We start from the raw sequence: 144,179 nt of genomic DNA on the forward strand, positions 1-144,179 counted from the left end.
ATTAGCTTCAATCCCCTTTGTTGAAACCAAGCATCCAAGAAATTTCCCCTTCTTCACTCCGAAGACGCATTTTTCTGGATTTAACTTTAAGCCAGCTTGCCTGAAACTGGCGAAGGTCTCCTGCAGATCAGCAATATGATTCTCCTGCTTCGTGCTTTTGACAATGATGTCATCAACATAAGTTAGCACGTTTCTGCCTATTTGAGATTGGAGAACCTTCGCAGTCATTCGGCTGAAACTTCCTCCAGCGTTTTTGAGCCCCTCAGGCATCCGAAGATAGCAATATGTGCCACTTGGAGTTATGAAGCTAGTCTTTGGCTCATCTTCCTACTTCATCCAAATTTGGTGATAGCCTGAATAACAGTCTAACAGACTCATGAGCTCTGAAGAAGCTGCTGCATCAACTAAAGAATCTATCCTTGGTAGTGGGAATTCATCCTTCGGGCAAGCTTTGTTAAGATCTGTAAAATCGATGCACATTCGCCACTTGCCATTGGCCTTTTTTACCATAACAGTGTTAGCCAGCCATTCTGGGTACTTAACTTCTCTGATAACTCACTTCTTTTGACTTCGTTGCGAGCACCTTCGGCCTTATCATCTGACATCTTCCGAAGCCTTTGCTTTCTAGGTCTGAAGGATGGATCGACATTGAGTGAGTGCTCGATAACATCTCTATTAACTCCGCAGAGATCATTGGCTGACCATGCAAAAACATCCTTGTTATTGAACAAAAACCTTATCAAGGTTTTCTCCTGCTCTTCGGATAACTGAGAGCCTAACAGCACCTTTTGCTCTGCTATGTCCTCACATAAGAGCATAGGCTTCGGCTGGTCTGCTGAAGCTGCTTTCTCCCTTCTGAATTTGTACTGTTCACAAGCTTCAGCTCCATCGATGTTATGGATTGCTTTTGAGTCAGTCCAATTACCTTCGGCCCTTCTTGCAGCTTCCTGACTTCCATGGATAGCGATGGGTCCCTGATCCGAAGGTATCTTCATGCAAAGATAGGCAGGATGAAGGATTGCTTCGAAGGCATTAAGAGTACCACGACCAATAATTGCATTGTAAGGGTATTCCATGTCGACAATGTCAAACACAACTTGCTCAGTTCTAGTGTTGTTGATGAACCCGAAGGTCACTGACATGGTGATCTTGCCCAATGCTACAATCTGTCTTCCTCCGAAGCCACAGAGAGGATGTGTAGCATCATGAATCTTATCTTCTGGCTCTTGCATTTGTCTGAAGGCCTTAGCAAATATGATGTCAGCTGCACTGCCTGTGTCAACCAAGACATTGTGGACCAGAAATCCTTTGATAACACAAGAGATAACCATGGCATCGTTGTGTGGGTAATCTTTGAGCTGAAGGTCCTCTTGGGAGAAGGTAATAGGAATGTGAGACCATCTTGACTTGATGAAGGGTCCTTGCACCCCAACATGATGTACCCTTCTCTGTGCTTCCTTCTTCTGTTTCTTGTTAGCTGGCTCTGAGGACGAGCCACCTGTGATCGGGAGCACCAGCTTCGGGTCCGAAGCAGCTCCAGCTTGGTCGTTGAACGAAGCCATCAGCTCAAAAAGTGGAAGTGAGTTCACCGGAGGTGGGCGCCAATGTTGGGGACTTGTTCTCAAATGCTATGAGTTAAGAACAAGGCAACATAGAAAATGTTAAACGATAAAGTCCTTCGTCCATTGAGGCATTATTTCCCTTAGGATATAACGATCTCCGGACGAAGGTCATGAAGGACGAACCTTCATCATCACAGTATACATTAATGAAAGACGAAGCATATGAAGCATAAAAGATAGCACGAATAATCATATAACATCATTCATTTAACTTTATTATATCATCATAGAGAAATAGAGACAATATCGAATTATAAATGTACCTTCGGCTTGGAAAGAGATGAAAATACAAGTGTGACGCAAAAGCAAATGCCAAGTCAACGTGAACAGTATGGGGGTACTGTTCACCTATTTATAGGCACGGGGTACAACCCATACAAAATTACATACATGCCCTTTACATTTGGTGATAATTCTATAGCACTCTATCGAGGTCTAAATGGCCTTTTCATCTTTAAGTCGGTTCCCTTTTCTGCGAACATGCCGAAGCTTTCCTGCTTCACAGCTTCGGCGCTGTGTCAACCTTTGTAGCTTTTCCCTTTCTGATACGAGTCCGAAGATACCTGCTCACACATTTTAAGCCGCTTCTCCCTTGAAGACCTTCGGCGACGAAGCATGGACCCAACAGAACTTAAATTCATGTGAACCTCATTCTTGCACACGTGCGCATTTAGATAATATATCACCATGTGCTAACCCCTGTTGCTCAAAAGAAAGCCAATTTTTGAATGAGCATCAAGCTGCAGGATCAAAAGAAAAGTTGCTCATCAATAAAGAAAGTAACAAGAAAGCAAAACAACTAAGGAGAAGATGCATTGCTCAACCTCCTCAAGATATCCACGGACGCGTGGTGAAGAAGCTTGAGACGGGAGAAACCGCAGCAAGTGTTAAACTCCATAAGAGGGATGTTCCTAAAGCAATAAATGAAGCAATCAACATGAACAAGGAAAAAGGTAAAAATTCAATTAGTCATGTTGTTTGCACTGATCATCTCTCTGTGTCATCCAAGAGCAAAAAGAGAAGAGGAAAAAGGAGGTGCTTCAAGTGCAAGGAATTAGGCCACTTCATTGCGTCTTGTCCACACAAAGACAAGGATGAAGGGATGAGGAGATGTTTTGGATGCAATGATAAGGACCATATGATCACTTCATGTCCGCTCATGAAGAATCAAAGACGTGAACCTTCCAAGGATGAAGGGATGAGGAGATGTTTTGGATGCAATGATAAGGTATGTAAGAAGGGTAAGGTTCCTAAGAAAGTAAATTTATCTCAATCTTATTCGCTTAGGAGACCGAAATCATACACTTGTGCTAGATCAGTAATGAGATCATCTAGAACTAGCACAACTGCTATTTGGGTACCAAAGGCTCTTTTAGATGAACGTTATGGACCCATCTCGAGATGGGTACCAAACTGTGCCAACTAGACCATGCAGGTGCCTCGAGATGGACTGGAGATCTTGGGAGAGCTTAAGATGGTTAATTCAAACTCTATGCTTAAGCTGTCAATTTTATTGTCTATTTATTGACCCAAGGTTGAATTATTGTGCAATAATAATCTCACGTTCATCTCGAGTTAAATACGTTGTAGAGGTCCTTAATCATTATTGGTGAATCAAGCAAAGGACTTTGATGAGAATCTGCAACTTGCTCTCCAATGGACGGTACCCGTGTATCTTAAGTGCATTATTTCTAATCAGTATTGCTTCTAAGTTGGATTGTCCTGCTATACCTATCCTTGGAGTAGTTATACTTTGAGATTGCTTGTGTTGAATATCTTTCAATTAGTGATCCATGATTTCCAAGATCATAATCATGCTTGCTCAATCGTGATTGTGTGCTTTATAGGTTATATCTCTTGAATCATTCAATGGGTAGCTTTTCATTTGATATATCCACCATGATTAACTCTCTTGGTGTATGTGGATAAACATGTATCTTTTTGTAAGTCATGCTATGTGGTTTTTAATGATTAACCTATGTGCAAGCATGATAGTTTTGTTTAGTCCATGTTCACATGATTACTTTGTCTTGGTACTCTATGTATACCAAAACAAGAAATCCATATTGTGTCTCTAATGCACCCTCTCGAGCTATGAAGTGCATGAGCAAACCGAGCCCTCAATTGGTGAAAATAGGTGCTCTCACTCCACACTACCTAAAAGAATGGATCTCATGGCATTCAAATAAAAGGCAAAGGTATGGAGAATGGAACTATGCATTTTCTTTGAATATCTTGAAGTTCCGTTGATTGTGATCATAGTTATGTTCTTGCCATTCAATTGGTAGTATATTGGCTTAGGTGCTTTATGCTTTAAAATGTTGTTTCCTTTGGTGTACCTAAGAAAATACTTCTTAATCATGGTGTGCTTAGACATTGTGCTTTATATGCATGATCTTGTCGTTTTTCAATTGGTATATGTGTTGCATTGATCATCATGTGTGAAGCGTGCCTAGGTTGCTTTTAAAATGTTATATATCTTGAGGCATGCATTGTTTCCACTAGTCATAAGTTGTATTATGTCATCTATTCAATTGGTATCTTTTTGTGATGCAATTGATATATTATGCCTAGACCAAGGTATGTTGTGATCCCCTCTAGTTCTGAGGACGCTAGAATGTGCAAAGTGCAAGTCATTCAAATACTTGATGCACAACTTTAGGGGGAGCACACATAACTTATGTCTTTTGAGACTAACTGTTTCTTGAGTGATCCTATATAGTCTCAAGGTGGAAAAGGGAAGATGAGCAAGAAATGGAGCAATCAGGACCTGGGTACCTCCACAAGTTGAGTAATTGGTATCTAAAGTTGTGAGTAATTGTGTATTTAAAGATTGCTCATGCTCTATAATAGTTGGTATTCCTAGATGCTTATCTTTAAATATCATGGAGCTATGACAGTGATGATCTTACAATTAGTAGCCTTGGTAGTGTGCTTCAATTGGTACCTTTTGGTAATCACTAGAATAGAAGCTTCATCTTGTGCCACAATACTATAACTTGTTCTAAGTTTGGTGTCTTAGCAACAAGAAAATGTCAGGATAAAGGATCAGGCACAAGTGTGAAGGAGCTCCCTAGAGATAAAACTTTCAAGATGGAAATCTTAAATTGATGGCAAAAGGAACTCCGCCTACTTAGATGGGAAGTACACCATAACATGGTAAAGGTACAAAAGGGGGTATTGACCTTTTGCGTATTTGTATCTTAATTTTCCTCCAATGCTTGTGTTGCATATGTTTAATGTGTAAGGGGGAGTAATGTTAGTGTGTTGCATTTTACCTACTTAATACCCTGCTGTCCCTTGACATCGTCCTATGTTCTTGCTTCAATATGGTTTTGGTGTTTGATGTCAAAGGGGGAGAATTTGTGCATTAAAGCTCACCTCGACCTGAGAGGAAAGCTTATCTTAAGTGTGAAGAGGGTGAAGATTAATTTTTTGTGTTTCCTTGAGTTCCTTTGATCTTAAGGAAGAATGTGTTAGTTTTGTTGATAATACTTATCATATGCTTATTGTTGTATTATATGGTGATAATGCATAATTAGTGCTTTCGTTGATATGAATCAATTGGTATCTATTGTGTTTGTCCTGTAATAGATATTCATATGGTTCTGGTGCTTTAAATTGGTATCTTAATGGTGAATAGTGGTAGGTTGATATTTCTATGGTATATCCATTTAATTGGTGTTTAACTCTTATTATGTGCATTTTTGTGTTGTATGCATCACAGTTTAATTCTTGACACAATGCATCCCACGGGTGCTAAGGCGTAGTAATGCTTCGAATTAGCCTAAGTATGTGCAATTTGGCATATAAGGCCAAAGTTAAGATTTTAATGTAGGCACATATTTAGGGGGAGCATTCTATAAACTTAGAATTCAAAATTTGTGCTTTAAATCTCATTCTTGTGTAAGCTTTAATTGTGTTGCCATCAATCACCAAAAAGGGGGAGATTGAAAGCTCTCTTGTGGGTTTTGGTGTTTGGATGACAACCCAATTAAAAGACTAACAAGTGTGCTAAGTGTTGAACAGGTGCTTAATGCAAAGCTAATAGGGTTCAACACAAGTGAACAAGTGTGATGGTCCAAAGACTGATTTATCTATAGATAATGAACACTGCTTAAGTGAGACTCGGTGTGCGTAACTCAGAGACAACCGATCAAGCCAAGGATGGAGGCAGAAGAGCTTCGAGGTACCAAGTGCACGGGAGAAGGTCAAGGAGACCAGGAACCCAAAGCCAGGGCTGAAGAAGAAGACTTGCAAAGTCAAGGTTGATCGAGTTAAGAGTTATGATGCATCAAGGATCACTACATAAGGACATGACTTACAACCAATGAGGTAATATCTAAAGTTATGTGGTGTAAGTCATAAGGCTCAAGATCAAGCTCGAGAAATGAACAAGGGAGTTGGAGCTCAGATATGTCAATCTAGATCAAGTCAAGTTGACTTAATGGTTTAGAGTCCAACATCGACCTCAAACATGCCAAATTGGGTAAAACGATGAAAAAGGTTAAGTATGTAAGGTTTGAGTATTCAACCATGTTACTACAAATTTGGTGCTTTGGTTTGCTCTCTAACTCTTTCTGTAGAGAAAGTACCATTCTGAGCTCTGCTGGAGGAGAAACAGAAAAGCTAGGAGAAGAACAAGAAAGATGTAAGTTTCTAGGACTAAATCAATTGGATTATACTCTAAATGTGTTTGTTTAAGTCTCAGGAAAATCCTCCCAAAAGTTGAAGTCAAACAGAGAAAGAACGGAGGAAAAATCACTTAGTGTGCTGTTGGCTCGTGCACAGGACAGTGAATAGTAACTCTGTCCGGTGCACAGGACAGTGAATAGTGACCTGTCCGGTGTACAGGACAGTGAATAGTGACCTGTCCGGTGCACAGGATGCGTCCGGTGCACAGGATAGTCCGGTGCACCCGCAACCAGGGAAGGCTGGGAGCTTCCAAATGAAGCTCCAACGGCTCCTAGGCCCTTTGGGGCTATAAAAGGGACCCTTAGGCGCCCCAAAAAAGTACACAGCTGTAGCCAGCAAGTTCATACATCATTTGGATCAATTCTTCTCTCCCTCTCTTGTGTATCTCCCTAGTTTGTGTAGAGGCGAAGTTATAAGCCTTTAGAGAGAGGGGAAGTGCTGCTGAGAGCTAGAGCAATATCTTGAGCGCATTGTTACTCTGTCGGAGTGCTGTCGAGAAGATTGTAAGCAGCCACGACATCGTTGTAACTGATATCAACATAGTGGAAGGCTCTATCTGTCGCACTGACAGATCTGAGCAAACGGAGGAAGGAGCTGAAATAGACTCCAAGCCAAGGTGTGGCTAACTCCAACGAGGACTAGGCAAGCATTTCAGGCTTGGCCGAACCTCGGGATAAATCCATGTATCTGTGTGCTCTGCTCTGTGCTGTGTGTTGTTTCTCTGTCTAATTTGTTGTTTATACTTGCACTTCAATATTTATATGTGGTTCAAGCTGTCTTCGAAGTGCAGGGTATTTTAAGACAGGAACTTCTATTTCGCTGCAACCTATTCGAAGGGTCTTTCATTCCACTGCGATCCAGCCTTCGAGTAGAGTAAGAATTTCCAGTTTTAAAGTGATAATTATTATTCGCCTATTCACCCCCCCTCTAGGCGACATCCAGATCCTATTCCTGGGCATAGGGAACTTTTACATACCAACTTAACTTATGATTGTTTTCCCCATATCTAATCAGATACTAATCCTTGAACTTGTAATTGTTGTGATGGGCATAGAAATATGCTTGGGGCTGAATTAACAGTCTCCCATCGTACTCCCTTCATCAACCAATTTTTGGTTATGACCATATCGTGTTCACTCTATTGGGCCTTGATCTATTTGGCTCTCTACTTGTAACCATTCTTACAAGTGGAGTCTATTTTTGTATATTGCCCTCCTTTCTCAGTCTATTTGTGACGCGTGAGATTTCTTATTGGTTATGTCTAGTAATGGCGTTGTGACTAAAACCGATGGTGCCTCTATGAAACCGAGGGCCTCCTGTGGGTGACCAACACATGGTTGCACTACTTGACACACGCTGGTATCACAATTAGTAGTCATAATCCATTATGAGACTATATCGATATGCTATCTCTGCACAAATTATTCTTACCACGTGAGATTCATTATTGGTGCCAGTTCGGTAATGGTGTCACAATTAATGACTTATGGTGCCACCGGGAAACTGAGAGCCCCTTGTGAATGTACACACAAGGTTATGCTGCTTGGCGCATGTTGGTATCGAAGTCTCTAGTCATGATCCATTATGGAACTACACTGATATGTTATCTTCCGTAAACATTTCCCTTGAAACAATTTCTATGTTGTTTGTGAAATGATCAAACAACATCAGTCATCTCTATTGAATCATGGAGCATACCACTTTAATGTGCTCTTTAACGAATTCACTACCAATTTAGAATTCTCCATCAAAAATTAGAACTCATATGTGTCTAATCATGTAAAAAAATTCACCCCTTCCATGTGTGGTCTCTTTCCTCTTGATTTTGGTGGTGACTAGACATACAAGTTTCCTTTGTATCCTTTGTTATAAAGGTGAAGCCGTGGAGCATTTTACTGTTGAGAGACGACTGATTAGGTCTCAAAATGGAGATTGACTTCCCCTGCTGCTAAAATGCAGGAGTTTGTTCATTCACTCTCTCATTTAATCCATGTATTCCGAACCAAGTTGGTTTGTCTGGCATGGAAGAAATGGATGAATAACCTGACCAAATGGATTTCTATTCAAATACATGATCTCTTGTTAACCAATGTGAACTCTCGACCATTGGATTGCCAATGGGTAACAAGACAAAATTTCTTAGTGCCAAAAGTAGTTCAACAAGTTGGTTTTACTAACTTGTAACTGCCTTATGGAAAAAATATTGAGTTTAGAGATCGTTTTATCGAGTTGTCTAAACTCACTTTAGTTCAACCCATCCTAAGAAAGTACTTACAAAAAATCAAGTTAAGTCGACTAATAACCACCTAATCATCGCTCTAGCCATGCCTCGATCGCCTCACGTGTGCTTTTCCAGCATATGTGATCAAGTCGAGCCATGCTTAGTGCTTGATAAAGTGAATTGATTATGAAGTCAACATCTGCAGATTGCATCCCTGATGTCTTTTCGGGTCTCTGTCCTTTTTCTTGGACTTCAATTCTCTGCCTAACCGTGAGTTAACTATGATGTTGCTCGACATCCACACCCGTCTCATGTGTTATGGACTCCCAATGCTGACTTATCGACAAATCTCATTTTGTGTGTTTTACCCAAGATGGTGCATCTGATTCTGTTTGGATAAAATCGCATATCTACCGCTCGCCCAACAGACCCAGCTAGTACAATGTCATCAGAAAAAGCAAACTGCACACATGGAACCTTATGTGTTCTTCTGGCAGATATCGTCTCTATTGATGGACATCTCTAAATTAGCTTAAGGCGATACATGATATGTCCACTAGAGAAACCATATCCTGAGGCACTCGCCTTCGCTTAGGACTGCCTTATGATTATCGCTGATATGGACAGGAGTTACATTATTCTCAACTCTTAAAATTCTTTCATTCCGAATCTCGGGACAAGATTCTTTTAAGGGGGGAGGATTGTAACACCCCAGGTATTTATCGTCTGCTCGACCACGAGTGCGGACTTTAACACGTGATAGCGGTGAATGTAAAGATCACTAAAATTTAATCATCTTCGTTCATCACGATTTTGATATCGTCCTCATCTCTGCCCATTTGGGTTAATCTAAATGCTTTGCGAAACTCGGAACATATTTATTATATGTGTTATCGAGTCTTGCTCCTATTTAAAATCAATCTGTTAAGCAAATGCGAAATTGGAAGCTTGATCCACATTTGTGATCTGTGTCCCAAATAAAATTTATTAGAATTTGACGATGAGATTTATCAGTTAGACGAGTTAAGCACAGATTAAATATCCAAGCCGAACTCATTTTAATCTGGTCCGTTTACATCGTGCCCAGAATAGTCACGAAAATTATCCAAACGAGGTTTAGCCAGAAACTTCTAAACTGTTACTCCTCTGATTTTTTTCGTTTCGTGATTCGAAAAATGAAGTGTGTAGCCGTTTGCCGTAGCACGTCGACCCTTTATTCATCGCTAAAAATCCTAATTTAAAATATTTGTGATTTTCTGTAAAAAAAATAAAAGAGAAAATTATCTCAGCCAGTCCTATCCTTCCACCGCTCTCTCCTTGATTTTCTTTCCCTGGCCGCGTTGGCTTCCTGGGCGTATCTATATCTCACGCACGCGCTTTCTTCCTGCTCCAGCTCCAGCGCCACAGTGCTCCATCTCGTCCCCCGTGGCAGTCGCACCACTCAAGCTCGTCACGCGCCCCTGCTCACGTCCCCCAGCTAGCAGGTGCAGACTCTCCACTTCCTCTGCTCCATAGAGCCATCCTCCATCCCCAGCTGCGCCGCTCGGCCTCTACTTTTCCGTGGCCCCCGCTCGGATCTCGCCCGGTTGCCCTTCTCTCTCTGCTTTAGCGGGTGACGGCGCCGACCGCTCCTCTCCCTCTCCTATGGTCGTCGTGCCCTTCTTCCTTGTCCTTCTATGGCCACCAAGCTCTTCCCTGCAAGCAGTCGAGTCCCACTCTGCCAAGCCATGGCGTCTGGCTCCTCCCCTCCACTATCTCCCTCCTCAAGCGCGCACTCCCTGCTCCTCCATGGCCGCACCGTCTTCCCAGCAGCGCCCCCTCTCTGCTCGGCCATGGCCACCACGCCGAGTTCCCTACATGCGCTCGACCCCCCAGCTCGATCTCCCTCGGTCGTGCTCACTCCGGCCGCTGGCGCCGTCGCTGAGCTCATCCCTGCTATGGTGTTGGCTACCGCAACGCCTGCTCCCATCTCCCTAATGCCTCATCATTCCTGTTCTCCCTCACATCGTGAGCTCGCCTCTGCGTGTTTGTATGGCGCCACAACAGTCTCATACCAACAACCACTACCGATGTCCGTGGTTAGGACAGAAGGTATGGTGTTCGGAAAATACCTTATGATCGACATCATCTCAATTCGTGTCTAGTGATCTGTATTTCCGTGTGATGGTATGGTATGTGTGTAGCAGTATACGACTGTCGTGGAAGGCTAGAGTGTGTAGGCGGTGAAGGTTCATGACGCGTCCGCTTGGTGTTCGGCAAAACGACCGAACCATGATTCATCGTCGACATGCGATTACCAAATCATTTTGGTCATGGTGAGCGGATGCATTATTTGATGATTAAATAAATTAATAGGTTAGCGCGATGATCCTTTTATTTAGTATGTGTGCGCTTGGTAATTATGGCTAGATCCATTGTCATGTCGTTGTGTTGTGTGATGTTATGGGGTTGATGGTAGAAGTGGAATTCTAGCTGTTGGGCAACGATGAGAAGGAAGTTGTTCATCGCGCGCTAAGTGCTTGATGGATGGTCTGAACTGGAATCATCGTCGTTCTCATGAATTTTGTATCGACTAGTAATATTAGACTGATTCGCTAGTTCCTACTATTGGTTCAACGATTGGATTAATTAGTTATATTAGTTGCGTCAGTTCTCTAGACGGTAGCAACCGTGCGTTGTGGTTGTATTAATTATTTATTAAAATGCTTCATTGTATATTGTGATTTGGTTAGGTTCGTGTTTGTGAAATAACGCTTTATAGGCGTGTGGAATCTAAGTTAGAAATGTGAGTTAGATGAAGAATGTGTTGGCAGACGTACATACATAGCTTGAGTGGATTAATAATATAAAATATAGATTGAGTATTTTATCCGGCTAGCTTATAGGTTCTAACGATGTTGTTGTGCCAATTTAATTTATTTGAGGAAATTAATGCTTTGCTAGTAGTCATTATATGCTATGTCTAGTGGTGGGATAGCGGTCGTAAATAGATGTTGATGGCTATTTGAATATGTAGTATTTGGCGGCACTCTGCCTACTTAATCAAGGAATGTGCTGTCCTATTTAGTTGGTGTGCGATGTGTAGTAGTATGAGAAAATAGTTTAGAAAATTAGTTGAATTATCTTGTTCTTCTTCTAAGTTTTAATGTCCTAGGAAGATGAACCTAGGTGTGGTGATCTCCCCGTGATGTACCTTAGCTTAGTAGAGTTTAGAGCGTGCATATTGTTTAGCATTTTCTTGATGTTTTATTCGGTTAGTATGTTATGCGGGTTAACCTGAAAACGGAGCTGGTTGGGTTGCTTCTATTCGTATCCTGAATTTAGGTATTCGAAAGGGCTAAGCCTATGTTGTGTTAGTCTGTTGATGATTACCCAGCTTAGGCGTTTATAGGTCGTGTCTATGGTTATGGTTTTCTTGAGATTTGAGCTAGCCCGGTTAAACCGGGCGAACGTGATTATTGTGCTAGCGAGTCATAGGTATATAGGATTTACTTACGAAAGTTGTGATGCCTTGCGGTTAAATATTTAATCCTCTTCGGTATAGCGATAATTAGTTGTGTGCTATTCTTGTTTATACTCATTCATGTGCATTATGCATCTCATTAGGTACGTTAATTAACCACGTGATGCGGAGGACCAGAGCCAAGTCGACCACAAGATGTTGTAAAGCGTGAGCCACTCACGAGGTGATGCTGATTGATGAACCTGAAGATGGATAGACGGAACGAGTGCCAAGACAAAGGATGGTCGTCAAGCGATCAACGTCTAACAAACACTAATGTAGTGTTTATTCCAGGCAAGCCCCGGTGCATTATCCCTTTCCTTGTGTTTTAAAATCTTTACCACCTTGTTTGATGCATTAGGTGATAGGAGTTGTGTGCCAAACAATTGATGCATTTCCTTCCTTGGAAAATTGATTACCATCCCTTGTGTCGGAGAGGAAATTCTCTGGCCGGGTGGCGGAACGCACCCGCCCTAAATCCTAAGATGAGGAGGGGCCTAAGCGTTTTGCTTGCTAGATGGAGTCGGGAAGAACACAAGAACACACAAGGGTTTTGAGTGGTTCAGGCCGTCGGAGCGTAATACCCTACTCCATGGTGTGATGTATTGAGCTTGAGAGCTTGTATGAACTTGTGAGTTCGAGTGAGTGTGAGAGTGTAAGTTGGGTATGAGTGAGCCTTTTCTTTGTAACGTCGTGTGCCCTGCCTTTTATAGCTAAGGGGGGCACGTACAAGGATACTGAGCTCCGACATGTGGGCCTAGGGACAAACGGAAGGAAGCAACTAACGCATGTAACACCAGGGTGAACTCCGAGCACCATAATGTCCATAGTGCATACAGTGTTGATATGCCGCCGCACCTTCCTTGGTACGCGCGCGTCATGATGAGTGCAGCGCATGCGGCAGCATGGGCGTATTGCCTGCCAACGGAATGGATAGGCACGCCGCCTGTAAGATGGCCTGGTCGCCGTCTGTTAGTATAGTGGACATGGAACATTTAATGCTGAGGCGGCACATCGCCTGCCAGTGGAGTGATAGGGCTCATTAAATGCTGAGGCGGCACATCTCCGGCCAGTTTGACAGGCGGCGCGCCTTATCCGCAATAAATGCAGAGGACGCGTGGCCCAGAGGCCTTATGTCAGGCTCCGCCCGCTGGCTTTTTCATGGGTAGTGGGCCACGTGGGAGCATCGGGTCTCCGCCTGAGCGCGGAGCAGAAGCGTATGTGATACGATCCAGACACGTGTCAGCTCCGAACCCCCGCCTGGTCTTGATTAAGATCCAGGTACTCTTTGTCCCAGAATCTCGGGACCCTGTTGTGAGTGGCCCAGACCCCACACAGAGGGGTCCGGGACCCATCCCAGGGGTTCGGTTCGTGCCCGTGGAGGTCCTAGACCTTACCTGGAGGTCCGGTCTGTATATACAGGGGTCCGACACTTTCCCATGGGGGTCCGGACCCACTGCTGATGCCTTGGAGCATATCGTCTTCTCTGGCCACGTGACGGCCCTGGAGCCGTCGTGGTGGGGTCGGGTGATGTTTGCCACGCGACTAGAAATAGCTGCGTGGGCACCGCGCCTTCATACTGTAGTAAGGTGTAACCCTGTTTAAGGGTACAGACAGTGGCCCTCGGGCCTTCCTCAGGGGAGGATACGAGCCTACAGGTGGGGCCAAACCTTGACTGGCGATTGGCGCACCGCTTCCGTGCGTTTGCTGACGTAATCACTGCCAGTCCGCCTTCGGTCACGCCAACTGCCATGTCTGTCCCCACGGCTAACTGACCCGCGGCCCCCACGCATGATGGTTTCGCAGGGCCACGTGCGAGGCGCCTCGATACTTCTGCATTGGTTTGAAAAATTTCCTTCTCTGTCTTCTGCGACAGCCTCGAGGAGACGCAGTACTGGCGCGTGTGGTGGTTCGCCTTCTTCGCACCCAGGAACCGGCACCCAAGGAGTATGACTCGTGGGCCCGGGCCCCCGTGCTAGAGACTGGGCCATTTGTTTCTTGCGGCGGAGATGAAGAGGCACACTACCGCGGGAGGCGGTTAGCTTTTCGGGTGTGCACGGCGATTCGCCTTCTCCATACCCAGGGACTGACCCCCAAGGAGTATGACTCGTGGGCCTGGGCCCCGCGTCAGTGACTGGGCCATTGTTTTTGGCAAAGATGAAGGGGCGCACTACCGCGGGCGCCGGTTCGCTCCTCGTGGCGGTTCGCCTTCTCAGCACTCGGAGGCCCGCACACCATCTGTATGACTTGTGGGCCCGGGCCCCCATGTCAAAGGCTGGGCTGCTTCAGTGCGCGCCGGGCGAGATTTCCTGCGGCGCTTCGGGGCGTGAGCAGGAGTGTCTTCCTTGAAAAGGGCTTCATCCCGTGTGAAGTAGTTATGCTTTCGCATTCTTTCCAACTGCTGCGCCCTTTCACCTTCGAGTTCTCCATGCCTCATTGCATTTGCGCTCCTCTGCTTTCCGCCGCCGCCGTAGCCTTGCTAATCCATCCCGAGCGCTTCGAGTCCGAGGTGGCACTCAACTTGGTGCGCAACCTGCTCGGATGGGGCGCGTCGGCGTTCGCCGGAAGGATCCGCACCGGCGCTTCTCTCCTCGGCGGTCTCGCCGCCGGGGAGTTCGTGCTCTTCGTCTCCTACCTCCCCTGTGGGTTGGTGCTGCCGATCTGGCCTTTCTTCTTGCTGCTGCTGGGGAGCTCGGCCTTCAACATCAGCACCTCACGGCCCACCCCATCCTCCAGGCGGCCATTTTTGCCCACCTGTGGGAGATGTTCGTGGGGGTGGCGCTTCTTCCGCCAGCTCCCGGACGAAAGGGTGTTGTGCAGCGACCTTCCGGAGGCAGAAAGCGAGCTGAGCTCCGACTCCATCTTTCGCATCTTCCAGAGTTGAGCTGCGCCTCCCGCAGCAGTCTCGTCGGTTCCTCCCTGAACTTCACCAGCACCTCGCGGTACGCCTCCATGAACTGCTCCAGCTCCGGCTCCGTCTCAGCGGCCAGGCCACCGTGCGTCGCTGCGCCTCCATCTCTTTGGCTTTAATGGCCTCGACGTCGTCCCCAACGATGGGGGCCCCTTCGTCTTGACTCATGCATCGAGGAGGCCGCCGCTTCGAATAGGGTGAGCGATAGGTCTGTGCCCGGCAGCTGCACTACGATGGCGCTGAGGGATGATGCCCATGGGCGGTGGTAGTGATCGCCAGTCCAGCTACCGACACTGAAGAGGCTGCCCGGGAGGTCGTACAAGATGCCGTGGAGACGGCGACCGCGCGCTTCCAGCGCGAACCTGCTGATGTCGAGTAGCTCATACCTGTAGAAATGAGGCTAGGGCTCTGCTTGAAGGCGGATGTAATAACTTTTGGGTTTGTAAGATACTTTTGAGAACTATCAATTAAACAGTTCTTATCTTGTATGGTATTTGTTCTTGCTGTGTGTGGCGCTACCAACTCCTTTTCTGGTACTTAGCCCCCTGGGATGTAGGCTCGACGTGTCGAGGCTGGATGCCAGCATACCTAAGAGAGAGTTGGTGACATGGCCTTCAGGAGGTAGCCTCGACTGGGACCTGGACCTGTACACAGCTTTGGCTAGGAAGTGTTAGTAGCACACCCATAGGACCCATCGTCTGGTATCAGCTATCCTTTGATTTATGCAACAGGACCTGCAGGATTCAGTCTGGGAAGCCAAGCCACGTGCCCGGACCCCCTGAATCACAGTTCCAGATACTAGGACACTCATCGCAGAGTGGTGGAGCGTGCAGGCTTAGGGTACGGGACCAAGCTAAGCGGCTACACGGCTCCGGACCACCCCAGGGGACGTGCGTCCATTCTCTAGAACCGGACCCCAGGTTCCCGGACCCACAAGGCTATAGTTCCAAATACTAGGATATTTGTCGCAGAGTGGTGGAGCGTGTAGGCTTAGGGTACGGAACCAAGCTAAGCAGCTACACAGCTCCGGACCACCCCAGGAGACGAGTACCCTTCTCTAGCACTGGCCCCCAGGCTGCCAGACCCCCCTGCTTTCGTAGAGGGGTCCTAAACTGAAAGCCTGGGTACTCAATTTGGATGTCATCATACCAGCAAGGGTGGGAAACCGTATGGGTGGGTTAGATAAAAAAATAATATCTGGAATCTGTAGCAGAGTAAAAATCATCACAAGAGCACATCTGAGGGGGTAAATCCTTTCTTAATAACTTGACATGCATGGGTGCAGACCAACAGGACGGGCTTATGAGGGCGGACCTCACCGGGCTGGTGTACACGTATGCACAACCTAGTTACAAGAAGAAACCTTAACCCCTCGGATTTTCTCCTGTGGGTAGGACTTACAGAAACGCTCTATGTTCCATGGACTGGGAAGAGGCACTCCTTCAGTTGTGGCGAGGCGGACACCCCCGGGTCGGCATGCTTCTGTCACCTTGAAGGGTTAAAGGGAAATAGGCTTACACCTTTTCCTAAATAGATTTTGGTGGTTGAATTGCCCAACACAAATAATTGGACTAACTAGTTTGCTCTAGATTATGAGTTCTACAGGTGCCAAAGGTTCACAACAAACCAATAAAAAGACCAAAGATGGGTTCAAACAAAGAGAGCTAAAGACATCCCAAAGGCACCCTGGTCTGGCGCACCGGACTGTCCGGTGTGCCACCGGACAGTGTCCGGTGCACCTGGGAACTCGAAGCTGAACTTGCCACCTTCGGGAAAATGGGAGGCCACTCTGCTATAATTCACCGGACTGTCCGGTGTGCCTGCGGAGCAACGGCTACTTCGCGCCAACGGTCGACTGCAACCGCATTCAATGCGCTACAGTGTGCGCCAGAGTCAGAGGACGCGTAGTTGGCGCACCGGACAGTCTACAGGACCTGTCCGGTGCTCCACCAGATAGCCCAGAGGCCCCACCAGTCAGAGCTCCAACGGTCGAACCCTAACGGCCGGGTGACGTGGCTGGCGCACCGAACAGTGTCCGGTGGCGCACCGGACTGTCCGATGCGCCATGCGACAGCAGCCTCCACCAAACGACTAGTTTGGTGGTTGGGGCTATAAATACCCCAACCACCCCACATTCCATTGCATCCAAGTTTTCCAACTTCCTACACCATACAAGAGCTATAGCATTCAATTCTAGACATAACTAAAGAGATCAAATCCTCCCCCAAGTCCGGAATCACTCCAAATCAAATAGTGACTAGAGAGAGCGACATTTGTGTTCTTTTGAGCTCTTGCGGTTGGATTGCTTCTATTCTTTCTCATTCTTCTTGTGATCAACTCAATTGTAACCGAGGAAAGAGACACCAATTGTGTGGTTGTCCTTGCGGGAACTTTGTGTTCCATTTGATTGAGAAGAGAAGCTCACTCGGTCTAAGTGACCGTTTGAGAGAGGGAAAGGGTTGAAAGAGACCCGGTCTTTGTGACCACCTCAATGGGGAGTAGGTTTGCAAGAACCGAACCTCGGTAAAACAAATGCTTGTGTCATACTCTTTATTTGCTTGCGATTTGTTTTTTCACCCTCTCTCTCGGACTCGCTTATATTTCTAACGCTAACCCGGCTTGTAGTTGTGCTTAAGTTTATAAATTTCAGATTCGCCGTATTCACTCCCCCTCTAGGCGACTTTCAATTGGTATCAGAGCCCGGTGCTTCATTAGTGCCTAACCGCTCGAAGTGATGTCGGGAGCATCCGCCAAGAGGGAGATCGGGACCTGCGAGAAGCCCGCCACAAGCCATGGGAAGGCTCCATCTGGGGAGTCCGCCAACAAGGTGAAGGGATCCCCTTCACACAACAAGTCGCGTCGGAGCGGTGACAAGAAGAAAAAGATGAGGAAGGTGGTCTACTACGAGACCGACTCTTCGTCGCCATCCACCTCCGGCTCCGACACACCGTCCATAACTTCTAAGCGCCATGAGCGCAAGAAGTTTATTAAGATCCCCTTATGCTACCCTCGCATTTCCAAACGTACTCCATTACTTTCCGTCCCATTAGGCAAACCACCTATGTTTGATGGTGAAGATTATAATATGTGGAGTGATAAAATGAGGCATCATCTAACCTCACTCCACACAAGCATTTGGGATGTTGTTGAGATTGGAGTACAGGTACCATCACCGAGGGATGAAGACTATGATTCGGACGAGGTCGCCCAAATCCGTCACTTCAACTCTCAAGCCACCACTATACTCCTTGCCTCTCTAAGTCGAGAGGATAACAAGGTGCAAGGGTTAAAGAGCGCTAAGGAGATTTGGGACGTGCTCAAGACCACGCACGAAGGAGACAAGGTAACCAAGATCACCAAGCGGGAGACGATCGAGGGGGAGCTCAGTCGTTTCCGGCTTCGCCAAGGGGAGGAGCCACAACAAATGTACAACCGGCTCAAGACCTTGGTGAACCAAGTGCGCAACCTCGGGAGTAAAAAATGGGATGACCATGAAATGGTCAAGGTTATTCTTAGATCACTCGTTTTTCTTAACCCTACGCAAGTTCAATTAATACGTGGTGATCCAAGATATACACTAATGTCTCCCGAGGAAGTAATATGCAAATTTGTGAGCTTTGAGTTGATAATCAAAGGCTCAAAGAAAATCATCGAGCAAGATGGCCCCTCCACGCCCGAAGCACAACCGGTCGCATTCAAGGCGACGGAAGAGAAGGAGGAGTCTACATCAAGTAGACAACCCATCGACGCCTCTAAGCTCAACAATGAGGAGATGGAGCTCATCATCAAGAGCTTCCGCCAAATCCTCAAGCAAAGGAGGGGGAAGGATTACAAGCCCCGCTCCAAGAAAGTTTGCTACAAGTGTGGTAAGCCCGGTCACTTCATTGCAAAATGTCCACTATCTAGTGATAGTGACAGGGATAACGACAAGAAGGGCAAGAGGAGAGAAAAGAAGAGGTACCACAAGAAGAGGGGTGGCGATGCCCATGTGTGCCGCGAGTGGGACTCCGACGAGAGCTCCACCGACTCCTCCGACGAGGACGCCGCCAACATCGCCGTCACCAAGGGCCTCCTCTTCCCAAACGTCGGCCACAAGTGCCTCATGGCTAAGGACGGCAAAAGGAAGAAGTAAAATCAAAATCCTCCACTAAATATGAAACCTCTAGTGATGAGGATAATTGTAGTGATGAGGAGAATAATTTGCGTACCCTTTTTGCCAACCTAAACATGCAACAAAAGGAAAAATTAAATGAACTAATTAGTGTTATTCATGAGAAGGATGAACTCTTAGATTCTCAAGAGGACTTCCTAATTAAAGAAAATAAGAAGCATGTTAAGGTTAAGAATGCTTATGCTCTAGAAGTAGAAAAATGTGAAAAACTATCTAGTGAGCTAAGCACTTGCCATGATGTTATTACCAACCTTAGAAATGAGAATGCTAGTTTAATTACTAAGGTTGATTCAAATGTTTGTGATGTTTCAATTCCCAATCTTAGAGATGATAATGTTAATTTACTTGCTAAGATTGAAGAATTGAATGTCTCTCTTGTTAGCCTTAGAAATGATAATGAAAAATTAATTGCTAAGACTAAAGAATTAGATGTTTGCAATGCTTCCATATCCGATCTTAGAGATAACAATGACATTTTACGTGCTAAGATTGTTGAACTTAATTCTTGCAAACCTTCTACATCTACTGTTGAGCATGTTTCCATTTGCACTAGATGTAGCGACATTAATGTTGATGCTATTCATGATCACCTAGCTTTAATTAAGAAACAAAATGATCACATAGGTCAACTTAATGCCAAAATCAATGAGCATGACTTAGAAAATGAAAAATTTAAATTTTCTAGAAGCATGCTCTATAGTGGGAGATGCCCTGGCATCAAGGATGGCATTGGCTTCCAAAAGGGAGACAATGTCAAACTTAATGCCCCTCCTAAAAGATTGTCTAACTTTGTTAAGGGCAAGGCTCCCATGCCTCAGGATAACGAGGGTTACATTTTGTACCCTGCCGGTTATCCCGAGCCCAAAATTAGGAGAATTCACTCTAGGAAGTCTCATTGTGGCCCTAATCATGCTTTTATGTATAAGGGTGAGACATCTAGCTCTAGGCAATCAACCCGTGCTAAATTTCCTAAAAGGAAAACTCCTATTGCATCAAATGATTCTAACATCTCATTTAAAACTTTTGATGCTTCTTATGTTTTAACTAACAAATCCGGCAAGGTAGTTGCCAAGTATGTTGGGGGCAAACACAAGGGCTCCAAGACTTGTGTTTGGGTACCCAGTGTTCTTGTATCTAATGTCAAAGGACCCAAAACTATTTGGGTACCTAAAATCAAGAACTAAATTTGTTTTGTAGGTTTATGCATCCGGGGGCTCAAGTTCGATCATCGACAGCGGGTGCACAAACCACATGACAGGGGAGAAGAAGATGTTCTTCTTTTATGATAAAAACCAAGATCCCCAACGAGCTATCACATTCGGGGATGGGAATCAAGGTTTGGTCAAAGGATTGGGTAAAATTGCTATATCTCCTGACCACTCCATTTCCAATGTTTTTCTTGTAGATTCTTTAGATTATAACTTGCTTTCAGTTTCACAATTATGTAAAATGGGCTACAACTGTTTTTTTACAGATATAGGTGTTACTGTCTTTAGAAGAAGTTATGATTCAATAGCATTTAAGGGAGTGTTAGAGGGTCAGCTATACTTAGTAGATTTTGATAGAGCTGAACTCGACACTTGCTTAATTGCTAAGACTAACATGGGCTGGCTCTGGCATCGCCGACTAGCACATGCTGGAATGAAGAATCTTCACAAGCTTCTAAAGGGAGAACACATTTTAGGACTAACAAATGTTCATTTTGAGAAAGACAGGATCTGTAGCGCATGTCAGGAAGGGAAGCAAGTTGGTGTTCATCATCCACATAAGAACATCATGACGACTAACAGGCCACTCGAGCTCCTACACATGGACCTATTCAGCCCGATTGCTTACATAAGCATCGGCAGGAGTAAGTACTGTCTAGTTATTGTGGATGACTATTCTCGCTTCACTTGGGTGTTCTTTTTGCAGGAAAAATCTCATACCCAAGAAACCTTAAAGGGATTCTTGAGACGGGCTCAAAATGAGTTCACCTTAAGGATCAAAAAGATTAGAAGCGATAACGGGACGGAGTTCAAGAACTCACAAATCGAAAGCTTCCTTGAGGAGGAGGGCATCAAACATGAGTTCTCCTCTCCCTACACGCCACAACAAAATGGTGTAGTGGAGAGGAAGAATATAACTCTATTGGACATGGCAAGGACCATGCTTGATGAGTACAAGACTTCGGATCGGTTTTGGGCCGAGGCGGTCAACACCGCCTGTTACGCCATCAACCGGTTGTATCTACACCAAATCCTCAAGAAGACATCATACGAACTCCTAACCGGTAAAAAACCCAATGTTTCATATTTTAGAGTCTTCGGTAGCAAATGCTTTATCCTTGTTAAAAGAGGTAGAAAATCTAAATTTGCTCCTGAGGCTGTAGAAGGCTTTTTACTAGGTTATGATTCAAACACAAGGGCGTATAGAGTCTTTAACAAGTCCTCTGGACTAGTTGAAGTTTCTTGTGACATTGCGTTTGATGAGACTAACGGCTCTCAAGTAGAACAAGTTGATCTTGATGAGATAGGTGATGAAGAGGCTCCGCGCGTCGCACTAAGGAACATGTCCATTAGGGATGTGTGTCTTAAGGAATCCGAAGAGCCATCACATGCACAAGATTAACCATCTTCCTCCACACAAGCATCTCCACCAACTCAAGATGAGGATAAGGCTCAAAATGATGAAAGAGAAGATCAAGAAGTTGAGCCACCTCAAGAGGAGAGCAATGATCAAGGGGGAGATGCCCATGATCAAGATAAGGAAGATGAACAAGTTCTAAGACCGCCACACCCAAGAGTCCACCAAGCAATCCAACGAGATCACCCCGTGAACACCATCCTCGGCGATATTCAAAAGGGGGTAACTACTCGATCTCGTGTTGCTCATTTTTGTGAACATTACTCTTTTGTTTCCTCTATTGTGCCACACAGGGTAGAGGAAGCACTACAAGATTCGGATTGGGTGGTGGCGATGCAAGAAGAGCTCAACAATTTCACTAGGAATGAGGTATGGCATTTAGTTCCACGTCCTAATAAAAATGTTGTAGGAACGAAGTGGGTCTTCCGCAACAAACAAGACGAGCATGGTGTGGTGACAAGGAACAAAGCTCGACTTGTAGCCAAGGGATACTCACAAGTCGAAGGTTTGGATTTCGGTGAAACCTATGCACCCGTAGCTAGGCTAGAATCAATCCGCATTTTACTTGCCTATGCTACTTACCATGGCTTTAAGCTTTATCAAATGGACGTGAAAAGTGCCTTCCTCAATGGACCAATCAAGGAAGAGGTCTATGTTGAGCAACCTTCTGGTTTTGAAGATAGTGAGTACTCTAATCATGTATATAAACTCTCTAAGGCGCTTTATGGGCTCAAGCAAGCCCCAAGAGCATGGTATGAATGCCTAAGAGATTTTCTTATCACTAATGGCTTCAAAGTCGGAAAGGCCTGTTGGGGACTTGTTCTCAAATGCTAAGAGTTAAGAACAAGGCAACATGAAAAGTGTTAAATGTTAAAGTCCTTCGTCCTTCGAGACATTATTTCCCTTCGGATATAATGAATTTCGGACGAAGGTTGTGAAGGAAAAACCTTCGTAAGCACAATAAATGATGAGGAAGAGTTCATATACGAAAAACAAAAAATAATATAAACATTATCATCAACTTATTTTTATTTGCATTACCATATCCACAATAACAAATTATAAATGTACCTTCGGTTTGGCGGAAAGTAAGGGTACGGGCATGATGCAAAAAGCGAATGCCAATTCAGTGTGAACAGTATGAGGATACTAATCACCTATTTATAAGCACGGGACGCAGCCCATGTAAAATTACACCCATGCCCTTTACATTTGTTAATAACTCTATAGTAATTCTTCGAGGTCTAATTTGCCTTTTCATCTTTAAGTCGGTTCCCCTTTTCTGCTGCCATGCCGAAGCTTTCCTGCGCACAGCTTCGTGATTTCCTTGTCCTTCATCGTAACCACCTTTCATCTCGCTCAGGCTTCGTCCTGACCATGCTCTGTATGCTCATGATTCGAATCCGAAGATATCTGTTCACATATTTTACTTGGGAAACATTGTCAAACTATGTTTTTGAGGACCTTCGGAAGCCGAAGGCCCCCAACAGTAGCCCCTCGCAATATTAATTTATTAGAATGATGAATTTATATTGCGACATGGACGAAGGCCTTAAGCCGAAGGTCCGAAAAAACACCTTCCCTTTGCTAGAATAGCAATAGACACTGACAAGCGGGACCCTCCAGTTCTCAACACGCTAGGCGTATAAATAAGAACTCACCACGGGTTCATTTGGCACTCTTTCTTGCCATCTGTTCTTGCTTACTCAATTTTTAGCTCTTGCGCACCAACACTTGGCTGGCTTTTTAAATTTTTAAGCTTCGGCTTTGAGAGCACCAACTCAGCATTTTCGAAGATGTCTGAAGACAAGAAAGTTGTCGCTGTGTCGAGGCTGAGCCTTTCTGAAGAGAAGAATCTTAGTTTTCTTGAATTAATGGCAAAGACAAATACAGAGAAGATTACCAAGGAGATTTTGGAAGGTTTGTCTGAAGATACTGGCGATAGCGACAGTTATGATGTGGAAAGTGGTGGAGAAGACTCCAAAGATCGACCCTGGCGACCAAGCCATATAGTTTTTGGATAATCAACTATTAAACAGAGTCATCTTGATAATATGAGGGGAAGATATTTTCGAGACATGTCTATTGTAAGGGCTGATGACGGAGAGAGGACCGTGCCTACTCCCGAAGAGAATGAAGTTGTGATCTTCCGAAGCTTTTTCAAGGCTGGGCTTCGGCTTCCATTAAGCAAATTTGTGGTTGAAGTTTTGAAGATTTATCAAGTCTACCTACATCAAATTACGCCCGAAGCAATTATACGAATGGGAATCTTTGTCTGGGCCGTGAAGAGCCAAGGTTTGGAGCCAAATGCAAAAACTTTCTGCAGTATACATGAGCTATTGTATGAGACAAAACCCTGGGGTAAAGAGCAGTATCACAACAATTTTGGCTGCTATAGCTTCGGTGCCCGATCTGGGTCAAGCTGTCCCGTGCCAACCTTTCGAAAGAGATGGCCCGGCGACTGGATGACGGAATGGTTTTATGTGAAAAATGATTTGAAAACACGAGAGGATATTAAAGATATCATTATGCGCCCTATCTGGCAGCGCTTCGGCCTCCGGAGGCCGAAGGTGGAAATGGATGAAGCAGCCGAAAAATGCCAGAGAGCCTTCGGCGTGGTTTGCTCTTTTATTGGGACAAGGGATTTGATCCAAGAACACATTGCCTTCAGAGTATGGCCACTTGCAGAAAAGTGGGAAATGCCGAAGGAAACCGTCAGGGAACCTGACGAAGGTGGACTAGTTAGGCTAATATACACATTCAAATATGGAGATAAGTTCGTCGAGCCAGATGATGACTGGCTGAAAAGTATTGAGGCCATAAGTGATGAACTGCTTGGATCATACTCAAAGGCAGAAGACACTGCACTATCTGCGGCCTTCGGAGGCCGAAAGAAGAAAAGACTCAACCGAGTATTTGATGCAATTGGGTTTGTCTACCCCGACTACCGTTATCCAACACGGGGTCAAAAAAGAAAGAATACATCTTCTGCGAAGGAAGTTGCTTCAGCCGCTCCTAGTGAGCCGGCGCCGAAGAGGAAAAAGATGAAGGTTCTCACACACCGGCCACGCTATATTGAACCGGCCACAGTGCTTGAGTTTGTCGGTGAGACCTCTTCGGCCACCGAAGCCAAGGAGCCAACTCTCCTGCCGAATATTGAAGGGCCGGCCAAAGTGCCAGCGACGGAAAAAATAGAAGAACTGAGGGCTGAAGAAACAAAGACATCGGAAATTCTAAGTCCTTCAGCAAGAATTGAGGTGCCAATGCCAATGCCGATGATGACCCCCAAGAGGAAAAGAATGGTTAACGTACTGGATGTATTGGAGACAATAAAGTCTTCAAGCACTACTCCGAAGAAAATTGCCGAAACTTCCGAAGTTCAAATCGAAGCCTTTGGTGCTGAAGCTTCAAAGCACCAAGCTGAAACTGAAGCTGGGCCTTCAGAGCCCGCCAAGGTGAAATCCTTGGAAGCCGAAGAAACAGAAACAACAAAACAAATTTTGGCTCAAGAAACTGGCACTGCCGCCCCCGAAGCATTTTCCGAAGCTTTCGATTATATTTTACGACATGCCTCGGGGAAAGAGTTGACTGTAAAAGAAAAGCAAGAGCCTCAGTTTTATGCCCAAAAACTGAAATATCCAAAGGGGGCGTTTGTGACACCCCATGTGTCAATTTCGTGTTATGTCGGAAGAATTATCCTAATCTCGGACGCTCAGTGAAAAATTCTATTTCTCAACCGCGTTTATATCCATTTATCAAGTTACTTGTGAAGGTTTCACCGATTTTTGATTTTATTCGAATCTCTAGAACGACCATATTTGGAGCCTGTAAAAAAACTTTTGTTTCTCGGCACGAATGCGAAACTCGATAATCATTCTCAATTTATCAAACTCGTCTAAAGCTCATTTAATCAAACGCTCGACAGCTGCTAGTCGAGCTATGTCCGAATCCAATTTCTCGATGTTCTATCTATGTCCAAAAATTAATCCGACTCCGTACTCTCAAACGGAATGCTCAATATGTCGTCCTCTAATCAATTTTTATCCGACTCGGCCAAATACCTTATGTCTGAACTGAATTGAAAACCCACTCCGGCCGCGATTTTAAAATATCACGATCGCCTTCTCCGACTAAAAATCCAAAGCCGATCAAATCTCAGGACGATTTATTTTCGAATCACACGTAGGGAATTATTTTAGAGCGAAATCAAATTAGACTCTCGGCCGAATTAATCGCTCAATCGTCCGTTCGTCCGATCTCTAGTTCACTCTGTTTTGCGTACAGACGAAATCCGTAGGAACATTTTTATTCTAGAAAATATATTAGCGCGGCCCAATTTAGCGTTTTGGGCCAGCCCAACCCAGCCCAATAGGCCCACTAAGGAACCCTAACCCTAAGACTCCTCTATAAATAGAAGTGCCTCCACTTGCAAATTGGAAAATTTGCATCTACCCCCTAGCCGCCACCAGCCAACTCCATTTTTTTCTCCACGCCATCTCTCCTCCTTGCTCCATGGCGCTCGGCAGTAGGACTGCTCCATGGGCGTCACCTCTCACCTTCTTCCTCCCTTCCTCCCCACGGCTGCAGCTCTCCCACTGCTCCCTCACGCCAGTAGCAGGGAGCCCAGCTCCTCCTCGCCATTTGCTCGGCGCTAATGCAGCAGGACGCACAGAGCCCCCCATGGCGCCCTTCCTCTCCTCGGCTCCAAGGATGTAGGCGAGCAGCAGCTCCTCCTATCCTCCATGGGCGTGCACCCCTCCTTCCCTTCATCTTCCTCAAGCCAGCAAGCCGACTTCCCCTCCCTGCGAGCTCTCTGCTCTCCTTGGTCGCGGCTTTCTCTGCTCGTGCGCGGGGTTGCCGGTAGGAGCCCTGCCATGGCCGGACCAGCCCTAGCTCGAGCAGTGAGCTCGCTGTCGCCCCTGGCCGAGCTCCATTTCCTCCATGGCCATGGCGCCCCCCTGCTCTTCCCTGCCAGCAGCCAGGAAACGCCCAGGACCAGCACCCTCCTCTGCCCAGCGCCCCCTTCAGCACGGCGTTCGGCAGCAAAGAGTTTTTTTTTCTTCCCTGCGTGCAGGAGCTCATTGGGGGCATGCCGACGCCCTTGCTCTCCCCCTTGGCCGGACCTACCCCTCCATGGATGCCCCTCCTCTCTGGTTTTGCTTGCGCAGGGTGCTGCCATTCCATGGCATTTTCCCCCTCCTCGTTGTCCAAATGTCAGAGCCACATCGGGGTGTCGTGGTGCCTCTCTAGCTCCTCCTTAAGCGCCCAGCAGCCCCCTCCATGCAATCCGTGGTCGATCCTTGCAGCAGCGTTTCCCTGCAGTCCCGCGCTGCGCATGCTCTGCAGGTGCTCGACAGAATGCCTGTGAGAGGCTTGGTGTTGTAGACAGCCCCGCCCACGACACAGTCGACCCTCGATGAGAACCCCGCTGTCCTCTCTGTTTTTCTGGCGTTTATGATGTTCGATGAACTGTCGTCAACAAATTTTTATGTTATCGCAGCTAGTGGTCGACGTCGCGCTTCGCGCTTTGCCCGTTCGACAAAATGTCGAGCCATGTGGACAGCCCCCTGTGACTAGTCCCATTTCGCTCAGGTTATTTTCCTTGTGGTTTGTTCTACTTGTAAAAATTTGGTCGGTATCGTGTATGCACATGTGTGTATGTCTCTCGATTTAATTTTAAGGAGGAGATCGATGTCTGGGATGCGCTGGTAATTATGTGCGGGGATATGAATATGTGTGGAGCGGAGTTTTCATGAGAGAAGAATGTATGACAAAAAGGTGGCATGGTTGCGTAGGAAAATTGGGGGGCAGTCGAGTTGTGCTTGTCTGGTGTGGTGAAGAGAATTAAAAATGTCTGTCTCATTTATGCGAAGGGCGAGTCAGTGGATGATTATGTGTGCTGAGATGCGTTGTAGTAGTGATTGCGTTAGATTAAACAGAAATGTCTCGAGTGCACGCCGCCACATGGGTGTATGCGAGACGGGAAAATATAAGGTGTGCTCGATGGGGATGTTCGATCGTTGTAGGTGAAAATTGTCTTTGCTTAAATAGAGAGGTGGTGACATGCCGAAGTAGTCATCGCTTCCTCTATGTTTATATGTTGAGTCAAGATGCGGGGTACTAGTGGTACGCTGGGCAGGCGGTGTCCAAATAAATTAACCGGTCGATGTGGTAGTTGTCGTGCGTGATTTATTTTTAGTGAGTAGTTTGAATTAAGAGCTATATGAGGATTATGTTAGAAACTAGTAGGCGGCGTGTAACTGCGTTCGTATGGTGAATAATAGGTCGATAGGTATTGTTGGTGTCAGTAGCAAATGTAGTCTTATGGAGTTTTACGCCATGTGTAAATGCCTCCACGATAGACCCCAAAAATGTGCTATTTAGGAGACTTGTGTGTTAACTAATTCAAGTTGAGCAATGGTTGAGAAACACTGATCAATCGGCTCCAACCCATGTTCTTGAGTTACGATGTCTGAAATGGTTCGCTAAGTCTTCTACCGTGATTAGCCAACTCATGTTAAATAGGAGTCGATTTCGTTAAGTGTTTGTTATATATGTGTTGTCTCGGATTGCGATAATAAGAGGCAAGCCGACGTGTAGGCTGTATAGCGGCCTATATTGTTGCTCTAGTTAGCCGAATTGTTAGATGACTTGGTTAAGCTCGTAATCACGGTGAATTGCTTGTTGTGGTCTAAATGTGTATGGTTACGGTCGCGGGTAAAAAAAAGTAGTAGTGCTCATGTGATGTCTAATTTAAAACGCAAATTGTTGGGTGATTATCGTGGAGAATGCGTTGTTAATTGGTCGTAGTAATTTTAGTGCACTAATGATTTGAATAAAATTTGCAAGTCGAATTGTTGGTTCTAATTTGATTGTCTTAACTCGAACAAATAGTAAAGCGTTAGAGTAATTCAAGTCTCTCGAGCGCGGCGATTCTTGAATTATATGTGAGCTGAAATTTATTGATTGCTGTTTTGGGCTGCACACACTGTTTTAGTTGTGCTGTTTGTTTGATGAACCAAATCATGTTTTCTGTAGAAAAGTCATATAGAAGAGTTGTAGATAACATTATTATATTGCTTGTACTAAAATTTGACAGTCATAAACCTGATCGTTTAGGAGTTATGATTTTTACAAATTCAGTAACTGAATCTGTCCAAATTCTGTACAGATTTCAGAAACTGCATTGTTTGCTCAATTTAATGTTGCAATCAGTTCATGGTCATTATAAAAAAGTTGTATGTGCTTTTCTTATCTTGCTTGTGTTAAAATTTCATAACTAAAGGCCTGACGGTTTAAGAGTTATGAATTTTACAATTTGGTTACTGTGTTCTGTCCACCGTCAGAACAGATTTTGAAACTGCGTTATTTGATTCAGTTAAGCACAGAATCACTTCTTGGTGATTATAAAAGTTATGTAGAGCAATTGCCAAGCTTTCCAAAAAGTCTTGGATCACTATTTTTGGTGGTCTGAAGATTAAGTTATGGATGTTTAAAGTCTGAAAACTGAATCTGTCCAGTTCTAGACAGCACAGCCTTCATAGTGTATTTCACCCTTGATACATGTTAAACCACCCAGTGATGTTTATAAATAATTTGTAGAACATTTAATTAGCTTTCCAGAAAGTCTAAGATCACTTTGTTTGGATGTCTGAATCTTCAGTTATGAATTTTTAAAGTCACAAGTCTGAATCTGTCCAAATCTGGACAGCGCTGTTGTGTTAACACCTTTTGACCTTGCTAAGTGTTGAATCGTGTTGAGGTCAAAATACCAAAGTTGTACTTCACCTTTTAAGCTTTCCAGAAAGTCCTAGTTTAATATTTTTGATTAATATTTGAAGAGATATGATTAAAACTAGTAACTATTGTATTGCTGTCCTAAAAATCTGCATGTACTCATTTGATTGTTTGGTTCACCATTTTTGCTAAAAATGTGTGGTGAGCTCCTAATTAATGTAGACTTGCCATGGCTTAGCGTGACATAACATATGTGTCATGTTTTATATGTTTCTTTCTTTAGTTGATTGTGATGTCATATTTGTGTTGCGTAAGTATCTAAAACGTTGTCGTCTTTTTAATGGTGTTAATGATGAACGACGATAACGTACGACTAGCTAGCGCTTGCGTATAGTTATTGCAATGTCTTACAATTTAATGTTTGGTTCGCCACTATGTCTTTGTATATCTTGTGCTACTTTGTGCTACTTTCATTATATTCATCCATATGCATCGTGCAAGTGATGTGGTGCCACCCACAAGATGCAGTCGGTGGACGACCCAAGGAAGGATGGACTTAACCAGTGGATGCTCGCCAAGCGAGTACCTCCCCAGCAAACACTCTCTAAGTGTTAAATTAAAGGCAAGCCCCGGTTTTATGCATAACTGTTTATATATGCTATTTTACTACACTTAATGTTTGTAGGCTTGTACTGTGCACTTAAGTGTAGGAGTTGACTGAAACCCTAGTTGCATGAACTCAGGATTCCTTTTTGAAATGGATACTAGTATGCTAGGTCGAGTAGCTACTTTGCTAATTAGGGATCTCGGTAGAAGTCGAGTGATTTTTTCTAGCACTCGCGCGAGGTCAGGAATTGGTTGTATCCATTTTGATATCGTAATGATGATAGTCTGTGGACAACGGTCCATGGGGATGCGTTGTCTACAAGACAGGAAATGGAATAAGGATTAAGGTGTGGTACCGTGAGTCAAGCGTTTGAATGTACTAAGCACATGCCGAGAAATATGGTAAATCGGTAAGCCTAGTACCTGAGTGAACCTGGCAGTGGACATATCCCCTCACGCGACCTGAGACGTGGTCTCCCATTCCGGTTATGGTGGGTACAAGTGCGGTCACTACACGACGGCGGTCGGGGTCAGTGAGGCATTGTACGCCAAGGCGGTGAGCCCTGATCTGCTGACGGGGAATCGATGGGGACGGTTGCTGTGTGTGGGGATGGAGTGCCTCGCCACGTCGTGTGTTTAGGTTTACCTTGCAAGGTTTAAAAACTCGATTCGAATCGTCTGCTTCTCGCAGCTAATGAGACTGCTTGATCCATGCTGCTACATTGAGTAATAAGTGGAAATGAGTTGACTGGCAAAAAGGTTGATTGCTTAAAAATGTTTGATATCATGTATGAGTAGCTAGGTACTCATCTAGTTTAAAAAGGATCATACTAAAACTTGAAAAGCTAAAACATGATTTTAGACTCAGCTAGTGCTTTTGGCAACCAAACCCCTCAGCCAAACAGCTGCATGTCTAGAGGTAGAGGAGTAGACTCCTCACACCGGGTAAGTCTGGCTGAGTATTAGTATACTCAGCCTTGCTTGTGGCATAATTTTTGCAGGTACATCCTTGATTTAGTTGATGGTGTGACTTGGCCTTCGTCCCTGCCACCGGGACAGACGGTCGAGTGAGTTACTGCTTCCGCAGGAGAGGACTAGGTGGAGTAGCGTGGCCAGGCTTCGGCATGTTACTCGGTTTTCTCCGTTAGTTATTTCCGCTGCATTAAAATTTATGGTTATTATTTCTGAAACCCCGATAATGTAACCACTAATGATACTTATTAAATTTGTGGTATTATGTTTTATTGTATTTCTCTGTGCCTCACCTTCGAGTGAGCTAGTGGTATTCGATCCTGGATAAGTGGCTTTATCGGACTAGATCCGAGGGACTGACGGGTTATTCCTGTTTAATTGTGTTGCTGCCCTTAAGGGTGCGACTTGGGCACTTAAGCTAGAATAATTCGGGCGGTTCCGCCACAGCTGTTGATATTCAACGGCAGCGGAGAAGAAGACTTCTTGTATTGTCTCCCTGACAGCAAGGAGATTTCTGTCTGTCGGGAGATGAGCAAGAGCTTCGGATTCCCAACATTAGAAGACGGGCTCTCGGTGTTGTCGAAAAACGAGCTGGCCGACAGCTTGGCGTACAATAGCTTAAAGGTGCAAAAATGAGGTCTTTGTATTATTTCTTGAAACCAAAATTTTTCATTTGCTTAAACTTATTGACACACACACATTTTTTTTGTAGGGCCTTATACTTAGCAATGCTCTTAGGGCTCAAAAAGATGCCGAAGACGAAGGGTGTGTTATGGCCCTGAGCAACCTTCGTTCCGAAGTAATTGAACTAAGGAACAAAGGTCTCGAAAAAGACAAAATATTACATTCATTGGTGAATAGAATAAAAGAAGACGAAGCTACTTTTAAAGCTCAAGCTGAGGCTCAGAAGCGTGAAATTGAAGATCTTCGGAAACAACTAGCCAGAGCTAAAGAGGAACGCACACTTGAAGAAACAAAACGAGAAATTAGTGAACAATGGGCAAATCATTTGGAAAAAAACGTTGAAGAGCTTCGTGCATCCAAGAAAAGGTGCTATGAAAAATCTATAGATTGTGTTAAGAAAGTAAGAACCAGCTTCGCCAGCGTTGGCGCATTCTCAAGTGAGGAGAACTTCATAAGGGGTGACCCCGAAGGCCCAATTGGATGGATCAGCCACAAAGCTGAAGCCTTTGAAGAAATTTTGAATAGTCGTGGAGATATATGTGCCTTCTCGGGTGCCAGGGGGATTGCCACTATTTTGGAGAGAAAGGCTGTGACCATGTGAAATTCTTGGCACAATCCGAAGCCGCCTTATCCTCTAAAGATATAAAAGACCCCTCGGCCGAAGCGAGCCTGGTCGGTGGAAAATTTTTCACCGACATCTGGGACAATGGTGGCCGGGAAATGGCCCAAGAAATTATAAAAAAAAGCGAGAAAGGCATTCATGACGCTAGAAAAGTAGCAGAGGCCGCTGAGAAAAGTGCGGATCTCGAAGGGCAAATAGGTATTGACTAGTGGTTTTTGGCTCTTTGTTGTAATTTTTTATTTCGAACTTGTTTACGTTTTGTAACATAGCCGTACTATCTCCTCCCTCAGAGCCTGTCGGGCCATCGGCGGACCCCCACGTGAAGGGGGACGACGAAATTAGAAAAATGGCCGAAGCCATCATGGATAAAGTTGTTGATCAGCTACTAAACGAAGCTGCAGAAGTAGTTCTAAGGGAAGATTAGATGTTATTGTAAAAACATTTAGAATGTAATGTTTGTTGAGGAACATGTGTAATATTTTGTAACTTTGAATGTAATATATAAGCTATTTATGGTGTTATTCTTTATGATGCATGAAACTTCACATACATACCGTTTTTGAGCCTTCGGCAAAAAAACACCTTCCCTTCTTTTCATGCTTCGTAAATAATATCCGTGTTTTCATAAAACCAGTAACCAATCCTCGTAAAATCAATAACCAATAGATTTTTTAATTTTAGAGTTTGACGAAGGTATAGTTCTTCAATAACTATTTTTGTGCCCTGGCACTATTTCTTCGAAACAATCTTCGAATATCAACACTGAAACCCCCTTCTTGCGTCGTTGATGCAATATGATGTATGATGTTATGCTATGCAAATGATGTGATGATGTGATGTTATGCAAAATGATATTTGCCGAAGATCGACGTTTTTTCACTGCAAGCCTCCCTTAGGAGCTTCTTCGCCATTTACTTCAGCGGAATCAGCGTTTATTTTTCGCTGTAAGCCTCCCTTAGGAGCTTCTTCGCCTTTTACTTCAGCGGAATCAGCATTTATTTTTCGCTGTAAGTCTCCCTTGGGAGCTTCTTCGCCTTTTACTTTCAGCGGAATCAGCGTTTATTTTTCGCTGTAAGCTCTGCATTCCCTTCGGAACGACTTTTGAGCAGAAAACTTACGCTGCGCTCCCTAAGGAACGACTTTTTGTTATTTCGAAGATTCACCCCGTAATCATAAGTTCTTATGCTTCGGCAACTTTTTGGGCTCCGTTATTCTGTGGAGAAGATACACTTGTACTGTAGCAAAGGCGAAGCTATTACAAGAAATTGAAAACGACAAAAAACACTTAGACTTTCAATAATTGTTCCTTATTAAAAAGAAAACGATACTGAATGCAAAAACTACTACTGAGGTAGGATATTTGTCAATAAATGTGCTTCGATTCTGGCACAGTACTATTGACTGTGCGAGCTTCAGACTCTTCTCTCAAGTCTCGTTGGTGCTGAGTATGCTGACTCCCTTCTGGCTGCTGGCCTCGTTGCATTGGTGGTGGAGGTGGAAGTTGTTGCCATGATGCCTGAGATTGACTTGCCGAAGCAACAGAAGCTGCAGGGTGGTTACCCACATACTCTGGGATATAAGGCGAGTGGTACGAAGCAGTGTGCATGACTTGCTTCGACTGGGTCTGTTGGGCTGCAGCTTCTGCTATTTCTTTTTGTTTCTGGATAGTGACATGGCACATCCTGGTGGTGTGGCCCTTGTCCTCACCACAGAATAAGCAATAAATTTTCCTTGGCTGATCCCCAAATCTTCCTCCGAAGCCCCTGGCACCTCTGCCCCTTGGAGCTAGAGGCCGAGGATAACTCTGCTGCTGCCCCGAAGCCTGGGAAGCCTGTGAGGAATATTGCGGCCTCTGCTGCTGGTTTCCCCTGTCATCATTCTGAGTGGAATGAATCGATCTGACATGTCTAGGATGAAACCTCCCTCTGAAGCCCCTGGCTATTTCGGAGAATCTGTAAGCTTCCTCCCTTCTCTGTCGAAAGTCATTGTCAGCGCGGATGTATTCATCCATCTTCTGAGGCAATTTCTCCAGAGTCTGAGGGGGTTTCCTGGCAAAGTATTGAGCTGAAGGTCCCGGCCGAAGCCCCTTAATCATGGCCTCAATGAAAATTTAATTGGGCACTGTTGGCGCTTGTGCCCTCAGGCGTAAGAATCTTCGGACGTACGCCTGAAGATACTCTTCGTGATCTTGGGTGCACTGGAATAAAGCTTGAGCAGTGACCGGCTTCGTTTGAAACCCTTGGAAGCTGGTGATCAGCATATCCTTCAGCTTCTGCAACGATGTGATTGTTCCTGGCCAAAGGGAGGAGTACCAGGTTTGTGCAACATTCTTGACAGCCATGACGAAAGACTTCGCCATGACTGCAGTATTGCCACCATAGGAAGATATTGTTGCTTCGTAGCTCATCAGAAACTGCTTCGGATCTGAGTAGCCATCGTACATGGGGAGTTGAGGTGGCTTGTAGGACGGAGGCCAAGGTGTAGCCTGCAGTTTTGCTGACAGAGGAGAAGCATCGTCAAAAGCAAAATTTCCATGATGGAAATTCTCATAACAGTCATCTTCGTTGAAGAAGCCCTCCTGATGAAGCTCTCTGTGCTGAGGCCTTCGGTTCTGCTCATCTTGAGTAAGATGGCGAACTTCTTCAGAGGCTTCGTCTATCTGCCTTTGCAGGTCAGCTAGCTTAGCCATCTTTTCCTTCTTCCTTTGCACCTGCTGATGAAGCATCTCCATATCTCTGATCTCTTGATCCAATTTGTCCTCGTGAGGCGTTGGACTGGTGGCCTTCCTCTTCTGGCTTCGGGCATCCCGAAGAGAGAGGGTCTCCTGGTTGGGGTCCAGCGGTTGCAGAGCTGCAGCCCCTGTTGCGGAAGCTTTCTTTGGCGGCATGACGAAGGTCTATGCTTGCCGAAGGTGTTTGAAACTCAAAAAGTAGAAGTGAGTTCACCGGAGGTGGGCGCCAATGTTGGGGACTTGTTCTCAAATGCTAAGAGTTAAGAACAAGGCAACATGAAAAGTGTTAAATGTTAAAGTCCTTCGTCCTTCGAGACATTATTTCCCTTCGGATATAATGAATTCCGGACGAAGGTTGTGAAGGAAAAACCTTCGTAAGCACAATAAATGATGAGGAAGAGTTCATATACGAAATACGAAAAATAATATAAACATTATCATCAACTTATTTTTATTTGCATTACCATATCCACAATAACAAATTATAAATGTACCTTCGGTTTGGCGGAAAGTAAGGGTACAGGCGTGATGCAAAAAGCGAATGCCAAGTCAGCGTGAACAATATGAGGATATTGTTCACCTATTTATAAGCACGGGACGCAGCCCATGTAAAATTACACATATGCCCTTTACATTTGTTAATAACTCTATAGTAATTCTTCGAGGTCTAATTTGCCTTTTCATCTTTAAGTCGGTTCCCCTTTTCTGCTGCCATGCCGAAGCTTTCCTGCGCACAGCTTCGTGATTTCCTTGTCCTTCGTCGTAACCACCTTTCGTCTCGCTCAGGCTTCGTCCTGACCATGCTCTGTATGCTCATGATTCGAATCCGAAGATACCGGTTCACATATTTTACTTGGGAAACATTGTCAAACTATGTTTTTGAGGACCTTCAGAAGCCGAAGGCCCCCAACAAGGCCGATCCTACTTTATTTACTAAAACTCTTGACAATGATTTGTTTGTATGCCAAATTTACGTTGATGATATTATATTTGGGTCTACTAACGAATCTACATGTGAGGAATTTAGTAGGATCATGACACAAAAAATCGAGATGTCTATGATGGGGGAGCTGAAGTACTTCTTGGGATTTCAAGTGAAGCAACTCCAAGAGGGCGCCTTCATTAGCCAAACGAAGTATATTCAAGACATTCTAAACAAGTTTGGGATGAAGGATGCCAAGCCCATCAAGACACCCATGGGAACCAATGGGCATCTCGACCTCGACACGGGAGGTAATTCCATAGATCAAAAGGTATACCGGTCGATGATAGGTTCTTTACTCTACTTATGTGCTTCATGACCGGATATTATGCTTTCTGTATGCATGTGTGCAAGATTCGAAGCCGACCCTAAGGAAGCTCACCTTACGGCCGTAAAACGAATCTTGAGATATTTAGTTTATACTCCTAAGTTTGGGCTTTGGTACCCTCGGGGATCTACATTTGATTTAATTGGTTATTCGGATGCCGATTGGGTGGGGTGTAAAGTTAATAGAAAGAGCACATCGGGGACTTGCCAGTTCTTGGGAAGGTCTCTGGTGTCCTGGGCTTCAAAGAAGCAAAATTCCATCGCTCTTTCTACCGCCGAAGCCGAGTATATTGCCGCAGGTCATTGTTGCGCACAATTGCTTTGGATGAGGCAAACCCTCAGGGACTATGGTTATAAATTAACCAAAGTTCCTCTTCTATGTGATAATGAAAGTGCAATCCGCATGGCGGATAATCCCGTTGAGCATAGCCGCACTAAACGCATAGTCATTCGGTATCATTTTCTAAGGGATCACCAACAAAAGGGGGATATCGAGATTGCATATATTAACACCAAAGAACAATTAGCCGATATCTTTACCAAGCCACTTGATGAACAAACATTTAACAAACTTAGGCATGAGCTAAATATTCTTGATTCTCCGAATTTCTTTTGATGTTTTGCACACATAGCTCATTAATATACCTTTGATCATGTCTCTTTTATATGCTATGACTAATGTGTTTTCAAGTGTATTTCAAACCTAGTCATAGATTGAAAGGGAATTCGAGTCTTCGGCGAAGACAAAGGCTTCCACTCCACTCCGTCAAATTCTTCATCCTTCACCGTCGGTCCGAGCCACTCTCCAACTTTGGTATAATCTTCACTCATATTTTGTTTGCCAAACGGGGAGAAAGTAGTTATAAAAGGGCCTATATTTCACTCAAGTATCCGTTTTTGGCGATTCATGCCAAAGGGGGAGAAAGTATGCCCAAAGCAAAAGGACCGCACCACCACCTAATTTTAAAATAAAGATTTTCAAATTTATATCTTATTGTGTTCAAAAGGGGGAGAAAATAGTATCTTCGAAAATTGCAAAACCCTCTTGAACACTAAGAGGAGGATTTCATTAAGGGGGAGTTTTGTTTTAGTCAAAGGAAAAACATTTGAAACAGGGGGAGAAAATTCAAAATCTTGAAAATGCTTCTCAAAATCTTATTCATCTACCTTTGACTATTTGCAAAAGAAATTTGAAAAGGATTTACAAAAGAATTTGCAAAAACAAAACATATGGTGCAAGCGTGGTCCAAAATACTAAAATCAAAGAAACAATCCATGCATATCTTATGAGAATTTATTGGTTCAATTCTTAGTATCCTTTGCACTTACAGTATGCAAACTAGTTCAATTATGCACTTCTATATTTGCTTTGGTTTGTGTTGGCATCAATCACCAAAAAGGGGGAGATTGAAAGGGAAATAGGCTTACACCTTTTCCTAAATAGATTTTGGTGGTTGAATTGCCCAACACAAATAATTGGACTAACTAGTTTGCTCTAGATTATGAGTTCTACAGGTGCCAAAGGTTCACAACAAACCAATAAAAAGACCAAAGATGGGTTCAAACAAAGAGAGCTAAATACATCCCAAAGGCACCTTGGTCTGGCGCACCGGACTGTCCGGTGTGCCACAAGTGTCCGGTGCACCACCGGACAGTGTCCGGTGCACCAGGGAACTCGAAGCTGAACTTGCCACCTTCGGGAAAATGGGAGGCCACTCCGCTATAATTCACCGGACTATCCGGTGAAGCACCGGACAGTGTCCGGTGTCACACCGGACTGTTCGGTGTGCCAGCGGAGCAACGGCTACTTCGCGCCAACGGTCGACTGCAACTTCATTCAATGCGCTACACTGCACGCCAGAGTCAGAGCACACGTAGTTGACGCACCGGACAGTCTACAGGACCTGTCCGGTGCACCACCGGACAGCCCAGAGGCCCCACCAGTCAGAGCTCCAACGGTCGAACCCTAACGGCCGGGTGACGTGGCTGGCGCACCGGACTGTCCGGTGCGCCATGCGACAACATCCCCCACCAAACGGCTAGTTTGGTGGTTGGGGCTATAAATACCTCAACCACCCCACATTCAATTGCATCCAAGTTTTCCAACTTCCTGCACCATACAAGAGCTATAGCATTCAATTCTAGACACAACTAAAGAGATCAAATCCTCTCCCAAGTCCGGAATCACTCCAAATCAAATAGTGACTAGAGAGAGCGACATTTGTGTTCTTTTGAGCTCTTGCGCTTGGATTGCTTCTTTTCTTTCTCATTCTTCTTGTGATCAACTCAATTGTAACCGAGGCAAGAGACACCAATTGTGTGGTGGTCCTTGCGGGAACTTTGTGTTCCATTTGATTGAGAAGAGAAGCTCACTCGGTCTAAGTGACCGTTTGAGAGAGGGAAAGGGTTGAAAGAGACCCGGTCTTTGTGACCACCTCAACGGGGAGTAGGTTTGCAAGAACCGAACCTCGGTAAAACAAATCCTTGTGTCATACTCTTTATTTGCTTTCGATTTATTTTTTCACCCTCTCTCTCGGACTCGCTTATATTTCTAACGCTAACCCGACTTGTAGTTGTGCATAAGTTTATAAATTTCAGATTCGCCGTATTCACCCCCCCCCCCTCTAGGCGACTTTCAAAGGGTCCTTCCCAACTGGGGGAGAGTTTGTGGAGCTCTTCTCGGTTTAGTACTCGCCATAGGACTAGGTCCCTGACCCTGAGCTCCCTACTATACACGAACAGTTGGTGGCAGTGCCTGACCGCCTAGTTGTATCGTGCATTTCGGATCATTGCTTGCCGCCTGCGTTCGTTGGTGAAGTCCACGTCTTCACGGCGCAGCGGTTCCTGCATAGACTCATCAAAATACTGGACCCGTGGGGAGCCCATAAGGGTTTCCAGGGGAAGGCAGGCTTCGGCCCCGTAGACCAGGAAGGACGGGATCTCCCCGGTGGCCTGGCTATTTGTCGTCGCCAGAGTCGGAGTATCCGGTGAAAACATCCTTCAGGACCCTCTCGGGTGACTGATACCCGAGGTCCCGTTCTCCCGTGGCCACCTCGCCATCGTCGACCCTTTCCTTGGCAGGCCGGCGATGAGGTGGGGAACCATCCTTGGAAGTCTGCACGCGCCGCTCGCTGACGCGTTTCGCGAGCTCGATGATCTCGCGACACTCCATGGCGTTGTGGCGACTATTGGGGTGTACAGGGCATGAGCCGCTGTTACCCCTCTGCGGTCGTGGACACTTGTTGCGTTCACCCTAGCCCCCAGTCGCGGCTACAACGACTGGAGCATCAAACGGTGGCCTCTCATGGCCGCGACTCTTCTTCTTCTTTTTTTACTGTCCTTAGTGACGGCGCCCGAGCCACCCGTCTGGGTAGCCCCGGTCTGTGGCGCCGAGTGCCATGCACGACCCTCGGCGGCTCTGGCGCACTTGTCAGCCAGAGCGAAGAGTATGGTGACAGTCTCCACGTCATGCGTGGCTAACTTCTCCAACATCTTTTCATCACGTACTCCTTGGCGGAAGCAGTGATGATGGAAGCATCAGAAATATGAGGTATAGTGCCTCGTACCTTGGTGAAGCGGGAGATAAACGCCCGGAGAGTTTTCCCAGGCTCCTGCCTCACTGCGTGGAGGTGAGCCTCCACGCCATGCCGCTGATAAGCACTGGCGAAGTTCGCTGCGAACCACGCGCAGAGCTCTTCCCAGGAGTAGATTGATCTTGGGGCAAGTTTCATGAGCCATGTTCAGGCCGGCCCAGACAAGGCAACATGGAAGTATGTCGCCATTACGGTGGTGTCTCCACCGGTTGCCGTAATGGCGGTGACGTAAACCTGCAAGAATTCCAACGGATTTGTCGTACCGTCATACTTCTCCGGCAGGTGTGGCCGGAACTTGGATGGCCAGGTCGCCGCGCGGAGATGATCCTCCAGTGCGGCGCAGCCCACGCTGGCCAATGGGACACCTGCTTGGATCCGGGCACCCGCTGGGGTCTGCGGTGCAACCGCAGCGAAGTCGAAGTCAAGGTTACGACCCTCGACGTTTTGTCGGCGCTCACGCGCCTTCTCCAGAGAGATGCGGGCATCCTCGCCCGCACGCCTACGGTTGAGTTTTGCCCGTAGGTCTTCAGACCTCTCTAGAGAGGCTGGAGCATTCTCGCCCGTTCGCCGGTGGTTGAGCTCCGCCCGCAGGTCCTCAGTCGGTGCAACCCTCATCGAGGCGGAGCGCACTGACGCCGACGCCTCATGTTGACGCTGGGACGACCGAGGTCTGGCCCTGGTTGAGCCAGAGTGTGCCATGCCGAGCAGGCGGTCGACGTCGTCACGCCACTGCTTCATGGCCCCCGGCGAGGCCGTGGAGCTAGGAGGATGGCGCAGCAACTCTCTGGCCACGGACAGCGCCCCAGGCGCTGCCCTAGACGCCCTAGATGTTTGCGTGGGAGTGTGCTGCCGTGCAGAGTGCACAGCAGCAGCACCAGGCGCAGGGAGGTTGGTGGCCCGTGGTGTGGAAGACGCAGCCGCCTCCTCCACCATGAAATCCTCGGGCATGAAATCATGGTGCTCGATGATGTGGACCATGGCATCGTGCAGAAAGACAAGCAAAAACCTAAAGCCTAAGCCCCCTACCTGGCGCGCCAAATGTCGGAGAGGAAATTCTCCGGCCGGGTGGCAGAACGCACCTGCCCTAAATCCTAAGATGAGGAGGGGCCTAAGCGTTTTGCTTGCTAGATGGAGTCGGGAAGAACACAAGAACACACAAGGGTTTAGAGTGGTTCAGGTCGCCGAAGCGTAATGTATTGAGCTTGAGAGCTTGTATGAACTTGTGAGTTCGAGTGAGTGTGAGAGTGTAAGTTGGGTCTGAGTGAGCCTTTTCATTGTAACGCTGTGTGCCCTCTCTTTTATAGCTCAAGGGGGGCACGTACAAGGATACTGAGCCCCTACATGTGGGCACAGGGACAAACGGAAGGAAGCAACTAACGCTTGTAACACTAGGGTGAACTCCGAGCGCCATAATGTCCGTAGCACATACAGTGTTGATATGCCGCCGCAGCTTCCTTGGTACGCGCGTGTCATGATGAGTGCAGCGCATGCGGCAGCATGGGCATATTGCCTACCAACGGAATGGATAGACACGCCGCCTGTAAGATGGCCTGGTCACCGTCTGTCAGCGGAGTGGACAGGGCACATTTAATGCAGAGGTTGCACATCGCCTGCCAGTGGAGTGATAGGGCTCATTAAATGCTGAGGTGGCACATCTTCTGTCAGTTTGACAGGCGGCGCGCCTTATCCGCAATAAATACAAAGGACGCGTGGCCCAGAGGCCTTACGTCAGGCTCCGCCCGCTGGCTTACATCACGGGAAGTGGGCAACGTGGCAGCATCGGGTCTCCGCCTGAGCGGGGAGCAGAAGCGTACGTGATACGGTCCGGACACGTGTTAGCTCTGAACCCCCGCCTGGTCTTGAATAAGATCCGGGTACTCTTTGTCCCAGAATCTCGGGACCCTGTTGTGAGTGGCCTAGATGTGGCAGAACTGCCCGAATTATTCCAACTTAAGTGCCTAAGTCACACCTCAGGGGCTGTAACACATTTAAATCAGAATAACCCGTCAGTCCCTCAGATCTAGCCTGATAAAGCCACTTAACCAGGATCACATACCACAATCTCACACGAAGGTGAGTCACAGAAGAAATACAATAAAACAGGAAGACCTCAAATTAAAGTACCGAATTATTACATAGATCGGAGTTTTTCAAGTAGCTAATAAAATTAGTTCACAAAATAAAATGCAGCGGATAATCGATATCGTTGGTAGCGAGGAATCGGGCAAGGCCTAGCCCACTACTCTTGCTCCTCTCCTGCTGGAGCAGCATCCCACTCGACCGTCCAACACGGTGGCAGGGTGGTAGGCCAAGTCACACCATCAACCATATCCTGAAGCGTACCTGCAAAATTATGCCACAAGCAAGGCTGAGTATACTAATACTCAGCTAGACTTACCCGGTGTGAGGAAACTACTCCTCTACCTCTAGACCATGCAGCTGTTTGGCTGAGGGGTTTGGTTTGCCAAAAGCACTAGCTGAGTCTAAAATCAATTTTTAGCTTTTCAAATTCTAGCATCATTTTCTTAGCTAAATTTGCTCCTTCTAGGCATACATGGTAACAAGCATTTAGTACAATCAACAAGTTATCTCATGTAAACCTCATTTCACTTCTTACTCAATGTAGTACAAGGGGTCAAGCAGTCTCATTAGCTGCGAGAAGCAGACGATTCGAATCGAGTTTTATCCTTGCAAGGTAAACCTAAACACACGACATGTCAGGGCACGCCGTCCCCCCACATGTCAACCGTCCCCATTGATTCCCCGTTCGCGGCCAGGGCTCACCGCCTTGGCATACAATGCTCCACTGGCCCCGGCTGCCTCCGTGCAGTGACCGCACTTGTACCCACCATAGCTAGCATGGGAGACCCAGTCTCAGGACGAGTGAGGGGAAAAGTCCGCGCCCGGCTTCACTCAGGTACTACGTTTACCGGTTACCATATTTCCCGACATGTGCTTAGTACGTTCAAAAGCTTGACTCAGGTATCCACACATTAATCCTTAATTCATTTTTTTCCCGTCTCATGGACAAGGCATCCTCCCTGGATCCAAGTCCATAGACTACATAGATGCCGTTATCAAGAGGAATACAATCAATTCCTGACCTCGCGCGAGCGCTAGAAAAATCACTCGACTTCTACCGAGATCCTGTTTAGCAAAGCAGCTACTTGACCTAGCATACAAGTATCCATCTCAAAAAGGAATCCTAAGTTCATGCAACTAGAGGTTTCAAGCAACTACTACACTTAAGTGCACAATGCAATCCTACAAGCATTAAGTGTAGTAAAGTAGCATATATAAATACGGTTATGCATAAAACCGGGGCCTGCCTTCAAATGCTGGGGCTGCGGGGAGATCCTCAGTGGCAGTCTCGGGAGCTTGCTCCTAGTCTTCCTCGTGGACAACTCCTTGCTCGGGGATGAGCACGTACTCTCCGTCAGCTAGATTGCAGTCTAATGAATGCAATGAGTATGATACATGCATGATATGATATGTAATTTAACAATTAAACTTTGATGGTGACTAATCTACTTAAATCAGGTAGAGTTTAATCTTGCTACAAAAGATTCTTGTGGTATACTTAGCAAATTAGGGTCAAGCTTAGTTCAACTAAGTGGTAAGTATGTTTTGGTGTTCCACTGATTTCCTTTTAATGTCTTAGTGAGAACTTAATAAGATTTCTAGTTGAACTTATTGGAGCGAGGTTTATTATTTTCCTTTCTTCTTCTTATTTCCTTTATGCTTGTAAGGTGGGTTTGAACTACAAGTTAATTAATAAATTTCCAAAAATTCTGAAACAAATTACAATGGCTTCTTACTGGTGTATAATTCTCTGTCTCAAAATTTGGGGTTTAAAAAGTAAGTAGTTCTCTCTGGATAAAATTATCAAATATTTGGGCAGGAGGGGTGTTTTGAACTATGGCTCCTTTTTAACAGAGGGTTATTTCTTAAGACATATTTTTGCTGGCATCTAGATGTTATAACATGATTTTGCATAAATTTCTAGCCATTAATATTGAACAGGTAATTTATTATGATTTTCCAAAGTTTTTAGCCAAAGGGGTGCTTTCTACTACCACTATATTTGAAAAATATCAAACAACAGATTTCTGATTTTTCCTAGCTTCTACTTTGTGCAAGAGCAATCATTCTGAAGTTTGGCATCTTTTTGCTTAAGGGAAAGGTGGTAGGAATTATTTGGATTAAATGACCTTTTCATGAAGTATTGGCAATGGGTATTATTTTGCAGCCTTCAATTGAGTTTTGCATTTTTCTCTGGTGGCTTATCTCATTATTGATCTAGTATAATTTTATTTGCCCATTATTGCATTGTTTTTGGGTTGCTCATGATTTATTTGGAATAGGACCCAATATCAAGTTTTATTTGTTTACCCTACTTAAAATGATGGGCTGGGGTGGTTATCATTTTTGTAGTGGGGTTCTAGTGGTTACAAGTCCACTGGATTTTTATTAACAACTTTGGATTTGTTTTCATAATTCCAATAATTGTTTTCTAGTTGGAATAATGCTAAATAAAACATTTCACCTTGATTCTGTTCTGGACTAGGGGTCCCTTTATTTTTCCTAAGTAGGCTAGGAAAAATAATTGCATTCGTTGTTCCGTGTTTTCTAATACTTCTATGATTTTCTTAAGTTTTGGGCAAAAATGGCTTTTATTAGATAAATATACTTAAACTTCCAATACTGGGGTGTCTAGTATTTTTAAACAGTGTCTAATTGCGGTTTGAACATCTACAAATTTTCTCAAGCCTAGCACAGAAGCATAACAAATTTTCTTTAATTTAATAAGGTTTGGTTAGTTTCTCTAATTCATTTCAAACTCTAAAATTTAAAACAGAAAGCATGGGGTTCAGTATTTTTAATTGATAGTCCATAATATTTAGAATCAAGCAAAATTGGTTTGACAAATTTTGGTTAAATATTTCTCAAGTTATGAATTTCCTAAGTCCTCTGCTGAATAATAAAAGATTAATTAGAAATGGTTTAAAGAAAAGCAGTTTTGCGCTGGGGTCCCTGGCAAAAGATCTCTAGGTAATTAAAGACAGGTCCCTAGGGCGCTATTCATTTGAGTCTACGGCTCTGCAGAAAACCCCCTAGGGTTTCTGGAAATCGAACCCACGGTCCCTCCCTAATGGCACAGTGGCCGCGGAGAAAGAAAGAGGCGAAGGGGCTTACCAGCGACGAGGCTGCTCAGGTGAGGTGGTCGAGGACGTAGGGGAGGTCTCGAGGATCACATCGATGTGTGGGTCGTTGTCGGGGATGGTCGGAGTCGGCCGGTCCACGCGCGCAGGCGGAGATGCTCGTCGGCGGCGAGGAATACGGCCTACTCACGGCGCGATAGTTCAATCAAACGGGTCAGAGAGCTTCACTGGGTGCTAGGGAAGATGTGGGTGCAAGGAATTTGAAAATGGCTTACTGGATTGCTCGGTCCACGCGCGGCGGCAGGCGACCGAAGTCCGGCGAGGACGATCTCGGGCCTCCGGTGAAGTTCTACTGGGTCTGAGAGCTTGGGAAGCTTCACGGGCTATTGGCGGAGCTAACCGAGCGGCTGGCGCGGCCAGGAAGTGACCGGAGGAGGCTGGCCATGGTGGCCGAGGCTCGGAAGGCTTGGCGAGCGGTGGCACGGCGCGCTCGGGGCGAATTCCGGTGATCTTTGGCTCCGGCAGGACTTGTGAGCGCGTGGGGAGGTATGGCCGAGGCTTAGGGCTGCTTTATAGGCACGGCGCGGTGCACGGGCGGTCGTGGACCAGCGAGCGCGTGCGGGCGTGCACTGGGGAGCGCGGGTGCGCGAACGGGCGTGAACCGGGGGTGTTAGCCACGATCGAACACGTGGAACTGTTGCTTCTGCCCGAGTTCTAACGCCGATTGGGTGCAAATCTTCACGAATTTGGGCAAGATTGTTGTGAAGGATTTGTTCCCCTGACAGTGCTTTGTCTTTTGTGTGTGGACGTCGCGTGGTTTTAGGCTAGGGACAGAGAGTTGTAGCGTCACCAAGGTGCCAGTGTCAGGTTGCCTGGTCCCGAGGTCAAACGGTGCCAAAACCGTGCCAAATGAATTTGGTTTGAGTTCAAATTTTTCCAGAGCATGTTCAAGGAAATTTGGCACTACTTTGATATTTGGACTTTTTGGTTTTGAGTTTTGAAAAACAGAGAACGCGATTGATATTTGGAAAGGGGCTGAAATTCAGATTTCTGAATTTCCCCCAAGTGCATTAGTTTAGGGGCTGTTTTGGGGATTTTGAAAAATTCAAATGGCAAAACTTCTTTACAATGCTTTGTTGGTTAATTGGTGAACTAAAACTTTGCAATTTGGTTTTTACCAAAATTTGTATTTTCCCCCAAGATTTTCTCCCAATTACCCTTTATGCTTAATTGGTTCACTTAGGATTAATTAGGGTTTGAGAGTTTTCCTTCCTTAAGATTCATGACAAGATTAAGGAGAGTTTGAGAAGACTCATTATAAATCTTTGTTATCATCTTTGAGGTTATCCCTTCATTAGGTTTACATGTGATAATAGTTTGGGTTAGCTCAAGGAAGAAACCCTAAGTGACACTAGGGTGTCACAGCCTTCCCCCCTTAAAGGAATCTCGTCCCGAGATTCAGGTCGGAGTCCTCCCGGGGTGAAGCGAAGGGTGAGACTTCATAAGGAATATGCTCTTCAAATGTCATTCTCTTTGCAACTTCATAAGGAAGTCCTTTTGAATTTTGTTTTATAACTTATTCTTTCCAATTCAAGATTATATTACTGAAATTTAGATTCGAAGGGCAGGAGGAGGGGTTGGGCATGAATACGTACCAATTTCCTTAGGCAGATAATCAGGAAAGTTAGAACGCAGAAATTCTTCAGTCTCCCAAGTAGCTTCTTCCTCTGAGAGACTACTCCATTGGATCTTATACATCTTGATCGATTTTGCCCGAGTTGATCTTTCTTTGAAATCTAGAACCTTGGAAGGGTACTCTCGGTACGATAGATCTGGCTCTATCTCCAACTTGGTTCTGTTATGATCTCGGTCGACAATCGAATACACTTCTTTAGCTGAGATACATGGAACACACTGTGGACGGCAGACATTTTTGGAGGTAACTTCAACTTGTATGCCACGGGTCCACATGCCTCTATGATCTCATAAGGTCCAATGTAGCGAGGGGCTAACTTGCCTTGGATCCCAAACCTCTGCACTCCCTTGGTGGGTGATACCTTTAGATAAATGAAATCTCCCACCTCGAACTGGAGAGGTTTCCTTCTATTATCATGGTAACTCTTTTGCCTGGCCTGAGCAGCTTCTAGATTCTTCCTGATTAGTTGGACCTTCCTTTCGGCTTCAGTCACTAAGTCAGGTCCGAAAACTTCTCTTTCTCCAGGCTGAGACCAATTGAGTGGTGTTCTGCATCTTCTCCCATAGAGAGCTTTGAAGGGTGCCATCTTTAGGCTGGATTGATAACTGTTGTTATAAGAAAACTCTGCCAAGGAGAGGTTCTTATCCCAGTTCTTGCCACAATTGATTGCACAAGCCCTCAGCATATCTTGAAGAATTTGATTTACCCTCTCGGTCTAACCATCAGTCTGTGGGTGGTAAGCTGAACTTCTGATTAGCTTGGTTCCCAAACACTCTTGCAGTTGTTCCCAAAATCTGGCAACAAACGAGGCTCCTCGGTCAGAAACAATGGTCCGGGGCAATCCGTGCAAACACACGGTCCGGTCAATATACAACTCTGCATACTTTTGAGCCTTATCAGTGGTGTGCACTGGGAGAAAATGTGCCACTTTCGTTAGTCGATCCACAATAACCCGAATCGAATCATGATGATGAGAGGTGTTGGGCAGACCCACAATGAAATCCATGCTGATGTCATCCCATTTCCACGAAGGTATAAACAGGGGTTGCAAAGCTCCAACTGATTTCAAGTGGCTTGCCTTTATCCTCTGATAGGTGTCACATTCTGATACATATCGGGCTATCTCCCTCTTCATTCTAGTCCACCAATACAAGGGCTTCAGATCATGGTACATTTTGGTGCTCCCTGGATGCATGGAGAATTTGGAGAGATGGGCCTCATCCAATATTTTCTTCTTGAGATCCTTGTTTTTAGGAACCACCAATCTGCTTTCAAACCATAATATACCCTTTTCATCTTGGCGGAAACATTTATACTTCTCGGTCTTCTGACGGAGATTCTCCTTGATAATTTGCACTCCCTTGTCCCTGAGCTGGGCCATGATGATCTGGTCTTGTAAAGCTGGCTCAACAGAAATGTGAGACAAAGCACTAGAAGCAATTACTTCAATCTTCATCTTGCTCAACTCATCACACAAGGTGTCAATACGAGAATCCATCATAACACAGTTACATTGCAACTTCCGACTCAAGGCATCTGCTACCACATTGGCCTTCCCTGGGTGATAATGTACCTCCAGGTCATAATCCTTGATCACCTCTAGCCATCTTCTCTGCCTCATGTTGAGATCAGCCTGAGTAAAGATATACTTAAGGCTCTTATGATCAGTGAAGATGTTGCAGTGGGTTCCCATCAAATAGTGCATCCACATTTTTAATGCATGAACCACCACTACTAACTCCAGGTCAAGAGTAGGATAATTTTGCTCATGAGGCCTGAGTGCTCTTGATGCATAAGCAATGACTTGGTTGTCTTGCATCAAGACACAACCTAGTCCAGTGCCAGAGGCATCACAGTACACATCAAATGGCTTGCTGCTGTCGGGTTGCGCTAACACTGGTTCTGTGGTCAGATGTTGCCTCAATGCATGGAAGGCATCTTCGCACTTCTGACCCCAAACAAACTTGGCTTCTTTCTTCAACAGCTCAGTTATGGGCTTCGCAATTCGAGAGAAATCCGGAATGAATTTTCGGTAATAACCAGCTAATCCCAGAAAACTCCGAATCTGACGGACAGTCGTGGGTGGCTTCCAGTTCATCACCTCTTGAACCTTATTAGGATCAACAGCTATGCCTACCTGAGAGATAGTGTGACCCAAAAATTTGATCTCCTTTAGCCAAAAATCACATTTTGACAATTTGGCATAAAGACGGTGCTCTCGCAGATGTTGAAGCACTACATGCAAATGCCTGGCATGTTCTTCTTCGTTCTTTGAGTACACCAAGATGTCATCGATGAAAACCACTACAAATTTGTCCAATTCAGGCATGAAAACAGAATTCATCAGATACATAAAATATGCTGGTGCATTAGTCAGCCCAAATGACATCACCAAGAATTCATACAGCCCATATCTGGTCAAGAAAGTTGTCTTCGGAATATCACTTGCCCGTATCTTGATCCGATGGTAGCCGGAGCGAAGGTCTATCTTAGAAAAGACTTTGGCTCCGACCAACTGATCGAAAAGAACATCAATACGAGGCAAGGGATACTTGTTCTTGATAGTCACCGCATCAAGAGGGCGGTAATCTATACACAGCCTCAAGCTTTCATCTTTCTTCTTTACAAACAAGGCTGGACATCCCCAAGGCGAAGTACTTGGGAAAATAAATCCCTTGTCTAGCAACTCTTGCAATTGCTTCTTCAATTCTGCCAACTCAGCGGGTGGCATCCGGTAAGGCCTCTTGGAAATGGGTGTCGTTCCTGGTTGCAACTCAATGACAAATTCAATGTCCCGGTCTAGCGGCATTCCTGGCAATTCATCAGGAAAAACATCTGCATACTTATAGACCACTGGAATCTTCTTTACCGGTGACTCCATCATAGCAAAAGCACATGATCGGGTAGAATCTTGGCTAGGTAGATATAACACCAGGTCTTTGGAGGTAGGGGAACGAACCTCCAGAGCTCTGGCAGCTACATCCATCACTACTTGATGATGGGTCATCCAGTCGGCTCCCAGAATGATGTCCATACCCTCTAATCCCAAAATTAGGAGTGTGGTTTTGAAGATTTTACTTCCCATTGAGAGAGCCACACTTCAGATTAATTGGTTGGTTGCAACTTTACCCCCAGGTGTGGCTATCATGAATGACCCTTTTGTACGATAGAAGGGCAACTGACATTTAGCACTGAACTTCTGGCTAATGAAACTATGAGATGCACCAGAATCAAACAGAATTAAAGCAGGTTGATTAAAAACTGAAAAGGTACCAGTCATGATGGGGGCTCCCTCAGGTAATTCCTCTAGAGTAGTGAAGTTGAGCTTCCCTTGTCTGACTTGCACCTTCTGCTTCCTCCCCTTGTCTTGACTTGGTGCTGGCATCTGCCTCTGCTGATTTTTGGGGCAGTTCTTGGCATAGTTGCCCACATTGCCACAAGTGAAGCACTTGTTCCCATTGCCCTAGCGGAACTGTTGCTGCTGCGGAGGCTGATTCTTCCTTGGGGCTTGAGTGTCGACTGTTGCTGCTGCTGAGATGGCCTGATCACCCATCTGCCTGCCTGCTGCTGAAATCCCCTGCTCTGATTGTGAGAAACAGTCCTGAACCTCTGGTCCTGAGCGGAGGATGCTGCCATTGGTGCCTTCCTCTTCTTCTCCGCCCGGTGAGCTACAATACAATCCTCCTGGGAGATGGCCAGGTTGACCAACTCATTGAAGCTACCAGCACGGACAGTGTTGAGATGTTCCCGCAGCTTGGTGTTGAGACTCCTGCGGAAGCGGTCTCTCTTCTTCTCATAAGAATCAGCATGGTAACCTGCATACTGGCATAGGTCGTTGAAGGCCTGAGCATACTGCAAGACCATGTGGGTTCCTTGATTAAGTGTCAGAAACACATTCAACTTGCGATCCAGAATTCCTGTTGGAATGTGGTGCCCTCTGAAAGCAGTCTTGAATTCCTCCCAAGACACTTCATGATCAACGGGGAGCATAGCACAGAAGTGGTCCCACCATGTCCGAGCAGGGCCACGAAGCTGTTGCGCGGCGAAACGAGCCTTGGCATCATCAGGGTTGTCTCCCGTGAGGAGGGGAAACTTGGACTCAATGACGCGAAGCCACACGTCAGCATCCAACGGATCCTCTGCTTTGGTGAACAAGGGCGGCTGCATACTCAGGAACTCCTGGTAGGTTGCCGCTACCGGAGGTCGCTGATGCTGGCCTCCACCATGCTGCTGGGGGTGGAGCTGGCGCTGCAAGAGCTGTCGCAGAATCTCATTCTGCTGGGCCATCAGCTCCTGCACTGTGGGAGCTGGAGGAGGTGGCGGGGGAACCTGCTTGTTATGCCCGCGATGTTGCCTAGCTGCCATCTGAAAACAGAGATTGTCGCCATTGTTATCCCAACACGCAATTTCGAACGACATGCTATCATCTTATATGGAAAGAAAATTGCCATAATCATAACATTAAGTTCGAATGAAGACAACATGGTTACAACATCCCACAGATCTCAAAAGTTCTCAAGGGTTACATCAATTAGGGGAAAGTACCCGTAAGCCTAGTCCAAAATCTGTCATTAACTAAGCTCGCTTAGGTTTCTATCCACCTAAAACATCAAATTGACTGATCAACCCTGAGCGGTGGAAGCGACACTGGATGTGGGTGAAGGGGGTATCGCGGAGGTAGTCCCATTGGCACCAGGGGCTGGTCCTAACTCCTCGGGAGCCTCTTCTCCCTCGCTTCCGGCTTCATTGGCCTCCATCTCTAAGTGGTGCATGTCCAAGTGGTCATTAGCTTCTTCGAGTTCCCACTATGCATCGTGGAGCTGGTTCTTCAAGACTTCAATAGTGTTTTCTCAGATCTCCACCTGCTGCTCCAAGGTGGTAATGCGCTGGCTCAGCCTTTCCACCTGTAGATCCTTCTCCACCAACTCGGAGGACAAGTTGACCACAAAATCTTCTCGGCTGTCGAGGGTGAGCTTGGTGGTTTGAGCGATGTTAGCAAGATGTGCCATAGCGTCGCTCGGTAGGGCCTAGAGGCGGTACAGCGCACTCATGCACTGAACAGTGACCCTCCCAACCAAGTCAGGATACATTGCCCACACATCTTTCACGTGGCTCACACGGTTACACCACATGGGGTCATCCTTCTTCTCAGCAGGGAAAAGTCCCAAGGGGTGCATCACCATCTCCAGGGGATGGTAGCCACAGAAAGTCGTCAGAGTCTTCATGGCTGCCGCTTCAGTGGTGTCGTCCGCCCTGAATCCAATCGTCTCGGAGTCAAGAGAACGACAACCCGGCTAAGGGGATGAGCCTCCAAGGTCAGCCAGACTCGGCAACGAGGTACCTGATGCTCCTCATACAACTGCACCATGTACAAAGGGGGCATGGGGTAACCGGTGGAGTTAAGCACTTCCCACAAGATGGAAGGAAAGCCATCGTGAGAGAGGAAGTCAGAGCTGAAACGAGTGTCTCCTCCGCTGGCGGGGGTGGGTGAATTCATCTGCAGAAGGGTATCAGATGTAAAGATTATGGTGGAAGGAAGAAAATAAAAGAGCCTAGATGGTTTGAAAAGAAGCGGGTTAGCTCGAATTTTTTACTTCTTTAATTCTTAATCCTTCAAATTTTATAATGCATGCATGCTGGAAAAAAAATAACGGCTCCTCTCTGAAATAAAGGGTGCTCCTAGGGAATCCTTTAAAAGCTAAGGACTGGCCCACAGGGCCTACTTACTTAGCCACCTATTTCCCCTCTATTCCTAAGGCCTGTCGTCCTAGGTCTAGCGTGCTAGTCCTGACGATTCTTATCAGTTTCTAAGCAAGTTTTAGATTTTGAAAATTGGTATTCATGGTTTATTGTCCTTCTTTGTGGTGGTATTTGCTCCGATACCAGCTGTGGCAGAACCGCCCGAATTATTCCAACTTAAGTGCCTAAGTCACGTCTCAGGGGCCGTAACACACTTAAATCGGAATAACCCGTCAGTCCCTTAGATCTAGCCTGATAAAGCCACTAAACCAGGATCAAATACCACAATCTCACATGAAGGTGAGTCACAGAAGAAATACAATAAAATAGGAAGACCTCAAATTAAAGTACCGAATTATTACATAGATCGAAGTTTTCAAGTAGCTAATAAAAGTTCACAAAATAAAATGCAGCGGATAATCGATATCGTTGGTAGCGAGGAATCGGGCAAGGCCTAACCCACTACTACTCTTGCTACTCTCCTGCTGGAGCAGCATCCCACTCGACCGTCTAACCCGGTGGCAGGGTGGTAGTCCAAGTCACACCATCAACCATATCCTGAAGCGTACCAACAAAATTATGCCACAAGCAATGCTGAGTATACTAATACTCAGCTAGACTTACCCAGTGTGAGGAACTACTCCTCTACCTCTAGACCATGCAGTTGTTTGGCTGAGGGGTTTGGTTTGCCAAAAGCACTAGCTGAGTCTAAAATCAATTTTAGCTTTTCAAATTCTAGCATCATTTTCTTAGCTAAATTTGCTCCTTCTAGGCATACATGGTAACAAGCATTTAGTACAATCAACAAGTTATCTCATGTAAACCTCATTTCACTTCTTACTCAATGTAGTATAAGGGGTCAAGCAGTCTCATTAGCTGCGAGAAGCAGATGATTCGAATCGAGTTTTATCCTTGCAAGGTAAACCTAAACAAACGACATGTCAGGGCACTCCGTCCCCACACATGTCAACCATCCCCATCGATTCCCCGTTCGCGGTCAGGTCTCACCGCCTTGGCATACAATGCTCCACTGACCCCAGCTGCCACCATGCAGTGATCACACTTGTACCCACCATAGCTAGCATGGGAGACCCAGTCTCAGGACGAGTGAGGGGAAAAGTCCGCGCCCAGCTTCACTCAGGTACTAGGTTTACTGGTTACCATATTTCCCGACATGTGCTTAGTACGTTCAAAAGCTTGACTCAGGTATCCACACATTAATCCTTAATTCCTTTTTTTCCTGTCTCATGGACAAGGCATCCTCCCTGGATCCAAGTCCATAGACTACATAGATCCCGTTATCAAGAGGAATACAATCAATTCCTGACCTCGCGCGAGCGCTAGAAAAATCACTCGACTTCTACGGAGATCCTATTTTGCAAAGCAGCTACTCGACCTAGCATACTAGTATCCATCTCAAAAAGGAATCCTAAGTTCATGCAACCAGAGGTTTCAAGCAACTCCTACACTTAAGTGCATAATGCAATCCTACAAGCATTAAGTGTAGTAAAGTGGCATATATAAATACGGTTATGCATAAAACCGGGGCTTGCCTTCAAATGTTGGGGCTGCGGGGAGATCCTCAGTGGCAGTCTCGGGAGCTTGCTCCTGGTCTTCCTCGTGGTCAGCTCCTTGCTCGGGGATGAGCACGTACTCTCTGTCAGCTAGATTGTAGTCTAATGAATGCAATGAGTAAGATACATGCATGATATGATATGTAATTTAGCAATTAAACTTTGGTGGTGACTAATCTACTTAAATCAGGTAGAGTTTAATCTTGCTACAAAAGATTCTTGTGGTATACTTAGCAAATTAGGGTCAAGCTTAGTTAAACTAAGTGGTAAGTCTATTTTGGTGTTCCACTGATTTCCCTTTAATGTCTTAGTGAGAACTTAATAAGATTTCTAGTTGAACTTATTGGAGCGAGGTTTATTATTTTCCTTTCTTCTTATTATTTCCTTTATGCTTTTAAGGTGGGTTTGAACTACAAGTTATGTTAATAAATTTCCAAAAATTCTGAACAAATTACAGTGGCTTCTTACTAGTGTATAATTTTCTGTCTCAAAATTTGGGGTTTAAAAAGTAAGTAGTTCTCTCTGGATAAAATTATCAAATATTTGGGTAGGAGGGGTGTTTTGAACTATGGCTCCTTTTTAACAGAGGGTTATTTATTAAGACGTATTTTTGCTGGCATCTAGATGTTATAACACGACTTTTCACAAATTTCTAGCCATGAATACTTACCACTTATTTTATTATGATTTTCCAAAGTTTCTAGCCAAAGGGGTGCTTTCTACTACCACTATATTTGAAAAATATCAAACAACAGATTTCTGATTTTTCCTAGCTTCTTCTTTGTGCAAGAGCAATCATTCTGAAGTTTGACATCTTTTTGCTTAAGGGAAAGGTGGTAGGAATTATTTGGATTAACTGGCCTTTTTCATGAAGTATTTGCAATGGGTATTATTTTGCAGCCTTCAATTGGGTTTTGCATTTTTCTCTGGTGGCTTATCTCATCATTGATCTAGTATAATTTTATTTGCCCATTATTGCATTTTTTTTGGGTTGCTCATAATTTATTTGGAATAGGACCCAATATCAAGTCTTATTTGTTTACCCTACTTAAAATGATGGGCTGGGGTGGTTATCATTTTTGTAGTGGGGTTCTAGTGGTTACAAGTCCACTAGATTTTTATTAACAACTTTGGATCTGTTTTTATAATTCCAATAATTGTTTTCTAGTTGGAATAATGCTAAATAAAACATTTCACCTTGATTCTGTTCTGGACTAGGGGTCCCTTTATTTTTCCTAGGTTCTCTGTTACTTAAGTTGGTTAGGAAAAATAATTGCACTCACTGTTCCTTATTTTCTAATACTTCTCTGATTTTCTTAATTTTTGGGCAAAAATGGCTTTGATTGGATAACTATACTTAAACTTCCAATACTGGGGTGTCTAGTATTTTTAAACAGTGTCTAATTGGGGTTTGAACATCTACAAATTTTCTCAAGCCTACCACAGAAGCATAACAAATTTTTTTTAATTAAATAAGGTTTCGTCAGTTTCTCTAATTCATTTCAAACTGTAAAATTTAAAACAGAAAGCATGAGGTTCAGTATTTTTAATTGATAGTCCATAATATTTAGAATCCAGCAAAAATAGTTTGACAAATTTTGGTTAAATATTTCTCAAGTTATGAATTTCCTAAGTCCTCTGCTGAATAATAAAAGATTAATTAGAAATGGTTTAAAGAAAAGCAGTTTTGTGCTGGGGTCCCTGGCAAAAGATCTCTAGGGAATTACAGACAGGTCCCCGAGGCACTATTCATTTGAGTCTACGGCTCTGCATAAAACTCCCTAGGGTTTCTGGAAATCGAACCCGCGTACCCTCCCTAATGGAACAGTGGCCGCGGAGAAAGAAAGAGGCGGAGGGGCTTACCGGCGGCGAGGCTACTCCGGTGAGGTGGTCGAGGACGTAGGGGAGGTCTCGAGGATCACGGCGATGTGCGCGTCGCCGTCGTGGATGGTCGGAGTCGGTCGGTCCACGTGAGCAGGCGGAGATGCTCGTCGGCGGCGAGGAATCCGACCTACTCACGGCGTGATAGTTCAATCAAACGGGTCAGAGAGCTTCACTGGGTGCTAGGGAAGACGTGGGTGCAAGGAATGATCATCCCTTCAGTTCACTTGTTGCTACATGTAGGGCAGTGACCAAGTCTTCATGTTCGAGAAGTAATGATGATCTGAATTGATTAATACCCAGCTGGGGATCTCCAACTACACGACATATGTAGCACTTAACCCTTGCATATGTCAACTCGCACCCGGGTTTCTCAAGACCAGAATAGGTTCACGCCAACCGAGAGCATAGATACTCCACCGTCGAGCCTCTTGCCACGGAGGATACACGCTACTCTCGCCATCTCTCTAGTCCCATTGTGTGGTGGCCTTTCTGGTATTGGTCCGACCAAGGTAAAGCTTACCCATGATGAGGCATGTGGCTAGTTAAAAGTTCCTCGATCATCAAGCCTACATCAGCTTTGTCCTTAAACGACTCAGACAGAGACACTACACCGAGACTTCCTTCTCGTACACCCGACCGGTCTCATCTTTATCATTTAAAACCCAAAGTTTGGAACCTGACAAAGGTACTTCTTTTCAGATGTTGAACCCATCACGGCCGTGATGGATCCACCATCATCAGTCTTTTCTTTGTAAAAATTCTCATCCCATGTGAAGCATCACCTTTTTTCAAGACAAAAACCTTTTGTTTTCTATAGCAGACTAAGCATTAGAAAACTTGTTTAAAACAGGCAAACAAGGAATGGTAACCAATTTCCAAGGAAGGAAAGGCATCAATTGTTTATCACACAATTCCTATCACCTAATGCATCATATAAGGTGATAAAGATTTTTAAAACAACAAGGAAAAGGGATAATGCACCGGGGCTTGCCTTGTGCTGCAAGAGGTTCAGTTTCCACACCACAGATGTCGAAGTAAAAGTTGTTCTCCGCAAGAGGATTCTCAGTCTGGGAGACAACCTCTTCTTCTACTACTGTTTCTTCCTCGTGTTCTATACATGATAATACATGTACATGAATGCTTATGCTATGTTTATGAATATGCAGTTACAAAATAAAAATATAATAAGTTGCATCTTGAATACAACTTTCCTTCATGGTACAAACTAATTACTAAGGTTTCCTAGTCAGGTGTTCCTTTAGGATTAGTAGTAATTAATCCTATAAAGCTAGGTATTGGGTTTTCTAGATAAATAGTGTCCAAATCATTACAAACTTTACTCAGGGCTTTAATCATCATATTAAGCTTACTTAAAAAGTTTTATGATTTTTGGGGATGACTAACTATTTCTAAAATTCTAAAAGTCTTGATTTAAGCACCTTTAAATGCTACATAATTCTAGGTTTGAAATAAAAATCTTGGAATTATTTTTTATTAAATACTACTTGATTTTAGGAATCTAACAAAAGTGGTCTCATAATTTTACCAATTTTCTAGTATTTCTAATGAATTTCCTAAATTAATAGAAAAAAGAAAAGGATAAACTATGAATAGTATTGGGCTGAATTCGGCCTAGACGACCAAACCTACGCCGAAACCATGCACGTCCGCGTCCGCGGTGGCAGATTTGCGCCGAGGTACCTGGTGTTTCGAACATCCCGTAAAGAGTCCCTGAGTAATATTCATGTGTCTCTCTGACCATTGCATATAAGCCCGCCTCTTTCTATTTCTTCACGACTCAGGTCCCCGACCGTGCACAGGTCGAACACCTTGCCGGAATCGCGTGTACTTGCCGACGGTGACCCGTTTCGGTGGCGTTGAGTGTACGGGCTCCGTCACCGATGCTATCCGAACACATCCCTATGCTTAATTCGACTAGTCCGCCACTAAATCATATCTGTCCGCGACAACAGTAGAGCAAGATCGCCGGCGTGCTCAACCTGGGTCATACAAGCTGGTAGCGTTCAATCCAACGACTCGGAAAAAATCAGTGACCTACTAGGGCTACGGTGCTTGCGCTAAATTGGACGGAGACAACCAGGAACGGACGGTAGACATGAGCCATGTCAATGGCGGCGTTCCCGGTGACGACACAACGTTCCCTAGGCTATGGCGCGGTATCTGTAACACCCCAGGTGTTACTCAGGGTTTCTCCTCAGTACCCATATTGTGACCTATTATCACATGTGATTTAGTTAGAGAAAAAGGCACCAATCTTGGGGAGCTAAAACTTAATCAAGTCTTTTTCACCTTAAGAACCATACCCTGACCATATGAAGCTTAAGGAAGAAGGGAAATGCCAAAACCCTAAAAACCCTTTCTGTAGAGCAATGGAACACTGAAAAGAAACTCAATAAAAGACCAAGAAAATCACATTGTCATGACTTAGGCCAATTATAAAAGTTGTAATACACTAAATAAGCTACAAAAAATAGTATGACAGTTTGCCCAAAAGAATTTTCAAAATCCCCAAACAAACCATTTAAGTAGGGGCCTTCTATAAAAATAATAAATTCAGATTTCAGAAATTCAGCCCCTCGCCCAAACTCAAGCGCGTTCACCATAATCCCTAACTCAAAACCACTTGGCCCAATTGACAAAATGGAGCCAAATTACCATTAGAACATCCTAGAGAAACATGGGCTCAAATCAAATCCGTTTGACATGAAATGGCACGCCTTTACTCTCGGATTGGGGCTGTCAGACAGACCAATCTTTGGGACATAACTACTCGCTGCAAAGCCCAAGAAACGCCTCAGCCTCCACACACAAACGACAGAGGTTAGTCGGGGGAAGAGATCTTACAATAGGATCTTGCCCAAATTCGTGAAGATTTGGAACCAGTGGACGCTTGAAAGCGACTACACTGAGCTCTGCCACGTGCTTGACGTCGTGCCCATGGGGCTGAGCGTGCTCTGGCGCTCCTTCGCGCACGCCCCGAGCACTTGTTAGACTAACCCCTCGGCTGCGCCCACCCGCGCCTATAAAGCCATCCCGGGTGTGCGGCACTTCACTCCACACCTCACCTCACTATCCCGGCCAAGTTCTTAGCTCCGGCGAGCACTGAGCCGCCCGCTCGAGCCACCCGAACGCCAGCCACCACGACCAACTCGCCTCTGTGGCAGAACCTCCCGAGTTATTAGGCCCACATGCACCTATCCTTGTCCCAAAGACCTCAGACGACTATGCATGTGCACCAGATAACTTAACAGGATTCGTCTGATTTCCCCAAGGACATCGGATAAACCACTTAAACCAGGATCGCAAGATTAAGTAACACAAATCACACACCAACATTTTTGCTGCGGAAATTTTATTACCAAATTTTACAACTTACAACAAGTTTACATTGTATTTATCGGAGTGGTTACAAAAGTGGTTCAAAGGAATAACTTTGAAATGTTATAAATTATTTGTAAGTTTGAAATATATGCTAGCTCAAGTGACCATCCTCAATAAGAAGTGTAGAAGAGTTACTTAGACTTATAAGAAGGCCGAGCCCACCGGCACTTAACACCATCAGCAGCAGCACAAAACTATAACCTGAAAAACAACAGGGAATAAAACTCTAAGCATGGAATTACTCAGCAAGACTTACCCGACTAAAGAAAAGACTCTCAAGGGTATGCTGGCTAGAGGGATTCAAGGTATGGTTAATCAAGAATAAAAGACTCTGTTTTGCAGAAAAGCTTACTATGAGTGGATCCTTAAAAATCCATTTTTACTTGTCAGGTTAAGTAAAATTACCTGCATCTAGAGTTTTTCTACCCTAGTTCAAGCACTTGGCCTATACTAGCCATCTTTTTATCATCCCTTCAGTTCACTGGATTGCTACGTGTAGGGCAGTGACCAAGTCTTCATGTCCGCGAAGTTACGGCGATCCGAATCGATTATACTCAGCCGAGGATCTCCAATCACACGACATATGTAGCACTTAACCCTTGCATATGTCAACTCGCCATCGAAGTTCTTAAGACCAGATCAGGTTCACGCCAACCGAGAGCACAGATACACCACCGTCCAGCCTCTTGCCACGAAGGGTACACGCTACTCTCGCCATCTCTCCACTCCCATTGCGTGTTATCTTATTCTGGTATTAGTCTGCCCGAGGCAAAGCTTACCTATGACGAGACATGTGACCAGCTAAAGGGTCCTCGATCATCAAGCCTACATCGACAAGGTCCTTAATCGACTCAGACGGAGACACTACACCGAGACTCCCTTCTCGTGCAAGTCAACCGCCCGATCTCAGCTTTATCATTTCAAACCCAAAGTTTGGTACCTGGCAGAGGTACATCTTTTCCGATGTTGAACCCATCAAGGCCTTTGACGGATCCACCATCAAGTTTTATTTTTGAAAACATTCCCACCCACTGAAGCATCACTTTTGTTTTAAAACAAAACATTTTTGTTTGCTAAAGCAAGGCTAAGCATCATAAAATTCTTTTCAAAACGGGTATCAAGGAAGGGTAATCAATTTTCAAGGAAAGAAATGCATCAACGGTTTAGCACACAATTCCTATCACCTAATGCATCAAACAAGGTGATAAAGATTTTAAAACACAAGGAGGTGGCAAATGCACCGAGGCTTGCCTGAATAACACTAGGTTAGTGTTTGTTAGGCGATGTCCACTTGACGATCATCCTTGTCCTAGCACTTGATCAGGTAGGTTCATCCATCAGCATCACCATGCAGAGTAGCCCGCGCTTGGGGTCGACTTGGCTCGTCTTCCGCATCACGCGATTATTTATCGTACCTCATGAGATGCACGATGCACATGTATGAGCACGAGTATAAATAGTACAAGATAGATAATCTACGCTAAAAAGGATGAAACACTTATAACCTATAACCAAGCATATTTTATACAATACACCAATTACAACTTTAAAACTAAAAGACCTAAAGTGTTTATACGCATTACTTATCAGACAGACCCTAAATTTTTTTTGAAACAGAGATATCGATGTTACTTGATCCTAATTATTCGAAGTAGCAATCAACATTCATTCAAATCATGAAATCGACCAACACACATAGAATATCATACCTAGTTTAGAGAGCATGCTAAACGACTTATAACTTTAACTTCAAAATTCTTGGACACCTAACACTTATAAAATTTGATAGAAGAACTTTCATTAACTTTCTAAACTAATTTACAGGTTAACCTGTATATCATACATATTAGTAAAACTTCCCATTTTAACATCTATAGTCCCGCGAACACTGAGACCTATTGAGACCTCTTTCAATCCACTAACACGACATCGACCAAATTACCAAAACGACTCAGGCAATCTAATAAATATTATACCTAGTCAAACCATTCATCAATCCACTAACACGAATAACAAATTTACTTACCTTGACTAATTCGACGTGATAGTCGGAAGCACGATGACGGTTTCCGGTTGACGTCATCCAGGGGTCTTCTTTTCTTCAGTAATCAACTGTTGAAGATCTTCTTCTGGCGAGTACTGGAGTGGCATTCGACAAAGCGTGAGCATGAGGGTGAGGATCACAAGTTGTCGACATGGTGCTGTGACCAAGAGTGATGGCGAGGCGGAGATCGAGGATGAGCATATGAAGGGAAATGACGATGTTGTCGCACACAGCACAAAGGTGAACGACAACGACACGTATAGTACTGGACGTGGCCGAATCCGTTCAGAGCTTCAAATCGACGGCCACCAGGTCACGACACCGAGAAGAATGCACAAAGCCAAGAGGCTGCGCCAGTAAAGGGAGCTCACACGGACGCAAGGACGGCATCCATGGTGAACGCACAGGGGAATAACTCCCTGGTAGAACAACGGGGACGCAGGGTGAGCTGAGGCGCAACTGGGTAGAGGAAGCTGAGCGATCCAGGGACTACGGCGAGGGAGAAACTTGGCAGGGTGTGGATGGCGGGACCTCGGCACAGGACGAGCGTAGGGGGGTCCGCGGCTGCACGCAGATGGGCTGGAGCAGACGCGGACGGGCGAAGACGGCTCATCGGCGTCCATGGCCATGAACCATAAACAAACCTCCAATATTCAACTAATGTATCCAAAACCAGCAAGGACCCTTCCTATAACTTCTGTTTAACTTCTGAAGTTAGGACGAACACCCGAAAGGCCGCAAGCGAGATCAGCCGTTAAAATAAGAATGGGCCCAAGGTCTAGAATTCACCTAGTTCTGGTGAGCAAACTACAACGACACTATCTGATTATGATGGTACCACACTAGAAGACATTTGAGCCTGAAACCACCGAATCGGACCCAATCCTGCAACCCATACGCTAAAAACTCGAGAACAAAACAGGATCCACCAGAAAACTATAATCGCGGGAAGAGTAAACTGTAAACCGAACAACCCGACCAAACCAAACTCGGCTCGCTCCCGGCGTCGTGCGGAGGCAAAGTGGCCACAAGGGATCTGCAAGAGTACGGAGACGCAAAGCAGCAGAACAAATCAACCGGTGAAGAAGAAATTATCCCCACTCGAATTTGAAACGGGGTATAGAGAAGGAACGATGGAAAACGCGAGCTTGCTAGCCACCAGTGAGAGGAGTGTGCCGGGGAGGGGACTCGGCCATGGGGATGAGAGCTCGGCGCCACGGAGAAGAAGCAGGCGTCCAGGGGCGCGGCGGCCAGGGCAAGCGCCAGGGAGCAGCTCAGCTGCCGCGGCGCAAAAAGCAGGCACGCGCACGCGAGCAGGGAGGGAGCTCCGCAAGCAGAGCGCGGCGCTAGAGCTCACGAGGCCAGAGAAATTGCCCAGAAATTGCGCACAAGAGAGAGGAGACGGGAGGGAAGTAAGGGAGAGAGAGAAGCACCGGCCAACAGAGAGCGAGAGGGGGATGAGCGAAGGGGGTGAGCGCAGGGAGAGCAGAGGTCGGGGGCGAGCTCGGCACAGCGCGCGCGCAGGAAGAAGCTCCAGGGAGCTGCGCGGTCGGCCATGGAGGGACCTCGGTCGGCAAGCAGAACAGAGGACAGGGCGCGGTGGAGAGCTGAGGGAGAGAGAGAAAGGAGCGGCTCGGCGTTGGGGCTGGAACGCGACGCCATTGGAGAGGGAGCTGGGGACTCCGAGCTTGAGGACGACGGCGCCATGGGCGAGCTGGGGAAGAAGAAATGGAAGGAGCAGAGGACACCGGCGCGCAGGAGCTCGCGCGCAGTGAAAGGAAGGAGAGAGATCCGCGCGTGGAAGAAGAAGCGCGCGCGGCGCGATTTTTATGCAGGAATTAAGCGGCGGCAGAGAAGATTCCCCCCACCCCGTCGCGCAGATGAGAACGAGACTGGAGGAAAAGAAAAAACAGGACAGCCGGGAATGGGATATTTTCTTTTGGGGATTTTTCTTTTATCTTTTTTTAGAAATTCGCAGAAATATCTAACTCTAGATTTTAGCGAAAAAATGGATCGAATAATTAAGATCGATAACAACAATTTGACAGGATTTGATTTGGTAAATTTTTCAGAATCAATTGAGTTTTCTCCCCTTATTTACATCTGGAAATTCAGATCGAGACGAGAAACACACGAACCGAACTACAAGGATTTCGGCTTCGGTATTTCAATTTCGACTGATTTTGTTAAAGTTAAATTGATTAGAAATTATTCGAGTTCAGCTCTAATTACCTTTATCTGTTTTAATCGATCTATTACCAAATACTCCTGATTATTAATCTCGCGCAAGATTTCTCTCAGACAACGCGCGATACAGATTATTTTGCCCCAAACATTTTAGTCGTCGAGTTCAAATTAATCTGGCCGGGATAAAATCGTCCGAGTGAATCGGGCTTCCGAATTCGTATTTGCGTGAGCGATGCATTTTAAATAATCACCGGACGCACCGATTTTTAGAACAACTAGGTTCCGAACATTATGAGAATTTAGGAAGAGCCCGGATAGATAAAAATAAAAACGATGTCGCACTCGCAACAGACGAAACAGATACAATATAAAAATCGCGATAGGCGAAGATGATTAAATTTTAGCATCTGTTTCATTCACTGATATTACGTGCTTAAATCCGTACTCGTTCTCGAGCGGAATATAAACACCTGGGGTGTTACAGCCTCAGCCACCCCTCGCCTGCGCCAGCTGCTCGGGTAGCTTCACTAGAGACCCATGAAGCTTCCCAAGCTCTTAGACCGAGCGCAACCCCACCGAAAACGCCAGATCACCCTCGTCGGACTTCCTCCGCCCACTAGAGAGTGTGGACCCGGTAAGCCGCTGCACCATTCTCAAATTCCTCGTTCGGACAAGTTCTGCATCACCTAGTAAAATTCCCCGAACCGACCAATTGAACCTTACCGCCATGTTTAGGCCGGACTCCTCGCCGCCGATGAGCTTTTTGTAGCATCCCAAAAATTCAAATCTTGGAATTTTCTCAAACTCCCTCTAAATTCAAAATGAATTTCAAATTTCGTTTCAAAATGTTTGTTTGCAAGTTGATATCAACAAATAAATTATAGTGGTCTATATTCTCTCTAAAATTCTCCTCAAAATATCCTACAAATATTTCCCTAGTAATCCCCCTCAAATTATTTCCAGAAAAACCGCCCAGATATTTCCCGAGTAATCCCCTTCAAGTTCTTTCCAGAAATATTGTCCAAATATTCCACCGATATATCTCCAAGTATTTTCCTCTTGAGAAATACCTTCAGAATCATTTTTCAAGTCCCTATAAATATTTTTTTCATAACTTTCCTCATGCTCATACGTATACGTATGCCTCCAGTGTCATACGGTGAGCTCTACAAGCTAATCTCACATATACAAGACAAATACATGCTAATCTCCCACTAATCCTCTCATCCTCCCACTAATCCTCTCATCCCTCCCCCTAATCCCCCCACCATGGCTATAAATAGAGGGGCAAGGGCCTCCTCTCATCCCACCCCAAGCCATTTCATGGCAACTCTCTTCCCCCCCCCCACACACACACCCACTCCAAATTCCACACAAGCACACACTAGCACAAGGATCGTTCGATCGTTCTTCGATCGTTTGTCCCCTGTTATTAGTTTGTTCGTTCGTTCGTCCGATCATTCGATCGTTCGTCCGATCGTTCATGGTTCGTTCGTCCGTTCGTCCGATCGTTCGATCGTTCGTCCAAACAATCTTTTTCCTACCGTTATGCTGCCGAAATTCCGATCGTTCATTCGTTCGATCATTCGATCGTTCATCGTTCGTTCATAGTTCCTATTCATCGTTCATCGTTCGTTCATAGTCCCTATTCATCGTTCTTCCAGATAATCTTTGTCCTGCTGTTATGCTGCCGAAATTCCGATCGTTCGTTCGTCCGATCATTCGATCGTTCGTCCGTTCGTTCATAGTTCCTAGTCATCGTTCATCGTTCCTATTCATCGTTCATCGTTCGTTCATACTATTCACCATCACTATTCACCGTTACTATTCATTGTTACTATTCATCATCGTTACTATTTATCGTCGTTACTACTCATCGATGATATCTATAGTAACTTTTTCGTCGTCACTATTCATCGTTACTATTCATCGATTAGCCGATCACCCCAAATTTCAACTACTCATACATCATGATGTCCAGTCCACCTAAGACCAGCCAGACCCATATTCCAGTCATACGAACTCCGGTGACTGTGATTTTCCTTCCAGTGGGAACTTCCCATCTGGTCACCCATCCTATGTTTCTTCAAGTTGAGCATGCTTAACTTTGAGATTCCTTTGAACCAGGCTTCCAAACTCAGATTCCAATAATTCTTGTTTCTAAATTCTTATCGAACTATTCCCTATCCAACCATGTCATCCCTTAAGCCTGGTCCATATTCCAGAAAACTCCCAAAATACTCTTGTCCTATATTCTGCCTATAACTCTCATGTTCATACTAAGTCAGACGATTCATTCGTCACTATTCTCACCAACAGTGAATTTCACTGTGCTACACCACATACACTCAGCTATAAATACACCCAGCTACCCTCTTCCTCTCCACACACACTCAACACCCTCAGCCAAGGCAAACATCCCACCCACTCAGTTACTCTGCTCTGCCGGCTACACGCATAGTGTCGCTTCGCCTCTTGTCCACCCTCCTGGTAAGCACCTCCGCTCCACCACCAATAATATCACAACACCACATGACACAAATTCTACTCAAGACTCTACCCATCCATATATCACTATTCTGACCACTATACTAAATATTTGTTGGTATAATTGCTTGTTTGTATGTTTGCTTATTCATGTTGCATAGTTATCGGAGCGTTCGTGCCGTCTCGTGGAGGCCAGATCTGCAAGTCTACGCCAGGCAGTGGAGCTAGAAGCCAGTTCCGCGAGCTCCCCTCCCCCCTTCGCCGAATAAGCACGGCAAGCTCACTGGATCACTTTGATGCATAAATTACCTATGATTTTTCAACCACAACCCTCAGCCTGCTATTTTATGCATGATATGATTTTGAGACAAGTTATTATGGCCACCCAGCCGCTTGCCGCAATCAATCCTTAATATATTTGTTACAAATGATTTGAGAAAGGGTGTGAGTTTTCAAAAGAAAATGCTTTTCAAAATGTGTATGATGAAGGGTTTTCACCCTTATCACCTTGTGAGTGGGATAATCAGGGACTCCCTGGTTTAGGGGAGGGCCTAAGGTGATGGCTTAGCTGGTTTAGGCGTGAGCAGAAGGATTGTCCCCTCGTATAAGGACCGGTTTGTCAACTTTCACTACCTGTACTCATGATAAGTACAACCACTCGAGAATGTGTGGGCAGTCACTCAATCTGAACTCGTGCGGTCCAACCCTAGGGTTATGAAGGCTAGGGAGCACCGGGAGGATAAGGAGGGGGAAAGTTCTGTCCGGTTTGGACATGGCGGAGGCCTGACTCCTTCCGGTATAACCGTTAAGGTTAGGACGTGCGAGGAAAGAAAGAGATTCGGAGTCGGGTCTCACTAGCTATGAGATCGCAGAGCCGGACTAGTGGGTAAAGTGTACACCTCTGCGCAGAGTTTGAAAACCTATTCGAATAGTCTGTGTCCACAGGAATGGACGAGTCTGGTATGGTATGGCAATTAATGTTTTGTTTTCCAAATAAAGAGATGCTTTTGAAAAGTGGTTTTTAAAAGGTCTGGCTGTAGAACCGTGAGCTATGGTGGACGGGAAGTCTAGTAGCTGTTTTTGGAAATGAAAACCAGTGGGAAACTACTGAGATACCTGGATGGTTTAGTCCAGGGGATTTTGTTATAATACTGAAAAACTTCCTGCTCCTTTTGGAGAGGATGCGCTTTGCAAAAATACAAAATGTTTTTCAAAACAACTCTACATAAAATATTGCTATTTCTGCAAAATATCTTGAGCTCCACATATTCCATGCATTATATCTGATTTCCCCATTCCGCGGGTGAAGGTGGGCTGCTGAGTACGTTTGTACTCACCCTTGCTTATTTGTTGTTTTTCAGAAAAAGGAGATCGGGTAAGAGTTATGACTGTTCCCAACCTTGCCTGTGGCTGTTGGACCGCTGATTTGCTTCACTGCGTATATCGGGCTGCTTCAGCCCCACTCTGATGATATGTCCCGAGTTGTGGACCAACTCTTAAAGTTGATCGCCACCTTTATAGGTTTGTCTCGTTTAAGCAGATTTGGTATCATCTGATGTATAAATGTGTTTACTAGCCTCCTGGGACTAGTAATTGTATCACGTTTGAGTCTCAGAGGATCTGGGGCGCTTCACTTTTCCACCCCCGCGCGCGGCCAGAGCGACTCCGACCACCTCCGACCGCCATCCGCCCATCGACGTGTTCGCCAGGACCTCCTCGACCTCTATGGACACTTCGCCGGAGCTGGATCACCGCCGGTAAGCCCCGCCGCCCTTTCTTCCACCGTGGTTACTATTCCGGTGAGGTTAGGAATGCGGGTAGGATAGCTCACAAGCTTAGGGGGTTTTTCGCAATGTCAGTGTCTCAGGTGAATAGTAGCCCGGGGACCCGTCTGTAAGGAGCGCAAGGAAAATACGCCAGGGACCCAAGTGCAAAGTGGATTTCCTTTTCCATTTTAAGATTCAAATCCTTTTTAATCAACAACAGACTTAGAAAAAGCATAACTTGAGTATTATTCATCAAAAATTTGTCAAACCAATTTTTCTAGGCTCTGCATAATGTAATCTACCAAGCAAAAATAGTAGAACCCACATTTCCTATATTACTTTTTAGAGTTTTGATTGAAATAGAAAACCACTTAAACCTTGGAAATAAGGAAAAGCGTAGAAAAACTTTTAGACTAGGCTTGAGAAAATTTATGGAGATAATTGACCAGTAGTTACACTTTTTAAAAATGTTAAGTACCCAAGGTTAAACAATTTTATCCCCTAGGACTTATTTTCACCCAAACCTTGGAGAAATAGAAAAGGGCACTAAAAATAGAAACAAGAAAGCAATATTATTTTCCTAGCATGATTAAGTGATAAAGTTCATGGGAAAAATATATGGAACCCTAGTTCAGTACTGTTCTGGAATTTATGATTTTATTTAGGTATGGAGTATTTAAGTAAGATAATGATTAAAAATAATAGGATATATGCAACAGTAATAAGAAAAATTCAGTGGACACTTGACCACTATTGTACCCCTACAAAAATAGTAACCACCCCAGAATACCACAGTAAGTAGGTTAAACAAATAAAACCAGGAAATTGTAAATACTTCAAAAAATTAAAAAGAAAGACTAAAAGTGGGAAACAGTAAGCAACCCTATTTTTCTCTAAGTGCTTATGACGTGTACTATAAGGGAAAAATATAAAACTAAGGAAGTTGTACATTGGAATACACCCCACGCCCTGCCCCATGAGAAAGATTATATATTCTAAGAAATCATACAACCCATCCCCTATAAGTAAAAATAACCAACTTTAGGAATGATTGCTCTTGCTGAAAGAAGAAACTAGAAAAATTGGGAAATCTATTGTTTGACATTTTCAACTAGAGTGGTAGTAGAAAGCACCCACTAAGCCCCCAAACTTTAGAAAATCACCATTAATTAACCATTAGATATCCTTGACTAAAATTTGGCCTAGGAGCATATTATCACCCACAAACACCAGCAAAAATAAGTTATAGGGCAGAAGCCATTTCTACATAAGGGTTGTAGTTTAAAGTACCCCCTCTGCCCTAAATTTTAATATTTTTGTATAGAGAAAACCACTCCCATTTTAGGCCTCAATTTTTGAGACAGACTTGTGTAGGTCAATAAGAACCCACTATAATGTTTATAGAATTTTTAGAAATTTCTAAAACAGAGGCGTAGTTCAACCTACCCTATAAAAGACATTAAAATTTAAAAAGGGGAAGAAATCCTTGGAACCTAGCATGCACTTTGGACATGTACAAATGAATATAATTATGTTGAATTCATACTCATATATTTGCATTCACTAGATTGCAATCTCGTGGACAGAGAGTATGTCTTGATCCAAGAGCTAGAGTCACAGCAAGAAGAAGCTCGGGAACGAGTTGTCGAACTCGTCGCCAAAGAAACCTCCGCTGCACCCGCATTTGAAGGCAAGCCCCGGTTTTATGCATAACCGTTATATATGCTATTTTACTGCACTTAATGTTTGTAGGCTTGTACCGTGCACTTAAGTGTAGGAGTTGCTTGAAACCCTAGTTGCATGAACTCAGGATTCCTTTTTGAGATGGATACTAGTATGCTAGGTCGAGTAGCTGCTTTGCTAATTAGGGATCTCGATAGAAGTCGAGTGATTTTTCTAGCACTCGCGCGAGGTCAAGAATTGATTGTATTCATCTTGACAATAGGATCTATGTTGGTCAATGGACTTGGATCCAGGGTGGATGCCTTGTCTATGAGACATGAATGGAATTAAGGATTAATGTGTGGATACCTGAGTCAAGCATTTGAAAGTACTAAACACATGTCGGGAAATATGGTAACAGGTAAGCCTAGTACCTGAGTGAAGTCGGGCGCGGACTTTACCCCTCACTTGTCCTGAGATGAGGTCTCCCATGCTAGCTATGGTGGGTGCAAGTGCAGCCACTGCACCGCATCGGTCGGGGTTAGTGGGGCATTGCATGCCAAGGCGGTGAGCTCTGGCCGTGAACAGGGGATCGATGGGGACGACTGACGTGTGTGGGGACGGAGTGTCCCTACATGTCATGTATTTAGGTTTACCTTGCAAGGTTAAAACTCGATTCGAATCGTCTGCTTCTCGTAGCTAATGTGACTACTTGACCCCTTGTACTGCATCGAGTAAAAAGTGAAATGAGGAATTCTTGAGATAACATGTTGATTGCACTAAATGATTGTTGGCATGTATGCTTAGAAAGGAGCACAACTAGCTTAATTAAATATGCTAGAATTGGAAAAGCTAAAACTGTTTTTAGACTCATCTAGTGCTTTTGGCAAAACCACCCCCTCAGCCAAACAGCTTCATGGTCTAGAGGTAGTGGAGTAGACTCCTCACACCGGGTAAGTCTAGCTGAGTATTAGTATACTCAGCCTTGCTTGTGGCATCATTTTTACAGGTACACTGCAGGACATGGTTGGTGTGACTTGGCCGTTCACCCTACCACAGGGTTGGACGATCGAGTGGGATGCCGCCTCAGCAGGAGAGGACCGAGAGGAGTAGTGGGCTAGGCTTTACCCTATTCCTCAGTACCGTCGCTATCGATTATCCGCTGCATTATAAAGAACTTGTTATCTTTTATCAAACTCCGATTTATGTAATAACTCAAGTATTTTAATTTGTGGTTTCATGGTTATTGTATTCTCTCTGAATCTCACCATCGTGTGGGCTAATGGTACTCGATCCTTAGTACGTGGTTCTATTGGCCATGATCCGAATAACTAACGGGTTATTCCGATTTAAGTGTGTTGTTGCCTCTAAGGTGTGACTCGGGCACTTAAGCTGGAATAATCTAGGCGGTTCTGCCATAGCTAGAATCGGAGCGAATACCATTATAGAGGAGTCAATAAGTCATGAATGCCAACTTTTCAAAAAAAATATTTGCTTAGAAACCAGTGTTGGATCGTCAGGACTAGAACGCTAGACATAGGACGAAAGGTCTTAAGAATAGTGAGGTAGATAGATGGCTATGTAAGTAGGCCATAGAGGTCGACATTAGGATAGAAGGGATGCCCCAGGAGCACCCCTATGATTGAGGAGAGGACGTTCATTCAAGCATGCATGCACTATAGAACATGAATAATTTGAAGTTGAAGAGAATGCATTGAATCATGACCCCTAACAACATTAGTTAAGATTGAGTAAAAGGGAACTGAGTTAAAATAGATTAATCTAAATTTAATCCACCCCTTTTAACTTAAGCACCCTTATCTCCTTACCGTTACCTTAGCACTCACACTCACCCCTCTTTCACAGATGTCTTCACCCACCCCATCGATGGAGGAGACACCCGCTTCAGCTTTGACTACCTTTCCCGAGAGGGCTTTCCCTCTATTTTGTGGGAGGTGCTCTGCTCCGCTGGATACCCCACACCCCTGCTGTACACGGTGCAGCTGTACGAGGAGCATCGGGTGCCACGTTGTAGGGTTTGGCTGACCCTGGAGTCTCACCCTTTGTAGCCTGGGTGGCGTTCACTCGATTCCGAGACTGTCGGGTTCAGGGTGGACGACACCACTGAGGCCACAACACTAAAAGCTTTGACGACCTTCTGTGGATATCACCCCTAGAGATGATGATGCACCCACTTGGACTCTTCCTCGCCGAGAAGAGGGATGACCCAATGTGGTGCAACAGAGTGAGTCACGTGAAGGATGTGTGGGCCATGCATCCCGATCAGGTTGGGAGAATTACCGTCCAGTGCATGAGTGCACTGTACAGCCTGCAGGCCTTGCAGAGCGACACCATGACGCACCTCACTGGGATCGCTCAGGCTACAAAGATCACCCTCGACAATCGGGAGGATTTCTAAGTCGACTTGTCTTCGAAATTGGTGAAGAAAGATCTACAGGTGGAACAGATGAGCAACCGCATCCAAGCGCTGGAGCAGCAGGTGAAAATCTGGGATAACACCATCGATATCCTAGAGAACCAGCTCCATGATGTGCAGGAAGAGCTTGCGGAGGCCAAAATTCACCTAGAAATACACCACCAAGACATGAGCACTAATGAGGCAGGCAGTGAGGGAAAGGTGGATCCTGAGGAAATAGAGCCAGCTTCCGGTCCGAACGCGGCTCCCTCCAGAGTGCCCCCTACACCTGCATCCAATGTTGCCTCTACCAATCATGGTTAGACGGGTTAGATTTAACATGTTAGAAGAATGGAGAACCCACGCGAGCTTAGTTTTGGCACCAACTTTTGAACTAGGTTTAGGGTGGATCTCCTAATGTGTTGTAACCCGGAGAAACTTGTATGAACGATGCAATGAATGGATGGCTATCCTCATTTGGTTCAATTTTATGTCTTTTTCTTTTCATGATATAAAGTCTTTGTTTAGATCCCCGAATCGAGGTAACAACGACAAAATTTATGTTTTCAGATGGCAGCTAGACCTCATTGCGGGCAAAATGAGCAGGTTTCCCCACCACCTCTCCCAGCTCCCACAATGCAGGAACTTATGGCTTAGCAAAATGAGATCCTGCGGCAGCTGGTGCAACGCCAACCCTACCCTCAACAACTTGGTGGAGGATAGCAGCAACACCCACCGACTGCAGCTACATATCAGGAGTTCTTGAGTACCCAACTGTCGTTGTTCACCAAGGCAGAGGACCCGCTGGACGCTGATGTGTGGCTCAGGGTTGCGGAGTCTTTGTTCCCACTTCTCATGGGAGCTTGCCCAGACGCTGCAAAGACTATCTTTACCACACAGCAGCTCCGTGGACCCGCAAGGACGTGGTGGGACCATTTCCTCGCCATGCTACCCGCTGACCACGTGGTGACATGGGAGGAATTCAAGACTGCATTCAGAGGACACCACATTCCTGCAGGGATATTGGATCACAAGCTTAATGAGTTCTTGGCACTGACTCAGGGGACCCGCATCATGCTACAATATGCTCAGGCCTTCAATGACCTGTGCCAATATGCGGGTTATCATACAGTCTCTGATGAAAAGAAAAGGGACCGTTTTCAAAGAGGGCTCAACACCAAGCTCTGTGAGCGCCTCAACACTGTTCGTGCTGACAGCTACAATGAACTGGTCAACCTTGCCATTTCATAGGAAGATTGCATCGTAGGCCACCGGGCAGAGAAGAAGAGAAAGGCACCAATGTCAGGGTCCTCAGCTCCACCTTAGAGGTTCCGGATTGTCTCCAACAACCAAAGCAGGGGATCCCAATAGCAAGCAGGAAGATGGGTCATCAGGCCACCGCAGCAGCAGCAAGCACCCAACCATTTCTTCGCTCTCGCTCCAAGGAATAATCAGCCCCAGCGACAACAGCAGTTCCACCAAGGGAACGTAAACAAATGCTTCACGTGTGGCAACGCAGGCCACTATGCCAAGGATTGCCCACGGAATCAACCAAGGCAGATGCCAGCACCTAACCAAGACAAAGGGAAGAAGCAAAAAGTGCAAGTCAAGCAAGGGAGGCTCAACTTCACTACTCTGGAGGAGCTACCCAAAGGAGCACCCGTCATGACTAGTACTTTTTCCGTTTTTAATCAACCTGCATTGATTCTGTTTGACTCCGACGCATCACATAGTTTCATTAGCCAGAGGTTCAGTGTCAAATGTCAACTGCCTTTCTACCATACCCAAGGGGCTTTCAGGATTGCGAAGCTGGGAGGCAAGGTTGCAACAAATCAGTTAAATCGAAGTGTACCTATCCTGTTGGGGAGCAAAACCTTCAAAACCACACTTCTAATTCTGGGGCTAGAGAACATAGGTATCATTTTGGGAACTGACTGGATGACTCAACATCGGGTCTTGTTAGATGTAGCTGCCAGGGCCCTAGAAATCCATTCTCCCACCTTCGAGGACCTTATGTTGTATCTGCCCAGGCAAGAAACCAATCGGTCATGTGCCTTTTCCATGATGGAGCTACCCTTGAAGAAGATTCCAGTGGTCTGTGAGTATGTAGATGTCTTTCCTGACGAGTTGCCAGGAATGCCACCGGATCGAGATATCGAGTTCGCCATTGAATTGCAACCGGGAACTGCACCTATCTCCAAGAGGACCTACCAGATGCCACCCACCGAGCTAGCAGAATTGAAGAAGCAGTTGCAAGAATTATTGGATAAGGTATTCATCCGCCCAAGTACTTCACCTTGGGGATGTACATCCTTGTTCGTGAAGAAGAAAGACGAGAGCTTAAGGTTATGCATAGATTACCGCCCACTCAATGCGGTGACTATCAATAACAAGTATCCTTTGCCTCATATTGATGTTCTTTTCGACCAATTGGTTGGAGCTAAGGTGTTTTCCAAAATAGATCTTCTCTCCAGTTATCACCAAATCAAGATACGAGCAAGTGATATTACAAAGACGACCTTCTCAACCAGATATGGGTTGTATGAGTATCTGGTGATGTCGTTTGGGTTGACAAATGTGCCAACATACTTTATGTACCTGATGAATTCAGTCTTCATGCCTGAACTGGACAAATTTGTGGTGGTCTTCATCGACGATATCTTAGTATACTCAAGAAATGAAGAAGAGCATGCTGGTCATTTGCATGTAGTACTCCAACGTCTGAGGGAGCACCACCTTTATGCCAAATTGTCTAAGTGTGATTTTTGGCTGAAGGAGATAAAATTCTTGGGCCACACTATCTCTCAAGAAGGAATAGCAGTTGATCCGGATAAAGTACAAGAGGTGATGAATTGGAAGCCACCCACCACTGTCCGTTAGATTTGGAGTTTTCTGGGGTTGGCCGGGTATTATCGGCGATTCATTCTGGATTTCTCCCGAATTGCTAAGCCCGTGATAAAACTATTGAAGAAGGGAGCAAAGTTAGAGTGGGGTCAGAAATGTGAAGATGCTTTTCACACCTTGAGGCAACATCTGACCACAACACCTGTGTTGGCGCAACCTGACAACAACAAGTCGTTTGATGTATATTGTGATGCCTCGGGCACTGGACTAGGATGTGTTTTAATGCAAGACAATTGAGTCATTGCCTACACGTCAAGAGAACTCAGACCTCATGAGCAAAATTACCCTACTCATGACTTAGAGTTGGCAACCGTGGTTCATGCCCTAAAAATGTGGAGACATTAATTGATGGGAACTCGCTGCAACATCTATACAGATCACAAGAGCCTCAAGTACATCTTTACTCAGGCTGATCTCAACATGAGACAAATAAGATGGTTGGAATTGATCAAGGACTATGACATGGAAGTGCATTACCATCCTGGAAAGGCCAATGTGGTAGTAGAAGCCCTAAGTCAAAAGTCGCAATGCAATTGTATGGTGATGGATTCTCGCATCAATACCCTATGTGACGAGTTGAGTAAGATGTGGATTGAAGTAATTCCTTCTGGTACCATGACTTACATCTCCATCGAACAAACCTAATTAGACTAGATTATTATGGCCCAACTCGGTGAAAAGAGAGTGCAAATCATCAAACAGAATCTTAACCAAAAAGTGGAGAAGTATAAAGGCTTTCGCCAAGATAGCAAGAGGATACTATGGTTTGAAGACAGATTGGTGGTTCCTAAAAATAGGGACCTCAAGAAGAAAATTTTGGATGAGGCTCACCTCTCCAAATTCTCGATGCACCCAGGGAGTACCAAGATGTACCATGATCTAAAACCCCTGTATTGGTGGACCAGGATGAAAATAGAAATAGCCAAGTATGTGGCGGAATGTGATACATGTTAGAGGATAAAGGCAAGTCACTTAAAGTCAGTTGGTGCCTTGCAACCCCTGTCGATACCTTCATGGAAATGGGATGACATCATCACAGATTTTATTGTGGGTCTGCCCAACACCTCTCGACATCATGATTCAATCTGGGTCATTGTGGACCAATTAACAAAAGTGGCTCATTTTCTTCCAGTGCACACCACCGATAAGGCACATAAGTATGCAGAATTGTATATTGACCGAATTGTGTGTTTGCATGGATTACCCTGGACAATTGTCTCTGACCGGGGAGCCCAATTCATAGCCATATTTTGGGAGCAATTGCATGAGTCCTTGGGAACCAAGCTAATAAGAAGTTCGGCTTACCAACCTCAAACCGATGGTCAGACAAAAAGGGTAAATCAGATCCTAGAGGATATGCTGAGGGCTTGTGCAATCAATTACGGCAAGAACTGGGACAAGTGTCTATCCTTGGCAGGATTTGCTTATAACAACAATTATCAATCCAGTCTGAAGATGGCACCCTTTGAGGCCCTGTATGGAAGGAGGTGTCGAACACCCCTAAACTAGTCACAACCCGGAGAAAGATAAATTTTTGGATCCGACCTGGTGTCGGAAGCCGAAAGAAAGGTCAAAGTAATCAGAAAGAACCTAGAAGCTGCTCAGGCCAGGCAAAAGAGTTATCACGACAAAAGGAGGAAACCCCTACAGTTTGAAGTGAGAGATTACGTATATCTAAAGGTATCACCCGCTAAAGGAGTACAAAGATTTGGGATCAAAGGCAAGCTAGCCCCTCGCTACATTGGACCCTATGAGATCATAGAAGCATGTGGACCTGTGGCATACAAATTGAAGTTACCTCCATAGATGTCTGCCATCCACAATGTGTTCCATGTATCCGAATTGAAGAAGTGTGTTCGGTTACCAACGAAAATCATATCCAAGCCAGATATAGAGATAGAACCAGATCTATCATATCAGGAACACCCCTCCAAGATTCTAGATTGCAAGGAAAGATCCACTCGTGCAAAGACAATCAAGATGTATAAGATCCAATGGAGCAACCATACGGAAGAAGAGGCTACGTGGGAGACTAAGAATTTTCTATGCAAAAACTACCCCGGTTGTCTACCTAAGGGAGTCGGTATGTAACCATACCCCAGCCCCCTACCCTCTGATTCCAAATATAGGAAAGATGCTCTTAATGAAAGCCAATTTAAGCTATGAAGTTGTGACAAAAAGGACTTCCTTCTGAAGTTGCAAAGAGGATGACATTCGAAGAGCAGATTTTCTAGTGAACCTTATAAAGCTAACCAATACCACAAAAGCAAGTTGTAACCACCTCCTCACCCTTGGAGGACCTCGACTCGAATCTCAGGGTGAGATTCTTTTAAGGGAAGAGGGCTGTAACACCCTAGGTGTTGCTCAGGGTTTCTCCTCAGTACCCACATTGTGACCTAATATCACACGTGCTTTAGTTGGAGCAAAAGGCACCAATCTTGAGGAGCTAAAACTTAATCAAGTATTTTTGACCTTAAGAATCATACCCTGACCATATGAAGCTTAAGGAAGAAGTGAAATGCCAAAACCCTAAAAACCCTTTCTGTAGAGCAATGGAACACTGGAAAGAAACTCAATAAAAGACCAAGAAAATCACATTGTCATGACTTAGACCAATTATAAAGTTGTGATACACTAAATAAGTTACAAAAAATAGTAAGAGAGTTTGCCCAAAAGAAATTTTCAAAATCCCCAAACAAGCCATTTAAGTGGGGGCCTTCTATAGAAATTAGAAATTCAGATTTCTGAAATACATCCCCTCACCCAAACTCGAGCGCGTTCACCATGATCCCTAACTCAAAACCACTTGGCCCAATTGACAAAATGGCGCCAAATTACCATTAGAACATCCTGGAGAAACTTGGGGTCAAATCAAACCCATTTGACACGAAATGGTGTGCCTTTACTCTCGGATTGGGGCTGTCAGACAGACTAATCTTTGAAACATAACTACTCACTGCACAGCCCAAGAAACGCCTCGGCCTCCACACACAAAGGACAGAGGTTAGTCGGGGGAAGCGATCTTACAATAGGATCTTGCCCAAATTCGCGAAGATTTGGAGCCAGTAGACGCTTGAAAGCGACTACACTAAGTTGTGCCACATGCTCGACGCCGTGCCCATGGGGCTGAGTGCGCTCTGACGCTCCTCCACGCACGCCTCGAGCACTTGTTAGATTGACCCCTCGGTTGCGCCCGCCCGTGTCTATAAAGCCATCCCAAGGGCGCGACACTTCACTCCACACCTCACCTCACTGTCCCGACCAAGTTCTTAGCTCCGGCGAGCGCTGAGCCGCCCGCCCAAGCCACCCGAATGCCGGCCACCACGACCAACTCGCCTCAGCCACCCCTTGCCTACGCCAGCTGCTCGGATAGCTTCACCAGAGACCCGTGAAGCTTCCCAAGCCCTCAGACCGAGCACAACCCCACCGGAGACACCATATCACCCTCGCCAGACTTTCTCCGCCCACCGCAGAGTGTGGACCGGGTAAGCCGCTGCACCATTCTCAAAGTCCTCGTGCGCACAGCTTCTGCGTCACCTGGTAAAGCTCCCTGAACCGACCAATTGAACCTTACCGCCGTGTTTAGGCCGGACTCTTCGCCTCCGACGAGCTTTTTCGCCCCCGCGCGCGGCTAGAGTGACTCCGACCACCTCTGACCACCATCCGCCCATCGACATGTTCGCCAGGACCTCCCCGGCCTCCATGGACATTTCACCGGAGCTAGATCACCATCGGTAAGCCCCACTGCCCTTTCTTTCGCCGTAGTTACTATTCCGGTGAGGTTAGGAGCGCGGGTAGGATAGCTCACAAGCTTAGGGGGTTTTCCGCAATGTTAGTGCCTCAGGTGAATAGTAGCCTAGAGACCCGTCTGTATGGAGCGCAAGGAAAATACGCCAGGGACCTAAGCGCAAAGTGGATTTCCTTTTCCATTTTAAAATTCAATTCCTTTTTAATCAACAGCAGACATAGAAAAAGCGTAACATGAGTATTATTCATCCAAAATTTGTCAAACCAATTTTGCTAGGCTTTGCATAATGTAATCTACCAAGATAAAATAGTAGAACCCATATTTCCTATAGTAGTTTTTAGAGTTTTGATTTAAATAGAAAAACCACTTAAACCTTAGAAATAAGGAAAAGGGTAGAAAAACTTTCAGACTAGGCGTGAGAAAATTTATGGAGATACTTGACCAGTAGTTACACTGTTTAAAAATGTTAAGTACCCCAGTACCCAAGATTAAACAAATTTTATCCCCTAGGACTTATTTTCACCCAAACCTTGGAGAAATAGAAAAGGGCACTAAAAGTATAAACTAGAAAACAATATTATTTTCCTAGCATGATTAAGTGATAAAGTTCATGGGAAAAATATATGGAACCCTAGTCCAGTACTATTCTAGAATTTATGATTTTATTTAGGTATGGAGTATTTAAGTAAGATAATGATTGAAAGAATAGGATATATGCAACAGTAATAAGCCCGTTTTTATGCATAACCGTTATATATGCTATTTTACTACAATTAATGTTTATAGGCTTGTACCGTGCACTTAAGTGTAGGAGTTACTTGAAACCCTAGTTGCATGAACTCAGGATTCCTTTTTTAGATGGATACTAGTATGCTAGGTCGAGTAGCTGCTTTGCTAATTAGGGATCTTGGTATAAGTCGAGTGATTTTTCTAGCACTCGCGCGAGGTCAGGAATTGATTGTATTCATCTTGATAACAGGATCTATGATGGTCTATGGACTTGGATCCAGGTGGATGCCTTGTCTATGAGACATGAATAGAATTAAGGATTAATGTGCGGATACCTAAGTCAAGCGTTTGAAAGTACTAAACACATGTCAGGAAATATGGTAACTGGTAAGCCTAGTACCTGAGTGAAGCCGGGCGCGGACTTTCCCCCTCACTTGTCCTGAGACGAGGTCTCCCATGCTAGCTATGGTGGGTGCAAGTGCAGCCACTGCACGGCGTCAGCCGGGGTCAGTGGGCATTGCATGCCAAGGCGGTGAGCCCTGGCCGTGAACGGGGCATCGATGGGGATGGCTGACGTGTGTGGGGACAGAGTGCCCCTAAATGTCGTGTGTTTAGGTTTACCTTACAATGTTAAAACTCAATTCGAATCGTCTGCTTCTCGCAGCTAATGAGACTGCTTGACCACTTGTACTGCATCAAGTAAAAAGTGAAATGAGGAATTCTTGAGATAACATGTTGATTGCACTAAATGATTGTTACCATGCATGCTTAGAAAGGAGCACACCTAGCTTAATTAAATATGCTAGAACTGGAAAAGCTAAAAGTGTTTTTAGACTCAGCTTGTGCTTAGGCAAAACAAACCCCCCTCAGCCAAACAACTTCATGGTCTAGAGGTAGAGGAGTAGACTCCTCGCACCGGGTAAGTCTAGATGAGTATTAGTATACTCAGCCTTGCTTGTGGCATCATTTTTACAGGTACACTACATGACATGGTTGATGGTGTGACTTGGCCTTCCACCCTGCCACCGGGTTGGACGATCGAGTGGGATGCCGCGTTGGCAGGAGAGGACCAGGAGGAGTACTGGGCTAGGCCTTGCCCTATTCCTCGGTACTGTCGCTATCGATTATCCGCTGCATTATTAAGAAATTGTTATCTTTTATCAAACTCCAATTTATGTAATAACTCAAGTATTTTAGTTTGTGGTTTCATGATTATTATATACTCTCCGAGTCTCACCATTGGGTGGGCCAATGGTACTCGATCCTTAGTATGTGGCTCTATCGGACGTGATCCGAAGAACTAATGGATTATTCCGGTTTAAGTGTGTTGCCGCCTCTAAGGTGCGACACGGGCACATAAGCTGGAATAATCTAGGCGGTTCTGCCACAGCTGGTATCGGAGCGAATACCATTATAGAGGAGTCAATAAGTCATGAATGCCAATTTTCAAAAAAAATTTGCTTATAAACCAACGTTGGATCGTCCGGACTAGAACGCTAGACCTAGGACGAAAGGCCTTAAGAATAGTGGGGTAGATAGGTGGCTACGTAACTAGGAAATAGAGGCCGACACTAGGATATAATGGATGCCTCAAGAGCACCCCTATGATTGAGGAGAGGACGTTCATTCAAGCATGCATGCATTATAGAACATGAATAATTATAAGTTAAATAGAATGCATTGAATCATGACCCCTAACAACATTAGTTAAGAATGAGTAAAAGGGAACTGAGTTAAAATATATTAATATAAAGTCAATCCACCTCTTTTAACTTAAGCACCCTTATCTTCACCCATCCCTGTCGATGGAGGAGACATCCGCTTCAGCTTTGACTACCTTTCCTAAGAGGGCTTTCCCTATATTTTGTGGGAGGTGCTCTGCTCCGTTGGATACCCCACACCCCCGCTATACATGGTGCAGCTGTACGAGGAGCATCGGGTGCCATGTTGTAAGGTTTGGCTGACCCTAGAGTCTCACCCTCTACATCCTGGGTGGCGTTCACTCGATTCCGAGACTATCGGGTTCAGGGCGGACGACACCATTGAGGTCGCAGTGTTAAAAGCTTTGATGACCTTCTGCGGATATCACCCCCTGGAGATGATGATGCACCCACTTGGACTCTTCCCCACCGAGAAGAGGGATGACCCAATGTGGTGCAACAGAGTGAGTCACGTGAAGGATGTGTGGGCCATGCATCCCGATCAGGTTGGGAGAATTACCATCCAGTGCATGAGTGCACTGTACCGCCTGTAGGCCTTGCAGAGCAATGCCATGACGCACCTCGCTGGGATCACTCAGGCTAAAAAGATCACCCTCGACAATCGACAGGACTTCAAAGTCGACTTGTCTTCGGAATTGGTGGAGAAAGATCTACAGGAGGAACAGATGAGCAACCACATCCAAGCGCTGGAGTAGCAGGTGGAAATCTGGGATAACACCATCGATATCCTAGAGAACCAGCTCTTTGATGTGCAGGAAGAGCATGCGGAGGCCAACGTTCACCTAGAAATGTACCACCAAGACATGAGCGCTAATGAGGCAGGCAGTAAGGGAGAGGAGGATCCCAAGGAAATAGAGCCAGCTTCCGGTCCGAACGCGGCTCCCTCCGGAGTGCGCCCTACACCTGCATCCAGTGTTGCCTCTACCAATCATGGTTAGACAGGTTAGATTTAACATGCTGTAAGACCCAAAATTGGTAGAAGAAAAAAATATAATAATAAAATAAAGAAATAAGTATATTGGTGATAATGTTTCTAGAATTTTTTGAAACCTTGGGGATTTGTGAGGACCTTTCCTCTTCGTAATCAATTGAGAGCATTAAATTAGTTAAACAACTAATAATTAGATAAAGAAAAGTTGACCTCTTGCCAATAGTTTTGTGGTAATGCATTTTATTGACAACACAAATTAGATCTCCAATTTTAAATGAAAACATAAAATGGGAAAATGAGAAAGGGATTTTCTAATGAAACCATTAATTCCTCCCATAAATAAATAACAAGGAAAAAGAATAAATAATAATATTGTAAGCAGTACAAGTTATAATCACAGTAATATTAATGTGGACACTTGGAAATTTGAAGTTCAACCATGGGTTTGAAATTGTGTTGGAGCTAGAAATAGAAAGAGAAGAAATGAAATAGAAAAGAAAATATAGCATGCGCTTGGGCTGGAATTGCCCCACCTCGGCCCAAGTTGCGTTGCCGCCTGCACGGCCCATAACCCGTGCATCCCTTATATGCTGACAGATGGGCATCCCCTGTCAGGTCCTTGGCGCGCGCGCTCCAAACCTGTTTCTGCATCTGCCATGTGGGGCCACGGTGTCAGATTCATCACCTCCGCGTCGCACGCACGTTTGTTGAAACGACTCCGTCCGTGGTCACCGGGGGTTCCCTTGACCGCCTTTTCCGTTCCAAGCCTACCTATCCGCCAGTGCCTCCGGGTTATAAAACACACCCTTGCGACCTGCCTTCCCCTATCAGAACCCTCATCGTGAACCCGGGGCCTCGCCGCCATTATTTCATGGGATCCAAGCCGCCACGATCAAGGTTGCCTTCTACTGCCGCCCGACCCTTGAAGTGTGGCTGCAGTAGTTCGCTGTGACTCGTGGAGTCTTGTGATAAGCCTTGCCGGGCATGGTGGTAACCGGGTGAGGGGGAATTCCTCATCGTCGTTGTATGGTACCTCATGGTCGTCGTACGCCGTGGCTAGCCAATCTGCCACCACCCCATCAGGTAAACAACACACTATTAGATTTGCCATATGCTATACTTTGTGTAGAACCGTTTAGTATTCGAGGTTGTGCGCGGGTTAGCCAATATGCTGACCACCGGTGATGGCTTCGCCATAGAAGAAGGCGGCGCCGCCACGTCTGATTGGTTTAAAGGCGGGTGTGGCTCCTAGCCGTCTAATCAAATACCGATGGCTGCGATTAGGTCTAGCTATACCTTTTTGGGGTTTCAATCCGTGGTGACCGGATCTAATCGGACAAATGAGATGGGATTGGGGCTTCATAGAATCTGGACCCTAGGATTCAGATCTGGCGGCCACAGTTTGTAACGGTTCATTTAAAGTCATGACCTAATCGGCGCTGTCACCTTTTAATCGGATGGCTCTGAGCGCACGATACCCTTTCGGCCATGGTCTTTTGCTAAAGAGCCCCTAACGATTCTTGATATAAACCCGTCGTCCACGCCAGAGCAAAAGTAATTTCATTTAGGTCCTAGAATTTGCAGAATCAACCCTGGACTTCTAGAAAATAGTGGCCGCGGCTAGAGGTTAATAAAATGGGTAAATTTCGTAATAAAATGATTTCCAATAGAGAAATAATTCGAGAATCTTGTTTAAGTCATAATTAATTCATTTTAACTCCAAATTGATCCATTCTAGTTGTGTTAGCTTCATATAAATATTTACTACCCAGTAGCAACATTAATTATACGATATCACATACTTTTATAATTAGGTAACTAATTTAATTAATCTATGTTTATTGGATTAGCTTTTCTAATATTAATATAGTATTCTGATCTTATAGTTATAAATTGACTAAAAGATGATCTTTAATCAAGTAATGACTTAGATTAAAGTTGAGTTAATTATTTGTAGAATATTCTCTCATATGGTATACACTAACCAATTTATAATATAGTTTAATATTTAATCACATAGATCTTCCGTAAATCATAACTCCTTAATCGTAACTCCGAATTTAGTGATTCTCATTCCCACGATCTCGTTACAACGCGTAGAATATTCTTATGCAGTTTGTTCTTATGTTTGGTGGGATGTTAATTTTGCCTATACACTGTTTGTTTGTACTGCTACGACTAGCGCCAGGTTACGAGTCATTTGAAGAGCAAGTTGGTAACTGGAATCTCAAGTTCCAGGCAAGTTGTGCCCTTGATCACTTCTTTTTACCCAATCACGTCCTCATTGCTCATAATGATCTGCATAGGTTAATTTTGATGGGACCCAATAGGTTACCCTAGTTTGACTATCTTTATACCTTGTTTACCACTGATTTTTTGGGTAGTACCTGCTATTTCTTTAAGTGGTTTTTGGTATGGAGATATACATTATTCATGATCACACTTTTATTATCAGTTTGTTATTCACTTTTCATGATAAGATCATTATGTGAATTGGAACATGGAGCGACCACCCGGGAAAACAGTGCTACCACAAGGGTGGTATGGGACGCCCTTGGCTGACTAATTAGGAAAGCTAGTGTAGGTCTACCTTACCCGAAAGGGGCATGGGAAGTAGGGGCGTGGTTAGTGTAGGGAGGCCCTTGGGTTGATTTTGCTGCGATGGCGGTCAGGCAAGGGGTCCCTGCATTGGAGCTTCCTAGAAACTGTATCGGGTTTTCTGAAGCTAGTGGAACTTTGTAAAGGCCTCGTAGTGTTACCCTACCTCACTTCCTTGGTAGAGGTGTATGGGAAGTCACGATCCCTTGGCAGATGGGTAACATGACTTGTGGGTAAAGATGTGCAACCTCTGCAGAGTGTAAAACTGGTATATCAGCCGTGCTCACGGTCATGAACAGCTCGGACCCTCACATGAGTAATTTATGGAACTAAATTCAATTTGTCATATGCATTGCATCGCAGGTGTTGTCATAAAATTTTGATCTATTACTTATTTGGGTTGGTATATACGTACACTTAGCAACTACTAATAAAATAAATTTTGACCAACTTTAAAAGCAATGTTCAGCTTAACCATCTCCTTTGGTAAGCCTTACACTTCATATGACCTCGCACCTTTGGCGAGTTCATGCATATTATTCCTCACAACTTGTTGAGCGATGAACGTACGTGAGCTCACTCTTGCTATCTCACACCCCCCACATGTCAAGAACAGGTACCACAGGATGAGGCGCTTGGAAGATGCTGTGATGAGTTCATGAGAGGTCTAGACCATCGTCTCCATGTCAACTTTGGGTTGCTGGATCGTTGTCTCCATATGATGTAATTATTTATTTATTTTGTATAGAACTCCTATTATATAGTAAAATGTGACATTCGTTTCTGTACCACTATTCATCATATGTGTGAGACTTGGTCCCAACACACCCGGTGATATGTTCGCGCCAGGGTTTTGGACCCCTAAAATCTGGGTGTGACACATGTTAGGAGAATGGAGAACCCACGTGAGCATAGTTTTGGTACCAACTTTTGAACTAGGCTTTAGGGTGGATCTCCTAATGTGTTGTAACCCAGAGAAACTTGTATGAACGATGCAATGAATGGATGGCTATCCTCGTTTGGTTCAATTTTATGTCTTTTCTTTTCAAGATATAGAGTCTCTGTTTGGAACCCTGAATTGAGGTAACAACGACAAAATTTCTGTTTGCATATGGCAGCTAGACCTCATCGTTGGCAAAACGAGTAGGTTCCCCACCGCCTCCCCCAGCTCCCACAATGCAGGAACTTATGGCTCAGCAAAATGAGATCATGCGGGGATATTGGATTGCAAGCTTAATGAGTTGTTGGCACTGACTTAGGGGACCCACACTGTGCTACAATATGCTCAGGCCTTCAATGACCTGTGCCAATATGCGGGTTATCATGCAGACTCTGATGAAAAGAAAATGGGCTGTTTCCGAAGAGGGCTCAACACCAAGCTCCGTGAGCGCCTCAACACTGTTCGTGCTGACAGCTACAATGAACTGGTCAACCTTGCCATTTCACAGGAAGACTGCACCGTAGCCCACCGGGAAGAGAGGAAGAGGAAGGCACCAATGTCAGGGTCCTCAGCTCCACCTCAAAGGTTCCGGATTGTCTCCAACAATCAAAGCAGGGGATCCCAACAGCAAGCAGGGAGATGGGTCATCAGGCCGCCGCAGCAGCAATAAGCACCCAACCGTTTCCCCGCTCCCGCTCCAAGGAATAATCAGCCCCATCGACAGCAACAGCAGTAGTTCCGCCAAGGGAATGGAAACAAATGCTTCACGTGTGGCAACGCAGGCCACTATGCCAAGGACTACCCACGGAATCAACCAAGGCAAATGCCAGCACATAACCAAGACAAAGGGAAGAAGCAAAAAGTGCATGTCAGGCAAGGGAGGCTCAACTTCACTACTCTGGAGGAGCTACCCGAAGGAGCACCCGTCATGACTGGTACTTTTTCCGTTTTTAATCAACCTGCATTGATTCTTTTTGACTCCGGTGCATCACATAGTTTCATTATCCAAAGGTTCAGTGTCAAATGTCAACTGCCTTTCTACCATACCCATGCGGTTTCATGATTGCAACACCAGGAGGCAAGGTTGCAACAAATCAATTAAATTGAAGTGTATCTATCCTATTGGGGAGCAAAACCTTCAAAACCACACTTCTAATTCTAGGGCTAGAGAACATAGATATCATTTCGGGAACATACTGGATGACTCAACATCGGGTCTTGTTAGATGTAGCTACCAGGGCTCTGAAAATACATTCTCCCACCTTCGGGGACCTTACGTTGTATCTGCCCAACCAAGAAACCACTCGGTCATGTGCATTTTCCATGATGGAGCTACCCTTGAAGAAGATTCCATTGGTCTATGAGTATGCTGATGTCTTTCCTGACGAGCAGCTAGGAATGCCGCCAGATCGGGATATCGAGTTTGCCATTGAATTGCATCCCGGAACTGCACCTATCTCCAAGAGGCCCTACCGGATGCCACACGCCAAGTTGGCAGAATTGAAGAAACAGTTGCAAGAATTGTTGGACAACGGATTCATCCGCCCAAGAACTTCACCTTGGAGATGTCCAGCCTTGTTCATGAAGAAGAAGGACGAGAGCTTAAGGTTATGGATAGATTACCGCCCACTCAATGCGGTGACTATCAAAAACAAGTATCCTTTGCCTCGTATTGATGTTCTTTTCGACCAATTGGTTGGAGCTAAGGAGTTTTCCAAAATAGATCTTCTCTCCGGTTATCACCAAATCAAGATACGAGCAAGTGATATTCCAAAGACGGCCTTCTCAGCCAGATATAGGTTGTATGAGTATCTAGTGATGTAGTTTGGGTTGACAAATTTGCCCGCGTACTTCATGTACCTGATGAATTTAGTCTTCATGTCTGAACTGGACAAATTTGTGGTGGTCTTAATCGATGATATCTTAGTATACTCAAGAAATGAAGAAGAGCATGCTGGTCATTTGCATGTAGTACTCCAACGTCTGAGGAACACCGCCTTTATGCCAAATTGTCTAAGTGTGATTTTTGGCTGAAGGAGATTAAATTCTTGGGTCACACTATCTCTCAAGAAGGAATAGCAGTTGATCCGGATAAAGTACAAGAGGTGATGAATGGAAGCCACCCACCACCGTCCGTCAGGTTCGGAGTTTTTAGGGGTTGGCCGGGTATTATCGGCGATTCATTTTGGATTTTCCCGAATTGCTAAGCCCATGAAAAAACTATTGAAGAAGGGAGCAAAGTCTAAGTGGGGTCAGAAATGTGAAGATGCTTTTCACAGCTTGAGGCAACATCTGACCATAGCACCTATGTTGGCGCTAGCTAACAACAACAAGCCGTTTGATGTATATTGTGATGCCTCTGGCACTGGGCTGTGATGTGTTTTAATGCAAGACAACCAAGTCATTGCCTACGCGTCAAGAGCACTCAGACCTCATGAGCAAAATTACCCTACTCATGACTTAGAGTTGGCAGCCGTGGTTCATGCCCTAAAAATGTGGAGACATTACTTGGTGGGAACTCGCTGCAACATCTATACGGATCACAAGAGCCTCAAATACATCTTTACTCAGGCTGTTCTAATCATGAGACAAAGAAGATGGTTGGAATTGATCAAAGACTATGACTTGGAAGTGCATTACCAACCTAGAAAGGCCAATGTGGTAGCAGATTCCCTAAGTCAAAAGTCGCAATGCATTTGTATAGTGATGGGTTCTTGCATCAATACTCTATGTGACGAGTTGAGTAAGATGAGGATTGAAGTAATTCCTTCTGGTACCTTGACTTACATCTTCGTTGAACCAACCTTGTTAGACCAGATTGTTATGGCCCAACTCGGTGACAAGGGAGTGCAAATCATCAAAAAAATCTTAACCAGAAAGTGAAGTATAAAAGCTTTTGCCAAGACAGCAAGGGGATACTATGGTTCGAAGACAGATTGGTGGTTCCTAAAAATAGGACCTCAAGAAGAAAATTTTCGATGAGGCTCACCTCTCCAAATTCTCCATGCACCCAGGAAGCACCAAGATGTACCATGATCTGAAACCCCTGTATTGGTGGACCAAGATGTATCATGATCTCAAATTCTCTGTCGAACCAACCTTAATAGACCAAATTATTATGGCCCAACTCGGTGACAAGGGAGTGCAAATCATTAAGGAGAATCTTAACCAGAAAGTGGAGAATTATAAGTGCTTCTGCCAAGACAGTAAGGGGATATTATGGTTCGAAGACTGACTGGTAGTTCCTAAAAAATGGGGACCTCAAGAAGAAAATTTTGGATGAGGCTCACCTCTCCAAATTCTCCATGCACCCAGGGAGCACCAAGATGTAACATGATCTGAAACCCATGTATTGGTGGACAAGGATGAAAAGAGAGATAGCCAAGTATGTGGCAGAATGTGATACATGTCAGAGGACAACGGCAAGTCACCTAAAGTCAGCTGGTGCCCCACAACACCTATCAAGACCTTCATGGAAATGGGATGACATCAGCATGGATTTCATTGTGGGTCTGCCCAACACCTCGCGGCATCATTATTCGATCTGGGTCATTGTGGTCCGATTAACAAAAGTGGCTCATTTTCTTCTAGTGCACACCACCGATAAGGCACATAAGTATGCAAAATTATATATTGACCAAATTGTGTGTTTGCATGGATTACCTAGGACAATTGTCTCTGACCGGGGAGCCCAATTCATAGCCAGATTTTTGGGAACAATTGCAAGAGTCCTTGGGAACTAAGCTAATAAGAAGTTCGGCTTAACACCCTCAAACTGATGGTCAGACAGAAAGGGTAAATCAGGTCCTTCAGGATATGCTGAGGGCTTGTGCAATCGATTATGGCAAGAACTGGGACAAGTGTCTATCCTTGGAAAAATTTGCTTATAACAATAGTTATCAATCCAGTTTGAAGATGGCACCCTTTGAGGCCCTGTTTCGAAGGAGGTGTCGAACACCCCTCAACTGGTCACAACCCAGAGAGATAAATTTTTGGACCCGACTTGGTGTCGGAAGCCAAAAGAAAGGTCAAAGTAATCAGGAAGAACCTAGAAGCTGCTCAGGCCAGGAAAAAGAGTTACCACGACAAAAGGAGGAAACCCCTACATTTTGAAGTGGGAGATTATGTATATCTAAAGGTATCACCCATGAAAGGAGTTCAAAGGTTTGGGATCAAAGGCAAGCTAGCCCCTCGCTACATTGGACCCTATGAGATCATAGAGGCATGTGGACCTATGGCATACAAGTTAAAGTTACCTCCAAAGATGTCTGCCATACACAATGTGTTCCATGTATCCCAACTAAAGAAGTGTATTCGGCTACCAACGGAAGTCTTAACCGAACCAGATGTAGAGATAGAACCAGATCTTTCTTACTAAGAACACCCCTCCAAGATTCTAGACTGCAAGGAAAGACCCACTCGTGCAAGGACGATCAAGATGTATAAGATCCAATGGAGCAACCACACGGAAGAAGAGGCTACATGGGAGACTGAGGATTTTCTACGCACGAACTACCCCGATTGTCTACCTAAGAAAGTTGGTACGTTACCATGACCCAGCCCCCCTACCCTATGATTCCAACTATAAGAAAGATGCTCTTAATAAAAAACCAATTTAAGATAAGAAACAATGACAAAAGGGCTTCCTTCTGAAGTTGCAAATAGGATGACATTCGAAGAGCAAGTGTTCTCGTGAACCTTAAAAGGCTAACCCATACTATGCAAACAAGTTGTGACCACCTTCTTACCCTTGGAGGACCTTGACTCAAATCTTGGGGTGAGATTCTTTTAAGGGGGGAGGGCTGTAACACCCGAGGTGTTACTTAGGGTTTCTCCTCAGTACCCACATTGTGACCCATTGTCACATGTGTTTTAGTTGGAGCAAAGGCACCAAACTTGAGGAGCTAAAACTTTATCAAGTCTTTTTCACCCTAAGAATCATACCCTGACCATATGAAGCTTGAGTAAGAAGGAAAATGCCAAAGCCCCAAAAAACCGTTCCTTTAGAGCAATGGAACACTGAAAAGAAACTCAATAAAAGACCAAGAAAATCACATTGTCATGACTTGGACCAATTATAAAAGTTGTAATACAACTAATAACATACAAAAGATAGTAATAATGTTGGCTCAAAAAGATTTTGAAAATCCCTAATTAAGCCACTCAAGCCGTGGGCCCCAAAGAAAATCAGGATTTCTCATAACTAAATTTTAGCCCTCTTACAAAGATTGCCCACGTTCATGAAGATTTTGAATTCAAAACCGTGGGCTCCCATTGATAAACTTGTATTAAACTAACCCCTCTACAACATATCTGGAGATGGCATCGGAATTCGGAAATTTGATGCGACAAAACTAGGGATTTGCCTCGGGCTCGGGCTGTGAGACAGATCCTACTTGAGTGCGCCATATCTCTGGATCCAGTCGACCAAATCCTTTGACCACCATACAAGATCGGTATCTTGAGGGAAGGGGAAGAGGTTTTGTGCACTGACAAAGGCAAGAGCAGTCTTGGACGAGCAACTACATGCGCCAGAACTCGAGCAGAAACAATGCGCACACGTGTTCGACCTTGGTCGGCATGCCGGCGCTGCCCAACCCGAGCGCTCTCCCCCCCCTCGCGCACAGTCAGTCCGCCGCGCGCCCTCCACATGCTCGCGCCTATAAAGGCCATCAACATTTGTACATCGTTTCCTCAGCCTCGCACACTCACCGCGCTCAATCACCAGAGCCCTGACCGTGAACCGAGAACTCCACCGCCCGTCGAGCCACTCGAGCTCCGACCACCGCGGCCAGCTCAACCCAGCCACCCTCGCCCACGCTAGCTGCTCGGATAGCTTCACCAGAGACCCGAGGAGCTTCCTAAGCCCAGACCGAGCGCAACCCCAACAGAAACGCCATATCACCCTCGTCGGACTTTCTCCGCTCACCGGAGAGTGTGGACCAGGTAAGCTGCTGCACCATTATAAAATTTCTCGTGCACACAACTTCTGCATCACCTGGTAAAGCTCCCCGAACCGACCAATTGAACTCTACCACCATGTTTAGGCCGGACTCCTCGCCGCCGATGAGCTCTTCCGCCCCCACGTGCGGCCAGAGCGACTCCGACCGCCATCAGCCCATCGACGTGTTCGCCAGGACCTCCCCAACCTCCGTGGACATTTTGCCGAAGCTAGATCACCACCAGTAAGCCCCGCCGCCCTTTCTTCTGCTGCGGTTACTATTCTGGTGAGGTTAGGAGCGTGGGTTGAATAGCTCACAAGCTTAGGGGGTTTTTCGTAATGTCAGTGACTCAGATGAATAGTAGCCCGGGGACCCGTCTATAAGAGCGCAGGGAAAATACGCCAGGGACCCGAGCGCAAAGTGGATTTTCTTTTACATTTTGAAATTCAATTCCATTTTAATAAACAACAGACTTAGAAAAAGCATAACTATTCATCCAAATTTGGTCAAACCAATTTTACTAGACTCGACATATTATAACCTACCAAGCAAAAATAGTAGACCCCATATTTCTTATATTACTTTTTAGAGTTTTGAATTAGAGGCGAAAACTACTTAAACCTTAAATATAGGGAAAGTGGTAGGAAGACTTTTAGACTGAGGTTGGAAAAATTAATTGAGATACTGGACCAGTAGTTATAGTGTTTAAAAATGTTAAGTACCCCAGTACCCAAGATTAAACAAATTTCATCCCCTAGGATATGTTTTTACCCAAACCTTTGAAAAATAGAAAAGGGCACTAAAAATAGAAACCGGAGAGCTATATTATTTTCTTAGCATGATCAGGTGATAAAGTTCATGGGAAAAATATATGGAACCCTAGTCCAGTAATGTTCTGGAATTTATGATTTTATTTAGGTATTCAGTACTTAAGAAACATAATGATTAAAAATAATAGGAGATATGCAATAGTGATAAGGAAAATTTAGTAGACCCTTGACCACTATTATGTACCACTACAAAAATAGTAACCACCCCAGAATATCAAAGTAAGTGGGTTAAACAAATAAAACTAGGAATTTGCCAATACTTCAAAAAATTAAAAAGAAAGACTAAAAGTGGGAAACAGTAAGCAACCCTATTTTTTCCTAAATAATGTGTACTATAAGGGAAAATATAAAACGAAGATAGTTGTACAGTGGAATACAACCCATCGGCTGCTCCATGAGAAAGATTATATATTCTAAGGAAATCATACAACCCATCCCCTCTAAGTAAAAATAACCAACTTTAGGAATGATTGCTCTTGCACAAAGAAGAAACTAGAAAAATTGGGAAATCTGTTGTTTGACATTTTTTCAAATAAAGTTGTAGTAGAAAGCACCCACTAAGCCCTCAAACTTTAGAAAATCACCATTAATTAACCATTAGGTGTTTTTGGCTAAAATCTGGCATAGGAGCATAATATTACCTATAAACACCTACAAAAATAAGCTATAGGAAAGAAGCCATTTCTACACAAGGGTTGTAGTTTAAAGTGCCCTTTGTGCCCTATATTTTGTTATTTTTTGTACAGAGAGAACCACTCTCATTTTAGGCCTCCATTTTTAGGACAGACTTGTGTAAGTCAATAAGAAAGCACTGTAATTTGTATAGGATTTTTGAAATATTCTAAAACAGAAGCGTAGTTCAACCTACCCTATAAAAGACCTTAAGAATTAAAAAGAGGAAGAAATCCTTGAAACCTAGTATGCACTTTGGACATGTACAATTGGATATAATTATGTTGCATTCATACTCATACATTTGCATTCATTAGATTGCAATCTCACCGATGGAGAGTACATCTTGATCCAAGAGCTAGAGGCACATCAAGAAGAAGCTCGGGAACCAGCTCCCGAACTCGTCGCCGAAGAATCTCCCGCTGCACCCTCAATTGAAGGCAAGCCCCGATTTTATGCATAACCGTTATATATGCTATTTTACTACACTTTATATTTGTAGGCTTGTACCGTGCACTTAAGTGTAGGATTTGGTTGAAACCCTAGCTGCATGAACTCAGGATTCCTTTTTGAGATGGATACTAGTATGATAGGTCGAGTAGCTCCTTTGCTAATTAGGGATCTCGGTATAAGTCAAGTGATTTTTCTAGCACTCGCTCGAGGTTAGGCATTGATTGTATTCATCTTGATAACAGGATCTATGATGGTCCATGGACACGGATCCAGGGTGGATGCCTTGTCTATGAGACAAGAATGGAATTAAGGATTAATGTGCAGATACCAGAGTCAATTGTTTGAACGTACTAGACACATGTCGGGAAATATGGTAACCGATAAGCCTAGTACCTGATTGAACCTGCCCACAAACTTTACTCCTCACTAGACCTGAGATGGAGTCTCCCATGCTATCTATGGTGGGTACAAGTGCGACCGTTGCATGGTGGCAACCGGGGACAATTGGAGCATTGTACGCCAAGGTCGTGAGCCATGTTCTGTTGCTAGGGAATCGATGGGGACAATTGATATGTGTGGGGACGGAGTGCCCCTACATGTCGTGTGTTTAGGTTTACCTTGCAAGGTTAAAACTCGATTCGAATCGTCTGCTTCTCGCAGCTAATGAGACTGTTTGACCCCTTGTACTGCATCGAGTAAAAAGTGAAATGAGGTTTTTGGAGATAACATGTTGGTTGCACTAAATGATTGTTACCATGTATGCTTAGAGAGAAGCAAACCTAGCTTAATTAAATATGCTAGAACTGGAAAAGCTAAAACTGTTTTTAGACTCAGCTAGTGCTTTTGGCAAACCAAACCCCTCTCAGCCAAACAACTTCATGGTCTAGAGGTAGAGGAGTAGACTCCTCACACCGGATAAGTCTAGTTGAGTATTAGTATACTCAGCCTTGCTTGTGGCATCATTTTTATAGGTACACTGCATGACATGGTTGATGGTGTGACTTGGCCCTCCACCCTACCACCGGGTCGGACGGTCGAGTGGGATGCCGCCTCGGCAGGAGAGGATCAGGAGGAGTAGTGGGCTAGGCCTTGCCCTATTCCTCAACACCGACATTATTTATTACCCATTGCACTGTTAAGAACTTGTTATCTTTTATCAAACTCCAATTTATGTAATAACTCAAGTACTTTAATTTGTGGTTTCATGTTTATTGTATTCTCTCTGAGTCTCACCATCGTCTAAGCTAATGGTACCCGATCCTTGGTAAGAGGGCTCAATCGGACAAGATCAGAAGAACTGACGAGTTATTCCAATTTAAGTGTGTTGCTGCCTTTAAGGTGCGACTCGAGCACTTAAGCTGGAATAATCTGGGCGGTTCTGCCACATGCCAACACACTGAGTATTCCATTTGAGATTACAAATTTGGATTAAATTTTTGGACATGGATCGAAAGTCGAGAAATCAGACTCGGGCACAGATTGAATAACAATTGTCGAGAATTCGAATGAATGAGTTTGAACGGGATTTATAAGTCGAGATTGATTTTTGAGTTTGCATTCATTCTAGAAAGAAAAGTTTTGAACATGCTCCAAATTCGGCATTCTGAGAGACTGAATATCTCGAAGTCGGTGAAATGTTTACGAATAATCTGGATAATCAGAGACAAACGCGATCGAGAGATCAAAATTTTTCACTGAGCATTCGAGCTTAGGACAAAACTTGTAGCATAACCCAAAATAGACACCTGGGGTGTCACATTTTCTTCTCGTCAAGGTGAAGTATCCAGTGATTACGTATGCAGAACTCTATATTGTGTGTATCTTGAGTTTGCACGGGGTGCCAAAGACGATAGTGTCAGACCATGGACCGCAATTTGTATCCAAATTTTGGGAAGAGTTACATAAATCTTTGGGCACGAAATTGCTCCATAGTTCGGCCTATCATCCTCAAACAAGCGGACAAACAGAAAGAGTAAATCAAATACTAGAAGATATGCTACAAGCCTACGCCTTGGAGTTTCCACAAAAGTGGGTGTAACACCTCAAAATCCTATTGTGGGATTTATAAAAGTTTCTTCGAAAGATTAAGAACCAAAATAACTCTTAATAAGGATTTCTCTCTTTTAAAAGTTATATCTCCTAAAATTAATAGTTGGTAATACTAAAAAGTTGTGAGTCAGATATAGAGACTAAAGCTTTTTTTTTAAAAAAAACTTCATTTGAAACCTAGAAGAGAAAGCATAATAATAGAAAACCTTTCATCAACTTGCTTAGAATATTCCTCTCATAAGCTATATAATTAAAAAATACGTTTCAAATTATTTCACGTAACTCTTAATAAAGAATGTAAATTACTTTCTCCTAAAACAAGCAAGTAATAAATGTGAACTATATTTAAATACTTTTGAAATAATTTTTTTGAATAGATAATTCTTTAAAGAATTATATGTTTTGGAGCATGGAATAAATACATGAATTAATAACAAAATTATATGTATATTTGCATCCATGCTGGATTTTGATTGTGCATTAAATTTAAAAGGAAACCCCAAAACCCACATTTCAAATTTTGGAGCCAAATTGAGATTTGGAAAATAAAACACAGAAGAAAAAAATGAAAAAAATAAAGAAGCGTACAGCCAGCCCTGTCTATCTTGCGCGGTCCATTCTTACCCTCTCCCTTTTCTTTTCTTTGCCATTTCCACGACCATGACTACAGGGCAATTTTTGTGGGGTCCGCTGTCAGCTAGGATCATGAGAACCTGGCTCGTGGTCTCTCTCGCTGCATGTGGTCCGTGGGAGCCAGCCGTTTCATCACTGTTTGGCGGACCCGCGCGTGGGACGAGACCGAAGCTGCCATCAAAGTTTGTTGAGATTTTATCGATCACCCATTATAACCGGAGATTCAATGTGCTCATCCTTCCATGGCAATATAAATCAGTCATCGGCACCCCTTCGACCCATAGCTCGAGTCGAATTCGAGAGTCTACCATACCATCGCCATCTACCAAGCAAGCTACGCCATCGAGATGGGTAGCAGAGAGAGAAAGGAACTCACCGTCGTCCTATGCTCGGCATGCGGTCCTGCAGGCCGGAAAGACTCGCGGGTACCGCGCCGCTTGAGTCTCTGGCTGGGCTACGCAACGCGCCTCCGGGGGTGTCATGCGGGCATCTACGACTGGGTGTGGAGGTAGAAGAAGATCCTGCGGCCGTCCGATCTGGATTGTGTGGATCAGATTACAACAGGTATAGCCCTTCATCCAACCAAATCTACACCGTCCGGTTCTGTCTGAACAGCGGAGATTAGTGGATCGCGTACCCCTTCATAGATTGATTCACGGCTGTCTAATACAGATCTGGCGCATGAGACTCAAACTCTATTGTTTTAAATCCGAGGCGTCTATCACAGATCTAAGGGTGGGGAATGCGTACCGATTCGATGTGAAGACAATCTAATCTGAGCGCTTGTTTTGTAATCCAACGGCTCGCGATCGCTGATACCCCTTTGGCCTAGGATAATTGCTAAAGAGACCTCAGACTCCTTTTAAATAAACTCGCCGTCCTACCCAAGTCAAAACAAATTACAACCGAGGCCAGAACTTTATGTTTTAGCCCCTACGTTTTCGAGAATTTATGCTCGCAGTCCAAAAATCCCAGAAATTCATAAAATAAATGTTAAAATACATAGAAACTTGTTTATTCTATAACACAATCATTCTAGCTCCGATTTGGGTCCACTTAAATTGCATTAGACTCGTATTAATATTTCCTACACTTTTGTAACCTTATTTTATCGAGTGACATATTTTCCAAAATATATATATTTGTTTAACCTAAAATTAGTAGATTAGACTTGATAAACAAAGTTAATCTATCTACAATTATAGTTTGGCTAGAATATAACCTCTAAGCAAGTTATGACTTAAGATTAAGGCTGAATTAGTTATTTCTTAACACTATTTCTGACATGATTAATGCTAATTAACATAGAATGTATTTCTATTATCTAATCACCTAAGACTTCAGAAAACCATAACTTTATAACCGTAACTCCGATTTTAGTGATCCTCGAGCCTACGATCTCGTTAAGCATCGTAGATTACTATTATGCAGTTTATTCTTATGTTTGGTGTGATGTTAATTTTGTCTATACTATGTTTGTTTGTATTGCTACGACTAGCAGTGAGGTCACGAGAATCTGAAGACCATCCTGGTACCTGGAACCTTAAGTCCCAGGCAAGTTGTACCCTTGATCACTTCTTTTTACCCACTGATGTTCTTATTAATCATAATGATCTGCATAGGTTAATTTTGAAGGGACCCAATAGATTACCCTAGTTTGACTATCTTTATGCCTTGTTTACCACTGAAATTTTTGGGTAGTACTTGCTAATGCTATATGTGGATTTGGGCATTGAGATACACATTATTCATACTTTTGTTATCAGTTGTTATATACTGTTAATGTTAAGATCATTATGTTAATGGGAACATGGAGAACCATCCGGGAAAATAGTGCTACCACAAGGGTGGTATGGGACGCCATTGGCTGACTAATTAGGAAAGCTAGTGGAGGACTACCTTACCTAAAAGGGGCAAGGGCAGTAGGGGAGTAGTCAGTGTAGGGAGGTCCTTCGGTTGATTTGCTGTGATGGCGGTCACGCGAGGCATCCGTGCATTGGAGCTTCCTAGAACTGTAGCTGGTTTTTTTTAAGCTAGTAGAACTTTGTAAAGGCCTCGTAGTGTTACCCTGCCTTGCCTCCTCGGTAGAGGTGTATGGGAAGTCGCGATACCTTGGCAGATGGGTAACATGACTTGTGGGTAAAGATGCGCAACCTCTACAGAGTGTAAAACTGGTATACTAGCCGTGCTCACAGTAATGAGCAGCTCGGACACTCACATGATTAATTTATGGAACTAAATTCAATTTGTCATATGCATTGCAATGAGGGTGTTGTTATTACTTCTGTTCTACTACTTAATTGGGTTGGCATTTACTTATACTTAGTAATTGCTAATAAAATTTTGACCAACTTTAAAAGCAATGCTCAGCTTCAACCATCCTCTTTGGTAAGCCTTACGCTTCACGTGAGCTCCTGCCTTTGGCGAGTTCATGCACATTATTCCCCACAACTTGTTGAGCGATGAACGTATGTGAGCTCACTCTTGCTGTCTCACACCCCCCACAGGTCAAGAACAGGTACCACAGGATGAGGCGTTGGAGGATGCTACGATGTGTTCGTGAGAGGTCTAGGTTGTCATCTCCCCGCCAACTTTGGGTTGCTAGATCGATGTCTCCTTATGATGTAATTATTTATTTATTTATTTTGTATAGAGCTCCTGTTATATAGTAAAGATGTGACATTTGATCATGTACCATGATTCATCATATGTGTGAGACTTGGTCCTAGCACATCTGGTGATTATGTTTGCGCCCAGGCCTTGGTGCCCCGAAACCCGGGTGTGACAGAAGTGGTATCAGACGGATGTTCACTATAGGACGAAACCTAGATAGACCTGGACAACCCTTACTTACTTACCTTTGCTAATCTGATTCTTTCTAAACTTTTCTTAATCATTTCTCATATATTGCTGCTTTACTCTGATTACTCTTACCTTTTCACTTCTAAAGACAAAAGCGGATTTCACACTTTGGAATCCTGTACCTAAAGTGACCTTTACGCATAGGAGACCTAATCTTAGGAACAAAAACAAAACTATTTTTGTAGGTATCTATATACTTGAATGTTTTGTTCTTATGATAACTGTTTGATTTGGTTCTTTGATTGAGTGAGATGAGTTGTGGAGTAATGTCCACAATGGCATCTGCATATACATATGGGCATAATAAACGTGTTATAAGATAACTAGCCAACCTAGATTATCCCCCATTAAAAATATATCTATCTTAGTAGATTCATCTCATCTTAAAAGATTTTATCTTCTCTTATCTTATCCTAACCACTTTGCTTATCACATCCTCGAGTAACCACCATGATCTAGTCCAAAATTAATTAGATCTTATCTAGTCTAATCTAGTCATGCCAATCTATCTAATCTAATTTGGTCTAATCTAAGGTGAGTTCTTAAATAAGTTAGTTAATGCTGGTGAAATAGATTAGACCCTAATCCTATTAATATGTGTTGACCTAAAATTAGTACCTTAGACCAACTTGGCCATGCAGAACCACCTGACCTACTTGATAAGTTGTCTAATCCACCTATCCTAACCTGTAAGCAAAGTAAACCATGTTTGACGTATATCTCGTTTCACAACCATCTACGTATATAAACCTTCTAAAACCTAGATGGAGACATCAAGACTAGAGAAGGAAGATAAGAAACCAACCTCATCAAGGAAGTATAAGCACCACCTCAAGACCAAGCGGGATCACCAGATGAGTCAAGATCTACTACCCATGATGAAGTCTTCCCTTGCCAAAATCTTTCTTTCTTATACTTGTCTTGATCTTTCTTACACCAACTTTCTTTACCAATAGCAAAAACATGACTATAAGGTACCCATGCTATCCTAGTCACCTACTAGTTAGTCTTAAAAATCACTTTATGGTTTGGTACCAATTGAAAAATAGAAGCGAAATACAAACAAAACCTTCTATATCCCTTTTTCTTAGTAATCTCGAGGACGAGATTATTTTTAAGGGCGGTAGAATTTGTAACACCTCAAAATCCTGTTGTGGGATTTATAAAAGTTTCTGTTGGGCACTTGTTCTCAAATGCTATGAGTTAAGAACAAAGCAACACAAGAAATGTTAAACGTTAAAGTCCTTCGTCCTTTGAAGCATTATTTCCCTTGGGATATAATGATTTTCGGACGAAGGTAATGAAGGGCACACCTTCATCAGCACAACATATAATAATGAAGAAGGAATCATATGAAATATAAGAGATAACATAAACAATTATGTATTATTATCAACTCCTTTTTATTTAATTATTATGGAAAAATAGAAATGATATCAAGTTACAAATGTACCTTCGGCTTGAAAGAAGGTAAGAGTACAAGCGTGACGCAAAAGCAAATGCCAAGTCAGCGTGAACAGTATGGGAGCACTGTTCATCTATTTATAGGCACGGGAGGTAGCCCATGTAAAATTACACCCATGCCCTTTACATTTGCTAATGATTCTATAGTAACCCATCGAGGTCTGAATAGCCTTTTCCTTTTTAAGTCGATTTTATTTTCTGCCATTATGCCGAAGCTTTCCTGCACATAGCTTCGGCTTTACGCCAACCTTCGTATTCCTTGTGCTTCTTCACACCGTGGTTCTAATCCGAGTCCGAAGGTACCTGTTCATGTATTATACTCCAGAAACATTGTTAAATCATGTTTTTGAGGACCTTCGGAAGCCGAAGGCCCCCAACAGTTTATTCGAAAGATTAAGAACCAAAATAACTCTTAATAAGGATTTCTCTCTTTTAAAAGTTATATCTCCTAAAATTAATAGTTGGTAATACTAAAAAGTTGTGAGTCAGATATAGAGACTAAAGCTTTTTTTTTAAAAAAAACTTCATTTGAAACCTAGAAGAGAAAGCATAATAATAGAAAACCTTTTGTAATGCCCCAAAATGTATACAGAGAGAATATAGTTGATCTCCTATTTTTGTCTGTCATATATTTATCACAATAAGGGCATACATATTAAGAGTGATTAATTAAAACAAATGATACTAAAATAAAAGAATATGTATCATGTTGGAGTTTATTTGTTGTGCATTTAGAATTAATAAGTAGTAATGTTCAAATTGAAATGTATCCTAATTCACAAATGAGCTAAGGGAATAATATAGAAAGAGAATGAAAGAAATACTATATAAATATAAGGAAAAGATATATATAAAAAATAATAATAAAATGCACCTGTTTATACTGGTGCTTGAATATGAACAATTCACTTAAGCATGAACTTCACAACAACATTTGAATTCAAATTTGGATTTAAAAATAAAAGGAAAAAGAAACATAAAAGAAAAAGAGAAATAAAAGCTGGATGGGCCACTACTCTCCCAAATCCAACCCACTTACCTTTATACCGCGCGCCCAGACAGCCCACTCTCCCGCCAGTGCTGTCATCGTGGCCCCACCTGGCAGCCACACAAGCCCACAACCGCAATATTCTAGGGTTATTCGTCCGACTGACGTCGTTCTGATGTCAGGAATAACGTCATCTGTACACTTTCTACTGCCGCTGACAGCTAGGCCAATGTGTACGCGTATACGGGTATCTCCGTGGGATACGAGCGCGGGCGGAACGACAACCGTGATCTGCGGCACTACCGCCCTGCTCGCCCATAAACCCGTTGGTCCCTGCGAGATTTGCCATCTCGGTTGACCAGAGAAACAACCAAGGGGGAGCGTCGTAGGGTTTGTAGCCGCCCAGAGAAAAACAATATACAAGGTCGGGCGTGTAGCTTCGTCGTGGGAAGATCGCCGGGGTCTTCGACGTCGTTCACGCGGTGCCTGACCTCCTCAAATCCTCGTGTGGCACTGAGGTTCGTCCACAGATTCGCCCGGACGATGGGCGAGCGCTTCGTGTCGACGGTGACGGATCGCAGTCGTGCAGCAGATCTTCTGGACGACTGTGCTGGCGCCTTGAAAGCGGTATGAAAACATCCTTGAGAGCCACCATTACTTGCGCCTTGAAATCGGTGTAGATCCAGTCGCACTTAGACCCGCACCCGCGTGTAGCTAGCTATGCCCTCCTGATGTTCACATACGCTGTGATGTTTTCTGTTTCAGCGCCCATGCTGTGCGGAGGTAGAAGAAGCACCGTGGCCGTAGGATGCAAAATGAACGGTGTAGATTAGATCAACGTGTAACCCTTTGCTGAAACGAATCCTTGTCGTTAGATCATAAACAGATGGGCGCGTAGTGATCCTAACATTTAAAATCCCCGCCGTTGGTCCCCAATCGGATGGTTCTGTGGCGCTCTGGGTTTGATCCGCGCAGATCTAATCCATACCACCCACATGAAATCTGACGGCCAGAAACCGTCCATACCCCTTCGCGTGGCATTTATCTAAAGAGACCCTCGGTTATTAACAATTCAACCCGCAGTCCACCATGGACTGGCTCTGGGTCTGGGGATTTATTGCACCAGGGCCCCTAAACTTTCTGGTAATGGTGCGCTCGGTCCAGATAATTAGAAAATCAAATAAATTCATTAGGAAAATACTTTCTAGTGTAAAAATAAATGCTAGAACTTGTTTAAATTGTAGAAAATTCATATGAACTCCAAATTGGTCCATTCCAGTTCCTAAATTTTTGTAATATTATTGTCGGGGACCATAATTAGGGGTACCCTCAAGACGCCTAATTCTCAGCTGGTAACCCCCATCAGCATAAAGCTGCAAAGGCCTGATGGGTGCGATTAAGTCAGGGATCAGTCCATACGAGTGACTCGATCACGCTTCGCCCGAGCCTAGCCTCCGACAAGGGTAGCCGACCTCGAGGGACTTCCGTCTCGCCCGAGGCCCCCCTTTTAACGGCGGACACATCTCCGGCTCGCCCGAGGCCTTGGCTTCACTAAGAAGCAACCCTGACTAAATCGCCGCACCGACTGACCGAGTTGCAGGAGCATTTAACGCAAAGGTGGCCTGACACCTTTATCCTGACGCGCGCCCCCCGGCAGAGCCGAAGTGACCGCCGTCACTCCACCGCTCCACTGACCGGTCTGACAGAAGGACAGCGCCGCCTGCGCCACCCCGACTGCAGTACCACTTGACAGAGTGAGACGGACAGGCAGTCAGGCCTTGCCAAAGGCGCCATAGGAAACTCCGCTGCGCCCGACCCAGGGCTCGGACTCGGGCTAAGCCCCGGAAGACGGCGAACTCCGCTCCGCCCGACCCAGGGCTCGGACTCGGGCTAAGCCCAGGAAGACGGCGAACTCCGCTCCGCCCGACCCAGGGCTCGGACTCGGGCTAAGACCCGGAAGACGGCGAACTCCGCTCCGCCCGACCCAGGGCTCGGACTCGGGCTAAGACCCGGAAGACGGCGAACTCCGCTCCGCCCGACCCAGGGCTCGGACTCGGGCTAAGACCTGGAAGACGGCGAACTCCGCTCCGCCCGACCCCAGGGCTCGGACTCGGGCTAAGACCCGGAAGACGGCGAACTCCGCTCCGCCCGACCCTAGGGCTCGGACTCGGGCTAAGGCCCGGAAGACGGCGAACTCCGCTCCGCCCGACCCAGGGCTCGGACTCGGGCTCAGCCCCAGAAGACGACGAACACCGCTTCGCCCGACCCCAGGGCTCGGACTCCGCCCTGGCCTCTGCCGAACGATCTCCGCCTCGCCCGACCCGGGGGCTCGGGCTCGGCCTCGGCCACGGAAGACAGACTCGACCTCGGCTTCGGAGGAGCCCCCACGTCGTCCGACCTAGGGCACAGGCCCGCCACGTCAACGGGAAACGCCATCATCATCCTACCCCGAGCCGACTCGGGTCACGGAGAACAAGACCGGTGTCCCATCTGGCTAGCTCCGCCAGATGGGCAATGATGGCGCCCCACAAGCTCTGTGACGACGGCGGCTCTCATCTCTCTTACGGAAGCAGGGGGACGTCAGCAAGGACTCGACCGCTCCGACAGTTGTCCCTCCGCCAGGCTCCGTTGCTCCTCCGACAGCCACGACATCACGCCAGCAGGGTGCCAAGATCTCTCCGGCTGCCACATTGGCATGTACTTAGGGCGCTAGCTCTCCCTCCGCTAGACACGTAGCACTCTGTTACACCCCCATTGTACACCTGGATCCTCTCCTTACGCCTATAAAAGGAAGGACCAGGGCCTTCTTAGAGAAGGTTGGCCGCGCGGGGACGAGGATGGGACAGACGCTCTCTTGGGGCCGCTCGCTTCCCTCACCCGCGTGGACGCTTGTAACCCCCTACTGCAAGTGCACCCGACCTGGGCGCGGGACGAACACGAAGGCCGCGGGATTCCCACCTCTCTCACGCCCGTCTCCGGCCACCTCGCTTCTCCCCTCTTCGCGCTCGCCCACGCGCTCGACCCATCTGGGCTGGGGCACGCGGCACACTCACTCGTCGGCTCGGGGACCCCCCGGTCTCGAAACGCCGACAGTTGGCGCGCCAGGTAGGGGCCTGCTGCGTGCTGACGAACAGCTTCCCGTCAAGCTCCAGATGGGCAGTCTCCAACAACCTTTCCGGCCCGAGACGATGCTCCGTTTCGGGAGTCTTGAGTTCATGTCCTTCGACGGCAGCTACGACATGATACTCCTTCCACCGCCGCGCGACAACGACAATGGCGGCCGACATCCCGCCCGCCGGCGGCGGAACCGACGACATCTTCCCCGCGCGGTGGAAGAACAACATTCGAGCTCACCCCGTCCTCTCCCCCGCCAACGGAGGAGGAGGCGGGGCAACCAAGGCCAAGCGGGAGGCCGCGCTTCGTCGGCTGTCGAGCGAATCGACGTCCCCAGCGCCCCGACGGAAGGCACGCCGGGTGTCGACCTCGCGTTCGAGACGAAGGCGAGCGCCGTCCCCCCGCGACGCGCAAATCCCGAGCAAGTGGACGACGCCGGCGCACTCGCGGAGAGCTTGCAGGACGTCGCCCTCGTACCTGAGATGACGGTGCAACCAGTCCCCGATGTGACTACGTCGCTCCGCGTCGACCAAAAGGTACTGACTAATTCCCATCCTACGTCTTTTCGACTCGGCCTCAACCCGCCAAGCGACCTCGCTTTGGCGGGCGCTCTCATTGAGGCGAGTGCAACCCCACTGGGGTTTTGTATGCGGTCGCCTTGGGACCGATTGACGGACGTCTCGACCTACGGGCCCTCTAGGTCCGAGGAAGATGACGATCCCAGCATCTGTTGGGATTTCTCTGGATTTGGCAACCCCAGTGCCATGCGGGACTTCATGACCGCATGTGACTACTGCCTCTCCGACTGTTCCGACGAAAGCCGCAGCCTTGACGACGAGGACTGCGGCCCAAGCCGCGAATGTTTCCACGTCGAGCTAGGGGATCCCTCCGAAGGCAACCATCTTCGCATGCCAGAGGACGGTGATTTTTCTAGGCCGGTGCCTCGCGCCGACATCCCGCGGGAGCTAGCTGTGGTCCCCGTTCCGGCGGGGGGTCACGACCCACAGCTCGAGCAAGTCCGCGGGGCGCAGGCCAGGCTCGACGAGGGAACAGGGGCGCTTGAGACGATCCGCCGGGACGTCGGGCAGGTATGGGCGGGCCAACCCCCGGCCGGAGAAATACGTCACCTGCCCCAGGGTCTCCAGCACCGCGTCACCAACGATGTCAGGGTCAGGCCGCCGCCCGCATCCAGCGGGGTTGGTCAGAACCTGGCAGCCGCAGCGATGCTCCTCCGCGCGATGCCGGAGCCATCAACCACCGAGGGTCAGCGAATCCAGGGAGAGCTCAAGAATCTCCTGGAAGGCGCTGCGACCCGACGGGCCGAGAGCACTGCCTCCCGAAGGCAGGGATACCCCTCGGAACCTCACGCCGCGACTTCCTGATTCATGCGGGAAGCCTCGGTCTACACCGGGCGCACGCGCAACACCGCGCCTGTGGCCCCGGGCCACCTCGGCAACGAGCACCACCGTCGCGACCGTCGGGCCCACCTCGACGAAAGGGTGCGCCAAGGCTACCACCCCAGGCGTGGGGGGCGCTACGACAGCGGGGAGGATCGGAGTCCCTCGCCCGAACCGCCCGGTCCGCAGGCCTTCAGTCGGGCCATCCGACGGGCGCCGTTCCCGACCCGGTTCCGACCCTCGACTACTATCACGAAGTACTCGGGGGAAACGAGACCAGAACTGTGGCTCGCGGACTACCGCCTGGCCTACCAACTGGGAGGAACGGACGACGACAACCTCATCATCCGCAACCTTCCCCTGTTCCTCTCTGACACTGCTCGCGCCTGGTTGGAGCACCTGCCTCCGGGACAGATCTCCAACTGGGACGACTTGGTCCAAGCCTTCACCGGCAATTTCCAGGGCACGTACGTGCGCCCCGAGAATTCCTGGGACCTCCGGAGCTGCCGGCAATAGCCGGGAGAGTCTCTCCGGGACTACATCCGGCGATTCTCGAAGCAGCGCACCGAGCTGCCCAACATCACCGACTCGGATGTCATCGGCGCGTTCCTTGCCGGCACCACCTGCCGCGACCTGGTGAGTAAGCTGGGTCGCAAGACCCCCACCAGGGCGAGCGATCTGATGGACATCGCCACCAAGTTCGCCTCTGGCCAGGAGGCGGTTGAGGCTATCTTCCGAAAGGACAAGCAGCCCCAGGGCCGCCCATCGGAAGAGGCTCCCGAGGCGTCTACTCCGCGCGGCGCCAAGAAGAAGGGCAAGAAGAAGTCGCAATCGAAACGCGACGCCGCTGACGCGGACCTTGTCGCCGCCGCCGAGTACAAGAACCCTCGGAAGCCCCCCGGAGGTGCTAACCTCTTCGACAAGATGCTCAAGGAGCCATGCCCCTACCATCAGGGGCCCGTTAAGCACACCCTCGAGGAGTGCGTCATGCTTCGGCGCCACTTCCACAGGGCCGGGCCACCCGCAGAGGGTGGCAGGGCCCGCAACGACGACAAGAGGGAAGATCACCAAGCAGGAGAGTACCCCGAGGTCCGCGACTGCTTCATGATCTACGGTGGGCATACGGCGAATGCCTCGGCTCGGCATCGCAAGCAAGAGAGCCGGGAGGTCTGCTCGGTGAAGGTGGCGGCGCCAGTCTACCTAGACTGGTCCGACAAGCCCATCACTTTCGACCACGCCGACCACCACGACCACGTGCCGAGCCCGGGGAAATACCCGCTCGTCGTCGACCCCATCATCGGCGACGTCAGGCTCACCAAGGTCCTGATGGACGGGGGCAGCTGCCTCAACATCATCTACGCCGAGACCCTCAGGCTCCTGCGCGTTGATCTGTCCTCCGTCTGGGCAGGCGCTGCGCCGTTCCACGGGATCATCCCTGGGAAGCGCGTCCAGCCCCTCGGACGACTTGACCTTCCCGTCTGCTTCGGAACGCCCTCCAACTTCCGAAGGGAGACCTTGACGTTCGAGGTGGTCGGGTTCCGAGGAACCTACCACGCGGTACTGGGGAGGCCATGCTACGCGAAGTTCATGGCCGTCCCCAACTACACCTACCTGAAGCTCAAGATGCCGGGCCCCAACGGGGTCATCACCGTCGGCCCCACGTACAAACACGCGTTCGAATGCGACGTGGAGTGCGTGGAGTACGCCGAGGCCCTCGCCGAGTCTGAGGCCCTCATCGCCGACCTGGAGAACCTCTCCAAAGAGGTGCCAGACGTGAAGCGTCATGCCGGCAACTTCGAGCCAGCGGAGATGGTTAAGGTCGTCCCTCTCAGCCCCGGTGGCGATGCCTCCAAGCAGATCCGGATCGGTTCCGGGCTCGACCCCAAATAGAAAGCAGTGCTCGCCGACTTTCTCCGCGCAAACGCCGATGTCTTTGCGTGGAGTCCCTCGGACATGCCCGGCATACCGAGGGACGCCGCCGAGCACTCGCCGGATATTCGGGCCTGAGTCCGACCCGTCAGGCAGCCTCTGCGCCTCGGTCATCAAGGAAGGGTCGGCCTCGCCTCGGCAGAGCCCGACCCTCCCTCGGGGGCTACACCCGCCGGGTGTGGCTCGCGCACGCGCAACGGCCGCCCCGCCAACCACTCGCCCCGTCTCATTAACTCCGCGGCGGGACAGGCGGCGCCTCTGGCAGGAGAAGCGGGCGACGCTTCGCCTTCGCCGTAATAACCGCGCCAAAAAAGGTACGCCACGTCGTTCGATTTCGTATCCTTTTCCTTTTTCCTTTTCTCTATCTCTTGCAACAGGAGCCAGGAAAGGGGGATACCCCGAAAAGGATCCTTCTCTGTGAAGGAACCAGGCTCCGAGCCCCCCCTACTGATCAGGGGTTCGAAGGCTGGCCCTCCGAAGGGTTCAACAGTCGCCTCAGGTCGCGTGGGCCCGACACCCACTACTGGTCAGGGGTTCGAAGGCCGGCCCCCCGAAGGGCTCCATGGCCGCCTCAGGCTACTCGGGCTCCGTGCCCATTACTGATCAGGGGTTCGAAGGCTGGCCCCCGAAGGGTTCACAGTCGCCTCAGACGCCGAGCGAGGGATGACCAGGGGTACGTTCGATACATAACCGAGGCTCGGGCTGCGCTCCCGAGGTACCCTAGGACATTTCCGAGACCAGCGGGAACGATCTTGTAACGAAATCCCATCGGAGGGAGGCATCGAGCCCTCGGACCCCGTCGCCAGGGGACCGGGTCCGGCAGATCACCCGCAGGTACTTTTGGGCGTGCCTCTGGGCCCCTAGCCGACCCCCAACGAACGGGGCACGGACGTCCACTCGGATTACCCGCTTGCAGCTCACCGGAGACACCATGTTCGGTGCCCATCGAGGGTAACATGGCGCTCTCCCCCTCCTCCTTGCGGAAAGGCGACGTAGGGGCATATGTAAAAAGCCGAGTCTGTCCCTGACCGCCCTCTCGCCCTGTGCGGAGGCTCGGCGGCTGCTCTCGCAAACCCGGCTCCGGCCAAACCGTTGACAGCGTCAACATACCAGCCCGAGAGCTTGGGCCCCGACCGTGCACCCGGGCTACGGCCAGTTCGCATGAGGGAACAACCAGACCAGCCGAAGCATTACGCAAGGCATTAAGACCTCGAAGGAGTGAAACCACTCCTCCGAGGCCTCGGGGGCTACACCCGGCGGGTGCGCTCGCGCGCACCCACCGGAACAAAATGCAACCGAGAGAGGCTGGTCCCCTTGCAAAAAAGTGCGACGAAAGCCTCCAAGCGAGTGCTAACACTCCCTTCGAGGCTCGGGGGCTACTGTCGGGGACCATAATTAGGGGTACCCTCAAGACGCCTAATTCTCAGTTAGTAACCCCCATCAGCATAAAGCTGCAAAGGCCTGATGGGTGCGATTAAGTCAGGGATCAGTCCATACGAGTGACTCGATCACGCTTCGCCTGAGCCTAGCCTCGGACAAGGGCAGCCGACCTCGAGGGACTTCCGTCTCGCCCGAGGCCCCCCTTTTAACGGCGGACACATCTCCGGCTCGCCCGAGGCCTTGGCTTCGCTAAGAAGCAACCCTGACTAAATCGCCGCACCGACTGACCGAGTTGCAGGAGCATTTAACACAAAGGTGGCCTGACACCTTTATCCTGACGCGCGCCCCCCGGCAGAGCCGAAGTGACCGCCGTCACTCCACCGCTCCACTGACCGGTCTGACAGAAGGACAGCGCCGCCTGCGCCACCCCGACTGCAGTACCACTTGACAGAGTGAGACGGACAGGCAGTCAGGCCTTGCCAAAGGCGCCATAGGAAACTCCACTCCACCCGACCCAGGGCTCGGACTCGGGCTATGCCCCGGAAGACGGCGAACTCCGCTCCGCCCGACCCAGGGCTCGGACTCGGGCTAAGCCCCGGAAGACGGCGAACTCCGCTCCGCCCGACCCAGGGCTCGGACTCGGGCTAAGACCCGGAAGACGGCGAACTCCGCTCCGCCCGACCCAGGGCTCGGACTCGGGCTAAGACCCGGAAGACGGCGAACTCCGCTCCGCCCGACCCAGGGCTCGGACTCGGGCTAAGACCCGGAAGACGGCGAACTCCGCTCCGCCCGACCCCAGGGCTCGGACTCGGGCTAAGACCCGGAAGACGGCGAACTCCGCTCCGCCCGACCCCAGGGCTCGGACTCGGGCTAAGGCCCGGAAGACGGCGAACTCCGCTCCGCCCGACCCAGGGCTCGGACTCGGGCTCAGCCCCATAAGACGACGAACTCCGCTTCGCCCGACCCCAGGGCTCGGACTCCGCCCTGGCCTCTGCCGAACGATCTCCGCCTCGCCCGACCCGGGGGCTCGGGCTCGGCCTCGGCCACGGAAGACAGACTTGACCTCGGCTTCGGAGGAGCCCCCACGTCGTCCGACCTAGGGCACAGGCCCGCCACGTCAACGGGAAACGCCATCATCATCCTACCCCGAGCCGACTCGGGTCATGGAGAACAAGACCGGTGTCCCATCTGGCTAGCTCCGCCAGATGGGCAATGATGGCGCCCTACAAGCTCTTTGACGACGGCGGCTCTCAGCTCTCTTACGGAAGCAGGGGGACGTCAGCAAGGACTCGACCGCTCCGACAGCTGTCCCTCCGCCAGGCTCCGTTGCTCCTCCGACAGCCACGACATCACGCCAGCAGGGTGCCAAGATCTCTCCGGCTGCCACATTGGCATGTACTTAGGGCGCTAGCTCTCCCTCCGCTAGACACGTAGCACTCTGCTACACCCCCATTGTACACCTGGATCCTCTCCTTATGCCTATAAAAGGAAGGACCAGGGCCTTCTTAGAGAAGGTTGGCCGCGCGGGGACGAGGATGGGACAGGCGCTCTCTTGGGGCCGCTCGCTTCCCTCACCCGCGTGGACGCTTGTAACCCCCTACTGCAAGCGCACCCGACCTGGGCGCGGGACGAACACGAAGGCCGCGGGATTCCCACCTCTCTCACACCCGTCTCCGGCCACCTCGCTTCTCCCCCCTTCGCGCTCGCCCACGCGCTCGACCCATCTGGGCTGGGGCACGCGGCACACTCACTCGTCGGCTCGGGGACCCCCCGGTCTCGAAACGCCGACAATTATTGTCTATCCATTTGTGCCACTGTTTTGGCATGAAAGACATATTAAAATTTATCTAGTACTTAATCTTGTATTAAATACATAAAACCTTGGAAAAATCATAACTTAAAATCTATGACTCCAAATTTAATGATTCCAGTTCCTATAATCTTATTTTATTGTCCAGATTATTACTGTGTATTTTATTTACATGTTTGGTGTCATGTTAATTTTTGCTATACTATGTATGTATTGTGTTGATGCGAGTAGACGAGCAAGTCATAGAGGATCCTGTGGTTCAGCTAGTAGAGACTGCTGAGCAGGAGCTCGTTGAAGGCAAGTTGTGCCCTTGATCACTTCTTTTACCCAGTCATGTTCTTATTAATCATAATGATCTGCATAGGTTAATTTTGATGGGACCCAATAGGTTACCCTAGATTTTGACTATCTTTATACCTTGTTTCACCACTGGTTCTACTACTAAATTTTTGGGTAGTACATGATATTGCTTTATGTGGATTTGGGTATAGAGATATTCACTACTCATGATTACACTTTTTATTATCTATTCATTATTTACTGTTCATGATAAGATCATTATTTTAATGGGAACATGGAGAACCACCCGAGAAAACAGTGCTACCACAAGGGTTTAATGGGAAGCCCTTAGCTGATTAACTAGGAATGCTAGTGGATGACTACCTTACCAGAAAGGCGCAATGGCAGTAGGGGAGTGGTCAGTGTAGGGAGGTCCTTGGGTTGATTTTGCTGCGATGTCGGTCATGCGAGGGATTCCTGCACTAGAGCTTCCTATAAATTGTAGCGGGTTTTCTGAAGCTAGTGGAACTTTGTAAAGGCCTCATAGTGGTACCCTACTTCGCTTCCTTGGTAGAGGTGTATGGGGTCTGATCAACTCCATGGCAAATGGGTAACACGACTTATGGGTAAAGATGCACAACCTCTGAAGAGTGTAAAACTGGTATACTAGCCGTGCTCACGGTCATGAGCGGCTCAGACACTCACATGATTAATATATGGAACTTAAACTCAATTTGTCATTTCATTGCATCTGGAATTATTTTCTTAATATTTTTACTTATTATTACTATGGTTTGGTATTTACTTACACTTAGTAACTGCTAATAAAATTTTGACCAACTTATAAAAGCAATGCTCAGCTTCAACCTTTACTCTGTTGATTAGCCTTACACTTCACATGAACTCCCGCCTTTGGCGTGTTCATGCCACATTATTCCCCACGACTTGTTGAGCTATGAACGTATGTGAGCTCACCCTTGCTGTCTCACACCCCCCCACAGGAGAAGAACAGGTGGTCGAAGAGGAGCCGCCTAACTCTGAGGCTTTCGACTTGATCTAGGTGGTGTCTCCTAGTCAGCTTTCTGGCGCCAAGGATGGATTTTAGATCCTGTTATGTTTATCTTTTATTTTGTAAGACTTCCGCTATGTAATAAGTACTCCGATTTTATTGTGATATTTATCTCTATACACTCTGTTATTTTATATGTTGTCTTCTTTGGCGCATGTATGAGATGCACCCGACTTTGTTCCTTAAAGCCCGGGTGTGACAGAAGTGGTATCAGAGGAAATGTTGACTGTAGGATGAAACCTAGATAGAAATGGACAAACCCTTACCTACTTATCTCACTCTGATTCTTTCTATACTTATCTTGATCCTGTCTCACCTTCTACTGTTTTACTCTGATTATTCTTACCTTTTCTTCTCTGAGACAAGATGGATTTCACACCATGAATCCTACATTTATGACCTTCTTAAGAGATAGGGAACCTAAAATGAAAAATAAAACTATTTTCTCTATTTTAAAATGTTGGTTGATTGTTTTGATGATCAATGCCTGATTTGCTTCTTTGATTGATTGAAATAGTATAAACGGGTATCTTAGTATGTACCACCATAAGGTAATGAATTAGCTATGGCAGGTAAAACATTAATCTACTTAGCTCATAAATCCCCAGTAGTAACATTCCTCGTAATTACTCGCCTTGTCTACAATTCTTCCTTTCGTACCCTGTGTTTCTAACCCAGATGGGCTACCCCTATAGTGTTAGAAGAGAGCACTATAGACATGATCCTTGGTATGTCATGGTTAAGAAAGGCAAAGGCAGTATATACACTGTGCTAAAGGAACCATAGAACTCACCAGTTCCAAAGGAGAAAGATTTGAAGTTGGAATTGCAGTAACCACCGCTACTAGACTAGCGGCATTCTTACTAGATGGGAAATTTGTTGAAGACAACATCCGTGTGGTTAGGGATTTTCCAGATTCTTTCCAAAGGAGTTACCAGGGATGCCACCGAAAAGGGAAGTTGAGTTTATCATTGATCTCTTACCTGGGACTGCTCCTATTTCTAAGCGACCTTATAGGATGTATGTGGAAGAGTTAAAGCAACTAAAGAAGCAGTTAACTGAATTACAAGAGGCTGGATACATTCGTCTGAATTCCTCACCTTGGGGAGCGCCGGTTCTATTTGAACAGAAGAAAGATGGATCGCAAAGGATGTGTGTGGATTATCGATCCCTTAATGATGTTATTGTGAAGAACAAGTATCCGTTACCCCGTATTGAGGATTTGTTTGATCAGATGAAAGGTGCCAGGGTGTTTTCTAAGATTGACCTCCGATCGGGTTACCATCAAATGAAGATTAGACCATCACATATTCCCAAGACGGCTTTCTCGACCCGATATGGATTATATGAGTTCACTATTATGTCGTTTGGATTAACTAATGCACCAGCTTATTTTATGAATTTGATGAATAAGGTGTTTATGGAGTATTTGGACAGATTTGTCGTAGTATTCATCGATGATATTCTTATTTATTCCAAGAGTGAGAGTGATCATGAGGAACATCTGAGGTTGGTGCTACAGACGCTACGAGATAATCAACTCTACGCCGAGTTTAGCAAATGCGAGTTCTGGATTGACATGGTGCCATTCCTTGGACATATCATTTCTAATGGAGGAATAGCAGTGGATCCTGCTAAAGTGAAGGAGATAGTGGCGTGGAGCATACCTACTACAGTTACTGAGGTCCGGAGTTTCTTGGGACTTGGAGGATATTATCGGAGATTTATTGAAGGATTTTCTAAGATTGCTAAGCCTATGATCTCGCTTCTGGAGAAGGGAAGAGAATTTAAGTAGGACGAAAAGTGCCAAGAAAGCTTTGATCAATTAAAGGAAAGATTGATGTCACCACCAGTGTTGGTTATGCCAGATCTACAGAAGGGATTTGACATTTATTGTGATGCATGTGGTCAAGGATTAGGATGTGTGCTCATGCAAGAAGGAATGTGATCGCCTATGCGTCTCGTCAGTTGCGGAAACATGAAGTTAACTATCCCACTCATGACTTAGAACTGGCAGCAGTTGTGCATGCGCTAAAGATTTGGAGACATTACATTATGGGAACTAAGTGCCAAGTGTACACGGATCATAAGAGTTTGAAGTACATATTTACTCAGAAGGATCTCAACCTTAGGCAACGCCGTTGGTTGGAGCTTATTAAGGATTATGATTTGGAAATTCACTATCACCCGGGCAAGGCAAATTTGGTTGTAGATGCCTTGAGTCGGAAGGAGCACGTTCACTCCGCTATTGTTGTCCAGCTACCGATGAATTAGCAAAAGATTTTGAGAGACTCAACCTGGGAATTGTTACACATACGGAAGGAGTTACCATTGAATTAGAACCTACCTTGGAGCAAGAAATTCGTAAAGGTCAAGTGGGTGATGCAAAAATTCAAGAGATTAAGGATCTGATTACGGAAGGTAGAGGTCCAGAATTCATGGAGGATGAACAAGGTACTAGATGGTTCAAGGATCGAATATGTGTTCCGGAGATTGATAGCCTTCATGAGACAATATTGAAGGAAGCTCATGATTCTGATTACTCTATCCACCCTGGTAGCACTAAGATGTATCAGGATTTGAAGCAAAAGTACTGGTGGTATGGATTAAAGAGAAATTGCTGCACACATGGCTAAGTGTAATGTGTGTCAAAGAGTCAAGGCCGAACATCAAAGACTAGCTAGACTATTGCACCTGCTTAAGATACCTAAGTAGAAATGGGAAGAACTTGGTATGGATTTCATTGTTAGACTACCCCGCACCCCTGCTGGGTATGACTCTATTTGGGTGATTGTGGACAGATTGACAAAAGTGGCTCATTTCATACCGGTGAGGACTAATTACACAGGAGCCAAGCTAGCAGAATTGCATATGACTCGGATAGTTTATCTACATGGGGTGCATAAGAAGATCGTGTCTGACCGAGGATCGCAGTTTACTTCTCGGTTTTGGAAGATGTTGCATGAGAGCTTGGATACACAGTTGAATTTCAGTTCAGCCTACCATCCCCAAACTGATGGGCAGATAGAGAGGACTAACCAAGTGCTGGACTATATGTTAAGAGCTTGTGCTCTTAAACATGGTGGAAGTTGGGATAAGAGCTTACCATATGTGGAGTTCTCTTATAATAATACTTACCAGGCCAGTCTGAAGATGTCAGTGTTTGAGGCTTTATATGGCAGGAAGTGCAGGACTCCTCTATATTGGGATCAGACTGGAGAAAGACAGTTCTTTGGGCCTGAACTTATACAAGAGGCAGAAGAACAAGTTCGAATGATATGGGAGAATTTGAGAATTGCACAATCAAGGCAGAAGAGCTATGCTGATACCCGGAGAAGACTACTGGAGTTTAAGGAGGGTGATCACGTGTATCTGAAAGTGTCACCAATCTAGGGTATGAGAAGATTTGAAGTCAAAGGAAAGTTGTCCCCTCGCTTCATTGAACCTTTCTTGATCTTAATGCGAGTGGGAGAAGTTGCATATCAACTAGAATTACCCGATCATCTAGCAGATGTACATGATGTATTCCATGTATCCCAACTAAAGAAGTGCCTCAGGATACCTGAGGAGCAGCTACCAATGGAGGACCTTAGTGTGCAAGATGACCTGACTTATGCAGAGTACCCTATCAAGATTCTGGACACTTTGACGCGAGTTACAAGAAATAAGGTGATAAAGATGTGCAAAGTACAATGGAGTCACCACGGAGAAGATGAAGCAACATGGGAGAGAGAAGAGGAGCTTCGCATAGATTTTCCCCATCTTTTCGTAGTCCTTCCTAAATCTCGAGGACGAGATTCTTGTTGAGGGGGTAGGATTTGTAATGCCCCAAAAATGTATACAGACAGAATATAGTTGATCTCCTATTTTGTGTGTCATATATTTATCACCATAAGGGCATACATATTAAGAGTGATTAATTAAAACAAATGATACGAAAATAAAAGAATATGCATCATGTTGGAGTTTATTTGTTGTGCATTTAGAATTAATAAGTAGTAATGTTCAAATTGAAATGTATCCTAATTCACAAATGAGCTAAGGGAATAATATAGAAAGAGAATGAAAGAAATACTATATAAATATAAGAAAAAGATATATATAAAAAAATAATAAAATGCACCTTTTTATACTGGTGCTTGAATATGAACAATTCACTTAAGCATGAACTTCACAACAACATTTGAATACAAATTTGGATTTAAAAATAAAAGGAAAAAGAAACATAAAAGAAAAAGAGAAAAAAAAGCCGGATGGGCCACTAATCTCCCAAATCCGACCCACTTACCTTTATACCGCGCGCCCAGACAACCCACTTTCCCACCAGTGCTGTCATCGTGGCCCCACCTAGCAGCCACACAAGCCCACAACCGCAATATTCTAGGGTTATTTGTCCGACTGACGTCGTGCTGATGTCAGGAATGACGTTATCTGTACACTCTCTACTGCCGCTGATAGCTAGGCCAATGTGTACGCGTATATGGGTATCTCCGTGGGATACGGGCGCGGGCGGAACGACGACCGTGATCTGCGGCACTACCACCCTGCTCGCCCATAAACCCGTTGGTCCCTGCGAGATTTGCCATCTCGGTTGACCAGAGAAACAGCCAAGGGGGAGCGTCGTAGGGTTTGTAGCCGCCGAGAGAAAAAAAATATACAACGCCGGGTGTGTAGCTTCGTCGTGGGAAGATCGCCGGGGTCTTCGACGTTGTTCACGCGGTGCCTGACCTCCGCAAATCCTCGTGTGGCACTGAGGTTCATCCACAGATTCGCCCGGACGGTGGGCGAGCGCTTCGTGTCGGCGGTGACGGATCGCCGTCGTGCCACAGATCTTCTGTACGACTATGTTGGCGCCTTGAAAGTGGTATGAAAACATCCTCGAGAGCCACCATTACTTGCGCCTTGAAATCGGTTTAGATCCAGTCGCACTTAGACCCGCACCCGCGTGTAGCTAGCCAAGCCCTCCTGACGTGCGCATACGCTCCGATGTTTTCTGTTTCAGCGCCCGTGCTGTGCCGACGTAGAAGAAGCACCGTGGCCGTAGGATGCAAAATGAACGGTGTAGATTAGATGAATGCGTAACCTTTCGCTGAACCGGATCCTTGCCGTTAGATCATAAACGGACGGGCGCATAGTTATCCTAACATTTAAAATCCCCGCCGTTGGTCCCCAATCGGATGGTTCTGCGGCGCTCTGGGTTTGATCCGCGCAGATCTAATCCATACCACCCGCGCGAAATCTGACGGCCAGAAACCGTCCATACCCCTTTGTGTGGCATTTATCTAAAGAGACTCTAGGTTATTAACAATTCAACCCGCAGTCCACCCTGGACTGGCTCTGGGTCTGGAGATTTATTGCACCAGGGCCCCTGGACTTTCTGGTAATGGTGCGCTCGGTCCAGATAATTAGAAAATCAAATAATTTCATTAGGAAAATACTTTCTAGTGTAAAAATAAATGCTAGAACTTGTTTAAATTGTAGGAAATTCATATGAACTCCAAATTTGTCCATTCCAGTTCATAAATTTTTGTAATATTATTATCTATCCATTTGTGCCACTGTTTTGGCATGAAAGACACATTAAAATTTATCTAGTACTTAATTTTGTATTAAATACATAAAACCTTGGAAAAATCATAACTTAAAATATATGACTCCAAATTTAATGATTCCAGTTCCTATAATCTTATTTTAATGTCCAGATTATTACTGTGTATTTTATTTACATGTTTGGTGTGATGTTAATTTTTGCTATACTATGTATGTATTGTGTTGATGCGAGTAGACGAGCAAGTCATAGAGGATCCTGAGGTTCAGCTGGTAGAGACTGCTGAGCAGGAGCTCGTTGAAGGCAAGTTGTGCCCTTGATCACTTCTTTTACCCAGTCATGTTCTTATTAATCATAATGATCTGCATAGGTTCATTTTGATGGGACCCAATAGGTTACCCTAGATTTTGACTATCTTTATACCTTGTTTCACAACTGGTTCTACTACTAAATTTTTGGGGTAGTACATGCTATTGCTTTATGTGGATTTGGGTATAGAGATATTCACTACTCATGATTACACTTTTTATTATCTGTTCATTATTTACTGTTCATGATAAGATCATTATGTTAATGGGAACATGGAGAACCACCCGAGAAAACACTGCTACCACAAGGGTTTAATGGGACGCCCTTGGCTGATTAACTAGGAAAGCTAGTGGATGACTACTTTACCCGAAAGGGGCAAGGGCAGTAGAGGAGTGGTCAGTGTAGGGAGGTCTTTGGTTGATTTTGCTGTGAGGGATTCCTGCACTGGAGCTTCCTATAAATTGTAGCGGGTTTTCTGAAGCTAGTGGAACTTTGTAAAGGCCTCGTAGTCGTACCCTGCCTCGCTTCCTTGGTAGAGGTGTATGGGGTCTGATCAACTCCGTGGTAAATGGGTAACACGATTTGTGGGTAAAGATGCACAACCTCTGCAGACTGTAAAACTGGTATACTAGCCGTGCTCACGCTCATGAGCGGCTCGGACACTCACATGATTAATTTATGGAAGTTAAACTCAATTTGTCATTTCATTGCATCTGGGATTATTTTCTTAATATTTTTACTTATTATTACTATGGTTTGGTATTTACTTACACTTAGTAACTGCTAATAAAATTTTGACCAACTTATAAAAGCAATGATCAGCTTCAACATTTACTCTGTTGATTAGCCTTACACTTCACATAAACTCCCACCTTTGGCGAGTTCATGCCACATTATTCCCCACGACTTGTTGAGCTATGAACGTATGTGAGCTCACCCTTGCTGTCTCACACCCCTCCACTGGAGAAGAATAGATGGTCGAAGAGGAGCCGCCTAACTCTGAGGCTTTGGACTTGATCTAGGTGGCGTCTCCCAGTCAGCTTTCTAGCGCCAAGGATGGATTTTAGATCCTGTTATGTTTATCTTTTATTTTATAAGACTTTCGCTATGTAATAAGTACTCTGATTTTATTGTGACATTTATCTCTATACACTCTGTTATTATATATGTTGTCTTTTTTGGCGCATGTATGAGATGCACCCGACTTTGTTCCTTAAAGCCCGGGTGTGACACCTTTCATCAACTTGCTAAGAATATTCCTCTCATAAGCTATATAATTAAAAATATACGTTTCAAATTATTCCACGTAACTCTTAATAAAGAATGTAAATTACTTTCTCCTAAAACAAGCAAGTAATAAATGTGAACTCTATTTAAATTCTTTTGAAATAATTTTTTTGAATAGATAATTCTTTAAAGAATTATATGTTTTGGAGCATGGAATAAATACATGAATTAATAAAAAAATTATATGTATATTTGCATCCATGCTGGATTTTGATTGTGCATTAAATTTAAAAGGAAACCCAAAACTCACATTTCAAATTTTGGAGCCAAATTGAGATTTGGAAAATAAAACACAGAAGAAAAAAATGAAAAAAATAAAGAAGCGTACAAGCAGCCCTGTCTACCTTGCGCGGTCCATTCTTCCCCTCTCCCTTTTCTTTGCCATTTCCACGACCATGACTACGGGGCAATTTTTGTGGGGCCCGCTGTCAGCTAGGATCATGAGAACCTGGCTCGTGGTCTCTCTCGCTGCATGTGGTCCGTGGGAGCTAGCCGTTTCATCACTGTTTGATGGACCCTCGCACGGGACGAGACCGAAGCCGCCATCAAAGTTTGTTGAGATTTTATCGATCACCCGTTATAATCGGAGATTCAACGTGCCCATCCTTCCATGGCTATATAAATCAGTCATCGACAACCCTTCGACCCATAGCTCGAGTCGAAAAAATTTGAGAGTCTACCATACCATTGCCATCTACCAAGCAAGTTGTGCCATCGAGATGGGTAGCAGAGAGATAAAGGAACTCACCGTCGTCCTATGCTCGGCATACGGTCCTGCAGGCCGGAAAGACTCGCGGGTACCGTGCCGCTTGAGTCTCCGGCTGGGTTGCGCAACGCGCCGCCGGGTGTGTCTTGCGGGCATCTACGACTGGGTGTGGAGGTAGAAGAAGATCATGCGGTCGTCCGATCTGGATTGTGTGGATCTGATTACTGCAGGTATAGCCCTTCATCCAACCAAATCTACACCGTCCGGTTCTGTCTGAACGACGGAGATTAGTGGATCGCGTACCCCTTCGTAGATTGATTCACGACCGTCCGATACAGATCTGGCGCACGAGACTCAAATTCTATTGTTTTAAATCCGGGGCGTGCATCACAGATCTAAGGGTGGGGAATGCGTACCGATTCGATGTGAAGACAATCTAATCCGAGCGCTTGTTTTGTAATCCAACGGCTCTCGATCGCTGATACACCTTCGGCCTAGGATAATTGCTAAAGATACCTCGGACTCCTTTTAAATAAACCCGCCGTCCTCCCCAAGTCAAAACAAATTACAACCGAGCCTAGAACTTTATGTTTTAGCCCCTACATTCTCGAGAATTTATGCTCGCAGTCCAAAAATCCCAAAAATTCATAAAATAAATGTTAAAAATACATAGAAACTTGTTTATTCTATAACACAATCATTCTAGCTCCGATTGGGTCCATTCAAATTGCGTTAGACTCGTATTAATATTTCCTACACTTTTGTAACCTTATTTTATCGAGTGACATATTTTCCAAAATATATATATTTGTTTAACCTATAATTAGTATATTACACTTGATAAACAAAGTTAATCTGTCTACAATTATAGTTTGGCTAGAATATAACCTCTAAGCAAGTTATGACTTAGGTTTAAGGTTGAATTAGTTATTTTTTCATACTATTTCTCACATGATTAATGCTAATTAACAAAGAATGTATTTCTATTATCTAATCACCTAAGACTTCAAAAAACCATAACTTTATAACCGTAACTCTGATTTTAGTGATCCTCGAGCCTATGATCTCGTTAAGCGTCATAGATTATTATTATGAAGTTTATTCTTATGTTTGGTGTGATGTTAATTTTGTCTATACTATGTTTGTTTGTATTGCTACGACTAGCAGTGAGGTCACGAGAATCTGAAGACCATCCTGGTACCTGGAACCTCAAGTCCCAGGCAAGTTGTGCCCTTGATCACTTCTTTTTACCCACTCATGTTCTTATTAATCATAATGATCTGCATAGGATAATTTTGAAGGGACCCAATAGGTTACCCTAGTTTGACTATCTTTATGCCTTGTTTACCACTGAACTTTTTGGGTAGTACTTGCTAGTGCTATATGTGGATTTGGGCATTGAGTCACACATTATTCATACTTTTATTATCAGTTGTTATTTACTGCTCATGATAAGATCATTATGTTAATGGGAACATGGAGAACCACCCAGGAAAACAGTGCTACCAAGAGGGTGGTATGGGACGCCTTTGGCTGACTAATTAGGAAAGCTAGTGGAGGTCTACCTTACCCGAAAGGGGCAAGGGCAGTAGCGGAGTGGTCAGTGTAGGGAGGTCCTTGGGTTGATTTGCTGCGATGGCGGTCAGGCGAGGGATCCCTGCATTGGAGCTTCCTAGAAATTGTAGCGGGTTTTCTGACGCTAGTGGAACTTTCTAAAGGCCTCGTAGTGTTACCCTGCCTTGCCTCCTCGGTAGAGGTGTATGGGAAGTCGTGATCCCTTGGTAGATGGGTAACATGACTTGTGGGTTAAGATGCGCAACTTCTGCAGAGTGTAAAACTGGTATACTAGATGTGCTCACGGTAATGAGCAGCTCGGACACTCACATGATTAATTTATGGAACTAAATTCAATTTGTCATATGCATTGCATTGAGGGTGTTGTTATTACTTTTGTTCTACTACTTAATTGGGTTGGTATTTACTTATACTCAGTAATTGCTAATAAAATTTTGACCAACTTTAAAAGCAATGCTCAGCTTCAACCATCCTCTTTGGTAAGCCTTACACTTCACGTGAGCTCCCACCTTTGGTGAGTTCATGCACATTATTCCCCACAACTTATTGAGCGATGAACGTATGTGAGCTCACTCTTGATGTCTCACACCCCCACAGGTCAAGAACAGGTACCATAGGATGAGGCGCTTGGAGGATGCTGCGATGTGTTCGTGAGAGGTCTAGGCCGTTGTCTCCCAGTCAACTTTGGGTTGCTGGATCACTGTCTCCTTATGATATAATTATTTATTTATTTATTTATTTTGTATAGAACTCCTATTATATAGTAAAGATGTGACATTCGATCCTATACCATGATTCATCATATGTGTGAGACTTGGTCCCAGCACATCTAGTGATTATATTCGTGCCCGGGCCTTGGTGCCCCGAAACCCGGGTGTGGCAGTGGGATGATTGTCTAGCATTGGCAGAATTTTCTTATATTAATAGCTATAAGGAGAGTATGAAAATGGCACCGTTTGAAGCTCTATATGGACGGCGATGTAGAACACCCTTGAGTTGGTCAGAACAAGGGGAATGGTCACTACAGGAAACACATAAAATTTCGTGGGCCCGGATATTTTCGTCGGCCGGCCCATGAAAATAAGGAAGGTATTTTCGTCGGCCTCGTCACCGACGAAAATACAGAGTATTTTCGTAGGCCGGGGAATATGTTCGTCGGCACGCCCACGAAAATACAGAAGATATTTTCGTCGGCCTCGTAACCGACAAAAATATGTGTTATTTACGTGGGCCGGGGCCGTGCCGACAAAAATACGACCACTATTTTCGTCGGCCTTAGTGGGGCCGACGAAAATACGATAACTATTTTCGTCGGCCTCAATGCGGCCGACGAAAATAAAAGCCCTAAATCGTCCGCGCGCCCGCACCTTCTCTCTCGCTCAACTCTATTTTGCGCGTCGCCGCACGCCGCGCCTCTCGCTAGTTTCTCTCGCTCAACTCTGTTTTGCGCGCCGCCGCACGCCGCGCCGCCGCCGCACTCCCCTCGCTGCGCTCGCATGCAAGGACGCCGCGCGGCGCCGCACGCACGCCGCGCCGCTGCTTCGCCGTGCCCCGTCCCCGCGCCGCCCCTTCGCCGTGCCCCGTCCACGCACTCCCCTCGCCGTGCCCGCCTCGTCACCGGGCCCCGTCCCCGCGCCGTCCCTCGCCTCGCCCGGCCCTCTCCGTGCCCGCCTCCTCGCCGTGCCCCATCGGCGTGCCCGACCCTCGCCGTGCCCCATCGTCGTGACCCATCGCCGCGCCGCCCCTCGCCGTGACCCATCGCCATCGCCGCCTCCTTGCCGTGCCTCCTTGCCGTGACCCATCGCCGCGCCGCCCCTCGCCGCGCCGCCCATCACCGAGAACTTGCCTCTTCGGCGTCATCGCCAGTAACAAGGTACTTACTTAGTCATTTTTTGTTTTCATTAATTGTTATCTTGTTATCTTGTCATCTTGTGATTATGATTTGAGTTAACTTGTCGAGTTTAACTGTTGATTGCTTTAATTCAAATTCATATTTGTCTCCGAGATATTTTTTAATGTTTAGAGTTTAGTTTTAATCGTTAACCGTAGCGAACCGTATGCGTCACCCGTTCGGGAACGGCGAACTTCACATTGGCTTGTGAGGTTCGCCGTTCCGGAATTGTCCACATATTTTGGACAGCTTGAGAGTGTAAGCCGATGCTTGTGATTTGTGACATGTGCCTTACGATTGACGCGGAATTTCGGTTGTGTAACCCAGTTGTTCTCCAACACACCATGTTCAGGCATGTGCTTGGAGAGCAGCGGGGTTATGCTGCCGAAATTTCGCGGCAATCTTAGGCTACACGTCATAAATCACAAGCATCGGCCTACACTCTTGGGTGGGTTTAGGGCCTTTACCTAATAGGGAGTTCACCTAAGCCACGGACGATCATTGATGTTCTTTGACTTTTGTTTAGCCTTTGAAATGGACGGTGATCGGAGGGTGATGTATGACGGGTGGAGAAAGGATGGGGCACATTCAAATGAATGGATGGGTGTAACAAAGGCTTTTCTTGAGCACGCTTTCAAAGATGCAACTGGACGTCTAGTGAAGTGTCCTTGCAATCGCTGCGAGAACAAGTGGCCTCAGAAGAAGGAACAAATGGAGAAACACCTTTGCAAAAGTGGGTTTATGCCGAACTACCTTGTATGGTACCGGCATGGAGAGTCTATTAGACACGTTGATGCGGAGGTGGAACTTGATGACGACATGTTGCATGATCTTGGTAGGGAGGTTGAAATGAACGCTGAGGAGCCAGGGCAGCTTCCACGCGATGCTCAGGAATTCTTCCGACTACTCGCCGCGGGAGAAGAGAGACTGCACGAGCACACTCAGATGTCAGTTCTTGGGACTCTCACAAGACTAATGGTGATAAAGTCGAAGCACAACATTTCAAACAGTGCTTACAACGACATCGTCCAACTGATGGGCGAGGTTCTCCTGGAGAATCATAAGTTGCCAAAGAATATGTACTTCGCAAAGAAGATGTTGGATGGTCTTGGGATGACATATGAGAAGATCGACGTGTGTCCCAATAGTTGCATGCTATTCTTTGAGGAGGATGGCAAGCTGGACCGTTGTAAGCATTGTGAAGCTTCTAGATATGTCGAGGTGACAAATGATGAGGGTGAATTGGTAGTTACGAAGGTCGCATCTAAGCAACTTCGTCGGTTGCCCATCATTCATCGGCTTTCAAGGTTGTTCCTCAACAAGGAAATAGCTCTGCATATGACGTGCCCAAAGAATGGTGTACGTCTCGTCACTGATCCAGACATAATGGTCCATCCGTCGGACGGTGATGCGTGGAAGGCATTTGATGAGTTTGATTCCGAATTTGCAAACGACCCTAGGAGTGTACGGCTTGGTCTATCGACGGACGGATTCACACCTTTCAATACCAGTGCAAGCCCTTACTCGTGTTGGCCTATCTTCATTGTGCCATATAATCTTCCTCCTGAGTTGGTCAATAAAGAAGAGTTCATGTTCCTTGCACTAGTCATCCCAGGCCCCGAGCATCCAGGCCCAAAGCTGAATATGTTTATTCGCCCTTTAATTGAAGAGATGAAACAATTGTGGAGAGGTGTGAAGGCTTATGACAGCCATACTGAAAAGGAGTTTACCATGCGCGCTGCTTATTTGTGGTCAGTGCATCATCTGCTGGCGTATGGAGATTGGTCTGGATGGTGTGTTCATGGTCGGTTGTGCTGTCCCATATGTATGAATGATACGGATGCATTCAGATTGAAGCATGGTGGGAAAGTGTCATTCTTTGATGCTCATCGACGTTGGACTCCATTCAAGCATGATTTCAGGAATTCACTTACTGCATTCAGAAGTGGAGCCAAAATCAGAAATGGGCCACCAAAGAGGCAAACTGCACCGCAGATAATGGCATGGCATGCTTGTCTAAAGCAAGGAGAAAATGATAGGTTCCAAGGCTACGGGGAGGACCACAACTGAACCCATGTTTCATCAATATGGGAGCTTCCGTATGCAAAAGCCTTGATCATGCCGCACAACATAAACTTGATGCACCAAGAGCGTAACGTTGCTGAAAGCATCATAAGCACATGTTTCGATGTGACTCATAAAACGAAAGATAATATGAAGGCAAGAAAAGACATAGCTGAAATTTGTAAGAGGTCGATGCTCGAGTTGAAAGTAAGCGATAAAGGGCATGAGAGTAGGCCGCGAGCTGGAAGTTCAGAACAAAAACGAAGGACTTGTTAGGTGGCTGTGTGGGACGAGTTCTGGGTGAGTTTACTTTTGTATATAAGCAATTCACTGAATTATTGCTTCTCCTAATCTTACTTTAACTTAACTTCTCCATTGATATGTAGGGGAGGTTCCAATTGCCGAATGAGATCGAGGAGGATCAGGCTCAGTGGGCACGTGTGAAGAGGCACTTTCGGAAGTGCGCTGATAAGGTCATCAAGGATGCCATGTACAATGCTCGCATCGCGGCCATCAACTACTACTATAAGAAGATAAAGGGGCAAAAAATGAGCAAAGCATTAGGGGCCAATGAGATCTACCTAACAGAGGAGCAGTATCTGGAGAGCGTTGTGGATTGGCTGGCGAAGGACATGGAAGCCTGGAGGTGGTTGGCTAAGAGATGGGCGTCGCCTGAGTGGATTGCAGAGTCCCAGAAGCACCGTACCAACCATGGCACTAAAGGACCGGGGCACAAGTACGACGCCGATGGACACCTTGGTACCGCACGCCGCATGGTAAGTATATAAATCAAACTTGTATGTTACATCTATGAAAATTCTATGGTTTAACTCTTCTTTTTCATGCGGGAAGCTGAAAGTGGAGTTGCTCCAAGTTTTATGGAGGTTTACGTCCGTGGTCACCGTGGCCCTGATCTGGCAAACCCTGATGAGCTATGCAGCGAGGCGGCAAGGGAGAAAATGGTAAACAAGTTTGTATTTACGAATTAAATTGCATGTTTTGTGTCTAACTCCAACTCTAACTTTCTTTGCAGAATGCATATGGGGAGGAAATGACTCAACGCCATGGGCCTGATTTCGACTGGATACATTCAGACTTAGATGCCTCGACGTTGTACCACAGTGGTGGGGGTAGAAAGCATGGCAGGTGAGGTGGTTGTCTTTGATTCAACAATTTCATTAACAAGAATGTGTCCACTTAATGGCTCAACTATGTGTATCATGCAGGTTTGCCTTTGGCACCGACGTTGTGGAGTACAACAGGACAATAGGTCAAGGGAAGGCATCGTCTTCGGCAGGGAGTTCTCGCTCCTCCAAGTCTGCTCGAGAGGCTCAGCTGGAGGAGGAGACTCGGGCAGCACAGGAGCAGGCTCGAGCAGGCAGCACAAGAGCAGGCTCGAGCAGCGCAGGAGCAGGTCGGACAGCTGACACAGTATATGGCTTCTTATTTTCAGGTAATTCGTCTATCTCATCACGTGTCATTGAATTCAAAGTATAATGTTGCGATTCTAACGTTTCATCCATTTGCAAGAAATGACTACTCGACTCGGCCCTGATATGAACTTGCCCGCTTTTCGCCCTCCCTAGGTAACACTATCTGAACACTTCAATTCCATAGCAACTCTTTTTTTATTATAAAAAATGGCTCACAGGCACAAGGATGGGGACAGTGGCCAGGACAAGCTCCAGCATCGCAGCCATAGTGGACCGGTGTTGGGTGGACGCAGGCACCTCCAGGCACTTGGACGCCTCCACCACCCCAAGGATCGCAGCCAGTCCCAGGATGGGTGCCACCGGTCTCCTAGCCACCGGCGGGCTCTCAGCCATTTCAAGCGTGGATGGCACCGCCATCAATGGGGTGGGTGCCACCACCTCAGGGGTGGCCAGCACAACAGTATCCGTGGATGCATGCACAACCTCCTCATCACCATGGATCATAGGTGACGTTCCATGTTTAGTTTTATGCAAATGGTGACCAAACATAGCAATGTATAGGTATAGGGATAGCAAAACACAGCCTTATTTGAATGATTGATGAATTGCAGGGTTCAGCGTCACATGCTCAGGGATCGGAGGGTGCTGTCAACGTCCAAGACTTCTTTGTCCATGGTTCTGGAGGCAGTGGCCAAAACACCCACAGCCCGCAGGAGTGAGTAGTGAGTAGTGAGTTTGTTTGAATGTGTATTGATTGTGAATGTTTGAAACTATGGATGTGTATGGCTAAAACTCCCACGAAAACTATGTATGGACTATGGACTTATGGACTATGGACTATTTATGTACTATGGAAGGTTGTGAATGTGTTTTGTGAATTGTGTATTTTGCTTGTGAATCTGTATATGTGAATTGTGATATTGTGAATTGTGTATTTTGCTGTCAATTGAAAGGTGCAGAAAATTCTGTTTTGGGGGGGGGGGGGGGTATCATGAATTTTTGTCGGCCTCATTGCAGGCTGACAAAAATACTGCTAGCTATTTTCGTCGGCCACCATCGGGGCCGACGAAAATACTGCCCAACTATTTTCGTCGGCCACCACCGAGGCCGACGAAAATCACGTTCCTATTTTCGTCGGCCACCGAGGCCGACGTAAATAGTCAGCCGACCAACTATTTTTGTCGGCCTTGGGAAAGTCGACGAAAATAGGTCATTTTCGTCGGTACCGACGAAAATAGTTGCCTATTTTCGTCGAACTTATTTTCGGCGGCTATTTTCGTCGGCTTACGCTTATTTTCGTGGGTTTTTTGCCCACGAAAATTGAGGTGTTTCCTGTAGTGGGTGGTTTTTCAGACCTGATTTGGTCAAAGAAATGGAAGAAAGGGTCCGACGCATAAGACATAACTTGAAAGAAGCTCAAGTACGATAGAAGAATTATGTGGATAAACGACGTCGACCATTAATTTTTCAAGTCAGAGATCATGTGTACTTGAAAGTATCGCCGATGAAGGGTGTTAGTCGATTCAGGGTTAAAGGAAAGTTAGCACCCCGATACATTGGCATGTTCCCTATTCTTGAACGATGTGGGCAGGTTGCATACAGACTTCGGCTGCCAGAATCACTCCCTGTTGTACATAATGTGTTCCACATATCACAATTGAAGAAGTGTCTTCGGATCCCTGATCAAACTATGGATATATCATATTTGAATTTGGAACCAGGCTTCACCTATTCAGAACATCCCATCCGAGTTTTGGATCAGAAAAACCGAGTTACTTGAAAAATGACTATCAAGTTCTACAAGGTACAGTGGAACCAACACAGAGAAGAAGAAGCTACACGGGAGTCTAAAGATTTCTTATAAAACATTTAAGAAAAATAGATTTATGCACTTTATTGTAAAGTTAGAACAAACCCACACACCCACCCCCTACTCTGTAAGAGAAAAGAGGAAATCAAGTTGTGACGCATTTCCTTTTCCATTACTTACCCTAGAGCCTTAAATCTCGGGACGAGATTCTTTAATGGGGGAAGGATGTAACACCCCTGGTGTTACAAGAACTAAAATCTAGCATGACATCATATGCATTGGCATTTCATTATGTATGATACACCTAGGATGCATCCACTAGGCTAAAATTTGAAAACAAACAGGTGATGTGATGCTTGTGTGAGGATTTGAATTGGTAAGGGATTCTTGACCCTAGGTTAGAGTATCTCTCTTTAAGGATTAGAGACCTAGGACCTTGTGAGATGAGCACTAAGGGGTGATATCAACAAGTTGGTAGAAATGTTCAAGAAAGGTTAAACTTAGAGAACTTAAGTACCACATGTACCCTAGAACACTCAAAACCCTAATTAGTGCCCTATTGGGTGATTTTAAGTTCTATGCACTTTTAGTCAAAAGTGTATACATCAAAGTGATAGAGTAACAAAAGTTAAGCAACTTTCGTAATTGGAGATTTCCATGTTTTGTGGTGAAAATTGGGGTAAATTGCAAAAGATCCAAGAGCACCCATGTTCTTAGCTCTAAAAACATTGTTAACAGGCCAACTTCAATCCTCTGTATCTCTTGATCTATGAGGAGTTTTTCATGAGTCACCACAACAATGTTGTAGAGCTACTATAGTAGTTTAAGTTTGATTAAGTGACCTAGCCCAAGAATGGTAGAAGAATTGGAGTGTCACACCCGGGTTTAAGGGATAAAGCTGGGTGCATCTCATATATGCGCCAAAGAAGACAACACATATAATCACATAGTGTATAGAGATAAATGTCACAATATCATCAGAGTACTTATTACATAGCGGAAGTCTTAATAAAAGATAAATATAAAACGAACTAAAGTCCATCCTTGGCGCCATAAAGTCAACTGGGAGACACCACCTAGATCAAGTCAAACTCCTCGTTGTGTGGCTCCTCTTGAACCACCTGCTCTTCTCCTGTGGGGTGTGAGACAGCAAGGGTGAGCTCACACATGTTCATTGCTCAACATGTTGTGGGGAATAATGTGCATGAACTCTCCAAAGGCTGGAGTTCATGTGATGTGTAAGGCTGATCAACAATAGGGGTTAAAGCTGAGCATTGCTTTTAATAAGTTGGTCAAATTTTATTGGCAGTTACTAAATGTAAGTAAATACCAAACCATAATAAGAATAATAGAATAAAGTTAATACATAATCTCATGCAATGCAAATGACCAATTTGATTTAGTTCCATAATTTAATCATGCGAGAGTCCCGATCTGCTCATGACCGTGAGCTCGGCTAGTATACCAGTTTTACACTCTGCAGAGGTTGTATCCTGTACCCACAAGTCATATTACCCATCTGCCAAGGGGTCATGAATCCCATACACCTCTACAAAGGAAGCGAGGCAAGGTAACACTACGAGGACTTTACAAAGTTCCACTAGCTTCCGGAAACCCGCTACAGTTTCTGGGAAGAGCAATTGCAAGAATCCCTCGTCTGATTACCACCGTAGCAAAATCAACCCGAGAACCTCCCTGCATGCCAACTCCCCTACTGCCCTTGCCCCTTTCGGGTAAGGTAGTCTTCCACTAGCTTTCCTAATTAGTCAGCCAATAGCGTCCCATTCCACCCTTATGGTGGCACGTGTTTCTCAAGTTAAGCTCCATGTTCCAATTAAAGATAATAATCTTGACATGAACATAAATAAAATAATAGAATAATTGGAACATGGATATAATGAGATATTAACCCAAAACCATATAAAGCAATAGCAAAACTACCCAAATGATTTAGGGTGAACAAGGTAAAAGGATAACCATTCTAGGGTGACCTATTGGGTCCCATCAAAATTAAACCTAAGCATGAATAAGTGATATTAAAGAACATTATTGGGTAATAAAAGTGGTCAAGGGCACAACTTGCTTGAGACTTGAGATTCCAAGTACCAGGATGATCCTCAGATTCTTGTGACCTCACTGCTAGTCATAGCAATACAAACAAAAATGGTATAGACAAAATTAACATCACACCAGACATAAGAACAAATTGCATAATAATAATCTACACGTCGCTACGAGATCGTGGGTTCAAGGACCACTAAAATCGGGGTTACTATTAAGGAGTTATGATTTATAAAAGATCTATGTGATTATATTATAAATTGGTTAGTACATATTATATGAGAGATTATTCCATAAATAATTAACTCAACTTAAATTTTAATTATAGCTTGACTAGAGATCATGCTTTATTCATATTATAATTATTGACAGGTTAAATTTGATTTAGAAGAGGTAGTCTAGTAGACATAGGATAAATAAATATAAATGTATGCGACATGGTATAATTGATGTTGTCACTGCGTAGTAAATATTTATACGAAGCTAACGCTACTGGAACGAGCCAATTCGGAATTAAAACGGAGGAGTTATGAATTTTTGAAGGTTTTATGTATTTGATACGAGATTAATTAAGAGATAAATTTTAGAGTTTTTTTAAGCTGGTGCCTTCAGTTTTGCTCGTGTGCTCATTTTTACCCTTAGTCGTGCTTTTTGCTCAGTTTTGCCCTTCTGTTCTATAGCACTCGAAGGGCAAAACTGAGCAAAAAACACCACTAAGGGTAAAAATGAGCACACAAGCAAAACTGATGGCACCACCTTAAAACCCCTAAATTTTAATATGGGTTTCATGTCAAAATAGAGACACTATGTGATAAACAACATTATTACAAAATTATAGGAACTGGAATGGATTAATTTGGACTAAGTATGGATTTTCTATGAATTATATTAGTTCTGGAATTATTAATATACCTAAAAATACATTTTCTCAGAATTATTTTACTTAATCCCAACACTGTGGACCGGGGACATTATATCAGGAGAGCTCAAGGGTTTCAATGTAAATTCCAAGATCTAGATTTGATTATTCTTCTACGTGTGTGGACGGCGGTTCTAATTCTGGCAAGTGGAGGGGCTCATATGCAAAACAGACCTAGCGAAGGGGTATGGTTCAATCTCGACCATTGGATCAACGACCAAGCGTTTAGATTAGACTGAGTAATTTATTTAACTAGTGAGTTGTACGCACCGCTGGATCAGAGATCCATGGTACACGTAACTCCTATGACCCGATCCGGTTCAAGCCGCACGATTACCATCTAAGGCCTCGAATTGATCTAGGAGAACGTGTATGTGGGCGATTAATCCAAAATGTTCATTCCGATCAGGCAGTCCGTATGACACCATCGCCCACCTGCCCAGACTGCGGCGGCTCCCAGCTGCCGAGTGGCGGTGGCCAGCACCGGCGAACTGGCGCACGCGCAGCAGCGACCCCAAATCAACACCTCACACGATCAACGCCATGAGTAGAGCAAAGTGATTCGGATGAGGGAGTTCTTACCGTGCATCAAGGTAGAGCCAAACTAGGCCACGACAACGTGCGACACCATGGAGTACACCTTGTTCCGATGAGCAATTAGGCCAGCGTTGGCGCTTAATCCAACCGGGTGTGGTGCCGGACACACATTCGAGCCACCAGCGCCAATATGCGAGCGGTTGTGGTGGCTGCGCAGCTGTTGGTCTTTGTTCTCGAATGCTATACATCAAGAACAAAGCAACACAATTGTTAACAATTAAAGACTTTCGTCCTTCGAAGCATTATCTCCTTTGGGATATAATGAGCTTCAGACGAAGGTCATGAAGGACATACCTTCGACATCTCAATGAACGAATATAAATATGGGTACATGAAATATAAAAGAATATAAATAACGATTATGAATCAGTAAACTATTTATATTCTCATTTCATAAACATGAATAAACATCAACGATATTTATATTAAATCGATACCTTTGGCTTGCCAGAAGGTGAAGATGCGAGAGTGACGTAGGAGAAATTACAATCCAACGTGAACAGTATGGGGGTACTGTTCATCTATTTATAGGCACGGGACGTAGCCCGGACAAAATTACATTCATGTCACTAACAACTAATTGTAATCATAATGCGAACTATTAAGGACACGATAGTCTTTTCCTCCTTAAGTCGGTATCATCCTTCGTCTTCATCATAATGCTAAGCCGAAGCTCCTTCAGTCATGGCTTCGGCTTCTGTTCACATTATCTTCAGGTTGTATCTTCATGTCACGTATGCCTCTGTAGTATTTTGCCAAAGGTGTTTTTTCCTTGAGGACCTTCGGCGAGAAAGAAGACCCCCAACAGTAGCCCCTTCGCGGTGCTAGATCATTTTTCGTAATGAGCTCGATCCATGAAAAACACGAAGGCTTCGGAATGTCGAAGGTCCGAAAAACACCTTCCCTGAGCTCGTTGCGAGCGGTATGGCGGTTTGCCTTCTCCCCCTGCAGCCAGTGCACCGCTTAGCCAGTGCGAGCGGTATGGCGGTTCGCCTTGTCCCCCTACAGCACTATATAAACAGACGGGTTGGTGAAGAGTTACCACAACATTCATTGCCATCGAACTGTTGTGCTGTTAAAAAATTTAACCATAGCCGAAGCTTTCTGTATTGCATTTTCGAGCAAACGCTTCGTCACTTGAGACCAGCTTCGTCAGAAAAGCGTAAACAATGAAATGGCCAGAGTACGATCCACTGCTAGGGTGTCTCGTGAGGGGGACGAGGCCAAAGTGACTGAAACGGCACCAATATCAGAAGTGATGAGGCAATCAGGTCTTGTTGTGCCAGAGGAGGCTATTGCCGAAGGTACCTCAATTGTTCAAGCTGAACAGATCAGAACTAAAGGAGGAAGTGAGAACGAAGATGAAGAGGACTACACTATTCTGAGCTCAGCGAAACCCAGCCACATTGAAATTGGTAAATCTACTATGAAGGCAAACGACATGGTTATGATGAAGAAATTGGGCTACTTTAGGGAGGCCAAGAGCAAGCTTGTTCGGTTTGTTGGGGAAGAGGTGATTCCAGAACGAAAAGATGATGAAGTCATAGTCTTTAAAAGCTTCTTCAGGGCAGGACTTCGTTTCCCCCTGCATGAGATGATTGGAGAAGTTTTGAAAAATTTTGAGATATACTTTCATCAGCTCACACCCAATGCAATCGTTAGACTTAGCGTCTACATATGGGCCCTCCGAAGCTAGGGTAAGAGTCCCAATGCCGAAGCTTTCTGTCAGGTGCACGAGCTGCACTATCAAACGAAGGCTAGAGCAGACAGTCTTCATGAGAACTTCGGTTGTTACAACTTTGCGTATCAGAAGGATACGAAGGCCCCGGTTCTCGGCTATCGTACCAAGTGGCCGACCGGTTGGAAAAGCGAGTGGTCTTACATAAAGGCAGACGAGAAGAGAAGGGAAAAGCTAATGGCTATGGTCATGAGTCCATTGAATTTAAGCTTTGGGATGACAAGGCCCTTGTGCCACATGCAGCTTGGCTCCCCATGCCAGGTAGCCGAAGTAGAATTCAGAGTGGTAGCCGCCGAAATCAACACTTGAGATTTAGTGCAAGAGTACTTAGCAAATAGAATATATCTGACCTCTAGTGGCTGGGGAATGCCTAAGAAAAAGGAGGGGGCAAAAAGCACGAACTTGTTCGGCTCCCTTATCGATTTAAATTTGAGAAACAATTCAAGAAGCCATGCAAAGCGTGGCTAGAAATGATCGAAACAATGTGCAATGAAATTCTTGGCAACTACACCAAGAAAGAGGACCAATTAATGATTGTTGCCTTCGGCACCCGGCCAAAACGAAGGCTGAATCGGGTGATGGACGCGTTAAACTTCAAATACCCAGACTATGAAAGGCTTGACAAAGGGGCCGAAGGGGTGAAAAGGAAAAGGATTGTCAGCATCCTGAATAGGCAAGCTGCTCGGCTAGTAAAGGAAGGTGATTTTTTTGTGAAAAAAGCAAAATCAGGTCTTGAGCCGAAAGCGGCAATTTCTAAAAAGCGAAAGCTTTACATAATGCCCTCTACTGAGCCGAAGGTGGATGAGACAGGAGAAGAAGCTCCTTCAACGCCTACTTCTGCCGAAGTAGCAGAAATTTTAAAGGTAATGACTGATTCCCCGCACTTCAAGCCGCTAAGTCCTCTGGGATCAAAACTGACACAATTTTTTCAGAAGAAAGAACAACCTTTGGCTGCAAAGGAAAAGGTTGAAGGGCAAAAGAAACGACGAATAGTTAATGTGATGCAAACCGTCGAGCAAACACCGCCTTCAACCTCAGCAACTAAAACAGTGACTGCTGCGGGTGCCGAAGCTGATGCTGCTGCCGAAATCAAAAAGACTGATGGAGCCGAAACAACATTGTCAGGTATTGATAGGCTCATATCAGATGTGGTTAAAGATGTGGCTATAGAGGAAGAAATGGCCACAGCGCCAAGCAAAGAAAGGGAAATTGATACTAGTCCTTCGGGCAAAAAATATTTCGATCGTCGGCACCTAGGCGGCCAAGAATTGTCTGAAGAGGACAAGTCAGAGTTGCGGGAATTTGTTGTATCCTGCGGATATCAACTAGGGGGCTTTGCTCTTCGAGGGGTTGACGAGGAGATCCTAGGATGCATCCGCGATCGCGCCGGGGCAAAGATAGCCGGCACTCTATCAAACAGTGCTGGGTTTCCGAAGCTAGAAGCTGATATCAGCTGCTACCGATGGCAACATATTGTCGGTAGCTTATTTTATTCCAGATTCAAGGTGAGGCCTTTGACTAGGTTGTTATTATTATCATCTTCGCGGTGAATTAAATGTTCTAACCATGACTTATTGTTGCAGAGCATGCTGCTGAGCAAAGCTTTGAAAATGCAGCAAGATAACGAAGATAAGAAAAACGATATTATAATTGATGGCTGGGAGAATAAGATAAAGGATCTTGAAGCTTCTATGGAGGAGAAAAGATTTTCTGCTGCGAGTAGCTGAAGGCTCCCTCGTGGAAGTACAGTCTCAAAATACTAAACTAAGCGAGAAACTCGACAATGCTCAAACAATTTTAAAGAAAGAATCAGAGTGCTTCGAGCAGAAAACAAAAGAACTGCAGGCAAAAGCTGAAGCCGAAGCTAAACAAAATACAAAGTTACATGAGTCATTGAAAGACCTTCATAATAAGTGCACGGATTTCACCACCCGTTGTGTGAACCGACTAAAAGGAATATTCAATTCGGTTGGGGCTAGTTCTGAAGACATTGTTCCTTCGACTGAAGATATCCCCAAAGCCTTCGAGCACATTGAAAACGAAGTTGAAGCACTCGATGAAGTTATAACTAGGCATGGGTATTTCTGTGCTCTGTTAGCTTCTTGTGGCACAGCTGCTGCATTTTTGAAGGCCAGATGTAATCATGCCAAAACTGTTAACAAACCTACCTTCAGCCTCTCATCATCAGACTTATTTGATATTCTCGATGAAGCCCGTAGCATTGGAAATAGATTTATCACTCAAATTTGGGCTAAGGGTGGATGCGAGCTAGCTGGAGACGAAACTTGGAAACTGCTAAATTCAGTATGAAACTTTTACCTGTCTTTTACCTTGGTTTTTCTTTATTTCATTTGCGATTACCTTATACCGTCATCTGTCTGCAGGATGGTGGCGCCGAAGGTCACTGAGCCGAAGCTTATTCCGAAGGACTGAAGACTCTTAGAGTTTCTTTTTGTAATTACATGTAGAAAACTTGGGATCTCTTTGCATTATTAGGCAAAGGATTGTAATTGAAAGTTGAACACAACATTGTTCTTATTTGTCCATGCCTTGTAATATAATTTTACCTCTTCGTCCATGTGTAAATTGCTTTGCTGTGGACGAAACCCACACTTACAATTTTTGAGCCGAAGGCGAAAAACACCTTCCCTTCTTTTCGTTCACATCGAAGCATCTTCGTATTCAACGAAGCATTTTATCGCCAAAGACAGACATCTTTTTTCCTTTCCTGTTAATGCCTGTGCTTCATGTCATGATAATGATGATCCTACGAATGTCTAATGAATGTTTGTATGAATGCAAAGAATGATGTGATGAAATATGCAAATGTATGACCCGAACACACACAAACCCACAGCCAGACTCTGCATCCCCTTAGGAACGAATTTTGAGTCTCTTCACCTTCTATTTCGGTGGTATTTAAGCTCTGCATCCCCTTAGGAATGACTTTTGAGCTTCTTCACCTTCTATTTCGGTGGCATTTAAGCTCTGCATCCCCTTAGGAACGACTTTTGAGCTTCTTCACCTTCTATTTCGGTGGCATTTTGGCTCTGCATTCCCTTAGGAACAACTTTTGAGCTTTGGAACTTACTCTACGCTCCCTTAGGAACGACTTTTGTAGCTTCGGAACTTACTCTGCGCTCCCTTAAGAATGACTTTTGTAGCTTCGGAACTTACTCTGCGCACCCTTAGGAATGACTTTTGTAGCTTCGTCACCCTCCAAGTGACACTTTAGCTCTGCATCCCCTTAGGGATGACTTTTGAGCCTCTTCCTGTTCTTTTTGCACTTGATGGTGTGGATTCTGATGTTACATGTTACATTATTGGGGGAATTTGGCCCTTGTATTGCACAGGGCTAAACAAAAAAGTGAGAATTACAACCTATGGCCCCATTAAAAACCTTTCTCCCCTCTTGAAAGGAAAAGGGTACCATAGGAAAAAAAATAACAAAATTACATCAATTTACACATAATATTGCCGAAGCTCATTCGCATTCCAAGACCTTGGTATGTCGTTGCCGTCCATGTCTTTCAGTCTGTAAGAACCGGGACTTGACAAAGATACTACCAAAAAAGGACCTTCCCATTTTAGCTGAAGCTTCCCCACTTTATCAGGGTTAGCTATCCTTCGAAGCACCAAATGACCTGGCTTGTTATTTTTCAGTCGAACTTTTCTGTCACGCCATTTTATTGTTTCGGCCTGGTATTTGTTAATGTGCTCTATGGCCTGAAGTCTAGTCCCTTCTATGGTGTCTTTTGTCACTTGGCAATCGACTTCATACTCCGTCGAAGCTAAGGTTCTTATGGAACCCATTCTCGCTTCTTTCGGTGTTATTGCTTCGTCACCAAACAGAAGCTTGAATGGAGTAAACCCTATTGACCTTGATACAGTGGTGTTGTGGCTCCAAACCACTTTTATTAATTCATCGGGCCAATTCTCTTTTGGCTGATTGAAGATTGACTTCATTATTCCTGTTATTATGATTCCATTTTCCCTTTCTACCAACCCATTTGACTTCGGGTGCCTCACTGATGCAAAGTGTATTTTTGTGCCAATTTGGATACAAAAAGTTTTGAAAGTTTCAGCATTGAATTGAGTTCCGTTATCAACGGTGATAGCCTTCGGTATGCCGAAGCGACAAACTATGTTCTGCCAAAAGAATTTTTGTACTGTGGCCGAAGTTATTGTAGCCAAAGGCTTTGCTTCAATCCACTTAGAAAAGTATTACACTGCCACCACAACATATTTTAGGTTGCCTTGCGCTGGTGGCAATGGCCCTAACAAATCCAACCCCCATCTTTGCAATGGCCATGTTGGTTGTATTAGCCGGGTTAAAGGTGAAGGTTGTTTCTAGTCTCTGGCACATCTTTGGCAATTTTCACATTTCTGAACTCAATCTGCCACATTCGAAGTTACCTTCGGCCAGTAAAAACTTTGTCTGAAAACTTTTCCTAACAGAGGTCTAGACCCAATGTGGGCTCCACATAAGCCTGCATGTATCTCCTTCATTAATTCATGTCCTTCGGTTGTGGACAAACATTTAAACAACGGGGAGCAAACTCCGTGCTTGTATAACTCCCCTTCTATTATTACATAAGGTCTTGTCCTTGCTTCCATTCTCTTGTTATAAGCTTCGTCATCTGAAAAATAGTTGCCCTGGAGAAAGGATACTTTTTCAGTCCTCCAGTCTTCACTATGCACAGGTGAGATTGTGAGCACTGCTCTTTCCATGAGCTCGACTGAAGGTGCTTTTATTGTTTCAAAAAATACTTCCAAAGGCAAAGGGAGCCCCTATGCCACTGATTTAGCTAATAAATCTGCATGCTCATTCTCTCCCCTTGGGATATTTTTTATAGAAAAACCTTCGAAAGAAACTTCCTACCTTCGGACTGCATCCTAATACTTTTCAAGCTTCGAGTCTCTTGCCTTACTGCTTTTATCCACATGACCCGAGATAACTTGCGAATCAGTTTTGAGGATTGCCCTTCTTATTCCCATTGCCTTTAGCTTCCGAAGCCCCAAAAGAAGAGCTTCACACTCGACAATGTTATTTGTACAGCTGAAGTCTAACTTTTTTGCATAACATGTTTTGACTTTAGAAGGTGCAACTAGGACAGTAGCTGCCCCTGCACCGAAGGTCCCCCAAGATCCATTGCAAATTATCGTCCAAGCTTCAGCATCTTTTGTTGCTTCTTCATTCTGAGCCCCTGGCGTCCAATCAGCAATGAAGTCTGCTTACGCGTGAGATTGTATTGAGGATCTGTGCACGTAATCAATGGTGAATTCGTTAAGTTCCGTGGCCCATTTCCCAATCCTTCCTTTAGCTTCTCTGTTCCTCATTATGTCCTTCAGGGATTGCGATGAAGGCACTATTATGTGATATGCTTAAAAGTAATGCCGAAGCTTTCTGGAGGCCATCAATATAGCATACAGTACCTTCTCCAACTCTGTGTAATTTTTCATTGAAGGACTGAGTACTTCGGAACAAAGTATATGATTGCTTGCATTTTAAACTAGCCCTCTTGCTTCTCTTGTACAAGTGCTGCACTAACCATAGCATGAGAAGCAGCCACATATAGAAGTAACGGAGCTCCAGATGATGGTGGGGTTAGAGTTGTTAGATCTATCAAATACTACTTCAGCTCTTCGAAAGCTCTCTGCTGAGCTAGACCCCATTGGAAGACTTCGGCTGATTTCAATATTTCAAAGAAAGGTAAATTTGTCTCTGCTGATCTTGAAATTAATCTGTTTAATGATGCCAGCCTTCCAGCTAACCGTTGAGCCCCCTTTTTTGAATTTGGTGGCTCCATCCGAAGGATAGCTTTGATGCCTTTTGTTGATACCAGGCAACCAAGAAACTTCCCTTTTTCACTCCAAAGACACATTTTTCTGGATTCAGCTTGAGACCAGCTTGTCTGAAATTGGCAAATGTTTCTTGCAAATCAGCAACATGGTTTTCTTGCTTTGTGCTTTTTACTATGATATCATCGACATATGTCAACACATTCCTACCAATTTGGGAGTGAAGAACCTTGGCGGTCATTCTGCTGAAACTTCCTCCAGCATTCTTGAGCCGCTCAGGCATCCGAAGGTAACAATAGGTACCACTAGGAGTTATGAAGCTTGTCTTTGGCTCATCCTCCTTCTTCATCTAGATTTGATGATAACCCGAGTAGCAGTCCAGTAAACTCATGAATTCTGAAGAAGCTACTGCATCCACAAGGGAATCTATTCTTGGTAGTGGGAATTCAACCTTCGATGCCTTGTTGAGATCTGTGAAGTCAATACATATTCCCCATTTTCCATTAGCTTTCTTTACCAAGACAGTGTTGGCCAGCCACTCTAGGTATGTTACTTCTCTGATGACGCCGGCACTTAGAAGTCTCTTTACTTCATTTCGTGCACCTTCGACTTTATCATCAGACATTTTCCGAAGCCTCTGCTTTCTTGGTCTGAAGGACGGGTCCACATTGAGTGAGTGCTCAATAACGTCTCTATTGACGCCACATATGTGGCGGAACTGCCCGAATTATTCCAACTTAAGTGCCTAAGTCCCGCCTCAGAGGCTAGACCACACTTAAATGGGAACAACCCGTCAATCCCTCGGATCTAGTCCGACAAGGCCACTGACAGGATCAAATACCACAATCTCACTCGATGGTGAGTCACAGAGCAAATACAATAAAGCATAAAACCATGCATATAAGAGTATTAAATTATTACATCACCATCGGAGTTTTGCAAAAGTAGTCATCATTGTTCGAGTGCAGCGGAATAAAACTAACGATAATTAAATAGAGAGATGGGGAAGCCTGTCCCATCACTCCTCATGCTCCTCCTCAGCCGAGGCGGGGTCCCACTCGACAGTCCAACCCGGTGGCAAGATGGACGGCCAAGTCACTCCAGCAACCATGTCCTCCGAAGAACCAGTAAAATTATGCCACAAGCAAGGCTGAGTATACTAATACTCAGCTAGACTTACCCGGTGTGAGGAGTCTACTCCTCTACCTCTAGACATGCAGCTGTTTGGCTGTGGGGTTTGGTTGCCAAAAGCACTAGCTGAGTTTCTAAGTCAAGTTTTAACTTTGCCATTTTAAGTGTGACTCTCTTAAGGCTAAATGTGTACTATCTACTCATACATAGTAGCAAACATTTTTAGCAATCAACATCTTGTATCAACTCATCATATTTCCACTTGTTACTCAATGCAGTACAATGGATCAAGCAGTCTCATTAGCTGCGAGAAGCAGACGATTCGAATCGAGTTTTTATCCTTGCAAGGTAAACCTAAACACACGATATGTAGGGGCACTCCGTCCCCACACACATCAACCGTCCCCATCGATTCCCTGGCAACAGATCAGGGCTCACCGCCTTGGCGTACAATGCCTCACTGACCCCGACTGCCGTCGTGCAGTGACCGCACTTGTACCCACCATAACCGGAATGGGAGACCACGTCTCAGGTCGCGTGAGGGGCAAAGTCTGCGGGCAGGTTCACTCAGGTACTAGGCTTACCGATTTACCATATTTCTCGGTATGTGCTTAGTACGTTCAAACGCTTGACACAGGTATCCGCACGTTAATCCTTATTCCAATTTCCCATCTCATAGACAACCAATCCCCATGGATTGTTGTCCACAGACTAGTATCATGATGATATGAAAGTGGGTACAACCAATTCCTGATCTCGCGCGAGTGCTAGAAAAATCACTCGTCTTCTACCGAGATCCTAATTAAAGAAAGCAGCTACTCGACCTAGCATACTAGTATCCATCTCAATAGGATGCCTGAGATCATGCAACTAGGGTTTCAAACAACTCCTACACCTAAGTGCACATTCAATCCTAAAATCATTAAGTATAGTAAAATAGCATAAATAACAGGTTATGCATAAACCGGGGCTTGCCTTTCAAAGCAGTGGCAGGCAGATCCTCTGGTGCAGGCTCTGGTGCTGGATCCGGGGCTACCTCCTGAGCAGCTCCTTGCTCCGGCACAAGGACGTACTCTCCGTCAGCGAGGTTACAGTCTATCAAAATGCAATGAACATGTATGTCATGATTATGCAGGATTTAATAACATCATGCTAAAGGAAGGAAAACTAAGTTAATGAGTAACTTAGGGTTTCTGGGTCATACGTGGCTTTTAGTGGTTTATGCTTATCACTCTAGGTTTAGGTTTTGTTAGAGATAGGCATAGTGGATTTGTATTTCCTTTATATATTTCAGTGGACAATTTTACAAAGGGTTTTAGGAGGACACCATTTTCCATTATTCATTTTTCCTTTCTTTATTTTCTATTTATGAATTCTAGTGGAGGTTTGAACTACAACATTGGTTTAACTTTTTCCAAAAATTTTGTAAAAATTACAGTGGGTTGCCATTGGTCATTATAGCCTGTTCTAGGACTTTGAGGTTCAATTTAAAAAAAGCTATGCTCTAGACAAAAATAACAAAAGTTGTGTAAATGGGCCACTTTGCACTACAACTCTTAATTAGGGGTGGGTTCTGTCCTAAAGGTTATTTTTGTTGGCATCTAACGGTAATAATAAGCTTCTGTGCCAAAAATCACAGAAAGCTAAGGGATGATTATTTAGTTGTGATTTTCCAAAGTTTAATGCCAAAAAGGCACTTTCTACTACTTTGTTATTTGAAAAATGTCAAACAGCAGATTTCATATTTTTCCTAAGTTCTTAATAACAAAACATTAACTATCCCAAGGGTTGGGGTGTTTTCACCTTGGGGTTATTTTTGTAGGGTTTTTCTAAGTTTTCCTTGTTTTCTTAAAATAAAAGGTATCCTACTTATTTTATACTAAACCAGGGTATAATAGATTTTTCTAGTGAACTACATTGAATAAGTACTCTAACAAAAATAGGAGTACCCCCTGGTTCATTATTTAAATCACCTTTTCTATTTTTCTTATCCTTAAGCATATTGTAAAGTAAATGGCAAAAACTAACTTAATGGGGTGGACAGAGAGGTTTAGCATTTTTAAACAGGTTAGTAGGTGGACATAAACTTCTCCAAATTTTCTTAACCTTGGTCAAATAGTGCAACTATTTTTCTTCCTATTATTTAGCTTTTGGCCAAAACAATAATTAAATCAGAATCCTAAAGTTTTCTGTAGTACATAGGGGTTTTATATTTTTCCTAAGTAGTTTACATTATTCAAGATCTGACAAAATTGGTTTGACTAAATTTGGATGAATAAAACAGAAGTTATGAATTATTTAATTCTGTTCAAATTTTAAATCAGATTTAAATAAAGGTTTCCTGGAAAACCACTTTGCACCGAAGTCCTTGGGGTATTTCTAAACTAACTCTCTCAGTTATACCCCCGCGCTCCTATTCATCCGAGTCACTGACATTGCGCAAAACCCCCTGACTTTCCTTTCTTCTCCCCGCGGTCCCTCCCCAGGTTTAAACAGTACCCGCGAGAAAGAAAAGGGTGGCGCGGCTTACCGGCGGCGAAAGAGGTCCGGCGAGGGGCAGGGTTGGCTCGGGGAGGCTCTGGCGGTCACAACGGTGTACGGCTCGACGGTGGGGGTGGCCGGAATCGTCGGGTCCACGTGCGCAGGAGGGTGTTCTCGTCGGCGGCGGGTGTGCCGGCCAAACCACAGCGACCTAGTTCAATCCAATGGCACGGTGAGCTTCACGAGGTGATGTAGAGGCTATCTGTGCATTGAATCGAAAAATGGCGCAGTGATTTACCCGGTCCACGTGCGCCGGCGGGGTTCTGAACTCCGGCGAGCACGATTTCGCTATTCCGGTGGCGCGG

The sequence above is a fragment of the Zea mays genome, chromosome 3, assembly GCF_902167145.1.
Source record: "Zea mays cultivar B73 chromosome 3, Zm-B73-REFERENCE-NAM-5.0, whole genome shotgun sequence".
In the NCBI taxonomy this organism is placed as follows: Eukaryota; Viridiplantae; Streptophyta; class Magnoliopsida; order Poales; family Poaceae; genus Zea; species Zea mays.